Source organism: Anabrus simplex, chromosome 1 (assembly GCF_040414725.1).
Source record: "Anabrus simplex isolate iqAnaSimp1 chromosome 1, ASM4041472v1, whole genome shotgun sequence".
Classification (NCBI taxonomy): Eukaryota; Metazoa; Arthropoda; class Insecta; order Orthoptera; family Tettigoniidae; genus Anabrus; species Anabrus simplex.
The window spans coordinates 1,162,107,661-1,162,229,556 of record NC_090265.1 but is presented as its reverse complement, the minus strand read 5'-3'; the positions used below and the strand labels follow the sequence as shown (position 1 = coordinate 1,162,229,556).

At 40.3% G+C, this 121,896-nt stretch overlaps 1 protein-coding gene across 1 annotated transcript; it reads left to right on the top strand.

Annotated features, from left to right (window-relative positions):
* Positions 1-2,460: 2,460 nt before the first annotated feature.
* On the top strand, positions 2,461-63,523 carry LOC136877076 (uncharacterized). Its single transcript, XM_067150895.2, has 9 exons — positions 2,461-2,584; positions 12,877-12,993; positions 13,558-13,693; positions 18,611-18,723; positions 20,163-20,279; positions 34,631-34,759; positions 43,405-43,458; positions 55,782-55,893; positions 63,365-63,523. Exons 1-8 carry the CDS (start codon positions 2,527-2,529, stop codon positions 55,886-55,888), a joined length of 831 nt encoding a protein of 276 aa, XP_067006996.2. The 5' UTR covers positions 2,461-2,526; the 3' UTR covers positions 55,889-55,893; positions 63,365-63,523.
* Positions 63,524-121,896: the final 58,373 nt, after the last annotated feature.

Genomic DNA, 121,896 nt, shown 5'->3' with positions numbered 1-121,896 from the left:
AATACAAGGATATTACATTTTACGTATATCTTCAGGGAACCTCCAACGGGAAGAACAATAAAATTAAGACTAAAAATACCCGTCGAGTTGGCAGCGCGGTTTTTTTCACGTAGCTGTAAGCTTAATTTCGAGAGATGCTGAGTCGAAATCCCGCGGGAGTCCTGCCATGTAGCTGTAAGCTTAATTTCGGGCGATGGTGAGTCAAAATCCCGCGGGAGTCTTGTCACGTAGCTGTAAGCTTAATTTCGGTGGATGGTGAGTCAAAATCCCGCGGGAGTCTTGTCACGTAGCTGTAAGCTTAATTTCGGTGGATGGTGAGTCAAAATCCCGCGGGAGTCTTGTCACGTAACTGTAAGCTTAATTTCGAGAGATGCTGAGTCGAAATCCCGCGGGAGTCCTGCCATGTAGCTGTAAGCTTAATTTCGGGCGATGGTGAGTCAAAATCCCGCGGGAGTCTTGTCACGTAGCTGTAAGCTTAATTTCGGTGGATGGTGAGTCAAAATCCCGCGGGAGTCTTGTCACGTAACTGTAAGCTTAATTTCGAGAGATGCTGAGTCGAAATCCCGCGGGAGTCCTGCCATGTAGCTGTAAGCTTAATTTCGGGCGATGGTGAGTCAAAATCCCGCGGGAGTCGTGTCACGTAGCTGTAAGCTTAATTTCGGTGGATGGTGAGTCAAAATCCCGCGGGAGTCGTGTCACGTAGCTGTAAGCTTAATTTCGGTGGATGGTGAGTCAAAATCCCGCGGGAGTCGTGTCACGTAGCTGTAAGCTTAATTTCGGGGAATGGTGAGTTGGAACCCCCTGAGGGCCCTGGAGACTATTTTTCGTGGTTTCCTATTTCCACACGAAGCAATCGCTGGGGCTGTTACATAATTACGACCACGGTCACTTGCTTCCCAGTCCTAGCCCTGTCCTACCCCATCGTCGCCAAAAGACTTGTCTGAGTCGGTACGACGTAAAACAATTAGGAAAAGAAACGAATAATAAAGTTGATGATGTTGATAATGATGTTGATGTTGACGGTGATGATGATCTCAGTAATCATCATCGGTCAGTCGTTGACCTTGTGTTTACAAGATTGTGGGTTTGATTTAGGCATCCGTCGCGTCAAAGAATTTCTAAAGGACAAACTTCCACCTCCCCATTTTAGTTCCAGTGTGATCGAAGATCCTGGAATGTTGTACTTAGTGCTGTCTCAAGTTTCAAGGCAAGTAGTATCTTGTTTACCATCTCCTTTGTATTTCCACCACCTTGTCAATGAACGTCACCGTTTACTCAACATGCATCTCAGGAATCTCTATTTCCTGCTCTCAGACGTCACCAGTGACGGTAGATGTAATTATAAAGAGAATGACAAATCCAAAGACTTTCTCTCAAGTACATTAGTAATTCTCTCACAACGACTCTTAACATGATATCATCCGCAAAGGTAGCTGGACTTCTTCTAAATTTTATCTAGACTTGTTTTGTAACATGGTTCATTAGTGCTCGTACCTGTACTTGAGGTTGTGGAAGCGAAGAGTGAAGAGTGTTCGAATTAGTATTTTAACGCAGAATAAGATTCCTTCTCGGAGGATCTATCTAGTCAACGGCGACTCAAGAACGGCTTTATTAACAGCTGTATACTTCACGTCTATTTGTTTATTATATGTTTCGTTTACTTATTTGTCCATTTTAAAATTATCATTATTATTATTATTATTATTATTATTATTATTATTATTATTATTATTATTATTAATTCAACCTGATAACAATTCTACGTCTTGTGAATTGTAAACCACGAAGAGACAATTCTCCTATACTTCAGAACAAAGGCTTAAAATTAAAAACATAAATAAAAAGGGAACTTATCGAGCGTTACCATGCTTCCAGAAATTCCAGAGTATTCATGAACAAAGCAACTTCAGCCTGCTCTTATCTTAGTAATTCAGCACCGGGGGAGTTGGCCGTGCCGTTAGGGACGCGAAGCTGTGAGGTCGTATCCGGGAGATAGTGGGTTCGAACCTCACTGTCGGCAGCCCTAAATATGGTTTTCCGTGGTTTCCCCATTTTTATACCAGGCAAATGCTGGGACTGTACCTTAATTAAGACCATGGCCGCTTCTTTCCCACTCCTAGGCCTTTCCTATCCCATCGTCACCATAAGACCTACTTGTGTCGGTGCGACGTAAACCAAATTGGAAAAAGAAAGTAATTCAGCAAGTGACACGAAACTACTCAGCATTTGACTCGTATGAGCTGTGTCGTCATCATTACCGTCTTCATTTTAATTTCTTCCTGTACAGCTGTTCGTCAGAGATACCAGCCTTCCTACGGGCGTACTATAGTGTAAATGATCAGTCTGCTAGACTCTAAACCGGTTGGTAGTTAGTATGTTGGTAAGACACATTAGCGCACCTAGCGGCGGTCGCGAGAGTAAAGCGGAAAAAAAAAAAACCAGGATTGCTTCCGTCCAACGGCCCCCGTCCCTTTCATAAGCAGCGGCAAAGCTGTATTCTCTTCATTGTAATTTCTGCACTCCGTCATGGCAAGGTCGACATTGCGAACGTCCTGCGTAATACTATTGGCCTTCGCCACCACCAGTAAGTGACCACATTCTTAACATTAGTCGTTTTAAATGACACAGGTTCTGAATTGTGTAGCATATTCTTTCTGTTTTTATGTCATCGAGCTGATGTACGATACATATATTATACTAACATTAGTGTGCTTCTTTTCGTGTGAATCATGTCATGAAGGTCTCTTTGATCTAAATTTATTATCTGCCTTCCCAACTACAGGGCGTTTCAGTAAAGGCAGACAAATTTAAACAGGAAAAAACGACGTTCTACTGAACAGTTTGATACAGGGAACCTAGATTCTGAGAAGCCATCTTAAGAAGAAATAGATTTAAGCTTGTCTGTCACTGTTAGTCTTCGGTTTTCCGAATTATTTACACTCATTTTTACGTATATTTATTTACGTTCGGACTTTACATTATTTGAAGTTACTTACATGTTATTTAATTTAGTTTTTATATAATTTTCCGTTATTACTGCGGAGTAACATATCGTTGACGAACCTGACATAACGTACCATTTTATACCTCACAACGGTGGCTCAAAATTACGACCACCAACCTCAGTGAAAGCAATACATGGGCTTACGAGATTCCGCCGCACCCGGAAACGGTAATAGTGATAGGCATGTTTAAACCCATATCTCTGATTTTTCACGTTCTAGGTTCCCTTTGTCACATCCCGTCAGATCCACGGACGTGACACGTTCTGACCCTACTAACCCCGGCCCCTTCAGCTATACCGCTGCTTAGTAGTCCACCCCCAAGCCGGAGTATGGATAAATCCCGGTAGCATCTCAGGGAAGAAATTTATCTCGTCATTATCATACTCATTTAACGTAGGATCCCAGAAAGATTACAGGCAAGTCCTCTAAGTATCGCTCACTAAATGGATTTTGCCGGTGGACATCTCCGTTAGTCATTCAAAGTTAATAATCATTACCATAAGTGATTATATTAACTTATCGCTGCATACCTTACCCTATTTTTAAAAATAATAGTTCCAACTTCTCATTACACTAGTTTATTAACATGCTAATCTGAATAAAAATGAAAATAAATTGTGATATGGTGAGAAAAAACAAGATGCTTCACATAAAATCCAACATATTTTGCATTTCTGTCTGGTAATGACTTAAATGAAATGGGGTCTCTTCTTGTATACTAACACACTCATCAAACACTGAACTTAGTTTTGTTGAAAAATTTAAGTGTAATGATGTGAACAACTTGCCCTTCTGAAGTTATATTTCTCGCAGATTGATTAGGTTCTACGTAAATTCATCCATAATTGACCTTCCTGCTGTCCCTGTACAAGGTCTTCATCTTTATTATTTATTACTGTGAGGAAAATTTCATACTGAGTCTTTTATGGGGAGCCGAGATATTCAATAAGTTTCCTTAATGTGGCTAAAGATTGTTGCCATACCCTCAAACATGTTGTTGAAAATGAAATATTTATTTCTCTTATATTAACTCATTTGCAATACTAGCAATCGTAAACATGCTAACTATACCTTTCGTTAATCATCCATTAGTATAGTAAATGAAAGGATGTGCCAGCTATTCACATATTATTCTACCATCAGTCGTAGTTTAACCTTACTTCATATACCGCTATGCCATTAATTCGAATTAACTCAAAATATCAAACTACTGTTTGCTTGGGAGAGAATAATCCTAAATACGACGATAATTGTTGACATAAATCCCTACATCATCACCATTAAGCATATGGAAGCTAACAACTACAAATATTCTGTCACAATGTGTCTCAAATTGACATTGAATCAGCTGGTCTCTTGCTAATACATTCTTCTCAAAATGACCTAACCCTACAATAGCCATTCCAATACGAAACTCTATCAACATGTATCATACGACTTCGTAACATCTTCTTGCATATAACCTCTCGAAAAAAATAAACATTAAATCTCAACATCTCTATTAACACATAATTCAAATCCATCTATTCTTAATCAACATTCTTCTCATATAACATCTCATTATTTCTCCTCACAGCATCACATTTGTTACGATGCTACTTTCCCTCGACGACATTACTTCTACAATATTCTTATAATCCAAGTAGGATCCATCTCTTTTCTTAGTTCAAGTAGGTGCGGTCATGTTTGTCAATCTGATTTTCACCTAAAGCCCATCTACGTTTTATAAAATATGCATGCTTCCAACTGAATACCCTTTCCGTGTAGATTGGTATGTTAAATCGATATACACTCACTACGAACATCAACATAACACTGTTTTTTCCTGGTCATCCGTATGTTCCACCTATCTCCGTAGAGATAGGTGGTTTGTGAGGTGCCGATACCGGTGCGCTATTCCGCGCTCCTCTGTCGGCTTTTATGTGTTATTTACTGTTGTGTGTTTTTTATATATATGTATAATTGATCAGTTGTGTGTTAGATTCATGTTATAGTAGATTTCTGTGTGCGTATGTGTTTTGGTCACCCATCCAGTGGGTGACCATTCCCAATGTTGCTTAACTGTCTGTCTGTGTGTGTGTGTGTGTGTGTATGTGTGTGTGTGTGTGTGAGTGTGGTGCGTCTGAGTAGTAGTGTTGTATGTGTGTTGGTTTGACCGGACAAAACGTGACATTCAGTGATCATGGCTAGCACAGTTATTGTGTATACGATGTTGCTCGCCCTGAATTATAGGGCTTGCGTAGCTCGTGTTGCTTTCTGAGATCTGCAACGCTACATCGTATTTACAGTCGCAGCATACTATTTTGTATTATAAAATAGTAGCTATTGCGGATGTTATGTAATAAACAGCATTCAGGTGTTAAATTTGGAATAGTAGTTAGCATCTGATATGTGCAGTTGTTGGCACACCGCCTCGGCTGTACCCGAGTTCCAGTGCTTTGGAAGTGAGGACAATTGCTTGGTAGTTCTTCTTGGCGGGAAAGGGGGGGGGGGATTAGTTGATAATGAGCTGTCTAGTGGGCATGGGAATTGTGGTCGGATTCTGGGGTGTGAGAAGTTTGAGTAGTAGAAGGTGGATGAGGGTAGAGATGTCCTGGTTTGTCTGGATGGGTTGCTCTGGGATGGTAGGTACTGGGTTCGAGTGAGGAGAGACTGGTGTACTGCGTGTGAATAAGTGTTGTGAGTGTCTGTAATGTGCCCTAACTGCCTTTTTGATGAAGGGGCATCCAGGGAAAGAGGCGGCGTGGCTGCCTTGGCAGTTAGCACACTTTGCCTCCTTCCGTGGTACTGTGCAGACTGTGTGGCGGTGGGGACCGCCACATCTGTTACAGCGGGTGGGTTCAGTGCAATTGGCAGCTGAATGATGGAGTTTAAGGCAGTTAAAGCACTGAGTTACAAGTGTGGGTCTGGGGGGGTGACGGGTTCGAGTTTCTGTAGCTGAGTGAGGTGTTGGTGTTTGCTTGGACTTGGGAGCAGGTTTTTTACGCCTGCTCCTAGTCTGAGTGTATTTGTGTAGTGTTTCCGTGCTCGGTGGTGAGACTGATGAGATCCCACGCCCGGGCTCGGTGGTTGTTTGGGGGGGGGGGGTGGGGAGGGGTCTGTTGTGTGTTGGTGTTTGCGAGTAGACTAGAGGCTGTTTCCTGGGTAGTTTCTGCCTCTGTCCCGTCTGTCTGAGTGTTCTTGGTGTAGGTGGTTGGAGGATGGAGAGGGGGGGGGAGAGGAGGGTACGTTTGGGAGGATGATTCTATGGTTTCGGTGGGTACTGGATGGATTAGGATTGGAGTTGGGATACCTGCCTTTTGTAAAATATCAATAATATCGGGGATGAATTTATTCCTGATGGGGGTGATGAGGAGGTGACAGTTATGTGTTTCCTCAATAACTGCAATGAATTTACGGATGAAGGGCTGAATGGTTTCGATTATGATCTTACGGGAAAGTGGTATGGGACCTGGGGAAGTTAGGGGTAGCAGAAGGATGTCACATTTTTGAGAAGTGGGAAATGGAGAATCGTGCCTGATATAATGGAAGGGGTGCTCAAAATCGTGTTGTTCCTCCTCTTCTTCTGCCTCTTCCTCGGATGTTGTTTCAGTCTCTTCCTCAGGAGTTTCTTCTTGCGCCATGGGTTGGTTTTCACGGAATTGGTACTGGATCTTGTTGCTGGTGAGAATGTCGGCTATTGCTTGGTTATTGGTAGGGTGGTTGGTGAATAGGAAGAAGAATACTGCATGTTTTTGGATACGGTGGATGAGGTGGGTTTCTTCTCTGATGCTATGGATGATGTGGGTGCAGGGTCGGAATTTAGAGGCGAGCATTTTTCTGAAAGATGGTAGGTCGTCAAGGTTGGGGCAGGCAATTATGAAATAGTTGGTTTGATCGTGCTTTAGTCGGAGGTTGAAAGTAACGTTCAAGGGCTGGGCGAAATCGGAATATGGGCCCCAGCTACTCAATCCACCAGGGTTATCCATATTCCTTACTGGTATTGTCAGGCTTGGCAGGTAGGTTGGGAAAAGAAGCACTGGAACGGTCAAACTCCGTGGAGGACCAATCGCCTATTAGGGTGCGCACAGCAGGTGCCAGTCGTGCCAGGTGTAGTTTTGCCGGGTCACGCCGGGACAAGTCACGAGCAGGCAACCAGACTGTGTGCTAGACAAAAGCTCTTTTTCTTTTTCAGGCTTCTTTAGTGTGCCTGCACAAGGCAGGCGGACTGCAATGGTCTGAAGGTAGCTGGGTGACTAATGGCGACCGCGCCATATTACTGTTTGGACACCCCCTAGGGGGGTGACGTTTGCGGTGCCAGTACCGGTGCGCTATGCCGCGCTCCTCACCTGGCCTGTTGTAGGAAAATAAGTATAAAAAGAATAAAATATATTAGAGTGATAATAATAATAATAATAATAATAATAATAATAATAATAATAATAATAATAATAAAATGGTGAAATTTAAAACTGTTGTGTGAGTGCTGTTATATGGAAAATATGGTGAATCGCAACGTTATTCTTTACGTGCCATGACTGGATGTTATTAAAGGTTTCTAAATTGCTTTGGGCCAGCGGCAAGGGCTAGGCCTGGGTGGTCACCCATCCAAACGTTAGCCACGCCCGGTGTTGCTTGGTTAACCGGGCCTTGCCGCTGGATTGTGCGCTGGAATATGTTTATATTCCTGAGTATCGGGTGGATTTGATACTTTAATTTAGAAATATAGCATTTAGTGTGGAAGTTTACAGCATTGGAAATACGGCATTTCGTTGTGGTGCACCCGCTTCGGTGTCCGAGTGTTCCAGTGTTTTGTTGAGTTGGAGCTTTAAGGAGTGAGGTGATTGTGCTGTTAAGGAAGTGAGGGCATGTTCTTGCTGACTTGGCGGGGATGGGATACTTGGAGACTTTAGTCTATGATGAGTTGTTTGCTTGGCATGGGCATGGGGGGTGGGGGGTTCTGGTTATGGGGAGATATGAGATTTAGAAGTAAGTTCAGGATGGTGGTGGTGGTGTCCTGTCTGGTCAGGTAACTGGGCTGTTGGGTATAGGGTCCAGGGTTCGAGTGAGGTAGGATATTGGTGGCTGCATGTACTGTAGGTTTAGTGCTTGACTGTAGATGTTTGGCGTGTCTGTAGTGTTCCTTCACTGCCTTCTTAATAAAGGGACAGCCAGGGAATGAGGCGGCATGACTGCCTTGGCAGTTTGCACACCTCGGCTGGTCCCGCGGTACCGTGCAATCAGTGTGACGGTGTGAGCCGCCACATCTGTTGCAGCGAGTAGCCGCAGTGCAGGTAGCTGCAGAGTGGTGTAGTAGAAGGCAGTTGAAGCATTGTATGACAAGGGAGGGGCGGGGTGGGTCGTGGGTTCGAGTCACTGTTGTGTTGGTTTTTTGTGTTGGCTGTCTGGCAGTCCTAGGAGCAGATTTTTTACGTCTCCTCCTAGTCTGAGTGTACTTGTTTATTGTGTCCGTGCCCGGTTGTGAGACTGATAGGGTCTCAGTCCCGGGTTCGGTTTCAGGTTGGGGGGAAAGGGGGGAGGTGAGGGGTGCATCATCTACGGTGTCATCTGTTTGTGTTGCTTGGTGCTGAGTGTCAGGTTCTGTTCGTGTGGCTGTTTCCATGTCTGAAGTGTGTTCGGAGCAGACTCTGTATTGGATGTTCTCAGTTCTTAGATGTTCAGAGATTGCATTGTAGCTTGCTTGTCTGTTAGTAGAAAATATTATGATACATCCATTACAGAGCTCTTGCGCCATTTGTACGTGTTGAATGACGGGTTTTATGGCTGTATATGTGTTTTTACGGTGGACGTACAATCGTTTGGGTGAGATGTCACTGAATGGGTCATAGGGAAGCGGGAAGATGAAGGGGTAGGAGCTGGAATAGCGTTCCTTGGTTCTGATTGCAAGTGGTTCGTTGAAGTTGGGTGGGTCCATGGTTTTCAGTGGGAGGTCGGTGTCTCGGCTACTCAGTCCACCGAGGTAATGGCGACCGCAGAAAGACTCGTTGGAGTATATCCAAAAAGTCGGACCGCGCTGGGAACGGCTGTGGACGACAAGATGGCGGCCGTTGCCGGGCGACTCTTGGTGCGGCTGGCGGTCGGTGGCTGGGGGGCGAGCCGGGCTCGCTTAGCAGGAAAGCTCGGTGGAGCGCTCCAAGCGGCGGGGAGCAGTACTTTAGTACCGAAGGCGAGAGTAGTTAGCGGGAGACGGCAAAGCGCTGAACATAACACTGTAACTTCACATTTGAGTATACATGTTACTTAAAATAATTAATATTCGCGGTTATATGACCAAGACCTGCCACTAACGATTAGAATTTGGCACATAGGTTACATCTAAGCTAAATATTATACCGAAATAAATTATTTCTACGAAATGTCATAAATATCTTTACACAGGAAACTTATCTTATATCTCGTCTCCCCTTTGGGACTGCTGCCTTCTGCTCGTGTGTTATCCTTGCTCCATGCGGCTGATTTTCACCACTCCAGACGTCATCTCTGGTCCCGATGCATGCTCCTGCTCAGCCTCGTTATGGCATCCCTGGTAACCTGTTCCCTCAGCTTAGGCGGATCTCATGGTACCACAGTCGCTCATGAAAGTAGAAATTAACATTATATTGACAGTATACATAATTGAAATATTCATTTTATCCTCTCAATTGTCTCTGTGTGGAACTTGCTCTCTATTACTCTGCAGATATGGTTTCTTGTTAATAAATATATTTTTCTCAGGCTAATTGTGGATTCCAATAGCTAATTTGATTATTCTTCAGTGTACTAGATTGCTTGTAACACGGAATTTTGCCTTCTCGCCTCTTCTTTTCGGCGGTTCCAATATCACTTTCGTTAATATTTTAAATTTAAATATCTCCGATCCTTTTCGTATCTTGATTGCTGTTCTGATATTATCTAGCTCTGAATATTGCTTCAGTCTTCTTACTTAGATTATTACTTTGTTCCAGAACGACGACAGATTCCTTCTTCTTGCTTCTGCGATGACTTATTCAGTACGATATCTTTTCTTCAAGTAAATAATGAATTAATTTCAATTATTTTTTTTTAAAACAATATATGTTCCAACTTAAAGTTCCTTTGCATGGCCTTTATAATTCTGCGCCTTCTATACTTAGATTAATCTGAGTTTCGGGGACAATTTTTATGTATTTGTAATGCCTGAAGTTGCCGTGCGCCATTTTGTCTGCCCCTTTTCCTTTCGTATAAGCGCCTCGAATGTAACGTAATGGTAGAGTAGTATAGGCTCATTCTTGATTCTGCCGACACAATGTTTACGCCCCCGAACTCTTTCTCTTTCGGTGACGTATCGCTGCAATGAAACTCGATGGTAAGGCTCTCTTATTAAAACGTGATGCTAGCAAAATACATAAAATGTTTATTATATAAAAAACACATTTCCTTCTGTAATTTGATATATCTAGGAAATATTGTTCGGTTTCTACATGTAATTATTGAGAGAGCTTCATTATTATGTAAAGACGTTTGTACTTTTGAGCCTCTGATATTTTTCTCCAGTTGGATTGCCTCGAATCATAATGCATACATAGTATGTTCGCTTTACAACACTGAAATGAACGTGGATTGCTTCTTTTTTGTAGTACAGTAGTTATGTAAGTCAACCCCAGTAGTCGAATTCGAGACGATCAGACAGTTTGAGGTTTGAATATTAATTCTTATTCTCGCAAGTAATATTATGAAACAAGCTTAAGTTGCTTCACATCCAGTTGCCTCATACCAATTAACAATGATCCGCATTTAGGGCAGTCGCCCAGGTGGCAGATTCTCTATTGGTAGTTTTCCAAGATTTTCCTTAAATGATTCGCTCTATGTAAACGTTTAATAAGATAAAATGCTAGTTTTCAATAACAACTTACCATTAAAAGCTTTATGATGTCTCACACAATATTTCATAACTGTGTCACAGTAAGTCAGCAAACGCGACTGACTAACCTGTTATTGTAAGATATAGACTTTATACCAGGTGTAAGCATAAGATTTTGCCTGGTTTTCTGCTAAATAAAACACGTAATGCTCAAGGGAAATTCATTTTTTGTTTATTCAAAATATCGGCCATCGGCTTCTACACACTTCGCCCATCTCTCAGGTAAGTTATGAATACCATTGCAGAAAAACTGCTTGTCTTTTGCGACAAACCATTCGTAGAGGCATTTTCCAACTTCCTCGAAATTGTTGAAGTGCTTCTCTGCGAACGCGTGCCCTATTGATGCGAAGAGTTTTGAGTCAGATGGCGCCAGGTCAGGGCAGTACGGTGGGTGCGGAAGGATGTCACATCAAAGCAATTTCAAGATATCTTTCACTGGTTTTGCTGTGTGAGACCGCGCATTGTCGTGTAACAAAATCACTTTGCCATTATTTTCTGGCCCACGTGATTTAAATTAATCATTTGTTGGCGATAGCGTCGTGCAATAACGGTTTCGCCGGGCTTCAACAGTTCATACACTGTCTTTCACATTGAAATCACTACGTTTAAATTGTCGAAACCAAGTCTCACATGTCCTAATCGATGGAGTGTGTTCACCACATGTTTCTGCCAGCAGACGATGACTTTCAATAGCCTTTTTTCTTTTGATTAAATAAGAAAAGAAATGCGTGCCACAAACGTTCTTTTTCAGGTACAAACGTCGAAATGATCACTGAACGATACTACACAGGTGCCAGTGTTTGGTGGACTCAACTTGTGTATGTTGGTAGGTTAATGTCAGACAAACTAACTGACGTATGTGTCAAATTCATACGCTGCGTACTGTTCTCTGGCGCCGTCTCTTAGTGAAAGCGGAAGAGAGTTATGCATACACCTGGTATGTCAACCTTGTCAAAACATATTTGTAAGGTATTGATACGTGAAACCAGTCTGACAAAACTACAGTATATAAGACAGCGAATATAAACTGTACTTAACTAATCCCTAACAACGATTTGTTCACGGAACATCTTCTGGCTTCACGTGTCTACATCAGAGTCTAAACTCTTAGACGATGACATTTGAACTGGCATGTAGTTCAGATAATTGTATTTAATGACAGCCTGTTAATCTTATTAAAATAACTATTATCAAATGGACTTCCCATTTTCTCTACTGAATACCACGCAGCGCGATACTGAACGTTCGGAAAACTGATAGCTTCAGTATACAGAATAAATATAAATGCTGTGAAGTTACAAAAACTTAACTCATTCACCATAAAAATTGGGAGAGATTTAATAGGTTTCATTTGAACAATTGTGTCTTGCTTCAGAACAATCAGTCTTCACTAAATATATTTCCTTGTACTCTCCATGAGAAGTATTTTTCACTCATCAATTCTTGTGTTCAAGAGCACTCACAACACCAATATAGGGAGCAAATCGCAATACTCAGTATAATACCCAAAATACTGTGTTACTCAGTTCACGGTGATCAGGCAGCAGAAAATGTACTTACTTCAGGGGATCTTAGCTCTCATAATGCATTTATTTTTTGTTCAACTAGGCATTCTGTAGTTTGATATACCTGAGTTCAGTAACGTCATAGTATAGACACCTTAATAATATACGTTTGATCTTCAGTACCCCCAGTCATTAAAATGGGGCACGGCCCCTGATCATATTACTCTCACTAAAAACGTCCGTGCTAAATGCCAGTGAAAATGTTCTATCCTGAGGATTCAAAAATATGAAACATGATGTATGTACTGGATGTTGAGAGCCCGAAACGGTAAATAATTTTTGATAGGCAGATAGAAATGCGTCCTATTCGGTGGTCCTGGCTTTGGTTTCCAGGTAGTTCGATACTCATAATCTTAGTTATTTTAAAATTATTGTAACTACAATTATATTAATTCTTCTGTAAAGCTATAATACTTTATCATTTCAGTTCGCTCTTCGGACCTGGACCTGCTTAATTGTGATAACGTGCCAATGAGGGCCTATTACAGAAATATAGGCTGTATTCCTGAGGGAGATGGACCATGTCCAGCCAGCTACAACTGTGGTATGTTAGTCTTGTTATAAAAATTGTCATTTCTAATGATTCATAGATTATGTCCCCTAAATTATCACAGTAAAAATATTTGTTATAGGAACTTCCAATATTTTATATTAAAATAAACTGTGACTTCAAAATCACAGAAGTCCTTTTCAATCCTAGTCAAGATAGCTTACTCTTCATTAGGTTATTTTAATGACAGAATTTTGATAAATGCAGATTTGTTAATGCGTTCACTGTAATTTAAGTACACGCCCATAACCTCGTAGTTTGCTAATCAAATGTACCGTGTTGGTGTCCGTAATAAGATTTTAAAGAATTTCCGCCTTAAACCCCTTTATGCTGCTAGTGAATTCGCCTTCTTGTGAAGAGCAAATATGAGGTAGATAACATCAGTCTCATCCCAGATAGAGTAACGTACGCTGAGGTACGTTTCCCACAGATTTTATGGCAGAAGTACAGGTGGACTTTACGACATACTCTTTGTATTTGTGCTGACAACAAGTTTCCAAATTAAATGTTTATATACGTTGGAATTGTGTTTGATCTAGATAATGGTGTTGCTTACAGATGATGTGGTGAAGAGAATTAACCCAGGTGGAGGCAAGTGCAGGTATGAGAACACAACCTACGAGAAGGGAGAAACTTTCAAGACCAAAGAAAGGTGCATTGATACTTGTGAATGTGTTGTGGAGGACAACGGCGTGTGAGTATTTATGACATAAGAGGGGGTGGTGGTGGTGGTGGTGGTGGTGGTGGTGGTGGTGGTGGTGATTATTGTCTTAAGAGGAAGTACAACTAGGCAACCATCCTCTATTAACACTAATCAGAGAGAAATAATTGAAGGGGTCCGACACTTCGAAAAATGGTATCGGCCAAAGAAAAACAAGGGCCAAAAGGACGTGAAAATGAAAGACTCCCTAGTCCTCGAATGCCCGAATACCGTCGGGTGTGACATAAGACAACTGTAATGTAATTCAAGCATCTTGCTCTCAAAGATTTTCACGTACTTTGAATTCATGGATTCTTCCTTTCTGTCCATCGCATTATCTTAAAACCTTTATGGATCGTGATTGCTATCTGTGTCACAATGTATACTTTATCCAGTTTTACGGCCGGACGCCCTTCCTTACACAAACACATGTAGGGGGGATGTGTTCGATTATTACATGTTTCGGTTGTGTTTATGTCTAGCTGGAGGGAAGTGTATTAACTCTCACACAAATGAAAGAAGCATGACAAATTATAAAGCCCAATAAACGTTCGCTTACAGAGCTCACAGAACTTGAAGCTTCTCTCCAGCATATACTGGACGTGAAGTGTTTTACTTTCCTATCATGTACAATTCATTGTCTACCTAATACAATCTTTGGTATACAATCGGCTTATTCGTAGGTACTTTATAAACGTTGTGCATTATATTACGAAACATTCTTCTAATAATATGCATTCTGTTCTTTAGAACGAAACAACTTCTCTACAGAATTCTACACACAAACCAGACGCACGAAGATAATCTATTGAATTAATACTTTTATATTACAAAATGCAGTAGATATTAAATTTAAAGTTTGTGAGTCTCAAAAGCATATCTGGTTCGATGGCAATTTCTGGAGAAAGCTATTGCACTCACCAGCATTTACAAATGGACGTTAAGATGATGAAATTGTTCCTTAAATCCTTACTATTCAGTGATTTGAATATTTACAAATCTCTAATCTCGAAAGCTCATTAATTCATATACATACTAAACATCTTTGCCTCTTACATTCATGATGAGTAACACCTGCGTTTTCCACTAATTGTTCGCACAAATTGAGTGCAGCTAACTTGTATTTATTATAACTCATCTCGGAGGCTGGCTGGATCCTAAATAAATTTACCGTCGGCTGTCATGGACAGCTCATACGTATTAGAGAGACAAGGAATTATTTTCTTCGCTGCATTCCTCATGGAACCAGGGTACGTCTGATAACCCAGTGAAATGTTCACACTAACCGACCATATGGGATACATTTTTTCATCATTCGCAACAGGGGCTGGCTGCATAAGAAATTATCTTACTATCATTCCTCATACATCAGTCACTTTCTTGCTGTCAAAAGCAAGCATGAGACTGAGGTAGATTAACGAGAGACATTCTTTTAGCCCATATCAAAGACATATTGTATATTAAACACCATATCTCACCAGAAAGGGTTCAGGGTTCGATCTTGTAACAGCTTCCATAAATATGACCTAAGGCCATCTTCACATTTGAGTAATAATTTCCAGGATTTGAGAAGAAAATATTTAACGGGGCACTAAAATAATGTAGATAAAGTATTAACATCATTTTAAGTACTCTCTTTGAATCATAGGTATTCGTTGATATCTCTGTTAGTCCTCATGCTGTGACTTTTTGAATTTGACGCTGTAAGGTGAGCGTGGCATTTGAATACCTTAACTTTAATCCTTATACCTATATTAAATAATGTTGTGCAAAAGGTACATTTCCTGTGGATGCATTACTTTAAAATTATGCAAGAGTCCTTTTGTAGTTGTACACAACTCTATATAAATAAAATCGTACCGGCCGTGTGTCTATTCATTGACTATTCTGGTGAAATTTTCATTCAGTTATACATTTCAGGTGTAATAATGACCTCGTACATGTTTTTAGCCTGGGTGTCTGTATGTCTGTTTGTTTGTCTGAGTACTTTTAACTTGAAAACTACTGGATATCTATCTACCTAACTTCATGTTTAGTATCCACCTGTCCTTGGGTAGGTTTTAGGGCCAATATTGTTTCTAAATCCCTGAATTGGTTGGGAGTTTATCGGAAACCGAAACCGTGATTTTGCACTCCCACAAAATATACACAACCAAACTTAATGGAAATCTACTTGCCTTAATAGAAATCAATTTCTAAGCCTTTTTCCTCATGTGCACCATTTCAATACGAGTATTAATAAGGGAGATAACATTAACGGACCGTTTTTCGGTACAAGTCCCATCGGAATTAACTCAAGAGAGGGTGCGTGTAGAGCGTATTTCTCATGACTTGAAAACTACTGGAGATATTTCAACAAAACTTCATATTTAGCATCCATCTGTCCAAAGGTAGGTTTTTAGGTCCATACCATGTCAAATTCCAGAAATGGACTGCGGGTTTATAGGGAATAGAAGCAGTGAATTTGCGCTCCCACAATATAGGCTATACAAGACCAACCTGACTGAAAATCGATCGTCCTTGATAGAAATAAAATTCTAAAACATTTTTCTGATGTGCATTTTTTCGATAGGAGGATTAATAATGGAGATATCATGAACGGTTGGTTTTGCAGGCTACGTCCAGCGGACATAGTCCAAAAGGTGTTGAACGTGGAGCAGATTCCTCATCTATATAAATAAAATCATAACGGCCCTGTGCCTGTACATTGATTATTTTGACGAAATTTTCGTACAGTTATCCGTTTCGGGTTTAATATTGACCATCTGCATATTTTTTAGCTTTAGTCTCCCAGAAGTCCTCATTCTTAACCCCCTCCTTCCCCCCAAAGCAAGATTGCGGCACAATCTGCCAGACGAACTATAATATTGAAATTTGGCAAAATTATATGCCTTCGCCTGTAACCGACGGAAGGCTTCGAAGATCTATAAATATTTTACATTTTATCCCCGAAATATATCTAAATATTGAGGCAATTTTAATGACGGTGCAGATCTTCGTTTCGAGGTATTTCGTGGTTAAACTGTAAGTCGTATGACAAAACGGATGGCATAATTTCCGTTTAATTTGGAGTGATCTAAAACCTTGATCATATGACGTTTTTTCGTATCTCTCTTCCTTATACGTTATATTTGTCTCTATTTCTCGATTGTACGTAAATTTTGCACTTTGTACACGTAACATTCATAGTTTTAATCACTTATACGAAAGATAGAATCATCTAATTCTACAAGAACATTGGTCCATTCAGTATCCATATGTGAGCCAAATTCTATGTTTGAAGCTGTTATATAATTACCCAAAAGTAATGCACTGTGAAACTTACTCAAATTTTACCCTATTCAACATTTCTAACTAAATCTTACCCATAAATAGATGAGATAGGAGAAAATATCATAAGAACAGCCATTTTGACCGCTAAGTGAGGCCTCTTACGGTACAATCCGTTTGTCGATATGACGTATCATTTAGCAGCAGTTAAACTGAAAACGGAGATGTGTAATATTGTAAACATGCATATACTTCGTATCTCGATCTATATGTACTTGCTGAAATCGATGTGTAGCGATGGAGAAATGGCGTGTCAGTCATTGTAATTTATATTTTACAAATCGATAATTACTCTCAGCAGGAGGGCGTCTGCTGTTGTAATCATTACTATCCACTTCGACTTTGACTGGCAGTAGGAATGGAATCCTTCTCCAACTCCTGTGTAACTGACATTAGTAAGGAGGAGCTACCATTGTAATGAATAACCCCCTTCTCGGTTTGACTGGCAGAAGACAAGGTAGCATGCAATTTTGTTCAAAACTCCCCTAACCGATTGTGTTTGGCAGTAGGTAAGTGTGCCCGCCATTATAAACAAATTTATCCATCTAAAATGTGACTGGCATTAGGCATAGTGGCCTTCTTTTATGATGAAAACTCACCAACTCGACATGAGTAACATTAAGAAAGGGCCCGTCATTATAATGATAACAGCACAACTCAAATTTGACTGGCGGTAGGGAAGGTGCCTACCATTGTAATAAAAACTCCTCAATTATAATCTGTCTGGAAGTAGGAAAGGGGGCCTGCTATTGTAACGAAAATTCCCCAATTCGATTGACACCGTGCAGTAGGTAATGGGACCTGGCATTTTAATGAAAACTTCCCTACTCGATTGTGAATTGTAGTAGGCAAGTGAGCCTGCCGTTATCATCACAATTCCGCAACTCGTACTTTACATTGGAAACAACGTATGGGAACCTCCTCCTGCTGTTTCTATCTATCTAAATATTGAGGCAATTTTAATGACGGTGCAATAAAAAAATGTATTCACTGCATGTTCAGTAATTTACTTCGATATCCGTATACAATGTAGAATACGCTAGCGAAGCACGGGTACATTTGCTAGTCTTATCTAAAAATATAGTAGTATAAAACATTTCACTCAAAAAATAGAATGATGTAGTAAACTCGATTAAATAGTCTTTTTTAAATAAAATGCGGTGAGAAACAAGTTAGATTGTAAAGATTCCCACCACCACCACGTTCTAAAATAATGTAGTAAACTGAACTAAAAGGTACTTTATTTGTAAAATATAGTGAGAAACATTACTTTTTAAAATCAAAAATAACATTACACCCCTACCCCCATCCCCACCCCATTCTAAATATGTATCAAGAAGTTATGGAGATCATTTCCACGGATAGTTTCAGGGGTACTTAATTATCCAACCCTGCAGGGAAAAATATATTCAAGAAAGCAATTGTGAAGATATAACTTCACAAATTAAAGTACTACACGTGATAAATATTTCAAGCAATGGAGTTGTACATTTCCAGAGAGATATTTTGTCCAACAATGTCAAAATGTTGTTATTGTAGCACCTTCCTAACGCGTCTAAAATTAACCTCTTCTTGTTTCAGAACCCGGTTCTCATGCAGTACATTCATTGACTGCGGTGCTCTCTTTGAGTTGCCTGAAGGCTGCTATAACAAATTTACCCTTGGAAGCTGTTGTCCTGATGGCACACTCTGCCGTAAGTATGATGAGTTCTTCTGACAATGGACTGTTAATTTAATTCTCTGTTCCAATTGCTTCAGCTTCACGGGTGTCCTTCACTTGTACAGTGATAAATAAAGCATTTTACCTCAGTTTGAATAATAACAAACGCTTGCTTCTTGATGTCAATAACAAAAAGTATTTCTTAATGTCGTAGAAAATCAACACTGAAATAATTACCCATCCCACTTTTTTATTAATCCTGTGACATTTTATTGTAAGTTAGTTCGCCAAATGGCCGTTAGCTAAAAATATATTCAGCAAGAAAAAATAGAGGATAGTAGGTTAGAAAAAGGAAGGCAACCAAAGGAGGTTTAGAAAACGGGAAACTGCACTGCAACTAACTAGATATCCGTGTATCAAGAAATCTCTGTCTAGAGCAGCAATAATATTATATTACAACACAATAATCATAGCAGAATGCTTCAATGCAGTTGAATGTTCGGATATGGTCAAAACTGGAGAACGTCATGAAGTAGAGAAGAAAGAAAGGGAAATCGTCCAGAAAGGTCCTGGGCTAAACAATTACAAGGTCAATATAGAATGAGAAGTAGAAAAGAAATGTACACATTCACATTGATAAAACTAGAGATCCCATGAGAAACAGGGGTGCATTGTTCTATGGGAACTTGAAGAGAATGGATTCCAATTGACTAACAAAACACTTTCCGTATTTTAATTCCTTGATCTGATACCTAAAGAAACATTCACGTAGTCCCATGAGACCAAGAAAAGTCTACAGTCGATGAACATTTACATCAAAACTCAATAATAGACAAATTTTGTTTAGGGACTTAGTAGTCAACTTCTAGGATTTCCAGGAAAACGCCAACGCTAAGAACTGATCAGAGGAATGAAGAGAAACTGCTAGAGCTAGACAAAAGTTATGTAATATGGGAGAAACAAGCCATCATCATTAAGTTATTTTGCATATTCCTAGTGCGGCTCTCAACGACGAGAGAAATATATTTCCTGTCGAATGAACGTGGAACTGAAAATAATGTAAAACTATAATGAGAGAACTCCTAAAAACCAAACCAAACGCCATGGTGCAGCAGACCCGAAGGGCCGTGTTCTAACAAGCGGCCGCTGCTCAGCCCAAAGGCCTGCAGATTATGAGGTGTCGTGTAGTCAGCATGACGAATTCTTCCGGTCGTTATTCTTGGTTTTCTAGATCCGTCCCGCTATCTCATCGTCAGACAGCTGCTCAATTGTAATCACATAGAGTGAGTGGACCTCGAACCAGCCCTCAGATACAGGTAAAAATCCCTGACCTCCCGGGAATCCCACTAGGGTTCTCCGTGTAAGAGGCAAGAATATTACCCCTACAGCGCGGGGCCAGCAAAGAACCACCTCGCATGACTATTTATATAAAATATGTTTATTTTAAGTAACTTCATCACATTGTTGTTTCAGAGAACGACACATCTATTGCTAAATGCGAATATGGAGGTGAAACTTACTACGAGGGAGTGAATTTCAGTCCAGACAACTTCGGATGTGTGACATGCAACTGTCAAAAAGGATTTAACGGTGAGTGACCGACACAACTTGATTTTTTACTATCCAATATATTGTAAATCTATATATATATAAAATAAGAGTTTCGTCTGTATATTGTTCAGAATTTAAAAAGGATGGCATTTCTGTATCAGTCATGTCCACAGTAACAAGGAAATGAATTTTTAAATTTTCCGTAATTTCTGTCTGTCTGTCTGTCTGTCTGTCTGTCTGTCTGTCTGTCTGTCTGTCTGTCTGTCTGTCTGTCTGTCTGTCTGTCTGTTTGTATGTACACGCATCACGAGAAAGCGGCTGAAGAGAATTTAATGAAAATCGGTATGCATGGTCGGAAAATAAGTCACTATAATCTTGGCTATAAATAATTTTATTCACGCTGAATGAAATGGTAGTTTAAGGGAACGCCTAAAAGTTAATTCTGAAATATTTATGTTATTAATAGTCCTATCTTGATGAAAATCGGTATGAAAAGTTTAGTAATAAGTTGCTATAATCTAGGCCATAAATAATTTTATTCACGCTGAGTGAAATGGTAGTTTAGGGAATGCCTAACATTTAATTCTCAAAGATTTATGTTATTAGTCCACGTATCTTAATGGAAATCCGTAGGCAAAGCCGGGAAGTAAGGTGCTATAATCTAGGACATAAATAATTGTATTCACGCTGAACGAAATGGTAGTTTAGGGGAAGGCCAAAAATTTAATTCTCAAATATTTCATATTATTAGTGGTCGTATCGATAAATACTACATAACTGAAGTTATATAGTATTAAATGTCCTATCATTTATGTCTTATACATTGTTACCGTACCGGCTATGATCACACAGATATTCAGGAATTTGGATTTTTGTTACTAAGTCTATATCAGCGCCGGGTCACAAGAAGATTGGTAAACAGAGTTTAATGAAAATCGGTATGTAAAGTCGGAGGATAATGAACTACAGTCTACGCTATAAATATTTTTAAGACGCCCTAATACCACAGAGTCGAAAGAAAACTACTGTAAATGTGAAGGACTATAATATAGAAGGCTCATAAAATTGATCAACAATAACATTGCATTGACCGTTCTTTGTTGTGATGTGCTTTGTGTCTTCTGTTGCCACTAATCTCAGATAGATTGGATTACTGCTACGAACCGTAAATTATTTCAATTTGCTTTAAGTCCTAATGAAACACATAGGTTTTATGGCGACGATGGGATAGGAAAGGGCTAAGAGTGTGAAGGAAGGGGCTTTGACGTTAATTAAGGTACAGCCCCAGCATTTGCGTGGTGTGAAAAAGAGAAGCAAACGGAATGCCATCTTGTGGGCTGCCGACAGTGGGGTTCGAATCCACTATCTCCCGGATGCAAGCTCACAGCTGAGCGCCAACACGCCCGGTCGTACCGAGTGTAACAGCCTGCCTGAATATTGGCGGGAAGTAGCTGGGGAGGTAGATAACTTTCTTCTTTAGCATGGTTCATCATAGCATTCGAGTTATTCAATCCCTACTCTGAGGCACAGACTGGAATGAGCAGCGTGCATATTTAACGGAATAAGGGCAGAGGAGTGTTCACGGCTGTCTGCAGCCTGGTCATTCCAGCTCTGGAACTTTGGACTGTTAGATCGGCACCGTAGTACTGTGCGTTAAAAGTGAGAAATTGTGAGATTTTTCATTTGATAAAGTGTTTTATATGATAACATTGCTTTTAATTGCTACATTCCTACTGACGTTTTTGTAATGACCTATGTTGACTTCAGTTAGGAAAACCACAAAGTCACTCTTTCTGAGAATCCCGTAGAGAAGCACGGGTACATCAGCTAGTCTATATATATAAAATAAATTTTTTGTCTGTACATTGCTCAGAATTTGAAAATAATGGCTTTTCTGTATCGGTCATGTCCACAGTAACAAGGAAATGCACTTTTTACCTTTCCGTAATTTCTGTCTGTCTGTCAGGTCTGTCTGTCTGTCTGTCTGTCTGTCTGTCTGTCTGTCTGTCTGTCTGTCTGCCTGTATGTATGTATGTATGTATGTATGTATGTATGTATGTATGTGTATGTATGTATGTATGTATGTATGTACACGCATCACTGTAAAACGGCTAAAGAGACTTTAATGAAAATCGGTATTCAAAGTCGGTGAATAAGGTGCTACAATATAAGCCATAAATAATATTATTGACGCTGAAAGAAATGGTAGTTTAGGGGAAGGCCTAAAATTTAATTTTCAATTATTTATGCTATTAGTGGTCCTATCTTAATAAAAATTGGTATGCAAAATCGGAGAATAATTCGCTATAATTTAAGCTGAAAATAATTTTATTCACTCTGAGTGAAATGGTAGTTTAAGGGAAGGCCTAAAATTTAATTCTTAAATATTTACGTCATTAGTGGTCCTATCACATTCAAAACTGGTATACAAATTCGGAGAATGAGCCACTACAATATAGGCAATAAATCATTTTATTTACGCTGAACGAAATGGTAGTTTAGGGGATGGTCTAATATTTAATTCTCTAATATTTATATTATTAGTGGTCGTATCTATAAATAGTACATAACCAAAGTTAGAATTAAATTTCCGACCATTTATGTCATATACATTTTTACCGTAACGGCTATGATAACAGAGATATTCATGAATTTGTATGTTTGTTGCCAAGTCCACATCGACGCCGAGCCACGAGAAAATGGGTTAACAGAATTTAATAAAACGGTATATAGAGTCGGGGCATAAGAAACTACAGTCTGAGCTATAAACAATTTTATTCACCTTGGATAAAATTGTACTTTAGGGGAAGGCGCCTAAAATTTAATTTTTAAATACCTATGTTTTTGGTCCTATCGAAAAGTACTACATAACAAAAGTTACAGATAATAAAATTTCCGATCATTTAAGTTTTATTCAGTTTTACCGTACTGACTATGATGGGTGATATTTCAGAGTCGGAAGAAAACTAAATGTGAAGGCATACAATATCGAAAGCGCATAACATTGATCAATAACAACATTACATTGACCATTGTTTGTTGTGATGTTCTTTGTCTCTTATGCTGCCTCAACTCCGATAGACGGGATTACTGCTGCGTACCGACTATAATAACCTGACTGAATATTGGCTGAAAATAGCGGGGGAGTTAGAAAACTTTCTTCTTTAGCATGCCATTCCTCTGGTTCATACATTTTCTGATACAGCTGGTTCTTCATAGTATTCCAGTTATTCGATCCCTACTCTGACGCGCTGTTTTGAATGAGCAGTGTGTATACTTAAGGCAGAGGCTCACTTAGTAGTAGTAGTAGTAGTAGTAGTAGTAGTAGTAGTAGTATGGCCTGGTCTAGAATAACAATATAGGCCTATTCCAAATGATAGCATCACAATTTACTAAATAACAAAAAGGCAACCCTGAAAGGAGCCGTTTCTTAAGAAAAGTTTCTTCTTCACTTTTATTAAATTCTACATTCATTTTATTCCAAATTATCGGTGAAGAGGGGGTTTCTCCTCTGGCTTGGAGGACCATTTTTCCTCCAATTCAGATAGATTTTTCCGCCTCCAGTGTAGTGAATTGATATTTTCCGACTCATCGGCTACTCTTAGGAAACATACTAGTAAAATGGCATAGCTTTTGCCCTGGGAGTCTCCACTATTCGACCCTCTCCCCGTCGAAAATGACGAAGAATTTTCACGAATCACGGCTGTCTGCCCCTTTGTCATTCCAGCTCTGGAACTTTGGACTGTTAGATTGGCAGTGTAGGCCTGTTCGTTAAAAGTGAGAAAATGTGTGGTGTTTCATTTGATCGAGTATTTCATATGAAAGCATTGCTTTTAATCGTGCCATTCCTACTGACGTCATTGTGATGTGTGTTCATTTCAGTTGGGAAAACCACTAGGACAGTTTTCTGAGGATGTAAAAAGGCAGATGGAGAGTGAGTGTCTACCATTATAATGAAAACTCCCCAAACCTGATTGTGACTGATGGTATGCAAGCGGGTCTTCCATTACAGTGAAAATTCTCTAACTCAGTCTTCATATGAGAAAATGTTCGGTGACTTCCCCGTGGCGTTTCTAGGGTAACGTTAAAAGTTGTGCCATTTAATACAATCTTGCTCGCAATGTGTACACTAGAATTCCGTATACAATGTAGAATTCCGTGGTGAAGCCAGGGTACATCAGCTAGTACTAATATATAGATGAACTATTTCGACATTCCTTCCACTATCCTGGGTAGAAATTGCTCCTAACCAGTGTGATCAGACATGCTACCTTGAACAATATTTTACTCTTTTTAGTGTAAAATACTCTAAGTACTCTTGTTTTCTCTCAGAAGTGCCATATTGTGTTCTTCTTTTGCAGAGTAAGAAATGAAGATATTCATACAACTATTTTATATCTAGTTATTACAAATACAGCCAGTCAGCGAGCGACTCTTTACAGTGATATGTACAATTATTGCCGTGAGGGTAAAAGTCAAATATTTATATCAACTTTCGAACAATTAGTGAAAGTAAACTACAGTACAGTACCAAAAATGTGGTAGGTTCTATTCCTGACACGGCCATGAGTTTTTTCGCGTAATAACGTCGCAACAACATCTAGCTTTCATGGTCGAGGAATTGTAGTCCGTCGCTGGGTGGTCACGCTCGCTTCTCTACGCACTGCTTTCTGGCGTTCGCTGTACCTTCTTTGCCTTTGAGTGGCATGTTTCTGGATTCACCACGAGACCTTCTTTGCTGCCAATCACACCATTTGGACATGTGAGCAGTGGAAAGGCCGGCAGAGCTAGTGCCCGGTCGAACGGCCTCCGCGCGCTCGACTGTTTAGCTTTACCTGCACATTCTGGTCTACTTACTGTAGTTCCAATCATAGCGAACTTTTCCTGGGTTTCTTGACCCGCTCTATCACTTTGAACACGTTTCTTCAATGTCGGTTGAATCAATCGGCCATTGTAATGCGATGTTACACTATTTCTTTTTTGCTAGTTGCTTTACATCGCACCGACACAGAGAGGTCTTATGGCGACGATGGGACAGGAAAGGGCTAGGAGTGGGAAGGAAGCGGCCGTGGCCTTAATTAAGGTACAGCCCCAGCATTTGCCTGGTGTGAAAATGGGAAACCACACTATTTCTCAGTTAAAATGTGTTTCCATGCTCCTAAAACCCATAACGAAACATCGCCTCAGACATCCAAGGGGGATGTGTTCCTATCTTCGAACCATCTGCTTGCTACGCCCGTGATTGGCGCTGTCATAAGTTGTGCAAATAATTTTATACATATATGCATGCATACGTACATCATTATATACTATTATGCCTCCAAGCGAACAGCCTGTATCCTCTGTGAATTTACTAAACCCCGCCACAAAGCTCTCTTTGTAAGTAGCTCCGTGGCCTCGTTTAGTTCTTTACCTTTTATTTTAAATCATTCGAAACCAGGTGCTTAACCATCGTCGTCTTGGTTTTCCTCTACTTCTCTTACCCTCCATGGCTGATTCCATTATTCTCCTATGTAACCTGTTCTCCTGTTGTCTCACATGACCCCACCACCAATGCGTACAATTTCATCAATCGAGCTCATTCCAAATTTAGACTTTATCTTATCATTGCGAGTACCCTTCTGCCATTGTTCCCACCTGTTCGTACCAACTATCATTCTCGCTACTTTCATTTCTTTTACTTCTAACATATTAATAAGATATCGTGAGTCCACCCAACTTTGGTCGGTAAAGGATACTTTGGTCCGGGAGCTGACTTCTTCCTTACAGAATACTGTCGTTGATCCGCGGCTGTTATATTTCGCAATGCCTTATTCACACCTGTCCTGTATATCTACAGGAACATCCCTTATCCACCATATGGGACGAGCCGTGTGGAGGTTGAGGCCCCCGCCAGTGCCTCACACGGGGCTCCTACTCAGTTCACATCTAGACTCCTGTGTGAGCTTACTGGTCACGGTATTATTATTAATTCTTCTTTCTCTATTTCTTAATCTGTTTACCCTCCAGGGTTGGTTTTTCTTGCGTACTCACCGAGGGATACCACATCTACCGCCCCAAAGGGCAGTGTCCTCTAGCGTGAGGTATTGGGTAGGGGAATACAACTGGGGAGGATGTCCAGTACCTCGCCCAAGCGGCCTCACCTGCTATGTTGAACAGGGACCTTGTAGGGGGTGGGAAGATTGGAAGGGATAGACAAAGAAGAGGGAAGGAAGTGGCCGTGGTCTTAAGTTAGGAACCATCCCAGCATTCGCCTGGAGGAGAAGTGGGAACCACGGAAAACCACTTCCAGGGTGGTTGAGGTGGGAATCGAACCCACCTATACTCTTTTGACCTCCCGAGGCTGAGTGGACCCGGTTCCAGCCCTCGCACCATTTTTTCAAAATTCGTGGGAGAGCCGGGGAATCGAACCAGGGCCTCCGGGGGTGGCAGCTAATCACAATAACCACTACACCACAGAGCGGACATTATTATTATTATTATTATTATTATTATTATTATTATTATTATTATTATTATTATTATTATTATTATTATTAGCCTGGTGCAGTCCTTCTAAGAGAGACGTTCTACTGTGATAGCAAACTACGTTTTATCATGGTGGAGGGTAGCATTGTGTGAAGTATTTGTGTTTCAAAGGTACTAAGGACAGCACAGTAACCTAGTCCCCGAGCTAAGTAAATTAACTCACGACCCAAGACGCCCACCAGTCACCCACGAACCCGGACTAGAAAGATGATGGTAGTCAGTAGGTGAATAATTCTTTCAAAATGTCTTGCTTGATTCTTTCAAAGTGTACGAAATTACTCGAATTTTAATATGGCATTGCTGTAATCTTATTGTAAGATTCAGATACTTTAATAAGTAATCACTCACACCATTAGTGAAGGATTTAATATAACAGCTAAATCATTTTAAATGGCGAAATATATCTAACACTTCCCTGTTAAATTATACTACTATTACTTTGTCACTTGGCAGCATCCGATTAGGAGAAGTTGAACGAACATTTCTACCCCCTTCTAATAAGATAGTGAGGATTTTCAGTTAAACGACGAATGACTACTCGATATCCTGTGGTGACTACTAGAAACTCTTCACATTAAGTAATTCAATATCGTAAAGTACCTCACTACTTACATTACCCAGTAAGCCTCATTTTGGCGCCGCCATTGATTTTTTGCTGTTTCCGTATAAAAAACCTAATCTTAGGTAGTGCTATTTGAAGATCCAACCAGCCTATGGACTGATAACCTAACAGACAGACAATCCAAAACTCTACAACAGTCGGTTAGTCATTTCCCTTATGTTCCCAAGATGCGATATTTAATGGTGTTTATAAGTGACTTTTCCATGTTATTGATTTCCAAGACATACAAAAACTACTCTTGAACGACAATTTGAAAAGTGGTGGTGGTGGTTTAAGAGGAAGTACAACTAGGCAACCATCCTCTATATAACACTAATCAGACGGAAAAATGGAAGGGATCCGACACTTCGAAAAATGAAGATATCGGCCAAAGCAAGACAAGGGCCACGAAGGGCATGAAAATGAAAGACTCCCTAGCCCTCGCAAACCTAATAGCGTCGGGGTCGGAAAAGAACAAGAGTTGACCAAGTGAGGTCGGATAGAATAGATGAAAGTGAGGAGCCTGGCACAAGTAATACCAAGACTCAGCTAAGGGCCCCGTGGTCGCCAACCCACGCTCCAAAGTTCAGAGCCCCTGGGGCCAACAATTTGAAATCCCAGCTTCTACTAAAATGTATACCAATTCTTTGTTTTCCTTCCATCATCCGTTTACCGTACAGTGTTGGCTTTTTCCCTCGGACTCAGCGAGGGATCCCACCTTTAACGTCTCAAGGGCAATGCCCTGGAGCGTGCACTTTGGGCCGGGGTATACAACTTGCGATGAGGACCAGTACCTCGACAAGGCTGCCTCACCTGCTATGCTGAACAGGAGGTTTGAGAGGGATGGGAAGGTCCGAAGGGATAGACAAGTAAGAGGGAAGGAAGCGGTCGTGGCTTTAAGTTAGGTACCATCCCGGCATTTGCCTGCTAGAGAAGTGAGAAACAACGGGAAACCACTTCGACGATGGCTGAGGTGGGAATCGAACCCACCTCTACTCAGTTGACCCCCCGAGGCTGAGTGAACCCCATTCCAGCCTTCGTACCAGTTTCCAAATTTCGTGACGGAGCCGGGATTCGAACCCAGGCCTCTGGGGGTGGCAGCTAATCACCCTAACCACTACACCACAGAGGCGGACCTATAAAAATTCAACTATTATTATTATTATTATTATTATTATTATTATTATTATTATTATTATTATTATTATTATTATTATTATTATTATTATTATTATAGTTCCATTTGGGCCTGTTGTGGACCACGTGGTTCTTATCTCTAGTAGGTTTCTTCTTAGACCAATACTCCTGCATTCTTGCACTGTGAAAGTCTTTCCGCTCCTGAGTCCACTTACACCTCCTCCCAGACGCACAGTTTTTTTTTTTTTTTTTGTTTTGTTAGTGACTGGAGAGAGTTTGATGTTCCGTTCAACGTTCTGTACCTATTCCTGTCATAGATTTAACTGGAAGCAATGTCCAATTGTTGAAGGTCTTTTCTGACAAGTCTTGCCCAATTGGCATCAGTCGCTTTCCCTCTAGAGTTGGTGTGGAAGATTCTGGAGGTGAGCCTCTGATTGTCCATTCTCGTGACATGACCATAGAAGTTCAATCACCCCTTCCTCATAGATGCTGTAATGCTCTCTAATTGTTGGTACAGTTCATTTTTGTGCCTGATTCTGTACTTGCCTTCCTCTTTAACAGGGCCCATTATTTTCCTTCAGCACCAGTTTTCTGAGTTGCCCTTCTCTTACCATGTATAGGCATCTGAGGCGTGTAGTACTGTAATGCCTGATTTTGAGGGAGAGGGATAGGGATTTGTACATACTCTTAATAGGTGGTATGCCAGTTTCAATTTGATTCTTCTGCTGTTCATGGCCTGATCTTCATTCATGTTTGGGGTTATCCATTCTCCTAGGTATTTGAAGGAATTAGTCCTTTGTACTGCTTTGTCCCCCAGTGGGATTGATTTGGGTACATCTCTGATGTTTGTGAAAAACTGTGTTTTTGATGGCGTTTTTCAACCGTACTTTAGCTGCTATGTGATCGAGAGGGGATAGTTGATGGATAGCTTCCTCTACACTGGATGCCAGGAGGTTAAACAGTCGACTGTTAACTTGTCTTTCTTGTAGCCTATTCTCAATCCAGTGTCATCCTTTAGCATTTTCGTCTAGTCACGAATGATTTTTTCGAGTAGGCATTTAAAGAGGACTGGAGATAGGCCATCCCCTTGTCTAACACCTGTTCTGATTTCAAAGCTCTGAGACAGTTCCCCTCTGAATTTGTTTCTGGCTGTAGTATTGTTTAGAGTTGCTTTCACTAGATTCAAGGTTTTCTTATCTAGTCCCAGTTCAGCAAGTGTCTGGAAGAGTGATGATGATGGTGATGATGATAATGATGCTTGTTGTTTAAAGGGGCCTATCGGCCCGCCTGGAAGAGTGAATATCTATCTACTGAATCGTAGGCCTTCTGGAAGTCGACAAATGTTGCCACATAGGGTGAGGCGCTTTGGTTTTTGTAAATGATGGTATTGAGGTTCAGGATCTGTTCGGCGCATGACCTTGACTTTCAAAATCCAGCCTGGTACTCTCCCATACAGGATTCTAATTGAGCCTCTACTCTTGTGAGTAATACTTTTGAGAGTATCTTTTACGTCACTGATACAAGGGAAATCCCTCTGCAGTTGTTGAGATCTGATTTGTCGCCTTTTCTATGTAACGGGTGGATGATAGCTGAGGTTCAGTCACTAGTAAATGTTTCTGTCACCCAGATATTAGATATGAGTTCATGGATACTTTGGATTGACTTCTCATCAGCGTATTTCCAGACCTCTGCTATGATTCCATTCTCGCTCGCTGCTTTGTTTCATTTCAGTTCTGAAATGTCTTTCTGGATCTTGTCCTTTGTTGGGGGGAGAGAGTCCGACTTGGTAACATTCAGAGATTTGAAATGCAGTTTCTCCTTGGGTTTCTTTGAATTTAGAAGGTCGTTGAAATACTCTGCTAAATCTGTGGTGCACTCTTCATTGTTCAGTTTTAGCTTTTCGTTAGCTCCCCGAAGGTTAAGTGTAGGGGCTGAGTAGGTTGTTATTTGAGATCTAAAAGTTTGGTAGAAGTCTCCAATGTTGTTTTTTGAAAATCCCTCTCTGCTTGGTCAGTGATACCTTTATTGTACTGCCTCTTGGTGTTTCTGATATGTTTAGTACGGTAGCAGTTTTCCTAGCTTCTAAGAAGTCTTGTTACGGTTCCATTTTGGCCACGCTTGCTCTCTCTCTTCTACTGCTTTGTCACAAGTAGTTTTCCACCATGGATGTTTGTTCATTAACCGCCGGGATGATGGTTGTCTCTGCATCTATTAGTGCTTTATGTAGTTGGGGTCAATCTTTGTTTTTAGCCAGGGTCCCGGTGAAGTTATTGTTATCTTTCAGATTGGCTGGATTGTCGCGACTTGATGCAGTGGTTTTCTATGCTTCTTTTAAGAGGGATCAAATTGGTTTTGATAAAATAAAGACAGTGGTCTGAATCAATGTTTGCACTTCTCAATACTTTGACATTTAGAACTTCCTTGCTGTTCCTTCTACTGATGGCTACATGGTCCAGTTGGAATTCTCCGAGCATTGGGTTAGGGCATCTCCATGTCATAGCTTACCTAGGAAGACGTTTGAAAGCTGTAGATTTGAGGACCAAGTTGTGGGCTGGGTATTCTCCAACTATGTTCTTAAATTTTCTATCTTTGTCAATCTGGGCGTTAAATTCTCCCATTAAAATAGTTATGTGGTGCTTTGGGTTCCGGTCCATTGTCTCTTCGAGTACCCTCCAAAAGGTTTCCACGTTTTCAATATCTTTCCTGTTGGTATAACAACTGTGTGTTCTTTGTTGAGAGTTTTAAAAGCTATAGTGGACGTTCTTCCATTTCGAGATGAAAAGGAGATGATAGAGTTGATCATTTTGTTGCTGACTATGAAGCCTGCTCCCAAGTGAGGCACATTCTTCATCCCACTTTCATCTGATGGCCTTTGGAGATCCGATAACCTTGTGAGGGAGTTGATGTTGATGGTGGCCAAGAATTTAAAACGTTATTTCGTCTCACATGAAGGTGCAAGCTCCCCAGAATCTGAAGGCTTAATTGCCCCATCAAAACTGGGGGTGGATTTTATACCACCCGGGGTAGTTCTTTCATTGGTCGTTTTCTCCATGTTGCGAGAGTTAAGAAAAATGTTTAGGGTAGTTACCCACAGGTAACATATTGCTAACTGCCAAGGTTGCAAGCCTTGAAGCCCCCAGCACCGGTCAGATCGCCAACCCAAATTGCCGCTGACATTGGTACCTAACCTTCCACTGGGTTGCTCGGCTTAGCAGGGGCACCTCTTGCAGGTTATATGCTGGAGTTAGAGTGAAAGAGGCTGGTTGGATTCTCTTGCTGATTTCAATACTTTCATGTTGCAGATGACTAGCAACAACGCATTTCACTCCCATTTGCCAGAGTCATTTTTATAACAACTTTAACCAAGCTGGTAAGTGCAGTGATCGCTTGGTTGCTAAGGGCCGAGTAAGTGGTCTTTAAGTGCTTCGTCCGCCACCAGGAGCGAATATATAATATAATATAATATAATATAATATAATATAATATAATATAATATAATATAATATAATATAATATAATATAATATAATATAATATAATATAATATAATATAATGTAATGTAATGTAATATAATATACTATAATATAGGATTATTTAAATAAGATGTAACTCGGAAATTAACGTCTAAACCATTAAAGATATCGGTATTCTGTTTTCATGTTCATTAATGACACGCAAGGGCTTGTAAAATAATGTGCTACGTATTCTCATGGGGTGATTAATAATCGAGATGTTGGTACTACCTCCATATTTTTAAATGGAACGGCACAAATTCATACACCTGACCTGAAAGATCAACTACGTACACGTTCAAATATGTAAGTATTTTAAAAATCGGACAGTTACTTTTTGGGATATCAATAAGAACAGCATGGGTGGTTTTGCATGCCACATCAGACAGCGTGCAGTCGAGCAAGCACATATTGACGCGCAAGCAATTTCCTGGGTTTGATTCCAGCCACAGAATGGATGTAAGCATATCGTACACATGTGATGGGTTTGAAAGTGTGTATGACAGGCGAAGTCATGACAGAACAGGGAGGGTTGATGTTTTTTTTAAAGGAATAAAATAATTACTTTGACTTCAAAGGACAGTGTATCACATTGTGTGTACGATAGTTTACAGTGCATGCCTGATATCCGTTCTGGGGCTGGAATCAATGCCAGGAAACAGGTTGCGTGCCAATACGTCCTTGGCCGAACGCATGCTGTCTGATGCGGCACGCAAAAGCCCAAATACGGTGTTTATTGATATCTCAGAAAATAACGATCTGATTTTGAAAATACTTACATATTTGAACTTGTACGCAGTAGAACATTTAGGCCAGCTGTATTTATTTGTGCCGTTCCATTTAAAAATATGGAGTCAGTATCAATATCTCGGTTATTAATCACCCTAATGAGAATATGTAGCACATTATTTTACAAGTCTCTGGGTACCATTTACGAATATGAAAACAGAATACCGATATATTTAATGCTTTAGACGTTATTTCCGTGTAACATCTTAGGTGAATAACCCTGTATGATTCCTCTCAGGTCGATTCACCTGACCATATTATTATTATTATTATTATTATTGTCCGCCTCTGTGGTGTAGTGGTTAGCGTGATTAGCTGCCACCCCCGGAGGCCCGGGTTCGATTCCCGGCTCTGCCACGAAATTTGAAAAGTGGTACGAGGGCTGAAACGGGGTCCACTCAGCCTCGGGAGGTCAACTGAGTAGAGATGGGTTCGATTCCCACCTCAGCCATCCTGGAAGTGGTTTTCCGTGGTTTCCCACTTCTCCTCCAGGCGAATGCCGGGATGGTACCCACGGCCGCTTCCTTCCCTCTTCCTTGCCTATCCCTTCCAATCTTCCCATCCCTCCACAAGGCCCCTGTTCCGCATAGCAGGTGAGGCCGCCTGGGCGAGGTACTGGTCATTCTCCCCAGTTGTATCCCCCGACCAAGAGTCTGAAGCTCCAGGACACTGCCCTTGAGGCGGTAGAGGTGGGATCCCTCGCTGAGTCCGAGGGAAAAACCGAAACTGGAGGGTAAACAGATGATTATTATTATTATTATTATTATTATTATTATTATTATTACTATTATTATTATAATTATTATTAATGCTAGTGGTTTAACGTTACACCAACTCAGACATATATTTTGGTGACGGCAAGAGAGGAAATTGTTAGGACTAGGAAGGAAGTAACCGTATGAAGTGGTGTGAAAAATCGGAAACCTCAGAAAACCACCTTCAGGACTGATGATTATGCCATTCGAGCCCACCATCTAACAGCAACATGACCGGAATCGTGCAGCCAACTAGCTCGATATTATCAGGGAGCTCGAAGTGAACTCTGACAAAATCATGAATTGTTCTGGCGTAGTATGTTCAGCTGTTGAAAGAAATGAAACAATTGTTATTACATTAGTAATGCTGGAGCTTAGAGTAAATGTGTACGCATATTTAGTGACTGATAAAGCATTGATCTCATGTCCGACTCATTGGCTGAATGGTCAGCGTTCAGGCCTTCACTTCAGAGGGCCCGGGGTTAGATCCCTGGCCGGGTCGGGGGCATTAATCTCCTGTGATTAATTCTTCTGGCTCGGGGACTGGGTGTTCGTGTTTGTTCCAAAACCTCTCGTCTTCACATTCCCACACCATACTACCAATCACCACAGAAATACAGAATATTGTTTACATCCCTCGATATCGGGTTGGCGTCAGGAAGGGCATCTGACCGTAAAACAGGGCCAAATCTTCATGTGCAACACAGTTCGCATCCACTACCCCGTAGGTGTGGGAAAAGCGGTAGAAGGAAAAGAAGAAGTACGAGCATTTTTCTCACATTCTTGCGGATCTAAATTGTAATACAGTAGATGTTTAATGGCTGCCTCTGACAATTAGATTGGCCGATTCTTAATCACAAGTTCATAGTTTAGATCCTGGCCGAAGTAGCGTATTTTAAAGGGCAGTAAATATACTAGAGACTCCATCAAAAACGTTGGCGTGTTGGTCTATTTATCCGATAGTATATGATGCTGTAGTACTATTATTATTATTATTATTAAATAAACGATTGTGAATTATAATAGAAATAATACAATGCATATAATGTTTTGATTTCTGCCATACAGGTACCATAGCAGAGCCATGGTGCACACTTTCAAGTTATAACTACGTTCTATTTCGCGCTTCAGACATCCAAGGGGGGTGTGTTCCTATCTTCAATCCATCTGCTTGCTACGCCCGTGATTGGCGCTGTCGTAAGTAGTGCAATTTTTTTTATACATATGTGCATGCATACATACATCATTATGAACTATTATGCCTCCAAGTGAACAATTTGTATCCTCTGTCAATTTTCTAAACCCCGCCACAATGCTCTCTTTGTAAGTAGCTCCGTGGTTTAGTTCCATACCTTTTATTTTAAATCATTCGAAACCAAGTGCTTAACCATCGTCGTCTTGGTTTCCCTCTACTTCTCTTACCCTCGCTGCCGAGTCCATTATTCTCCCAGGTAACCTGTTCTCCTTTTGTCTCATTGACCCCATCACCAACGCCGAGTTATGCGTACAATTTCATCAATCGAGTTCATTCCTAATTTCACCTTTATCTCATCATTCCGCGTACCCCTCTGCCATTGTTCCCACCTGTCCGTACCAACTATCATTCTCGCTACTTCCACTTCTTTTACTTCTAACATATGAATAAGATATCCTGAGTCCACCCAACTTTTGTCGGTAAAAAATACTTTGGTCCGGAAGCTGACTTCTTTCTTTCAGAATACTCTCGTTCGCAATTCACTACATTAACTTTGCTGCAACTTCATTCAATTTCACTTACTGCACTACCGTTTTGGGAGAATATAGATCCTAAATACTTGAATAATGATCTACCTGTTCCAGTCTTGTATTCCAACCTGAGCTTTCTTCCCTACCGTATCACGGACAGACTAATCTTCATATCATACTCGTTGCACCTATTTTCAAGACCTGAGATATTAAATTGCAGGCTTTCAGCACAGTCTGTCATTGAGACCAAGTCATCAGCATAGGCCAAACTGCTTACTACATTTCCACCTAACTGAAACCATTCCTGCTATTTTATAAGTTTCAGTAGATGATACATGTAAACTATCAACAACAGAGGTGTAAATACACTGTAAATACATTGAGCCAACACTTCACTCTACCATTAGTTCTCACTGCAGCCCAACTGTCAACATAAATGCTTTTGACTGAGTTTAATAATCTACACCTAATCCCATAACTCCTTCCCCCCTCGGTACTCTGCCATGTGCCTTCTTAATTAAGATCTACGACACATATCTTAAACGTAACTGTCTATTTCTCTCGTAGCATTTTTCAGTTGCCTGACACATACTGAAAAACTGATCCTGACAGCCCCTCTGTATGCTGAACCCACACTGGCTTTCATTCAACTTACTCTCAACCACCGATCGCATCCTCCTTTCCCAACTGCCAGTAAACACCTTGCCGTGTCCACATACATACTAATGAAATACGTCGATAGTTGTTGCAATCCTTCCTGTTCCCTTGCTTACAGTTAGGTACAATTACTGCTTTCATCCAATCAGAAGGTACCTTACTGACATTCCATGCTAATATAATTACTCTATGAAGCCATTCCATTTCCCCCTTCCCGATATAGTTCACCATTTCAAGTCTAATTTCGTCGATTCCTGCTACGTTATGACATCGGAGTATATTTGCCATTATTTCCAATTCATCAAGTGTAATTTCACTAACATCATTGTCCTCCTCCCAATGAACTCTGTTGTTCGCTACGTCAATAGAAAGATTCCATTTTACGTTGAAATGATTTTCAAAATATTCCTTACACTTGTCCAGTGATTCCCTGGGATCTACTATGAGTTTACCTGATTTATCCAAAACGCTATTCATTCCCTCCCTCCCTCCAAGATTCTTTATTACTGTCTAGAAAGGTTCCCTGCTGCTTGACCTAGCCTTTCCAAGTCAGTACCAACGTCTTTCCATGACTAGAACAGAAGTACAGTCAGCGTTTTCCATTTATATTATCTTCCATATCTTCCCCACATTTACCCATACGTTTTCGTATCCTTCAACCGAGTGACTTGGCCGTGCAGTGAGGATCGCGCAGTTGTGTGCTTGCATTCGGGAGACATCAATAGAAAGATTTCATTTTACGTTGAAATGATTTTCAAAATACTCCTTACACTTGTCCAGTGATTCCCTGGGATCTACTATGAGTTTACCTGATTTATCCAAAACGCTATTTATTCCCTTCCTCCGGGAGACAGCAATGTCACCGAATGTTTTATAAATCTTGTTAACTTCGTCAATTCTCTGCACCCCCACATTGTGAATAGACTGAAACAATTCTCGTTCTAATTCCTCTAACTGTTAAATATACACATCATTCGCTCATGTACATACCCAACAGAAAGTATCTTCCCTGGAATAGTATTGCTGATGAACAGTCCTATCTGCCTTTTAATGGTACTTTAATATTTCCTATATCTTCCTCGTTATCTCCCCTACCCGAATTTCATTCACTCCTAACACATCTAGATGCATCATCCTTGTTGACTCCGCCAATTATTCTTTCTGCCATAAACTCCATTAATAGTGATAGCTTCCCATAGAATTCCATCGAACTCCATTGTTGGACGCGCTTATGGACTGTTGGCTGTAGAGAGTGCTCTTATATTATCGTAGTGATAAAGTAGTAAAAATACCATTTAAATTTATTAACTGTGTGTGTGTGTGTGTGTGTGTGTGTGTGTGTGTGTGTGTGTGTGTGTGTGTGTGTGTGTGATCCACTTAGTGCTATTTATATATTAGTGTTTAGTGCTTATTGGTAGAAGTGAATAGTAGTTATATTAAGTTAAATGTTGTAATAAGTAGTTCAGTTGGTGTTTGGTCGTTTACGTGTTGTAGGTTAAGTAGGCTAACTAGGTGTACTTTGTTTCAAATTTAGGTTTAGAAAATAATTTAGGTAATGATATCAACTTGTAAAAATTAAATATCTGTAGAATCGTTGGTATAATACTTACAAAAACAGGTTATGATAGGGAGTTGTAACTTCCGCAGCTTTTACATTCGTGCAGAAAATAGACACGGTATTTCGTATAGACATCCGTTCAAACTTTCACGATGGTAATAATTTATTTGATCAAATAACACGATACGCATGCAAAGTTTGATTTTAAAAAGAAGTTAAGGAGAGTGTACGGTATTTCACTGGAGAATTACATAACAATCTTAGGACTGATGACGACTGTTTGCTACATTCCTTTTTTTTTTTTTGCTATTGGCTTTACGTTGCACCGACACAGATAGGTCTTATGGCGACGATGGAATAGGAAAGGCTTAGGGATGGGAAGGAATTGGCCGTCGCCTTAATTAAGGTACAGACCCAGCTTTTGCCTGGTGTGAAAATGGGAAAGCACGGAAAACCATCTTCTGGGCTGCCGACATTGGGTTTCGAACCCAGTATCTCACAGCTGCGCGGCCCTAACCGCACGGCCTACTCACCCTGTTTGCTGCATTCCGACAAGAATAAAGCCTATAGGGTGGTACTTTGTACATTGTATTTCGCACCTTCGATTATTCATCGAGTAAAAATTAATAATCATATTCCCACAATCCGATAATTGCAATTAAAGTCTCCAGCGTGGTTTTGACAGAAGTTTTTTGAGTAATTATCGTAAATATCTTATTTTTAAGCATTTACAGTAAAGACAATTTTAATCTCCATGCCGCGTAGTAGGAAAAATAATAATCCCCAGCTGTTATAATCATGTAACTACATTTTAGTTGGAAATAATAGTGTAGATATCATATTAGATAGTGTCCGACTCGTTGGCTGAATGGTCAACGTACTAGCCTTCGGTTCAGACGGTCCCGGGTCGGGGATTTTAACATCCCTGCAACTCACACACCACACATAACACTATCCTCCCCCACAATAACACGCAGTTACCTACATATGGCAGATGCCGCCCACCCTCAATGAAGGGTCTGCCTTACAAGGGCTGCACTCGGCTAGAAATAGCCACACGAAATTATTATTATATTAGATAGTATCTTGCCAGCTATAGTCGTGTGCATCCTTGCGTAAACCGGTAGATATTTGTAGTATATTGCATTATTTTATTAGTAATTGGTGAGCTTATTTTATTATTGTGAAATATTTGTGTAGTAGGAATCTCTGTAGAAACTCTCTTACTAGAATTATGTTGCTATGATAGGATAGGCTTAACTGCAGTTTAGAACTGTGTAATTTTTGTGTATTTCTTTCGATATTCAGTAATGAACGGCAGTTTTAATTCTGTTAGGGTGTAATAGGATAAAAATATAATACGACAAAATAGTATTATAGTGTAGTAGTATATTAATTACCTAAGTGTCGTGTGATCCTTGTGTACTAACCTAGACAGTATTTCTTTCCTTTCTTTTCTTCTTTGCACAGAATACGATTTTTGCGGATGATTTTATTCTGTATAGAGTAATAAATAAGTTACAAGATTGTGAGGAACTACAAAAAGACCTCGACAGTGTTGTGAGATAGACAGATTTACGGGGTTAAATGTCAGGTTGTGAGTTTCACTAGTAAGAAAAGTTATTTCAGTTTTATTACTGCGTTGATGGGGTGAAAGTTCTTTATGGGGATCACGATATGTACCTAGGTGTTAATATAAGGAATGATCTTGATTGTTTATGAACAGTTTCATTCTTACAGAATGTTATCAATTTTTCATCAATCATTTATTAGTTGTACCTCCGTGGCTCCGACGACAGCGCGCCAGCCTCTTATACCTCTGGGTTCCGTGGTTCAAATCCAGATTACTCCACGTGAGATTTTTGCTGGATAAAGCGGAGGTAGGGCAGGATTTTCGGTGTCGTCCAGATTGCGAACAGTCCAGACTGCGAACAAGTGTGTACCTGAAGGGGATGATTTGGGTTTGATACACATAAATGAGTCGAGATTGCGGACAGGCATAAAGTAGAGGCGCTTAAGCGAGAAGATAATGCACTTTTTCGAAATAAACTATTTCACTTCTTATGTATTATTTTGAATAATAATAATAATAATAATAATAATAATAATAATAATAATAATAATAATAACAATATCAATAATCAGTATTCTAAAGGCTAATATCTTTTCGATGCAACCACTCACTTCTTTCATTGGCATAATAATAATAATAATAATAATAATAATAATAATAATAATAATAATAATAATAATAATAATAATAATAATAATACCGGGCAAGTTGGCCGTGGGGTTAGGGGCGCGTGGCAGTGAGCTTGCATCCGGGAGATAGTGGGTTCGAATCCCACTATCGGCAGCCCTGAAGATGTTTTTCCGTGGTTTCCCATTTCTACACCAGGCAAATGCTGGGGCAGTACCTTAATTAAAGCCACGGCCGCTTCCTTCCAACTCCTAGGCCTTTCCTATCCCATCGTCGCCGTAATACCTATCTGTGTCGGTGCGACGTAAAGCCGCTAGTAATAATAATAATAATAATAATAATAATAATAATAATAATAATAATAATAATAATAATAATAATCTATTAATAATACAACTCTCACTAATCCACCATAAACAGCTACCCCTCTGGTTATGTTATACAATATAAAATATAATCTTCTAAAGGGTAAGTTTACTTGAAATGAAATAATTAAACATTTTCAATAATAATTTTTTAATGCGGTTAGGTTATCTAAAACATCCCAATGTACCAGTTAATGTTAATTCTACTAGAATAAAAATGACATTTGAGACTGTTTTGAAAATTGTATCTGTTTTATGTATCTCACGTCAACACTAATCTCTTGTTCGCAATCTGGACAGGGTATATTCAGTTGTTCGGAATCTGGACGGTTTTTGCCTTGTTCGCAATCAAGACACAACCAGATTTTCTCCGGGTACTCCGGTTCTCCCTGTCATCATTAATTCTAGCAACACTCTCCAGTATCATTTCATTTCATTTGTCAGTGATTACTCTCTGCCCCAGAAGAGTACGACAGGCTTCGGCGGCTGGCACAGTTCCTATCCTCGCCACTATGGAGGGAGGGGAGGGTCTACATTCATTCCATTCCTGACCCGGTCGAATGACTGGAAATAGGCTGTGTATTTACATTTATTAGTTGGCACAATATAATGTTGTTAGTATTGTGTGAAAAGAAACAATCCAATTTCTTGAATACTTCGGGTAGTGTCCTCAGAAGAAATCGTGAAAGAAAATTTAAGATGACTTATGTGGATGTATTTTCTCCATACACTTAGCCAGTCCTAAACTAATGCACTATTGCTAGTAATAGCTGCACCTAAATAATGCAAAAGATAAGAAGAAATGTAATAACGATAATAAATTTAGGCATATTGATAAAATAGTAACCTATTAACATAAAACATATCATACAAAATGATATTGAATTAGAGTCACAACATTAATGCAAGTAATGCTAATATAACATAATTAAAAGTAGAAAATTTACTAATTCAAAGTTTCATAAGATAGGAATTGATTATACCGAAATATTGCCTTCAGTATACAGAAGAAGTGAAAATAATTAAGAATAGGAAGAAAACGAGCCATAAAAGGAGGAGCGAAATGATGACGAAAATAAAGGAGGAAGAGGATTATGGTTTCAACTAGGTGATTCATTCATGCTTTCCTATTCCATTGTCGGGCTGCGGTAACGGTGAATGGTTTAGTGTAGGTGTGGTTCTGTGGAGGAGAAAGAATGGACTCAAGGTGTTTGTTGTGACTTGTGAAGAGGAGTTTGAGGCGTTCACGAAGATAGGGTGGTTGTGACGGTTACAGAATAGCATGCAAGAACTAAAGAGTTTAAAGCGTGCCGCGCTCTCGAGAGCGAAGCTTCCCTTGTTCGAGGCACGTGTATGACGGTGTGGCATAGTCAGCATAAGGAAGAGAGTGAGAGAGATGGAGATGATAGGTTCCAACCGCAGCTTCGGCAGTCCGTAGATGGTTTTCCGTGGTTTCGCATTTTCATACCACGGAATTGCTAGGACTGCCAGCAGCACGGCCCCGTCAGCTTCCTTTCCAGCTCCCTTTCGTATCCCGTCTTCCTGCCTAAGCTTGTGAGATTTTATACCATCAGCAATAAAGAAAAAAAGAAGGAATGTTATCTCTGCATCAGGGCTACTTAATAGTACTTTAAATTAAGAAGGAAGTAACAGCCCAGTTTTGGCCTTGGCCTACCTAGACGGCAGCTGCCCAGCCATATGTCACAGTGGGACGTGGTCAGCGTGACGACACACACACTCCCGTATCAGCCAGCTCATCAGTTGGTCCCATGAGGCTGAGAAAATCACGTTCCAACCCCCCCCCCCCCGTCCAGAATTAAAACATCTGGACTGACCGGCAATCCAACCCGAAGCCTCCACGTAAAAGACAGGCACTCTACACCATCATGGAGCTGGCTAACATCTTAAACAGCCAGGATTTAAATGTTTATTAATTTTTATGTTTTTGATTTTACGTTCCAGTAACAACTTTTACGGTTTTCGGACGCACCGAGGTACCGGAATTTTGTCCCTCAGGAGTTACTTTTAGAAACCAGTTGTTTTACAGACACGAGGCTGACGTAATCTAGCACCTTCAAATACAAACGGACTGACCTGGGATGGAACTTGCCAACTTGGGCTCAGAAGGCCAGAGTTTTATCATCTGAGCTACCTAGCACGGCCCAGAATTTGAAATAATAATTTCAGTGTTACTGTGGCTGATCTCACAGAGCAATTAGTGTGTTTACATGAACACATCATTTTAAGGTCAAGGAAAGGATGATGTAGTGTAGTACCAGAGACTGTCTCGGAGAACTCCCAGGCATTATTCTCTCTGCCTGGTTCTCTCTTTAGAAGACGACGGTCTGTTTCTTGAGTACTGTCATCAGTACAGGCTGCTGTTTCCCACATTTGGTAGAATGGTACATCACCTATCACTTCTTGACATGTGGTGCACAGCGTCTCAGTCTGAAACACATCTTCGTTCAATGAATAGCGTAGTTTGTATGCTATGTTGCACGTAAATTAGGAGTGATTCCCTTTGAACGTGTACTTCCCGAAATTTTAGTTTAGTCAGATATGGCAGTAGAAGATAGTTTTCCTCAAAATGGCCATGATGTGAGAAAAGGTCCTCAGAATTGGAACCCTTATCCCGCTCTCCGGAAGTGCATGGTAACCAGATCCGCTAGGACGGCCAACACACGAGCGACACCGTCAGCACTTTGGCGTCTATCGAGCAATGCCAGGAATTGGTCTTTTCTTAAAGCGGTTGGGATTTTAAGATGAAAAATCTGGAAATATGACTTCCCTTGGCATTCGAACCTGAATCCCCTCTTTTTCACTTCGATACTGATGGTATGAGGTTTGCGAGTCTTGCAGAGTCTTTCATGTTCACTCTCTTACATTTCTATTGCCAATATCTTCATTCTTCCTCTTTTCCTAAAATTAATATTCGGAGAGGATTTTTGCCTGGTTGTATTTACCCTTATAACAATAGTTACCACCAACACCACTGTCTGGAGACGTCTGCTGGGCAAAGACTGTATTGCTATGAAAATACTTGACGATATCCAGAGTGCTCTCTGTCGATCAACTCCAGAAACTATGTATCCTATAAATGTTTCTTTCTCTTTCAGGTACATAACATTCTTGCGTCAGTCTACTTGGCCTATTATTTATTCTTGTTTAACATGATCACCCGTCCAAATTGATGTGAAACTATAGCACTTCTTGTTCTACTTAGAGGCTTAAGTTATCTATTTATTTACTGTGTTTATTTATTTATTTGTTTATTTATTTATTTATTTTGTTATAACATTTCTTATGGCATTAATTCTCCATTCATTTCCCTTCACAGCCAAGAAGGAAGACCTGGTCGTCTCTTCTTCAGCTACACCAGACTCGACGTCAAGTGAGTTTACAGCTTATTTATGCTTATGCTTATTTATGCTCTAAGGTGTAGAAATTTGAAAGTTCATCTAATGAAAATAAACATAATACATTATTTTAAAGGGATAATGGTTGTCGAATTTCAAATCAGATGTCGAAACTGGACAAGGATGGTTGGGATAGCATATCTGCTTGTTTGCCTCATCTATGAATGTAATGAATACACTGTGCATTTCTCTTTAACCTATAAACCTCCCATGAATCAACATATTTCCGGACCCAGACCTCGCAATCAGGTACTGTACATCGGATCCGAAAGAGACTGACACAAGTGAATGGAAGGAATGCCACGACTCAGCTAAGGGTCCCCGTGTTCGCCATCCCACGCCCCCAAGTTGACAGCGCCTGGGGCCACTTTTAGTCGCCTCTCACGACAGGCAGGGGATACCGTGGGTGTTATTCTACTGCACCCACCCACACAAGGGGACGACTATGATAAGAGAATTCATGAATTTAGTTAAATTTAGACTTTTCTTGCTTTGTCCATATCAACGCTGAGCATTTCTGACATGGAAATATGGTTCAATAGTGTTAACCGGTGATGGCTTTTGTCATGATTGTCTTAAGGCGTAGAAACTCCATGGTCATCGGTCAATATCGACAAGGAAAATCATGGAAATGATTATAAAGATGAGGAAAAAGAGTAAAGGAAAGATCGCTTGAGGAATAAGACAAGAGGGAGTCACGAGAGAAAGAAGGACTCCCTTTACATCAGATGCCCTAATATCACAAAGTCGGAAGAAAACTAAATGTGAAGGACTACAATATCGAAAGCTCATAAAACTGATCAACAATAACATTGACAATTGTTTGTTGTGATGTGCTTTGTCCACCGCCGTCTCAAACTTCTTATACTGCCTGCTCTATGCCACTAGGGAGGCACGAATACCAACAAATCTTCAAGTCGCCGTGAGAGTGCAGTCATAGACGCACAATCTTCGCAGTCAGTGTGGGTGTAGCATTGTGGTTTTGATGCATGTTTTTGTACGAAAAACTGAGTTATTTCGTACAATGAGTAAACGTGCCTGTCCCCTTATGTTTTTACAAGTGATATTTTGTGTACAACTGTGAAATTACTTCGTCATATTATGATTATAGATGTTTCAAAAGTTATTTTAAGGTGTAGCTGTTTTCTTTCGTTTGTTCATGTTATATGTTTTTGTACAACTGAAACTTCAGATTTCACCCGAAATATTCAACTGTTGTATAACATTTTGAAAATCTCGGCAAGGTGTTTCGCAGCCAGAAAAGATACGATTCCATAAAATACCGTCTAAAAGGGAATTGAGAGAAAAATGGCTGTCGGCAATATCTAGGCAATGCCTTAATAAAGGAAGTAGTAGTTTCAGATTATTCTCGTATCTGTAGACTTTACCCCTTTACACCTTATTTCAGAAGGTGGTTAAAGTCGCAGAGAATAGTGGATTCCTTGTGATAAGAATTGTGACGGACAATCACAAAACAAACATCTTAATGTTTAGAAATTTTGGACAACCTCAAATATCCAAATGGTAATGTCAATATAGAAACAGAAAATCAAATCCTAATTTGTGGGTACTTGGTTCATGTTGTTGAAGAGAAGATGGAGTGTGATATTTGCGTCGGCAGCATCTCTCTGACTAGAGCTTCCATTTACTGGAACTGATTATGCATTAGGACAGAGAAGGACTTGGAAACCCAAATTCGTGTTTTGTTGCTCTGATGAAGTATCTGGAAGAGTTTGTTGAAGCTGCTGTGCCCTACTATTGGAAGTCCTTCAAACTGACGAGCGTAATACGAGGACTTGCTACTTCTTCCCTTTCCGATTGATTTATGTTACAGCGTGAGGTCAAGGAATATCAGCAAACTGTTGGTGATTTGTACTTAAACAAGTTCGTAAGACCTCATCAACTGATATTGCGTTGGCAAGAACACAAAAAAATAGCCGCCCGTTGTATCAACTCAAGCTTTCACCCAGGAAAATCTTTAAATTGTGACATGAAGAGGCCAACTACGACTTCATACAGGCACTATTACCGATATTTAATATAACATGTAATTTACGAACGTCAGTGAACATATGACTATACTGCATAGTGTTTTGTAGGCTGTCGTTATAACAATGCGTTAAGAACGTTGCGCGTCTTTGCCTGCCATATAGCGGAGAATGCCTATTCGCAAAAATCCTCACATAGAGCAGGCAATGTAGGCGGATCGAGACGGCGGTGGCTGTGTCTCTTCTGTTGCCACTCACCTCCGATAGATGGAATTAGTGCTGCGTACCGAGTAAAACAGACTGCCTGAATATTGGCGGGAAGTAGCTGGGGAGTTAGATAACTTTCTTCTTTAGCATGCCATTCCTCGAGTTCATAAATTATCTGACGCTGCTGGTACGTAACACACTGTTTCATCGTAGTATTTCAGCTTTTTGATTCCCATTCTGAGGCGCTGACTGGAATGAGCAGTTTGCAAACTTAACGGAATAATGGCAGAGGGGTGTTTACTGCTGTCGGCGGCCTGATCATTGCAGCTGTGGAACTTAGGACAGTTAGATCTGCAGAGTAGTACTGTTCGTTAAAAGTGAGAAATTGTGCGATATTTCATTTGATCGAGTATTTCATATGATGATATTGCTTTTAATCGTGAAATTCCTACTTACGTCAGTGACCTTCACACGGGAAAACCACAAAGACACTCTTTCTGAGGATGTAAAAAGGCAAGTGGAGAGTGTCTGCCTTTATAATGAAAACTGCTCCACTCGAGTGTAACTGGCAGTAGGCAAGCGGGCCTGCCATCATGGTGAAAACTCCATAACCCAGTCCTCGCATGAGAAAAGATGTATGGTGACTTCCCCGTCGTGTTTCTGGGGTAACGTGAAGAACTATGCAATTTAAAACATCTTACTCACAACGTGTGCACTACTTAACATGGAATTCTGTATACAATGTAGAATTCCATAGCGAAGCACGGGTACATCAACTAGTCTCTTTATAAATAAATGATATGATGTCTCCTGGCTGCCTTCTGAAATGACATCCGTCTATGCCGCTGGGCGGAATTCCATGAAATTTTGCACTAACATTCTCAAAGGGATCTGTCATATGACTAACTATATCCCGTTTCAAAAACGTTAAACTGACAATACATTATTTGCGAAATTATTTACGGAAAATCCTGTAATAGTTTACTCCCAGATCATCTATGTGATCATAGCAATGCAAAGCAAAGTCACCTCCGTAGAGGCCATGAAGGTCCTTGGAGGAGTGGAAGATAAAGGCTTCCACCATTGTTAACCTCGGCACGTGATGGGGTAGAGTGGTTAGCTTTACGCCCGGCCGCCTTTGCTCCCAGAAATTAATCTGTTACTCATTTTAGTGTAGGCTGAGTGAACCTCAGGGCCATATGCACCTCCAGAAGTGGAAATCTCGTTTCTTAAATTTTACGAATTCCTGACGGGGATTCGAACCCACGTCCTTCCGGACGAACCGAGCACGCCCTTACCGCCTCGGACAGGCAGCACCTGATCATAGCAATGGCATATGTTTATTGATATGAAGGTGATAGCGTGGTGAAAGGACGTCGACGTATGTAGAAGTTTCCTACACAAGAAATATTCCTTAGTAATTTATATTTCCTAACTGACCTCCGATTTCCAACAGGGCAATTTTAAGAGCGCCAACAGCTCCAAAATAACTCAAAAGTTTGTTAAATTTATACTTCATCATTTTAAAACGCAATAGGAATATGAAATTCGATTCACAGTGCATTTTTAAAAATTATTATACCCAGCACATAGCCGTAGGATGTACACTTCAAGCGTTACTATATAAAGGTTCACAAGAACGTTACATATTCTGGCATATCTTTGTAGATACCAATATAGCAAACAGTGGCTCCCGATTTGTTTTTGTAACGCCGTTGTTGTACAGGAGTGATACCTGTGTGGAATCAGGATATCTTATACAAAAGTAAGCAGTAACAGACTGGAAAGCAGCGGGAATGATTCATGGTATAAACAGGTGGTTTGCTATTTGCTTTACATCGCACCGGCACAGATAGTTCTCCTAGCGAGATGGGATAGGAAAGGCCTAGGAATGGGAAGAAAGCGGCCGTGGCTTTCACTAAGGTACAGCTCCAGCATTTGCCTGATGTGAAAATGTTAAACCACAGAAAACCATCTTCAGGGCTGCTGAAATTTGATATGGATATACCTCAGATATTCAGCTCAAATTCCGATCTATTCTAATTTTTCAATAATAATTTTACCTTTTCAAAATAGCGGTCATTAATACGTAGATATGTACCGAAATTACACATCCTTCATGCGCTAAAAATACGGGCAAATGGTTCGTCCAATCAGCGAATAAAGCCCCGTTTGTGGACTTAAAATTCAGGTTTATACAAATAAATATAATATGCATTTTCTTTGTAATTGTAAGAATTAACCAGGAAATTTGGCTTTTATGTGTTAAAGCACGCTTTTCATAACCACAGCACCGCCAGCGCTGTCCAGTTAGGTATTTGGCCGGTTTTTGTCAGGTACTGGTAATTCATGCAGGGTACTAGAGGTGCGAAGTTTGCTGCTTAAAAATTACACGTCAGCAAAGAGTATAAACAAAAGTCACTGAATTTACGTAGTGGGAATATTACAGCGAAACTTCCCCACATGACAACCCCTTAAAGCCAACCACCCGTATTCCCGACCACTTTTATCCGGCATGGAATGATATTCTCATAAGTCCAATGCATTCCATCTCTAATGCAACCTTACCACCCCCGCCAATGCCCCATAGAACCACATGACAGCAAGATAATCCCCATAATATCGGGCTACCGCCATATAGTACTCTACGCCAAGGCGTTCGATGGTATGGGACCTTTTTAGTCTAGAGTCAAATGCCACCTCATCTAGAAAGAACAAAAAAAGATAATCTTCAGAATGATGGGTGAGCAAATGCTCTTCCGACCGTGCAAGGATCAACTGCACTCCTCCGTTCCATAGAATCAAACCAACGGCCTCCCAGGGCCACGGTGCGTTCGCGGCAAAAGATCAAAAAATAACACATAACTAGCTTAAAGGCTTAAATGAACGGAAGGAAATTTAGGATGCAATGTTTTCCGGCAAAATGACAGGCAAACAAAAGTTTAATTACCTATTTATTAATCCTTGATAAATCATAATTAATTACAATTTAACTTGAATAATTATAATATAATCATAATAGAATATACAATGTCCGATGGACTAAATACAAAATTTTGAAATATCGAAGTTGATTTCTCCATTCCCTCTTTTTGACATGACGATAAGTATTACATTAAAATTGGTATAACATTTTTTAAAAAAAATCAGAAATATCCTTGTAAATGCGACGGTTATCATTACGAACTTTCTTCACTATCAGAAGAAACAATTATTTATACAACAAAAAAATTGAAGATAACTTGGAGTGATCGCCTAGCTAAATTATACTACAAAATAAGTAAACAAAAGAATAAGTGAATACTAGTCGATAAAATCATAATCATAAAAAAATTGACTGATGTCGGGTCCAGAAATCGAACCCACATCACAATGAATCCAATGACAAAATGACGAGATAGATCTCGTTTTGTCATCCAAATAAAAATATAAAACACAACTAAAAGAGCGTATTTAAAAAATGTACACATATTTTAGAATGGAACGATAAACAATATACGCATGCAACTGGCTGTATAATGAAAAATAAAAATAAATTGTGTGACAAAGAAAATCCAAGGTCTGCCTCAGAGTTCGAAGCGATGATAACCAGGATGGCATCGACACGGGTCTATAAAATCTCCCTTTCTCAGTTATTCATAGGGTCAACAAATCAATAATAATACTAGCGTTCCAGTTATTTAATTTCATTACAGAATTAAACATGAAAGAGTTAAAAGAATCCTTTAAAATATAATCGGTTTTATGCGTACTTCCCTGCTTTCAGGCTTAGTGGACAGGCTTGAACAGTACACCTGGCAGTGACCCTTTACAAAGGGACGAGCTCACTCGCTCCCCTCTAAACCATAAATCCTACGACATCCAGCCACAGCAAGTAAATGCCGGGCGTGACAGAAAATTTCTTGTCAACTGCTCAAGGCGAGACCAAATCGTCTCTCTTAGAATCCATCATTGGTAAATAATCTCATTTCAACTGATATCCTCATATCATATTCCAAAGCTCCACTGGCTTATTAATTCACTGCCCTATCACAATTCTTTAATTCAATATCAAGCCACTATTCATCTTCTCAGTTTCACATCCATAGACTTAGAATGACCGGGTTCACATCCATCCGATTACAGAAATTATCACAGCCTATGTTTTCCTACAGTTTAAACTCAGACAAAGAATCAAATATGGATTTTAAACATATCCATAATGTTATTCTCATATACAGAAAGGGAAATATTTGACATTAAAGGAAATCACTAATCTCAATGGGAGGGCGTTTGTTCGATGTCCAGGCTTGTCACAAGTTACGCATATATATAATTAATACAGCCATCTACATATTGTTATCATGCAAATTACGTGAAAATAAGAGTGCCTTCCTATCTTGATGGTATAAACCGATAGTTCATTTTTAAGACATTAACACCATGCTTTACCACAATAGGCTTGAATATCCCGTAAATAAAATATACATATCACGGTCTGAAATTATCAATAATACAATCTATATTTTCTTCACCTAATCTAAGCACTCTGAGACGAACTAATATTTTTTCATTAAATCACGTACATGCATTACATTAGATATATTTTTCATGCCCGAAATTTTAGCTATGTAGTAAGACTTTCAATTCCATCTAGAAATATATAAATGATATGAAGACCACTCACAAGTTCTCTCTCTAATTCATGAATACATGCAATTTACATTTCTAACCTAATTTATGTGATCTGCACATTATATAACCATGCAATATTTAGATAAAATTTTATATTTTTGTACTTATCATCATGTCGTGAAATCCGTGGCTCGGGCCTAGGAAAAGGCCCTTATCGTCGTTTAAGCTCTCATGGTGCTGACGTTGGTCACATGTTCGTATCCACTGCTATTCCTGCTGAGCACGTTCATAATCCCAGGTCCTCTTCTGCACTATAACAACTTTAATGATGTTGACATATGTTGCGTCACTTTAAAAAAATACTGTAACACAGTTCTTGCGGTCACATTACTTAAACACTTTCAGTACTATCATTTGTACAACATTATAATAGTTTTGAAGATGCAAAATGTATCTTTTCATCCTCAAATACAGGTGAGGTCAGACCACCAGCGAACCGTGGGTCTGCCTTGAATCCTTCGCGTCAAGTGGATGTTGTGTCAACATGGCCGCTCTTTTTATAACCTAAGCCTTACACGCACAATAGACGGCGGTCAGTCCCCCACCATTTTTAAATTAATAGTTCTACATGTCGTATGACATCGGTAATGCGCTCAAATGTGTGACTCAGATTCTTAAGTACTCCTGTTATGTGCGGAACTTTTATCGATCGGCCGTTTCTTTAAAATTTATTATCAAAATGATGCCCCTACAGAATCCCCCGTGAGGGTTCTGCATACATAGTGAGCGTGCTGACATGATAGTTGTTATATAATTCAATGATCGCGTATTTTTCCACACGTTAACATTTTACAAACAACTGGAATTTGGCAGAGGTCTATTATGAAACCATATGACATACCGAGGTTTCCCATACTAATTGTTATACATATCTCGAAATCTTACCATACAAATGAAGCTTGCAAGTTGGCATCGCCGCGTTTCGGCCATTTTTTCAGCGGGTGGAGGAATTAGAATTGATTTTCTTTCCTTGTCACTTTTCGTCTCTCTCTCTCTCTATCTCTCTCTATCTCTCTCTCTCTCTCTCTCTCTCTCTCTCTCTCTCTCTCTCTCTCTCTATCTGGGGATTCCTTCAGTTACGACGGAGTCGTGTTTACCAAGTTAGAAGGGATGTGTAAGCATGTGCAACCTAATGCGACTTTCTGTAATATGTACAAGGGAGCTTAACAAAAGTTTTTCACTGCCTAAAGTAATTAATAAATAAATATGTACATGACCGATACGGTCACACTAAGACGACCACCGCTTCCTCCGATCAATGACCATGAATTTTATTCATAAATCAACAAAATATCCTCTATCAGACGACCGGAAACTATCATCAAAAATATTTACAATGTGGTATTGCACATATCTGTGCATACGTACATGCACTATTCCTGCAATATCTGATTCTCATTGCTCCTAGAGAGCAGTGAGTGCGTAAGAAGAAAATGATTGTTCTTTCTCAGTACGAGTCAATTTCTGTAATAAAGGAAGATCTCATTGAGATGTAGCAAACGACTTTAGCTACAAATCATAAACGTTACCTCAAAGAATAGAAGGAAATGCGTTTTTCAAGGGGTTAAAACGAACACGTGCTAAGACATTACCCGCAACTGGAGCAATGTTGTAGGGAAAAGACTTCAAATTTGTTTCTGATCTTACAAAAATCAACAATATTATGCCTTTCAACGTTCAGTCTGCAAGACTCTGTGAATTATCTAAACGCTACCACAATCCTCTACATGTAACTAGCTCTGTGGCCTCGTTCTTTAAATCATTAGAACTGAGTCAAACCGTCGTCATTTCGGTATCGCTCTACTTCTCGTACCCTCCATGACCAAATCTATTATTCTCCTAGGTAACCTATCCTCCATTTCCTCACATGACCCCATCATCGAAGCCGGTTTATGCGTACAGCTTTATCAACTGAGTTCATTCCTAACTTACCATTTATCTCATCATTCCGACTACCCTCCTGCTATTGTTCCCACCTGTTATTCCAGCGATCATTCTCGCTCGTTTCATGTTTGTTACTTATGACTTATAAATAAGATATGCTGAGTCCACCCATCTTTCATTTCAATAAAGCAAAATTGATGTGAAGACAGACCGGTGTAAACATACTGTAGTTTCGTCTGGAAGCAGACTTCCTTTTACGGAATGCTGTTGATAGCAACTACGAACGCACTGCATTAGCTTTGCTGCGTCTTCATTCGTACTCACTTACTATACTACCATTCTGGGAGAATACATATTCTGAGCGCTTGAAATTATCTACCTGTTCCAGCTTATTATTCCTAACTTGATATTCAATTCCTCTAAGTTTCGTATCATACTCGTTGCACCTATTTTTAAGTCAAGATATTAGACTGCAGGTTTTCAGCAAAATCTGCGATTAAGACCAGTATAGTCCAAACTGGTTACTGCATTTCCATCTACCTAAATCCGTCCCGGCCACTTGATGCTTTTCATTAGATGATCCATTTACACTATGAACAACAAAAGTTAAAGATCACAGTCTTGATAACCGCTGTAAGTACCTTGAACCAAGAAATCATTCTACAATCAATTCTCACCACAGCCCAATTCATAGCGTAAATGCCTTTGATTGCTTTTAATAATCTGCCCTTAATTCCATAATCCCGTAATAAGGCGAACATATTTCCCTTCGATACTATATCATATGCCTTCTCCAGAACTACGAAACATAAACATAACTAGGTATTCCTCTCGTAGCATTTTGTAATTACTTGGCGTATACCGAAAATCTCATCCCGAACGCCCCTCTGTGGTCTGAAACCACAATGGTTTTCATCACTCTTACTCTCAACCACTGGTCGCCCCCTCCCTTCCAAAAAGCCAGTGAACACGTTGCCTGGTATCAATGAAATACCTCGATAGTTTTTAGAATGCTTCCTGTTTTCTTGCTCATAGACAGGTGCAATTACTGCTTTCGTCTAATCAGAAGGTATCTTACTAACATTTCATGCTAATCTTAATACGCTATGAAGCCGTTTCATCCCTGCCTTCCCACTATAGTTCACCAGTTCAGGTTTAAATTCATCTTTTCCTGCTGCGTTACAACATCGGAGTCTATTTATCATCCTTTCCAATTCCTCGAGCGTAATTTCACTTATATCATGGTCTTCGTCTCAATTGCTCTGTTAATCGCGATGTCAACAGAAAGATTTCCTTTTGCGTCGATAATATTTCCAAAATATTTCTTCCACCTGCCCAGTGATTCCCTGGGATCTGCTCTGAGTTCACCTGATTTGACCAAAATCATGTCCCTTTTCCCTCCCTGAACAACATTATTACTGTCCAGAAAGTTTCCCCACACCTTGACCTAGCCATTCCAAGTTATAACTAAGTTATAGTTCTTTTTTGGATTCAAGAACTATTTGTTTCGGTCTGTTTCTTTCACCTATGTTCAACTCCCTGTCTGCACCAGCCCTCCTTTTATGTTTACAAAATGCCGTTAGTTCATCATTCCACCAAGATGTTCGCTTTTTCCATCTTTACACATAGTTGTCGCTATGCATTCCTCTGCTCTTTTTACTACATCATCCCTCTATCCTACCCAATCTCTTTCTATATCCTGAACATGCTTACTGCCTATTGTTCGGAAATTTATCGAATCATATGCATGCACTTCTGTCTAATTTCCTCGTCCTGGAGATTTTTTCCCCTTCTATCCTAGGCCTAGAGATACTTAGTTCAGTAAAGATCAGATAGTGGTCTGAATCATCGAAAATTCTCCGGAATACCCAAACATTTCTAACAGATTTCATGAATTGAAATTCGGTTATGATATAGTCTATCATGAATCTGGTGCCCAAACCCTCCCATGTGTAGCGGTAAATAGCCGTATACTTGAAGAATATATTCGTAACCGCTAAACCCATACTAGCTCAGAAATTCAGTAAACGCTTCCCATTCCTGTTAGGTTCCATATCTTTCCCACATTTACTTATCACATTTTCGTTTCCTTCAGTTATATTTCCAACTCTCGCATTAAAATCGCCCTTTACTACTATCCAATCCTTGCTTTTGACACTGTCTACGATATCACTCAGTGCTTCTCTTTAAATGTAGTTAATTTCTCCGCAAGTAACGGATGGTTAGATCAATTTCGTCTGTGACACAATACCACCTTGCGAGTAGTTTGCAGAATATTGCTTTATATAATGTGTATGTAGTACTAGTAGAAGGTAACCCTTCTAAAAGTCCGATTCTTGGATTATTTATAATCTAATCGGCTTCTAGAAGTTTCACTATTTTAACCTAATTCTAAATTTGAACCATTTCATGTTTGTCAGTCTGTGAAGCAGTCAGCTTTGTGCGTGTGGGTTCGATACTGACTGGCGTCGGTGGCAATCTATTACGTCTCAATGTCACTATCGTTGATTTTCAACACGTTAAAGAAATTTTGTGGGACATCATTCCGACACGCTATAATCTCTTAAAATTCGCAGCAATTGTAAAGTATGTTTCATATTGGTTTAGGACTGAAAAGGAAGCAACCGTGGCCTTAATTAAGGTACATCACACGAATTTGATTGGTGTGAAAATGAGGAAACTACGGAAAATTATTTTCAAGGTTACCGATAGCGAGGTTCGAACCCAGTATCTCCTGACAAGATGACAGCTCTGTGACCTAAATCGCGCAGCATATACTCGCTCGGTCAATTGGAATATTTTATATATTTTCTGTGGAGTTAAAAACCTCTTTCAGGTAAAAAACATTGATTTCCACGCCTTTCTTGCCGGTACCTCCCTTGTAAGCTCTTCAATTTCCATGCCCACCCCTCCCCCTCGCACACACACACACACACACACACACCGTCATTAAAATAATTCTCAAAATCATATTCACAGAATAACTGATGTTCACAAAAACTGGTGTGTGTGGCGAAAATAAGAAATAAGCTTAAACTGAAATAAATAAAAATAAACATAGGTCAACAAACTGTAATTATCATGCTGCTCCTTCAATCCCAAGTTATGTCTGATGAGAACTTCAAATAGACATATTACTAAATTACCTAATATTACCTATTTGCACTCATATCAATTTGCCTGACTTTTTTAAAAACAACAATTTGCCTTCAGGAAGTGAACGTGTGCTTCAGTGCATAGGCACTCAGAAACAAGACTGGGAGATTGTTTTTCAATAGTTGCCAACTCTGCTGCAAGGAAACTGTCACTCACAAGTTTTAATGCCGTACGCAATATATTAATGTATCTGTTAATCGGATCACATGTTCCATTTTCCTTCTGAGTAAGTTGTCTGACCTTCCCTTGTAAAAATCTCATCCCCCACTCCCGGTTTGGGAATCACTGCTTTAAAGCCATTAGCAGTCGACGAGAGATTATTATTATTATTATTATTATTATTATTATTATTGTTGTTGTTGTTGTTATTTGTTATGTACTTGTTTCAGTGTCCAAATGTACATTCGGTAAGCTTGAGCTGAAAATAGGGGAGAAGCTGAATGGCGAAGCTAATTGTACTTGCATCATTCCACCCCATGTGACCTGCACAAAGTGACTCAGGTAAGTTGCTCTTATCAAGACGTTGTTGACAGTTAGTTTAAGAGGAAATTATGAATAACTTACTATGTAACTAGATATTAAACTTCAAGTGTGAAAAACAAGCAAAATCATTTCTGTATAGAGAGTGCCTGACATATATACGATATATGGTCCCATAGACAGTTGATCTCTTCGGGGCCTCCTTGATAAATATTTCCCCAAATTTTGATAAAACAGCTAATACAGTAAAATAATAAAATAATACCAGTAATCTATATAAATAAAGTTGTAGGGGGTCCGCTGTCTGTAATTTCGTTTGTTTTGCCAATTTTTCAGGTATTTATCCGTTTTAGGTCAAGTAAAGGCCGAATCGGTGATTTTTATTTTTCGTGTCTGTCCGTTTGTTTGTTCCACCATCACGGCGAAACGGCTGGATAGATCTCGACGAAACGTCATATTTTGTGTACTCATCCCGGGGAAGGTTTTAGTGTGCATATCATTTTTAAATCTTTGAATAGACGGGGGGGGGGGGGGGTTAATAGGAAAATAAGAATGGTTTTCCTCCATTTTCTCTTATACTATTGATTTCCTGTAACCTCCGTGAACTGTATGTGAAACGCCTCTTCATTATAAACAACGTTTGTTATATTCATAATTTACCTTCCCCTTCAAATGACGGAGAAATTTACAATTTTCTGCGGGTATCATGCTCTGCATTGAGTGACCGACAGACCGACAACGAACCTACAGGTTACCATGGCAACGTCTCTGACTGCTTGCCAGCAGGGAAGTAACGTATTCCCATTTTCGTCATCATTCCTGAAAATTCGTGGTTGTTCCTTGGGTAGAATGGAAGAGAGGCGTCAATCGACCATTCTGCGGGATATTGGCGGAATATCGTTATAGGTTATAACCGTCCTCGAATAGCTTAAGTAATAACACCATTAGTCATCTTCGTATTTTACCTAAGAAACCCTGCGCCAAAATTTCTCCCCTGTTACCGCTTTCTTATATCCGTAACTCATACCATCATGATTTATTGAGGAGCATTTGATTTTCCAATACATCCACTTGGTATTTACATATTTGTGCTATCCGGCTGTCCTCAGTTATAATCCTATTTTCTATTAATTTCAACTTTCTCAGCTGTTCTACTTTCTTCCTTAATTACTCCGTATGTATGCGAGTGCTCATCCCGAAACCGGGACACTCTTTCTTTGAGGAAATATTCCAAGCTATGCAAATGTATAACTTTTGGCCCCGGAAAATGTCGGAATATGGATGCAGTTTTAACGAAGATGCAGACCTTCGTTACGGAATAATTGGGGTATAAATGGTAAGTCGTATCACAAAACAGCAAGCACAATCGCCTGTCAATTTGGAGAGATCTACAACTTTGGACCTGTGACATTTTGTCGTATCTCTATCCCTTATACGTTAAATAGAACTGCATTTCTCGAGTCCAAGTTAATTTTGTACTTTTTACACTATACGTTATCGTTTGGCATACTTATAAGAAAGGTGAATCATGACGTTGGGCTCGCACATTTACATGACCAGTAGCCAAATGTTCGCCAAATGTTATGATTCCAGGGTTCAGAGCACAAAAAAAGCAACCACGTAGCTGACACAATTCGATTAGTGGTAGTATCTTTAAACAAAACCTCCTGCTTTGGAAAATGTTCGAGGGTGATCAAGCACATAATTCATACCACGAAACAATATATTATCGTAATCATCTGAACCTCTTTTGTGTCCGTAATGTCTTCGTCTTTTCTAGCCCTTTCCCCAGTTGTCTGTCGTCGGCACTAATGTGAATTAGGCCTACACTTACGGCACGATACTCTTCCTGATGCCAAAGCCATTTGGAGGTACAGTGTGTATTCACTATGGCGGGTTTCTGTGATGGTTAATAATGTGACTGATATGTTGTGTCTAAATGAAGATTGTGTACAGATACGATCATAAACACCCACCTTTGAGCTGGAGGAATTAAACAATCATGGTTAAAATCCCTAACCAGGCCCGAAATCGAACCTGGGGCACTGTGAATCAAAGGTCACTGCGCTAACCATTCACCAATGATGAATTTACAGAACTTCTGCAGCTGTCAGAAAGATAGGACTGACCAGGAGGGGAGGGGGTCAAATGAGGTAGGTAGGGTTGAGACTCTGGTCATGGGGGATTCTATCGTTAGACATGTCGGGAAAGTGTGTGGAGGAAATGGTACCAGGGTTGAGTGTTATCCAGGAATTAGGTTAAGGCAGATGTTGAGGAAAGTAGAAGGGACGAGGGAAAGGAGAATGTGGTAGCGTTTCACGTTGGTACTAACAACGTATTGCACCATTCCCGCGTCCAGGTGAGGATACATGGGTTCCAGACTAGCTCTTGATAAACGATTCCATCTGTTTAACATTGCTGGGTTGTGGGTTCCGCGTGAGAAAGTACCCCGATGGTCTATGGTAAATCTCAACCTACGCAGAAGGACGTCTCCAACACGCTATCAGTCGGATACCATACTCGCATGTCGCCGAAATTTATCGCAAAATCCAGGTTATTACGGTATTTCAAGAAATTCGTGAATGTTGCTACCGAAATCGCAATCAGAAAATGAGTCAATATAGCCTTATATCTAGCTCTTATTCTAAGTAGGCATTAAAAGAATTTTTATAGTTTCACTACTCAGCTTTTATTGGCAATTCAGTCTAAGTATCATTTAAATGTTATGTAAAATATCGTTAGAAATTGCCTCATATAACGTAGACAGTCTCATAATGCTATCAGCATCTCTATGCGTTATGATTATGTTGCAATAAAGGAAAACAGGTTTTGAAAAACCTTTAACAAGTAATTGGAAACCAGGCTTTAATCATCGACACACTAATTCTGGCCTGTCGAAATACTAGGTTGTAATTAGGTAATTTCCGTAAAAATCAAACGAAAAATTAAAATTAAAATATATATAATCAAATGAAACATATTAAATATAGTTGAAATAATTAGATGCATCCAATTAGTTAAAATGGAAAGAAAATTGTACTCCCTACTATATACAACATTTCAAATTATAGTTTCAAATTAGAATGTGAAAGCGCAGTGAAAATAACCAATAAATAATTAATTAATTAAGATCTGGAATCTTTTCTTAGTGAGCTGGATTGCTCCTCAAAGTTACCAAAAATTCTATCATTTAATCTTTAATTCACATGTGACTAGTGAAATGAGTATCACTTTGCTGAAAACTTAACATCCGTGTCCATGCACAGTAGGAAACCGTGTGAGAAAGCAATGTTTGTTTCCTTAGGACTTCAACTAATTCATAAGTTTGAAAATTTCCATGTTCGTTTCATATTCCACAATGTCTGATCTCCATATAAGCAAATTCAAGTCCACTCTAAGTCGTAATTAATCTCAAATTAATTATATCATAAGGCTTATGTGGCTAACTCACTCAATTATTATATTAATTCATGATTGAAATTCAATTTAAGTGCGTATCTGGCTGAATGAAGCATTGCCAAGTGTACTTAACTAACTTTCCAACAAATTATACCACAAGTGGAAAAATTGGCATACTAGAAGACTCTACCTTCATCTAAAAGTCCATATATGAATGACTAAGTCACCAGTGATGTGTCAAACTGCTCCCATAAAATCATAAATCAAGTTACCGTGTGTGAGAGTACTTAAAAATGATCGTGGATAACTCAGTGAAGGCCTAAATATTAACGTTATTCGCCTTTTGGCTCAAACGATGATTCGACGTAGTCAAATAACTCTGTATTGATGGCATTGAGATCGTATCCTATTTTGTGTATCAGGGAATAAAAACAGCAATTGAAAACAGTACGTTTCAATATCTACCTTAGCATGCGCAATTTACATATACTGTCATCTCTCAGAAGAATACTATGACCAACTTTTCAAATAACAATAACTATCACCATCACAACTTAACATCAACTCATATTATTACTTCATTCACCATTTATCACTTCAAATATCACGTACCATTCATATTAGTGCGTCTCAGGCACTCATCTCATCAAATACGCAGCATATGTGCCATAACCTACACATATAAAAACATTATCCTTACCGTCATAGTATCAAAGGAAAGTGCATCACAATACTAAACTGTACTACTATACTTCGTCGTAAACATTCCCTAAATACGATCTCCAAGCTTGTTATTCTGTTAAAACCATCACACATGTATATTAACCTTCATATAATACTCTAACACTTCACTGACAACGATTTAAAAATATCAATCACTTTCTCTCGCATCACATTGATAAATTTGCGAACGGCATTAACTGGTATTGTACGCCTATACATGGGATTAACCATAACTTCAGATGAATACCTACTTCCTTGTAACTACACTTGAATATTATCTACGCACGCACAATGTCACAAATCATATCACACATAGCCAAAAAAATAAAGGTTTCTACTTACGAAAAACGACTCATAGGGGACTTAACTTTGCTTATTGGGTAGTGTCTCCCATCTCGCTGTTGTTCATCGGGAATGGTAGGCCTCGCTCCATGGTTCTGCTTAGGTAATCGGGTCCATCTCGTCCTCTCAGCTGATTACCAACCCTCCTGGGTCATCAGTCTCGTGAAGCGCCACCATAGTCGGAGTAGTCTCTGCCTTGGTCTTTTAGAACATCATAGTGGTCTCTAGTACGTCAGGAACAGAATAATATAATTCATTAGTTAATATTGACATGCTGCAATTCGTTTCGTACTGCCAATGATAGGAATATATATGCTCTGGGCCGTCTAGTTTAGCTATAACAGCTCTAAATGTGCTATTATTTGTCAATTCTCTTGCTTGTTGAACGAATGTAATTTTTCCGTGGTTTTTTTTTTAGAATTGCACTTTACAGCTGATTGAAATCTCTACGATGTGCAGTATCGGACAAAATTTAATGCTTCCAAGTCCAACCGTGACGTAGTAGCTGAACAAGACTTGACGATTCCTTATCGCTGGTCTTAAATTTCGCGTATATATGTCAATCTATACAGTTGACGTTGAGCGGGCTGCCGCGGATTTAATTCTCCTCCAATAATTGATCATAAAATCAGATAACTGGCTTGTTTCTTTACTCGATTCCGTCCTATTTGCTGCAGTGCTGGATTGAGTCTAGTGTTCTAATGGAAGTCTCTTTTTATAATAATCAGTTTAAATAATCCGCTTCTGTCATTCTTTTCTCACAGCCTTCTAAGAATGGTTCTTTCGGTGACTACCGGTTGAAAGGATTATCTTTTCGGCTCGTACCGATGTTAATTGCTTTCATATTGATCTTTTAATGGCTGGAACGCCATTTTTGTTCCTAATACTGCAACTATAGAACGGTGAAATGGCACAGTATGACAAGCAGGAATAAGTACCAACATAGTTGGGGATGTGTGGGATCTGGTAAATGCAGCACGGGTAAAGTTTAAGGAAGCGGAGATTGTTATCAGTGGAATACTGTGTAGGAGGAATACTGACTGGAAGGTGATTGGGGATTTAGATGAGACTATGGAGTGGGTATGTGGGAAACAGGGAGTGACATTTCTAGATCCTAATGGGTGGGTAGGAGATAGGGATCTGCGCTCATATGGCCTTCACTTAAACCGCAGTGGTACATATAAGTTAGGAAATTTGTTTAGAAGGGTTATAGGGAGGTACATTCAGGGAAACAGGGTGGACTAGGAAGCGGTGTTAAGGGAACAGGGAACTGCAAATCAAGTAGGGATGACATACAACTGTTAGTGCTCAACTGTAGAAGTATTGTAAAGAAGGGAATAGAATTAAGTAATTTAATAGATATATACTAACCAGATATTGTAATAGGAGTTGAATCATGGCTGAGAAATGATATAATGGATGCAGAAATTTTCTCGCAGAACTGGAGGGTGTATCGTAGAGATAGGATAGGAATGGTAGGAGGGGGAGATTTAATTCTCGTGAAAGAAGAATTTGTAAGCTACGAAAAAGTTAAAGATGACAAGCACGAAATTCTGGGGGTAAGGCTCATCTCTAAAGATAATAGGCAACTTGATGTCTTTGGAGTGTACAGACCAGGAAAGGGTAGCGCAGATGCTGATTCAGAATTATATGATAAGATAATCAACTATGTGGGAAACGATATGGAAAGAAACGTGATTGTAGCGGGTGATCTCAATTTACCAAATGTCAATTGGGAAGGTAATGCGAACGACAGGAAACATGACCAACAAATGGCAAATAAGTTAATATGGGAAGGGCACCTGATTCAGAAAGTGATGGAACCAACTAGAGGGAAGAATATTCTAGATGTGGTGGTGGTAAAACCAGATGAGCTCTGTAGAGAAACCGAAGTAACGGATGGCATTAGTGATCACGAAGTTCTTTTTGTGTGTAATTAAAGATAAATGTGAAAGAAAGGAAGATATTAAAATTAGGACTCTTAGGCAGTACCATATGGCTGATAAAACAAGCATGAGGGAGTTTTTAATAAGTAACTATGATCGGTGGAAAACGGTAAATAAAAATGTAAACAGACTCTGGGATGGGTTTAAAGCAATTGTTGAGGAATGAGAAAATAGGTTTGTACCTTTAAAGGTGGTAAGGAATGGTAAAGATCCACTATATTATAACAGGGAAGTAAAGAGACTAAGAAGGAGGTGCAGGTTGGAAAGAAACAGAGTTAGAAATGGCTGTGGAAGTAAGGAGAAATTGAAGGAACTTACTAGGAAATTGAATCTAGCAAAGAAGGCAGCTAAAGATAACATGATGGCAAACATAATTGGTGGCCATACTAATTTTAGTGAAAAATGGAAGAGTATGTATAGGTACTTTAAGGCAGGAACAGGTTCCAAGAAGGACATTCCAGGAATCATTAATGAACAAGGGGAGTGTGTATGCGAGGATCTTCAAAAGGCAGAAGTATTCAGCCAGCAGTATGTAGAGATTGTTGGTGACTAATACTAAAGAAGTATTAAAATTTACCTACGACAGCAATGACATTTACAGTAAGATAAAAATGACGTGGAATAATATCAGTAAACGAAAAACTTTTAGTGGTGTTTTTAAAAGTAGGAAAGATCACAATATGAAGATCAAGGGGAGTTAGGGATTGGAATAACTTACCAAGGGAGATGTTCGATAAATTTTCAATTTCTTTGCAATCATATAAGAAAAGGCCAGGAAAACAACAGATAGGGAATCTGCCACCTGGGCGACTGCCCTAAATGCAGATCAGTAGTGATTGATTGATTGATTGATTGATTGATTGATTGATTGATTGATTGATTGATTGATTGATTGATTGATTGATTGATTGATTGATTGATTGATTGATTGATTGATTGATTGATTGATTGATTGATATTGTTACAACATATAAAAACAGTAGCAAAATGATTTTGCTTGTGCCTGAGTGTTTTAAAATACTGTTCTCACCACTAAGGGGTAGAAATAATAAATATGACACAGAACACATTTTTCTTTCCAGGCTCTATCACATGAAGCCAGCGTACATTCATGGAATTCAGACAGAAGATATATTTATGTCAAATTATTTTGTGAAGACATTTCCAGTTCAAGTTCTGTAATAGATAAAAGATGTATTTTAGTTACTTTGTATTAGCAAATAAATTATTTAAGTACCCCACAGAGTCTATCATTCACCCACCCGCTCCTTTCCTCGCAGAAATCTTCATGAGCGGTCTCTGCCAATCAGACTACATAAGAATGGATCAAACAACGATAAAGCAGAGTCCAATCTTACAGAACTCATTAAATTGTTTGGGAGAGAAATGCCACAATACATTGTATATTCGCGATATGTAGCATATTAGCAGCATTTACGAGAGCAGACGAGATGATCTTGCTCCAGATATCAACAGATTAACGGTTACAGTAAGTCATGATGTATGCGATCATTATAATATGGAGATTAACGATGAGAGTCATTAAAATGAAAAAAATGAATTATTAGTCCCAGTCGGATGTTACGGTGATGCTTTACCTTCCAACAATACTAGCACGAGAAAAACTGATGGCAGGCAATGGATACGAGCAGTAAAATATTTGCCACAAGGGGAAAAAGTGATAAGAGTCAAGCTGCCAGGTTACAAAACTGATGAGGGTCAGGCAGGTGCTCCTAGATTTCCCAGCTCTTTTGTAGTTTTTGTGATAGTATTTTGTATTGAGGTTATCTTCATTGTGTGAGTTGCCTTTTCTCAGTGTGTTTTACTTCTCATTACGAGTTAATAGAACTTAGGATTAGTTTTGAAGTGTCTTAAATAATGGAATCTAGTGTCGAAGAAAGTTGCTACAACCCTAAGAAGAAACCTAAATTAGGATGGATGACTGATGTAATGAAGAAAGTTCCTGGCACAAATCCATGAGCTAGGACCAAACTGTCACTGTTCTAGGTTGTAGTTTTTGATGTAGTTGATGCAAGTTGTAGTAGTTTATTATCAACAAGTTTAATAAGATTGGAGACTACAATCAACAAAACTTATATCTCGGAGGCCTCATTACAACATTATTTGGTAAAACAGGGACGGTCCCGTAAAGAGGAGCTCTTAAACCATTCCTATTCCTACAGCTACAAAGTAAGATGCGTGAAAGATGGATCTGTTATTGAAATGCCTATTTGTTACAATGCAATATTGTCTCTTCATGGGATTACGCCAAAGCGTGTCCGTGTCCAAACCCTGCAATTAATGTTGGTAACTGAAGGGCACATTACAAGAGATGCATGAGGATCTCATGATAATAGACCTAATAAAGTAACAGACGAGACCAAAGGCAAAATCCATGAGCATATTTCCTATCTGAGAGGTCGTAATTTACCCTACAGTCTTAGCGATTCTAAGAAAGTATATCTGCCAAACACACTTGGCATAAAAAAGTTACATTCCATGTACTCTGAAAAATATCCTAACCACCTTACAGCTTATGACACGTATAGAGATTTTTAATACAAAATATAGCATTGGTTTTGGGTACCCTCGTACTGACTCATCTAGTACATGTGACGAATTTAGAGTAAAGGAACGAGACCTCCAAGTGAAAATCGACAACGCAAAAGAAGAAGAAGAAGACATTAAAACCGTACAAGATGAAATGAAACAAAGCAAATTACCCATAAACTTCAGTTAAGGAAAGCTGAAGCATTTTATGAATGAAAAAGTCAGCAAGAAAGGCTTCCCAAAAAATCTGAAAGCTTAGAGGCATTATGTATGGACTTCCAGAAACTTACATGCCCCTAACATATCAACGAATGATGTTTACTATAGAAAGCAACTGTCTTACTGCCTCTTAAACATCCATATTATGAGTACTCAGCAAAGTGTTTTCTATACTTACGAAGAGAGCAGAAGAGAAAAAGGAGCAGATGAAGTGGGGGATCTGGCAATTTAATGTGACTCATATGCAGGCTAAAATAAAAGCTTCACTGTGTTTATGTATGCCTACCATGCAGTGCAAGTTTTGAAACGATTAGGTTCAGTAAGAATGATCCGTGGACACTTCTACACAGAGTGTGACCGAAATATGGGATAAATAAACCAAAAGTCTTATGTTGAAGTGCCTTGATATTTGGGATAGTGTTATTGCGAGTGCTAAAGCTAAACCAAGCCCTTTTAACGTTGTAAAATACAATTTTTTAAGAAGCTTAACTTTGAAAATAAGTGTCCTTTCGAATCCAGACCTGTTACGGAAGTGCATTTAAACAAGGATGAGCCTCAGTTCATCTCAGTCAGAGAGTCGAACAACGGGGCATTTTCAAAAATTAACTTCATTGAAGCAAAACATGATCCAAGCAATAAACCTAAAGGAAGAGGACAATCCAAACTTCTCTGCAAGTCTATTGAAATGACACCAGCCCTTGATATTCAACTTGAAGATCTCTATACAAACCGCTTACGTGTATCCAATGCCAAGTTCGAGGCTTTGCAGCAGTTTAAGAAGTTTATTTTTACAGAAGCGCAATGATGCTATGACAGCATTATGACAAACGGTAACAATATTCGTGTTGACAATGATGACGAAATTGATGAAGATTTTTGGTAAGATTACCTAACCAAACTTAGTCTAAACTATTGTCACCAAATCTAACTTCTAGAAAAATGTGTAGCCTAGTGTTGCACATAATTTTCTTGTGCAGTAGTCATCCAATGTTGCTGTTTTTAGTTTTGCACCAAAACTATTCACATTTTGCTAGGCTGCACAGTTAAAAGTAGGCTAATGATTTTATTTTTCAGCCGAACCAAAAATAGATGCATGCCAAACTTAGGGCGAGGCCAACCGTAAAACTCAACTTGATGAAAACTATTCTACGACAACTCAAGTATTGATTGATTGATTGATTGACTGATTGATTGATTGATTGATTGATTGATTGATTGATTGATTGATTGATTGATTGATTGATTGATTGAAATATTTCATAGAAAACTAATGACTCAATCTAAGTCTTAAATGAACTTTGAAAGTGAAATTAAAAAGAGAATTATGTTGGAAACAATTAAGTGAAATGACAACTTGGTTTGATAGTTTGTGTAGAACGTGTCTTGTGTATTTAAAAGTTTATAACATACTGAAATATCAAGGAAATAAACATGTTGTTTTATAATAGTGTTGTCAAGCACTTTTATTGTTAATTTACACTCTTACATTACACATTGTTCAAGGCGGTTGCAGAATAGATATAATTTAAACAAACATACATGCAGGCAACCACAGGCATATATGTTGACAATCAGGGTGCAGTGATAGTTGATGGTAGAATAAAATGGTTAAAAATACAGTATATATGGAAGTTACACAAAGATATAATAATTCACCCTTATTTTTAATAATTTACATTTACTGAAAGGTACAAAATGGCAGGCCGTGTCCTAAGCTTGTAATCGAATATCTTGGAGTTTGAAAGCAAACACTGCAAGTATGATATGAAAATTAGCATTTGTAAGACCAAAGCGACGTTAGTTATTAACCAACCTAAGAGATTCGAATGCCAGGGAGGAAATACAAAATATAGAACAAGTGGATCTAAGCACAAAGGGTGTATATTCTCCCAGAATTGTTGCATAGTATTACCAATACTAATAGAGTGACTTCACAGTTGCGATCAACGGTATCATAACGCCAAGAATGAATTATTACACGAGTATAGCATTACATAGCTCTGTTTCCAGACCGACTTTCTTGTACGGAAGTGAAAATTGGGTAGAATCAATATATCTCATTAATAAGGTTAAATTAATAAACATGGAAGTAGCGAGAATGTTTGCTGGTACAAATTGATAAGAACAATGGCAGAACTATATAAAAGAGGATTCTCGAGTGAAGCCCTTTCCACACCAGGATCCGGGAGTCGAGTTCATATGTGGCTGGCAACCCGGTTCTCTCGGTGACTCGACCGTCTCACATGTCAGTTTGAAAACACTGGCACGCTGATGATGATGATGATGATGATGATGATATGCTTGTTGCTTAAAGGAGCCTAACATCTAGATCATAAGCCCCAGAGAGGCATGCATAAACCGTTCAGACTCCGGGAGCTTTAGCTAGCGTCTTCTGTTTATCTTTCAGGCATGGCAGTTCTATCTATGGTACAGCATGGAATTACTCTCGGAATTTTATTTGCTAGTTGCTTTACGTCGCACTGACACAGATAGGTCTTATGGGGACGATGGGACAGGAAAGGGCTAGGAGTAGTAAGGAAGTTGCCGTGGCCTTAAGTAAGGTACAGCCCCAGCATTTGCCTGGTGTGAAAATGGGAAACCACGGAAAACCATTTTCAGGGCTGCCGACAGTGGGGTTCGAACGTACTGTCTCCCGAATACTAGATACTGGCCGCACTTAAGCGACTGCAGCTTTCGAGCTCGGTGATCACGCAATTAGGGAGGGGGATGGTGGAGGGGGGAGGGTGAGGTTGAGACGATTTCCTCTCAGTAAAATGATGGAACTCGAGAAATTTGTCACGATTCTACTGCTTACTACACTTCTTGCAGAGAAGAAGGAACAAGAGGCGAGTATTGGTTCATCTTGTAATACTGAAATATCCAGAGAAGTTCTGGAATTATATTCAGACTAGCTGATGTACCCGTGCTTCTCTACGGAATTCTACATTGTATACAGAATTGTAAGTTAGGTAGAGTACACGTTGTGAGCAAGACTGTATTAAGTTGCATAGCTCTTACTGTTACCCTAGAAACGTGACGGAGAAATCACCAAACGTCTTTTCTCATATGAAGACTGCGTAAGGGAATTTTCATTGTAATGGTAGGCCTGCTTGCCTACCATCTTTAAAAATCAGGTTGGGGAGTTTTCATTATAATGGCCTGCACTCACTCTCCATCTGCCTTTTTACATCCTCAGAAAGACTGTCTTAATGGTTTACGCAACTGAAATGAACATAGGTCATTACAATGACGTCAGTAAGAATGGCGCAAGTAAAAGCAATGATTTCACATGAAATTCTCGATCAAATGAAAAACCACACATTTTCTCACTTTTAACGAAAAATAGTATGCTGCCGATCTAACAGTCCACATTTCCAGAGCTGGAATGACCAGGCCGCAGACAGCAGTGATACGTGAACAGTTTTAGATATTTTTTCGCGGGTGGGGGTCGAATAGTGAAGAATCCCGGGACAAAAACTATGCCCTTTTACTAATCTGTTTCCTAGGAGTATCCGATGAGTCAGAAAATCTCAATTCACTACACTGGCGGCGGAAAAATCTATCTGACTTGGAGGCAAATTTTTCCTCCAAGCCAGAGGAGAAACCCCCTCTTCACTGCTAATTTTGAATAAAATGAACGTAGAATGCAATAAAAGTGAAGAGGCTCTTTTTAAGAAACGGCTCTTTTCAGGGTTAAATTTTGAGTTACTTAGTGAATTGTGTTGCTATGATTTGGAATATGCCTAAATTGTAATTCTAGACCAGGTCATACTACCATTAAGTGAGCCTTTACCTTAAGAGTGCACACTGCTCATTCAAACCAGCACGTCAGAGTAGGGATCGAATAGCTGGAATACTATGATGAACCAGTGAGTTACATACCAGCAGAACGGTATCGGAAAAGGTATGAACCAGAGGAATGACATGGTAAAGAAGAAAGTTTTCTAACTCCCCAGCTATTTCCCGCCAGTATTCAGTCAGGCTGTTATACTCGGAACGCAGCAGTAATCCCATCTATCCGAATTGAGCGGCAGCATAAGAGACAAAGAACATCACCACAAACAATGGTCAATATAATCTTATTGTTGATCAATGTTATGCGCTTTCAATATTGTAGGCCTTCACATTTAGTTTTCTTCCGACTCTGAAATACCATTCTTATCATAGTCGGTACGGTGAAATTGAATAAAAGATAAATGGTCGGATATTGTATTTTCTATAACTTCTGTTATGTAGTACTTTTCGATAGGACCAATAACATAAGTGTTTAAAAATTAAATTTTAGGTGCCTTCCCCTAAACTACAATTTCATACAAGGCAAATAAAATTGTTTATAACTTAGTCTGTAGTTTCTTATTCCCCCACTCTATATACCGATTTTCATTAAATTCTGTTAAGCCATTTTCTAGTGGCTCGGGGTTGATATGAACTTAGCAACAAAAATACAATTTCATGACTATCTGTGTAATCAAACCGGTACGGTAACAATGTATGACACAAATAATCGGAAATTTAATTCTATATGACTTTAGCAAAATTTTTCATCAAGTAGAGTTTTACGGGACAGGTGGATTCTAAATATGAAGTTTGGTGGAATTATATCCATTAGATTCTAGCACCCGCGTACATACGGAGTAATTAAGGAAAGAAATAATACAGTTAAGAAAGTTGAAATTAATAGAAAATGGAATATAACTGAGGAAATGGGGATAACGACAAATATGCAAATGCCAAGTGACTGTACTGGAAAATAAACTGCTCCTCAAAAAATATGCTGGTGTGAGTTATGGATATAATAAAGCGGTAACAGAGGAGAAATTTAGACGCAGTGATTCTTAGGTAAACAGATAAGAAGATGACTAATGGTGTTATTACTTAATCTATTCGAAGGCGGTTATAACCTCCAACGATATTCTGCCAATATCCCCCAGATAGGCCGATTGACGCCTCTCTTGCCTTCTACCCAAGGAACAACCACGAATTTAAAAGCATGATTGGGAAAATGGCAATACGTTACGTCCCTGCTGGCAAGCAGTCAGAGACGTTGCCATGGTAACCTGTAGGTTCGTTGTCGGTCTGTCGGTCACTCAATGCAGAGCATGGTACCAGCAGAATATTGTAAATTTCTCCGTCATGTGAAGAGTAAGGTACATTATGAACATAATGAAAGTTGTTTACAATGAAGAGACGTTTCACGTACGGTCCACGGAGTTTACAGAAAATCAATAGTATAAGAGAAAATGGAGGAAAACCGTTCTGGTTTTCTTATAAACCCCGTCTGTTCAAAGATTTTAAAATGATATGCATATCCAAACCTTCCCCGGGATGAGTATATTCTAAATACGAAGTTTGGTTGAAATCTATCCAGCCGTTTCGACGTGATGGTGGAACAGACAAACAGACAGACAGACAGACAAACAGACAGACACGAAAAGTAAAAACCACCGATTCGGTCTTGAGTTCACCTAAAACGAATAAATATCTGAAAAATAGGCAAAACAAAATAAATTACAGACAGCGGACCCCCTACAACTTTATTTATACAGTTTTGTCCGATTTAGGTCAACCTTAGAGGCCTATGTGGTTTTTAGTTTTTGTGTCTGTTTGCCCACCTGTTTGTCCGTCTGTTCCACAATCACGGCGAAACGGCCTGGTAGATCACTACGAAACTTCATGTATAGAGTATACTCATCCAGGGGAAGGTTTATGTGTGCATATGGTTTAAAATTCGCGAACAGACTGGGGGTTAATAGGAAAACCACAACAGCTACCTTCCATTTTCTCTTGTACTATTGATTTTCTGTAACATCCGTGTACTATACGTGAAACGCCTTCATTTTAAACAACGTTTGTTATGAGCATAATTTCACTTACTCTTCAAATGACGGAGGAAATTACTACTTTCTGCACGTATCATGCTGTGCAATGAGTGATCGACAGACCGACAACGAATCTATCGGTTACTATGGCAACGTCTCTGCCAGTTTGCCAGCAGGGAAGTAACGTAATGCCATTTCCTCTAAACTCGGGGTTCTTCCTTGCGTAGAAGGCGGGAGAGACGTCAAGCTGCCATTCTGCGGGATACTTGCGAAATAGATCTACCATTGGAGGTTACAATCGTCTTCGAATAGCACTAAGGGGGGCTGTTAATATTTGAACAGAACCGCTGATTATAGCCCATCATTTCACACCGTAAGGTGTTTTCTGGTATTTCTATAATTTTTAGTCAATTTCTCTTCTACTTCTGTTTTCCGCTTTAATTTCCCGCTTCTGCCTTGCCTTGCTTTGCCTCTTTACGCTTAATTAATAACATCGTACAGCTAAAGGAGACAGTGTGAACCTGGACAACTTGGAGAGCGCTGATTCATATTATCGCCATTGGTCGGATTCGACTCAATGGATGACGTAATCATCAATAACACCATAATCCATCTTCCTTTCTGCTTACCGAAGAATCCCTGCGCCTATATTCTCCTCTGTTACCGCCTGTATACTTTCGTTTCGAGATAACTGGAGTAAACTGTAAGTCGTATCACGAAACAGATAGCACAATCGCCGTTCAATTTGGAGAGATCTACAACTTTGTTCCTGTGACATTTGGTCGTATCTCGATCCCTTGTACGTTATATAGAGCTGCCTTTTTCAATTTTAAGTTAATTTTGTACTTTTAACACGTGTATGTTATCGTTTGACAAACGTATAGGAAAAATAAAATCGTCAAATTCGGTACTCACATTGACACAACCGGTGGTCACATGTTATCCAAACTTTATGATTCCAGCTGACACACAAGTATCCGAAAAATAAAGTAATATGTGAAAAATGGACCCAAATTCAATGTTTCTAACTCAATCTAACCAATAAATATAGGAGAGAGGGGAAAATGTCGTAGGACCAGCCATTTAGAAAACTAAAAGAGGTATCTGATGGAAGAATCCTTTCCTTGATATGACGTACCGTTTATAAGCAGTAAATCTCGAAATAAAGATCAGCACTTATAAACAATTCGTAACCCAAATCATCACAATTTAGTGAGAGACATTTCGTTTTCCAGTACATCCACTTGAAATTTATATATTTATCTTATCCGCCTGTCCTCAGTTATAATCCTATTTTCTATTAATTTCTATTTCCTTAACTGTATTAATTTCTTCCTTAATTACTCCGTATGTGTACGGGTGCTAACCCAGAAACCTGGACACTCTTTCCTTTGAGGAATAATTCCAAACTGTTGAAATGTATAACATATTTTGGCCCTAAATAATAATCGTATGGCCTCAGCTGCCGTGTGCAGACATTTCGATTTAACACCATCTGGCTGAATGCTCGTCAATTTCGACGTTCCGTTTTACTCTAGGCCCACTAGATGGCAGACAGAGTAAACCAGATCTCTCTTGGGAGTCTATGGCTGAGATTTAATGAATTTTGTCGGGTAAACACCAAATGTATCACCAGAGATCTTTTACATGCCGACATCGTACGACATGGAGTATCGAATGAGCCTGAAAACAACAAAATATGGAAGCGATTTCAATGACGGTGCGGACTTTCGCTTCGGGGTAATTGGTGGCTAAACGGCAAGTCGTATCACAAAAAGGATAGCACAATAGGGGCACGAGAAAATGTCGTATGACCAGCCATGTAGAAATCTAAAAGAGGCGTCTGATGGCAGAATCCGTTTCTTGATATGACATACCCTTTAAACGTAGTAAATTTCAAAATGAAGGTCAGCACTTATGAACTAGCCCTGGTTTAACTATATAAATACAGTTGTAGGGGGGGTCCTCTGTGTGTATTTTCGTTGGAGTAGTATAATTGGATGGTTCTGTCGCCGCCTCCGCCTCAGGGCTCCCAGAGGCCCCCTCCGCCTCCGCCTCACGGGTGGCCCTCCCAGAGGCCTTCTCCGCCTCCGCCTCCGCCTCCGCCTCCCGAGGGGCCTTCCCAGAGACCTCCTCCGCCTCCAGCGGGAAATTTGAATTGGTAAACAAAGCCACGTGCTTTTTGACAGCTGTCATCGACAACAACGTATCGCTAACCTCACTGCTGCCATCTTGACGGGCCTAAACCTCAGTGGTACCAACTTAACCTAACTAGCGCGAGATTAGAATAGGTAAACAAAGCCACGTGCTTTTTGACAGCCACGTGTTTTTTGACAGACAGCAACGTATCGCTAACCTCAGTACTGCCATCTTGACGGGCCTAAACCTCAGTAGTACCAACTTAACCTCACTAGCGCGAGATTTGAATCGGTAAACAAATCCACGTGCTTTTTGACAGCTGTCATCCGCCATCTTTAAACTACAGAGCACTGTGCTGCCCTCTTTATCGCAGTAACTGCAAATTCGTCACCGGTCATCCGCAGTGCTGCCATCTTAACGGGCCTAAATCTTAGTGCTACCAACTTAACCTTACTAGCGCGAGATTTGAATCGGTAAATAAATCCACGTGCCTTTTTGACAGCTGTCATTCACCATCTTTAATCAATAGAGCACAGTGGTGCCCTCTTTAGCTACTTACCTTTGAAATGTGGTGGCGGATAATTTGAAAAATGCTTTTTGACAGCAGCCATCTTTAATCCAGAGAGCACCGTGCTGCCCTCTTTAGCTAGATACCTTTGAAATGTGGTGGCAGGCAATTCCACGTGACAGCAGCCATCTTTAATCAAGAGAGCACCGTGCTGCCCTCTTTGTGGCGGTGGCAAATTCCACGTACTCTTGTTTGAAAACAAACTCACGTGCTTTTTTCTGACAGTTGTCATCCGCCATCTTGCATCACAAACCTCAGTGCCGCACTCTTTAGCTAGATACCTTTTGAAATGTGGTGGCCTAAGTAGAGATCGAGCCGTCGATCTCATCATTAGACTATGTTTTTCTTGTTCCTGATACTGCAAACCTAGGTAACAGGTGGAAAAATTTTATCCGTTTTGCTCTACGATGTACCGTTTTCGAGATATTTAACATTTTGCATTTAAGCCCCAAATTTAATGAATCGAACTAGCATTACACGTTAGCCTCTAAGCTAGCTTTCTTCATAAGTGCAGCGGCCATCTTGCGCAAGCACCCTTAAGGCGTCTCATAAGGAGTCATGTATAGCCGCCATCTTGCGTCCACCATCTTGCGCAAGCATCCTTAGGGCGTCTCTAGTCATCTTGTGCAAGGACCCATAAGCCACCTCATAAGAGCAACCGCTATCTTGCGCAAGCATCCCTAGGGCGTCTCATGAGGAGCCTTGTATAACCGCCATCTTGCGCAAGCATCCCAAGGGAGCCTCATAAGAACCTATGTATAGCGGCCATCTTGCATAAACACCTTTAAAGAGTCATGTATAGCCACCATCTTGTGCAATTTGCGTCGAGAGATGGCTGCTGTAGAATTTTTCTTTTTAAATTATCCGCCACCATATTTCAAAGGTATGTACCTAAAGAGTGTAGCACTGAGGTTTGCGATGTAAGATGGCGGATGACAGCTGACAAAAAGCGCGTGAGTTTGTTTACTAAACAAGAGCACGTGGAATTTTTCAATTTGCCGCCACCATATTTCAAAGGTATCTAGCTAAAGATGGCAGCACGGTGCTCTCTTGATTAAAGATGGCGGATGACAGCTAACATAACTTTTCAAATTGCCCGCTACTACATGTCATAAAGAGGGCAGCACGGTGCTCTGTGAATTAAAGATGGCGGATGACAGCTGACGAAATTGCCCGCATGATAGCAGCACAGTGCTCTATTGATTAAAGATGTCGGATGACAGCTGTCAAAAAGCACGTGGCTTTGTTTCCAAACAAGAGCACATAGAATTTTTCAAATTGCCACCACCACATTTCAAAAGGTATCTAGCTAAAGAGTGCGGCACTGAGGTTTGTGATGCAAGATGGCGGATGACAACTGTCAGAAAAAAGCACGTGAGTTTGTTTTCAAACAAGAGTACGTGGAACTTGCCACCGCCACAAAGAGGGCAGCACGGTGCTCTCTTGATTAAAGATGGCTGCTGTCACGCGGAATTGCCTGCCACCACATTTCAAAGGTATCTAGCTAAAGAGGGCAGCACGGTGCTCTCTGGATTAAAGATGGCTGCTGTCAAAAAGCATTTTTCAAATTATCCGCCACCACATTTCAAAGGTAAGTAGCTAAAGAGGGCATCACTGTGCTCTATGATTTAAGATGGTGGATCACAGCTGTCAAAAAAGCACGTGGATTTATTTACCGATTCAAATCTCGCGCTAGTAAGGTTAAGTTGGTAGCACTAAGGTTTAGGCCCGTTAAGATGGCAGCACTGCGGATGACAGGTGACGAATTTTCAGCTACTGCGATAAAGAGGGCAGCACAGTGCTCTGTAGTTTAAAGATGGCGGATGACAGCTGTCAAAAAGCACGTGGATTTGTTTACCGATTCAAATCTCGCGCTAGTGAGGTTAAGTTGGTACTACTGAGGTTTAGGCCCGTCAAGATGGCAGTACTGAGGTTAGCGATACGTTGTTGTCTGTCAAAAACACGTGGCTGTCAAAAAGCACGTGGCTTTGTTTACCTATTCAAATCTCGCGCTAGTTAGGTTAAGTTGGTACCACTGAGGTTTAGGCCCGTCAAGATGGCAGCAGTGAGGTTAGCGATGCGTTGTTGTCGATGACAGCTGTCAAAAAGCACGTGGCTTTGTTTACCAATTCAAATTTCCCGCGGGAGGCGGAGGAGGCTTCTGGGAAGGCCCCTCGGGAGGCGGAGGCCGAGGAGGCCTCTGGGAGGGCCACCCGTGAGGCGGAGGCGGAGGGAGCCTCTGGGAGCCCTGAGGCGGAGGCGGCGGCAGAACCATCCAATTATACTACTCGTTGGGGTTTTTGTTGCCAATTTTTCGGATATGTGTGCAATTTAGGTCAACTCAAGGTGGTATGAGTGGTTTTTATCTTTGTTGTTTGTTTGTCCGTCTGTCTGTTTGTCCATCTGTTCCACCATCACGGCGAAACGGCTTGATATTGAGACAGTATTAAGTAGTTTGTGACCCCCCCCCCCATAACCTTTTCGAACTGGCATGTGTGTTGCCATTTGGAAATTCTATGTCAATCGGCTTTCGCCAATATCTACCTTGGTATGATATGCCGCGCGCTGTTGAACGGAGTTTTGGTCTGCGCCTACTGCGCGTGCGCGAGTGGTGAGGCGAGTCTACTGTTCACCCCTAGCAACGACTTCCGAGGGAGTCGGCGTGCTGTAGCCGCCATGGATAGACGTGTATGTGAGTGTTCCGCTATGCGGCGGGTGGTGGTGCTGAAACCCCCATGAAACCAACTTAAGAGGGATTATCCCATATTCTATTAGTTGCTGGCCTCCTACTGTTTCATTGGATTATGTTTTTGCTACGATAATCCTCCAGGATCCTTGGTGAACAACTTTAGTTCACGGCCTCGTGGTTGCCGGTCTTCAATAACAATGGCCAAGGTTTGAACTTCTCAATTTTTCTGGACTCAAAGGTATGTAACTGTTTTGGATTAAAGTAATTCTGGGGAAGCAAGAAGATTTATGTGTTTCGGCGTACTTCAAGATAACTGTAACGATGATAATAATAATAATATTTGGATTAAGACTTCCTCTTCGAAAATTGTGCTGGATATCGTGTGCGTCTGTGAACCTTAGGAAACGGTTTCGGCAATTAATCATTTTAGAATGCAGTTCGCACGGTGGAAAAAATTAGTATGATTATCGTAAAATTCTGTAAAAGTTTTTTTTGCACTTGATTGTACAATAAGGTGTGAACCAAGGCGCAGTTTCCAAGGTAGCGGGGTTAGCTTTCCTTCGGGTTCCTTGCCTTCTGGGATTTATTTCTCCTTTTGTTCTTTTTGCATTGTTTCTGGGATCTCTGTTTTATTTTTGACTTAAAACCGTTGGTTTTACTTCTCATTTGTAGTCCGTGCTTGCTTGTCCGTTACTATGGCAACGTGTGTTTGGGTAATGGTGGTGGCTTTTGTTTTACCGTGATTGTTGTTGGTTGGTGTGTTCTTGTGGGATGAATATATTTTTGTTCCCTGGTATCGTTGGCATTTCTTTCATATAAAGTGATTTATTTCGGCCTACCTTTGGTCGTTTCGTCTCGTTTTTTGGCTGGGCGAAATGTGTAACTTCTTCCTTTATTTTCGTGTGCCCTTGGAAATTGCCCTTGGTAGAAATTGGAACGAATTGTGGTAAAGTTAAAAGGCAACCGGCCTAAAGGTCATGGAACTACGGTTTGTTTCTAAACATGGTATTTGTTTTTTCCTCTTAAACGCGTGATCGATCACATTTAAATCAATATTTAATTATCTTGTTTGACGGTATGGAGGTCACTGTTGTTTTTTTTCTTGTTGATTTTTACGATTTAGTTCCTTTATTTTGTTAAATGAAGTCTGCATTTTCTTATTTAAAGCTGCCTCATTGGGTATTTATTTATTAATCACATTAATTTCTTGCAGGTTAATCCAATTATTGTTAATCGAGTATTTACTTTCTTTTAAACAATATGGTTCAAGGTGTTATCTGAATTAATAATGAACCTAGCTCCACTCCTGATATTATCTTGAAATGTTACCTCTCTTTTAAATGTCTATTAAAGTTTTCTTTCATATCACTTAAAAGTTGGTTTTCATTTACCACATTTGGTGCAGCGCTGCAACTATTTCTTTGTTTGGTTGTCCACGGACCTTAAGTCGCATTTCCTCCACGTTTTGGGTAAGTGTCTCTCTTTTCTTCCTTTTGGGTAATTTTAGTATCATGTTGTTGGCTGGTGCCGTTTTTATCCTTGGAATTTTTTGATGTACTGTTACTTGTTGCTTCTTTTTCGCCCTTGTTCTCTCTTGTGTTCGCTTAATCTACCCTTTTGGGGCGGACACAATAGCAACCTTCTCACCAGTCTCTCTCTCTCTCTCTCTCTTTTTCTCTCTTTTTCTCTCCCTCTCTCTCTCTCTTTTCCTATCTCCTTCTTTTCCCTCAACTGGTGGGTAAGGTTATTAACCTCATCACCGCTAGGGTGTTACCGGGGTCCTAGAGGGTGGTGATCGGTTAGAGTGGTATCAGAGCGGTGGTTGTTTGTTGTTCCACTGTTGTTGCTCTGCTGCCTAATCTCTGTTGTTTCTGCCTTGTGCAGCCTAACTTTCCTCCCCTCCTACCCTTGCTCGGTGCAGTGCTGTGGCGAATGTTGGCGGATGGAAATCAAAAATTAAAAAACTAAAAGTGTTATTGTCAATAACTATTGTAAAAGGGAGTGCAAGGATCTTGTGTAATTTTTTGATTATTTTGTTCCATGTTTGCTACCATGGCGCGTGCCGTTACGAACCCCTCCTTCCTGCGTCGTGCCGAATTGGAGTACGAGTTATCCATTCGTGGCCTTGAACCTGCCCGTACTGTTGCTGAGTGCGCTGCCTTGCTATCAGCCAACTCCCAGGTCCCCATTAATGTATTTTCTATTGACAGGAGTCGAGTGGGTGAGTACCTTAACCTGATCTGTGACAATCTTAACGAAATTAATATTATTCGTGAAGAGTTTATTGAATTGCCTCCGTCCAAAGCCCAAGTAAACCGGCTGAGGGCCAGAGCTGACCACTACTCGGGCCGAATTCAGGATATATTATCTATTAAGCCTGATTCTGTTTTTGTGTCAGAATGTGCTAGATTGTTAACGGTGGTTTCTGGCATCACCTCTGATTTAGATTTGCTGTTGATTAACAGAGATATGGAGAATTGTTCTATTGCGACTGCACTTAACCCTTCTGTACCTACCCAGAGTGTCTCTTCCCACCAAATTGCGTCCTCGACCCATGCCCAAGGTCCGTGTTGTGTGACTGCTCCTTTACTGGAAACCTTAGTCTCTAAGCTAAATTCGGCGTCATCGCCTAACTGTTTAAAGGAAGTTTTTCGGGGAGTGAAGTCCTTTTCTGTAAATTCTATAGATGAGTGTATTCGGTTCCTACGGTTTTTGGTGGAGTTGACCGAGACTGGTAATGTGTACTCAGTCGATGATTTGGGGATCTTCCGCGCCCTCTTCCCTCATTGTGAAGGGATTCTAAAGAGAGAAATTTCTGAAGCTATCTCGAAAAATTTATCGATTAGTACCTTTCATGAACTTGTCCTTTCCAAATTTATTCCCTCTCTTGCTCTCCAAAGTCTTGTGCCCCAACACTGTTTTCGGACCCAGTTCCTGCATGAGAACTTGCTAACTTATGTGCTGGATCTGCGATTCTTTTGCAAGGTTTTTAGAATTTCTGTGCCAGAATGTGAAATGGTCTCTAGAATTTTAAAAGGAATATCTCCTGCGTACCGCTCCTATCTTTCCTTAACCCGTTGCCCTACTACCTTTCAAGAATTGGAAGAGGCCTGTTCCTTTGCTGAAGATGTCAAACATGGGGATGCCTCCAGACCTGTGAATTTCCCTCCCCCTACTACTACCAATTGTCCCGTCCTTCCGTCAACACCTAAAGTAGTGAATGCCCGTAAATGTTACAACTGTGGGTCCCGAAGTCATCTAAGAAATTCCTGCCCTGACGTTAGACGTGGTCCAGGCGCTTGCTATTCCTGTGGCTCTAGACAGCATGTTAAAAGAAATTGCCCCTTGGTAGACAGAAATGGTACTCAATGACTAGAAAGGGAAAGGGCAAAGTCTGCCAATTCTAAGTTTGTAAACCCTGAATCTCGTAAGAAACCGGTGTGTCCCCCAAGGTGCAATAGTATTTCTGCTCATGCCCCCTCCTCTGGCACGTGCACTTTTGTCGAGGTCAACAATGAACCTGTAGATGCCCTTCTTGATACTGGAAGCGCAGTATGCTTGATGAATTATGCCTGGTATTGTCAAAAGAAATCCTCGTGTAAACTTCCGGAAATAAAACCCACTAACTTAAGATGCGTTTCGGCTAATTGTCAGTTCTTAAATATTTTGGGGACTGTGAAGGTCAAGTTGAGGATTGGGAATTTCACTTGGAAGGTCAAGTGCCTGGTGACATCCAATTTATCATGTAACATCATTCTGGGTACCAATTTTCTATCTTGGGCTGGTGTCGTTTTGGATCCTCAGTGTCGAAATTTCTTTTTTAAATTTTCTCCTGACCTGAAATTTGAATTGATTAACGTTCCCTTGAAAATGCCTCAAGTTTTGTGTGCGGGTTACCCTGAGCCAGATGAGTCTAGTGACATCGATCGGCTTGACCTGAATCATTTAGGAGATGCCGAAGCACGGCAAGTTCGTGATCTTTGCAGGGAATTTCCCGATGTGTTCACTAGCAAGTTAGGCTTGACCAACGTACTCGAGTATGACATTGAGTTGTCTGACCTGCAGCCTGTTCGATCCCCTCCTTATCGCCTTTCCCCACCCCGTATGTTGGAATTAAAGAAAATCATTGAGCAAATGGAAAGAGACGGAGTGATCAGACCTTCGACTTCCCCGTATGTGTCCCCTGTGTTCTTGGTACCCAAACCTTCTGGTGGTTATCGTGCTGTGATTGACTATAGGGCCCTAAATAGTAAGATTGTACTCCAATCTATTCCTCTACCCGACCTTCATATCTGTTTTGGATGGTTCTCAGGTGCGAAATTTTTCACTGTCCTGGATTTGAACCAGGCTTATTACCAAGTGCCTTTATCGAAGAGATCAATTCCCCTCACTGCCTTCATCACCGACTGGAACTTGTATGAGTTCCTCAGACTCCCGTTCGGGCTAAGCTGTGGAGCAGCTGTGTTGTCAAGGTTGTTAAATTCCATTCTCTCTGACATTAAGTTCAGCTATGTCTTTAATTACCTGGACGATTTATTAATTTATTCGAAGACCTTCGAGGAACATATGGTGCACGTTAGGGAAGTATTGCTACGGTTAAGGAAAGCCGGCCTTACAGTGAAGTTATCAAAGGTAGCTTTCGCCAGACCCAGCATGTCTTTCTTGGGACATGTAGTTTCTTCTGAAGGCGTTTCCATAGATCATTCCAGAACTCAAGCCATTAAGGATTTTCCACCTCCCAAAGATGTCAAGGGCGTTGCTCGATTCATTGGTATGGTCAATTTCTTTAGAAAATTCATCCCTAACTTTGCTGAAGTGGCTGCCCCGTTGAACGACCTTAGGAAAAAGAATGTAAAATTTACTTGGGGTAAAGCCCAGGAGGAAGCTTTCAATTCATTGAAGGTCGCACTGATTAATGCACCTTTGTTAGCTATTCCTGATTTCGAGAAACGTTTCATTGTCCAAACTGATGCCTCCGGGCGTGCTATTGCTGGCGTTCTGTTACAAGAACATGAAGATGGGCGTAGGCCCGTGGCCTACGTATCCAGGGTCCTCAATGATCTGGAGTCTAAGTACTCCATTTATGAACTAGAGTGTCTAGCCGTGCTGTTTGCACTGGAGAAATTTCGATCTTTCATTGAACACGTCAACTTCGATCTGGAAACGGATAATCAGGCTCTTTCTTGGGTGTTGAACCGACCCAAAAGGACCGGTAGGATAACTAGATGGGCATTACGGATCTCATCCTATAATTTCAATGTTCGCCACATTCGTGGGTCTGAGAACGTCATTGCCGATGGCTTGAGCAGGATGTTTGAAGGTCATCCTTGTGCGGAAGCCAACCCATGTGTCGATGAGCTTGCTGTCAATACGGTTGGAGTTAGTGCCATCCTCACCGACTCCCCATTGCTGTATCAAGAAATTGGAGATCATCAAAAAACTGATCCGGATCTGAAAAGGATCATTGATACAATCAGTAGCGGGATCGAAGTGAAACCTTACTCCTTATCTAAGGGTGTTCTCTGTTGTAAGGGTCGCAAGGACCATAATTCCAAAATTGTCGTTCCTAAGGTTTTGGTACCTGTCATTTTCAAGTATTACCACTGTTCACCCCTTGGCGGTCATCTAGGAAATTTCAAAACTCGGTTGAAAATCAGGCAATTCTTTGTTTGGAAGAAAATGGATAGTGATATCAGGAACATGGTCAAATCTTGTAAATCTTGCGCCATCAGCAAACCTAATTTGAATAACCGGGTAGGATTATTGTCTTCATCACAAGCTTCGCGCCCCATGGAACGACTGTTCATAGATTTCGTAGGACCCCTCCCCCGATCTTCCTTGGGAAACACCCACATTTTTGTCTGTATAGATGCTTTCTCCCGGTTCTGTTGGATCTTTCCCACCAGGTCCACTAATTCACGCACCTCTATCTACTGTCTAAATTCCATCTTTGCATCATTTGGCCCACCTAAGTTCTTAGTGTCTGACAACGCTAGTTCTTTCACCAGTAACTCCTTCAAAAGGTATCTGTTTGAGTTGGGCATTTCACATGTCACCACTATTCCATACTATCCAAATCCTTCTTATGCAGAGAGGTTGAATCGGAACTTAAAATCTGCGTTGATAGCGTATCATCATGGCAACCAGTCCAAATGGGACTCCTGTCTGCATTGGTTGGCCCATGCTTTCAATTCCGCTACTCATGAGTCCCATGGTAAGACGCCTATGTCTTTAATGTTTGGCTATACTCCGTACTCCCCTATGTCTAACCTGCTATGTATTGAGGATCTTCTCCCAGACCTATCTAGACCTAATGATGTTCAAAAGATCTGGAACGAAGCAAAAAGGAATCTAGCTGTGTCATACGAAAAGGTCAAAAGGCAGTACAATAAAGGTAGGAAACCGTCAAAATTCAATGTTGGTGATCTCGTGTATGTTAAGTGCTACCCAATGAGTAAGGCTGTGAATAAGTTTTCGGCAAAACTTGCCCCTAGGTACCAAGGCCCGTGCACTGTGTTGGAGTTCTTGTCTCCCGTTTCAATTTTGGTAAGTGACCCTGTAGCCAAGCGTATTAGGCGCGTTCATGTTTCTCAAATTAAACCCGGTTGATCTGGCAAATTGTACCGCATCTTCCGCTGGATGGATGCACCTTTGGTAACTGACCTGTATTGTTAGTGAATTTAGCACACATACTGTGGGATGGCGAGCGAGTCAATCTGGTCCTTCTGTGCCTCGTGTTGGTGACTCTGATTTAGTACTTCTTGTATGTTACTGTTTCTAGGTGTGGATCCTTGTAGTTAAAAATTGTCTTTCCTTAATTGTCCTGTGATGGTGGTATTAATACCTTGCAATAGATATCCTCGTTATATAGCCTTATGCTTATGTGGTGCGCTACCGAAGTTCCATTGGGGAAATCTGATGACATCTAACTTAAATTGTGCTTTGTTGTCCCTCTGTTTTCTCTAGGCTTATGTAATTTCAAAGACTTGTTTCTTCTGTAGCTCCGCATAGGATTCCTTCCGCTGAACCCTTCGATCATCTTGTGACTTAATCATTGCTGAGCTATGGTGTGCCTGGGATGGAATGTAAGGGAGTGTGTCTGGTGCCTGAGTGTTTACCATTTTGTCATCCTTTCATTGTGTGCGGGTGTTTGAAGATGTGTGGTGCTTAGTCATGATTGGGTTACTATTTGTGCCATTTTAGTATTGTACGATTTCTGATTGTGGTGTGTTTCGATCTATTGGTGTCGGAAAGGTTCCCTGCTTGCCTTCTGCATGGACCGCGTGTCTTAAAGGTGTTCCTTTTCCGGATACTGATGTTTGTATTCATCCATGATCGAGTGATCTGACACTCCTCCTTTTGGGCACCCTTCGCGGCTGTTCTAAAAGTGGTTTTCTATGCGTGAACCCTCTATATTATTTATCCTGTAATGGGTTTTTGGGCTGAATTTATCTTCCTAACCTTTGATTTTGGGGGTCGTTTCGGGGGTTATGTAGAAAATCTGTCTGCGATTTTTTTTCTGTGGGCGTTCGGTTGGTGCACTCCTGCCAGCATTATGGTTGTATCTCCTGTGTTGTAACTTGGTAATGATGTTGTGGGTTGTTTGGACCCTTTTGAATTGTGGACGGTTGGTAACGTAGTGTAATTTTCCTTATCTACCGGTTGGCGTGTGGAGTTTCGGTGGTACGGTCGGACTTCCTTCCTGAGGATATTTCTCCTTTGGTGCTTCTGTGGGATGGACCTAGTCCTTAATCTGTACCTGGTTTGCTGTTGTAATTTCTGCTTTGTATTGTGCTGTTTTGTGTGGTCTGTGAGCACGCGTTGAGGATAGCTATCCTTTATCTCTCTATGAATAACCCGTGCTGCTACCTTGTCATTATTTAGGTAATCGTGTTCTGGATTACGTTGTTTGGCTGTCAAGACACCTTGGTTGGGATGTGATTTGTCCTTTAATTTACCTCTGTGTCGCGGTAGATCTGGGCAATTCTTAGTTATCTGTTGGCTCTGGGATTTTCGACTTGTTCTTCCTCACGCAGGATTAGGTTTGTGGTTACTATTCTGTACCACGTTGCCCCGGGCATTTATTTTTGGTAGTTGTACCTTGATGTGGCCGTTATGGATGACTGACTGATCGCGATTTTTCCATCTGGTAACCTATAGGAGTCTCCTGATTGCCCATCGATGCTACTGTTGCGTGTCTTACCTATCTGTAACTCGTGTGGTTTCTGCGTCCCTTCTCTCTGATGGTTTTCCGTTGGTCTGTTCAAAATTAGTTTTCTATGCTTGTGTCCTTACCTGTGTTTGTTGGTGAACTAGGATAAGTTGCCGATCCCAGTGTGGGTTGTATTTCGCTCAACCCCTCGTTCTTGACCCTTGGACCGATTGACGAGTTCGCCACTCTGTGGTTGTGTGTGTGTCACTCCAATACCTAAAAGTGTAATTTGATAGGTCTTTCATGTGTCCTCTTAGTTTAACTCCTGCTATTCTAATCCATATGTTCCAAGGACGTCTATTCTTTGGTGTGGTCCTGTACCTTTACTTATATATTTTTTCTCGTGGGTGATTTGTGCTTGAATAATATTACTGATTTCCCTTCCGTTATGTTCTTGATCCTTAGGGATATCTGTCTTTGTCCTAGTTGGTATTATGTGCTGGATTGTACCCTATATTTCTATGTGTTCTTGTTTATTGTTTCTCTTCGTGTCATGGCTAAGTGTCCTTCGTTGGCAGAGTAACATGGTATATTTTACGTAGTTTCCCTTTGATTTCTTAATTGTTGTTGAATGGGCCCTCCTTTTCCTTCTGTACTATATTGGACCAAGTGGAGAGCTCTGGGCTTCAGCTAGTTTGTTGGTAACTAGCTTATGTAAAGTTAATTGGCGGATCTGTGGATCCTGTAACTGAATACTCACCTACTTTAAGTTTCCTGGTTTGTTTTTTTTCCTCCCTCTTCTTGTGGTTTTGCCCCCATTCGGGTTTTCCGGTGCGTTTCATTTCCCCTGTTGTAACCTTTTGCAACACGAGATCATGCATTTCCTTAATATCAAAGGAGACTTGTAAAGGTATTCATGCATTAAAAATTAATTTACCACCGTGCTTGAGAAAATAACCTGGATGCGTGGACTTATAATCATGTGGTTTTTGTTTAGTTTTGGTCAGTACATCTGTGATTAGTGTGAGAGTTGCCGAACCTCAAGGTGAACTGCGTCATGTGTCATAAACTATATCATTGTCTGATGCATTGAAACAATGTGTATTGGGTGAAACTGAATATTTGGCGAACTCTGGTCATTGTGCTCTCTATTTGATGACGAACTTTACTCTGGTGGCTTTCCGTGTGCTCGGTTAACGTTTCTGGACACTGATGTTGATCGCAGCCCGCCAATTATTTCTAAAAACTATGTGATATGGAACTGTGTATTGGACTATTAACCTGGTCATGTGAACTCCTAACTAAAATTAGTTAATCTTGGTGGTCGTTTCCTGTTGGACTACTTCGCCCAAATTTAGTATATATGTGACCACCACATCATCATCGTGTTATGCTTCAGATTTGTCGTCTTTCGGGGCGGGAGGGCTGAGACAGTATTAAGTAGTTTGTGACCCCCCCCCCCATAACCTTTTCGAACTGGCATGTGTGTTGCCATTTGGAAATTCTATGTCAATCGGCTTTCGCCAATATCTACCTTGGTATGATATGCCGCGCGCTGTTGAACGGAGTTTTGGTCTGCGCCTACTGCGCGTGCGCGAGTGGTGAGGCGAGTCTACTGTTCACCCCTAGCAACGACTTCCGAGGGAGTCGGCGTGCTGTAGCCGCCATGGATAGACGTGTATGTGAGTGTTCCGCTATGCGGCGGGTGGTGGTGCTGAAACCCCCATGAAACCAACTTAAGAGGGATTATCCCATATTCTATTAGTTGCTGGCCTCCTACTGTTTCATTGGATTATGTTTTTGCTACGATAATCCTCCAGGATCCTTGGTGAACAACTTTAGTTCACGGCCTCGTGGTTGCCGGTCTTCAATAACAATGGCCAAGGTTTGAACTTCTCAATTTTTCTGGACTCAAAGGTATGTAACTGTTTTGGATTAAAGTAATTCTGGGGAAGCAAGAAGATTTATGTGTTTCGGCGTACTTCAAGATAACTGTAACGATGATAATAATAATAATATTTGGATTAAGACTTCCTCTTCGAAAATTGTGCTGGATATCGTGTGCGTCTGTGAACCTTAGGAAACGGTTTCGGCAATTAATCATTTTAGAATGCAGTTCGCACGGTGGAAAAAATTAGTATGATTATCGTAAAATTCTGTAAAAGTTTTTTTTGCACTTGATTGTACAATAAGGTGTGAACCAAGGCGCAGTTTCCAAGGTAGCGGGGTTAGCTTTCCTTCGGGTTCCTTGCCTTCTGGGATTTATTTCTCCTTTTGTTCTTTTTGCATTGTTTCTGGGATCTCTGTTTTATTTTTGACTTAAAACCGTTGGTTTTACTTCTCATTTGTAGTCCGTGCTTGCTTGTCCGTTACTATGGCAACGTGTGTTTGGGTAATGGTGGTGGCTTTTGTTTTACCGTGATTGTTGTTGGTTGGTGTGTTCTTGTGGGATGAATATATTTTTGTTCCCTGGTATCGTTGGCATTTCTTTCATATAAAGTGATTTATTTCGGCCTACCTTTGGTCGTTTCGTCTCGTTTTTTGGCTGGGCGAAATGTGTAACTTCTTCCTTTATTTTCGTGTGCCCTTGGAAATTGCCCTTGGTAGAAATTGGAACGAATTGTGGTAAAGTTAAAAGGCAACCGGCCTAAAGGTCATGGAACTACGGTTTGTTTCTAAACATGGTATTTGTTTTTTCCTCTTAAACGCGTGATCGATCACATTTAAATCAATATTTAATTATCTTGTTTGACGGTATGGAGGTCACTGTTGTTTTTTTTCTTGTTGATTTTTACGATTTAGTTCCTTTATTTTGTTAAATGAAGTCTGCATTTTCTTATTTAAAGCTGCCTCATTGGGTATTTATTTATTAATCACATTAATTTCTTGCAGGTTAATCCAATTATTGTTAATCGAGTATTTACTTTCTTTTAAACAATATGGTTCAAGGTGTTATCTGAATTAATAATGAACCTAGCTCCACTCCTGATATTATCTTGAAATGTTACCTCTCTTTTAAATGTCTATTAAAGTTTTCTTTCATATCACTTAAAAGTTGGTTTTCATTTACCACATTTGGTGCAGCGCTGCAACTATTTCTTTGTTTGGTTGTCCACGGACCTTAAGTCGCATTTCCTCCACGTTTTGGGTAAGTGTCTCTCTTTTCTTCCTTTTGGGTAATTTTAGTATCATGTTGTTGGCTGGTGCCGTTTTTATCCTTGGAATTTTTTGATGTACTGTTACTTGTTGCTTCTTTTTCGCCCTTGTTCTCTCTTGTGTTCGCTTAATCTACCCTTTTGGGGCGGACACAATAGCAACCTTCTCACCAGTCTCTCTCTCTCTCTCTCTCTCTCTTTTTCTCTCTTTTTCTCTCCCTCTCTCTCTCTCTTTTCCTATCTCCTTCTTTTCCCTCAACTGGTGGGTAAGGTTATTAACCTCATCACCGCTAGGGTGTTACCGGGGTCCTAGAGGGTGGTGATCGGTTAGAATATATTTCTACCAAACTTCATATTTGGAGTGTACTCATCCAGAGAAAGGTTTAGATATGTATATGATTTAAAAGTCACTGCATATAATTGGTATTTATAAGAAAACGGCAGCAATTTTCTTCCATTTTGTCTTATATACTGATTTTTATAAAATCCGTGGACTATATGTGAAACGTCCCCACATATTAAACAACTTTTGTTATGTACATAATTTCGTTTTTTCACTGGGACTCTTTCGTTTGAAGGAAAATTCCAAGCTGTTCAAACGTATAACATTTTGCCCCGGAAAATATCGTAGTATGGATGTCATTTCAATGAAGGTGCAGATTTTCATTTCGGGGTAACTGCTTTCTATGCGGTGTCATTTCACAAGGAAGACGACACAATCGCCCCTCAATTTTGGGGAGAACTTCAACTTTGGTCCCATGGCTTATTGTCGCATCTAGAATTTTTGATCATTAGATAGCGCTGCGTTTCTAATATATAATTTTGACTGGAATTACGGAAATGTTCCTCTCATTATAATGAAATCTCCCAATCTCTAATTTGAATGACAGTTTGCAAGTGAGCCTGCTGTTATAGTTGAAACTCCCGAACTCGATTGTGAATGGCAGTAGGAAATGTGGCGTGCCATTATCATCAAAACTTCCCAAACGCGCACCTTACTTTGTAAACAACGTATGAGGTCCTCACCGTTTGGTTTCTTGGATAGTGCTAAGAGACATGCAATTTAATATAATCTTACTCACTTCGCGTAAATTCATTGACGTAGAAATCCGTATACAAGTTAGAATACCGTAGCGAAGCACAGGTAAATTTTCGAGATATTATTGATAACTACACCTGTTGTTCACAAACTATGCACGAGATGCCACCGAATGAAATGAGGTACACCATTGGTTCTGTAATTATTTAGTCGTGAGTTTTGAGGTGGTAAATGGTCACTGTTTTAACAAGAAACTGAAGACCAAAAAAAAAAAAAAACACGGTGATAAGTGAAATCCTTCCATATTTTGATACCGTACGATACCACACAATGTTCAATGCAGTCGAAATAATAAGAAAAATACAATTTATTTTGAAAAAAAGTTTTTCAAAGGTAACGCTAAAATGTGATGTACAAAAACGAGCACAACCAGCTTATTTTGCTAAACTCTTGTCCACTTTCCAAGGACGTTCTCTGTATTAAATACGCTTACACATTTGGTGAGTGGTTATAAATATTTTCAGTTTAAGAAGTTATCTGTAATTACATTTACTTTTCCAACTGAATATTCATGAAACTCTTGTTATGTTTTTATAGTTATAAACTGCATTCGAAGAGAAAAGAGAAGGTAGGTTTAGGATACTTCTCATTCCGAGCCTTCTCTCCTAGTTTTCTCTCCTAGCCTGAATTAATGCACTAAAAATCAGTTACCAGTGACTATGAAATAGTTGGTAAAGTGACCAATGAGCAAAGGAGAATACTGAAAACTTTCAACTTTGGTAATGTTGCCGGCATGGTATCTCAGACATAAACCTCCAGTTGGAGGAGAAGGGAGAAATAGTCTGACTTCTCACCGGAACTCACCTTATTAAATAGCAAAGGCTACAACACTGGTTAATTTGTTCAGGCAGTAGGCCAAAGTATTTTGATCTCAAATTAAAGAATTATTTTTTATTAATTTACATTTTTCCATTACTAGGATATTAAAAATCACATTGAATTCTTCGTTCACTTTTTTCTCTTTTTTTTTCCTTTTTCCGATGCAGTTCCCATACATTTTATCTCATTTCTGTATACTGTTAAAATCCGCCACAGAATCTGATTGAACTTTCAAGAAATGTTCAACATTGTGTTCTTTCAAATCACGACACACAGGAAAGATATACATTTATCCTTCACAATTCCTACCATTAGAAAATTCGCACCAATTCACATTATATATTACCCATAAGGCCCTGTGTAAGCGTCACAGTGACAAATTAAATTCATAACATTCACGCTATGCATTCAATATGGACAAGTGAGCGTTTAGCAGGAGTTTGGTCACACGATCTTCGCGCGCTAAGAACCAAAATGGTGGGTTACCGACACACACGTCGTCACAAGGAGATCAGCTCCTGGAGCCTACTGTGAAAGTCAGCCTTAAGAATGAACCCGATGGATGAAACTCTACGTATGAATCAGCTTCTGAGATGCGAGCATGTGAAGAAAATGGAGGAGGATTGCTTACCCAAGAGATTAATGGAGTGTAAGAGGAAATGGTGAAGTTCTAGGTGACGATGGTTAGTCTCGTCTTGGAAGATTCTAAAGAAAGAGATCACAGTCTTCTTATTCTTCTTCTACCACTTATAACACACCTTGCTGAAGTTGAGTATGCAACCTGTGTCACACATATGTTGATTTGACCCTGTTTTACAGCCGAATGCCCTTCCTGATACCAACCATATGAGGAACAGAGGTTTTCACAATTACGTGCTTCCGCTGTGGTTGTTAATGTGTTCAGTTGTGCAAATATGGAAAGGAATGTGTTAGGAAAACAAGAACACCTAGTCCGCTAGCCAGAACAATTAACCAAACGTGATTAAAGTCCCCAACTAGACCAGGAATCGAACCCAGGACCGGCTGAACCGCCCAAACGCTGACCAGTGGACCAAGTAGTCATGTAGGGGAGATTATAGTGATATTTGCAAACAGAGAATTATGGAGAGGCGGAACCTTAGTTTCTCCAGAGACGGAGAATGAACACTGAAAGTCATAGCATATTCTGAAGATGTATGATATGTGTACTTAACATTCCGTAAAATATCTTCACATGACGAGTAAAACACAGCCTTTTTTTAATTATATGCTTCACGTCATTTCTAAATAGATGCTAGGATGTTGGAATGTTGTACCAATCTCTTTTACGTGCTCAAAGCCGACACGATGTTGTATCTAATATCAGTAGGGATCGGATTCTTTATCTCTGGAATGAAAGGCCAACCACTAATTGACTGAGCCTGTCAAGACGGCAGGTAAAAATCATGTCTACGCTAAATTAGCTGCTACTCAACCTAAACTTACCTGAAAATATCAATTGATTAGTTACAAAAAACTCTTCTGCTTTAGGCAATATTTGTCCGAAAGTCAAAAATTTGACTGATTCCTTCCCTCTTAATTCTTCTTTCTTTCTTAATCTGCTTACCCTCCAGGGTTTGGTTTTTCCTCGGACTCAGCGAGGGATCTCACTTCTACCGCCTCAAGGGCAGTGTGCTGGAGCGGGAGACATTGGGTCGGGGGATACAACTGGGGAGAATGACCAGTACCTCGCCCAGGCGGCCTCACCTGCTATACTGAACTGGGGCCTTGGTGGGGGATGGGACGATTGGAAAGGATAGGCAACGAAGAGGGAAGGAAGCGGCCGTGGCCTTAAGTTAGGTACCATCCCGGCATTTGCCTGGAGAAGTGGGAAACCACGGAAAACCACTTCCAGGATGGCTGAGCTGGGAATCGAACCCACCTCTACTCAGTTGACCTCCCGAGGCTGAGTGGACCCCGTTCCAGCTCTCGTACTACTTTTCAAATTTCGTGGCAGAACTGGGAATCGAAGCCGGGCCCTCGGGGGTGGCAGCTAATCACACTAACCACTACACCACAGAGGCGGACACTTCTCTCTTAATTATGTACCAAAATCGTTTTCCCATTTCTTTAGTGAGTAGCTGACCTCGACGTGCGTCAAGTTCGAAATATATAGCTGGCAAGAAGCCCACGAATCGACGTTGGAGGCAGCTTACCTGTCTGATCCTTATATCTTATAACTTGAAAGGCTTTATTTAAACTGTTATTAATATTCTCTTCGTTTGCTTTAGAATAAGCTACTGGATTCTTTCCAGTCTGAGAGATGAGCTGTCCTAACAAGCCCTATCTCTACGGTAGCAATGTGCCTGGTACGCCTCCATCACCCAAGTTTGTGGGGTCGCACATCAATATCTTTATAGCGGTGAGGAGCCAGCGCCTTTTTAGAGATATCTCTCGCGTTGTAAAGCTTGGCTTAAACCTGGACCCACATACTTTAGCTGATAACTACAACTTCCTCATATGATATCTCGTTTAGATGTTTAGGTATGTCGTTTCAATAACGGTACGCGGAATAAATAATGCCAAAGATTCAGTTTTTTTTAATAGTATAATATTCTTTTAATTTCGGCTCCTTTGCTAAATAGAATAGCATGCTGCCTCTAAGAGATCCTGGGTTCAATTCATTGCCGAGTCAGGGATATTAACTTTCATTGGTTAATCCTCTGGTTCATGGCTGAGCATTTGTGCCGTCTTCAACATTAGAATTCATCTTAGGTATTTTTAACGTATTTATTTATTTATTTATTTTTTATTTATTTACAATTAGCTTTTCATCACACCAATACAAATAAGCCTTATGGCGACGATGGAATAGGAAGGGGGTAGGAGTGGGAAGGAAGCTGCCTTGGCCTTAAGGTAAGCCCCAGTATTTGCCTGATTTTGAAAATAGGAAACCACAGGAAACTATATTTAGAGCTGCTAAGAATGGGGTTCGAACTCACTATCTACCGAATTCAAACTCACAGCTGCTCGCCCCTAACCGCACGGCCAACTCACTCGGTACCCTCACCTTCACCAAGCCTTCAGGATGCCATACGCCATTATTTTTATAACAATTTGATATACTATTTTTTCATCTGAGCTTTTGTATGAACACTGCTACATTGTAAGAGTCGTTCCAACAGGTACCGTTTTCCGAATATTTTGAACTCTGAAGAGAAACGACAAGTATAAATCAGACTGAGAAATTAATAACCATACCGGCAACTTTCGTTGAATATTTGAAGACTTGTTTTGAACATTGAAAGTTCAGTAGCGAGGAAAAATGTACATTTCAAAGTCAACAATAAACCTGTATAGCACATTGTATCTAAAACGGTATCGAACACTCGTATGCAATGATACTTCATTCGAACATAAATGCGTCCTGTGTTCCAACGACCAAACCATTCTACATGGTTATAAACGAATAGTATGATAACACGTGCTGTTTTTCAATTGAAACCACACGAAAAGTGTTATTCTTGACGCGGTAAAAATGAAAGTATAAAAGAATAACGAAGAAGATAGAAAGATTTATTATAAAGTTCAGGGCGTTCTGAAGCATTTGTATGCCTCCAGTATTCAAATAACTGTCTTTAAAGAATCATAACTATTTGATTCAATATGGAATGTTTCTATCATGGCTGAGCTGAAAATATTCAGACATGCAGTCACGTCTTCAGCTGTTCTCTTACTTTCTTGTTAGCTTCTGCTCTCTTAACACTGTCAACCAACTGATATCTTATCCTCCTCTTCCACTTCTTCATACAATTTACATTCATACCATTGTCTGCTCTCCTTCTCACACCATCGTTTAAGTCCCCCTGCACTCTTCCCCTTCTTATAAAGCATCATTCACAGCGAGTGATCATACCAGTTTCTTTTCCCTACATGCATGATATTTAATAGTTTCCATTTTTCACCAGTTCTTTCCAATACCTCATCATTCCTTACCCTCTCTGCCCAGGATATCTGTTCCGTCTTTCTCCACAACCACAACTCAAATGCCTCAAGTTTCCCTTCATCTTCCTTTCTTAGCGTTCAGGTCTCGGTTCCATAGAGAGCTACACTCCAAACAAAGAATTTCGCCAAACTCTTCCTTAACCTCATGTCCAAAATTTTTTCACACATTGAGCGAGTCTTTGTATTTATCTTTGCTTATTTGTGTACTTCACCTCTCCGCCACCAGAGGCCGGCAAGATCCCAATCTTTTCTTTATTCCTATGTTTTCTCTGAGGATTCAGTCCTAGGCTGAGAGAGAAAAGATGGAGGTCCTAACCTCCTCTTCTTCTCCTTCTCCTGGTCCCTACCTGTTCCGGATGTCGGCAACCATCTTGGCTGTGTCTTCTCTGTTGTGAGCTGCCTGGAGTAACTCTGCCGATGACTTGAGAGTCCAGTCTCTGATGTTTTTTTTTTTTGCCAGGAGATTCGTCTCCTGCCAACACCTCTCTTTCCAGGTATCTTTACTTGCAGGATTTCTTGCCGTAGATGGTATCTGCTTCTGTTTCTCATTATGTGACCAAGGTATTGTAGCTTTCCATTGTTTACAATGGTCAGTACTTCCTTATCTTTCATCTTCTTCTAATGATCTCTGCATCTGTGACGTGATCTGTCCATGACACTTTATATATAAGCTTCACTTTATCTCCACTCCGCTCTTCCTGTAATCCATAGACATATATACATTTCTTCATCCTTTCTTGGTTGACGAGGCTGAGTTCATTCTTCAGAGACGCCACTTTCTTTTCCAGATTTTTACCTGCTCTTTTAGCAATCCCGTTGCTCTCTCATTCTCCTCTGTTCTTTTTTTTCCGTAACTCCCCACTGTTCCTTGAACCATGTCTTCATATCTTCAAATCCCTTGGCTTGTTCCTTTCTCAATTCCTTTACCAGTGCATTCCAGTATACGTTTCTACGGCGTCTCCCATCAGCCCCCTGATTCTCTCCCAGTCCTCCCAGCTCATGTCAGTGCATGGATTCATCTCCACGCCCCCTATAATTAATAGCATAGTTATCACCGTCGCTGCCAAAATAGCCTCACCGATCTTCCCCAGTTCTCCCTTGTTCGACGCATGCCCTGTCGTCTTCTTCTGCCTGCGCTGCCAGCCACCGATCGCCGCACGATCTTGCTCAATGCCAATCATGCTATACTGCACTCAACTCTGCACACATCCACACTGGTCGGTTGCTCAAGTAGTACTGCTGTCCATGACACTCTTAGCATCCTTCGGTAAAACTACATCTCAAAGGCCTCTAATATTTTACTGAGCGACTTTGTTAAAGTCCATGTTTCAACACTGTAATAGAGAACAGAAAATACATAACAGCGAAGGAGTCTCATTTTTGTAATTAGTGTTAAGTCACGACTTTTAAACAGTTTTCCCATTTTGTTGAACACAGCCCTAACTTTTCCAGTGCGGGAATTCACTTCAACCGAATTATCCCATTGATCATTAACGATGGTGCCAAGATAAGTGTATTTCCGGACTCGTTCAAAAGGTTTATTGTTAATTACTAGAAGACAGGCAGGGATAAAGTTTTACTTGTGACCATAACTTTGGTTTACTTTATATTAATGTCAAGATCGTATTCATGACTAGTGAATGCTACTCTTTGAATGAGATATTGTAAACTTTCTAAACTATCAGCAAAAATGACAGTGTCATCCACATATCGAATGTTGTTTATTCATTGTCTATATAAAAGCACTCCCATTTGTATTGCACATGTCCAGGATTCCAGTGCATAATGATTTATTATAATTCTCAAATGCGATGGCTGAATGGATTATTTTACATGAGACTTGGGAAATAACCCCGGCGTCGAAGTCTCATCACTCCTACTTGAGTAGTATGCACGGCTAAGCTCGGGAGCATACAGGTCAATGATCTGTCCGGAAATGTGGGCAATAAACTAAATATCTATAAAGTAGGGGAATTTAATTATGAGAGGAATACTACGTCACTACTAAATGAGAAGAATGGTTTCCATACTGTACAACACAAACTTTAATAAACTAAGAAACACATGTTAAATTATCTGCGAAATATTTGCTATGAAATTTATACATAAATAGGAAATACAGTATATTTCTGACTTATGATGAGTGAATTAATGTCTGTCAGTCTATACTTGATTCCGCACTTTCACTTCATAACTTCATAATGTCGAAACGGCTTCCCTTTTCGGACTAATTAACACTCGCAGATACTTATATAATATACTGTGATAAACTAAACAAGTACCATTAATAAAAGGCATATCTCGCAACGGTTCATTATTCTTATCTTGGCATCGTAATTCAGCATAACATTTCCTGATTCACACGAGTCCTTATTCATAAATATCCGTCCCATATTTCAGAATCTCTTTTATTATTATTAATAATAACTGAAGGTTATAGGTTGGCATCAATGGATTTGCAGGGAAACTCACAGAGAGTTACTGTTTCACTGGTTGACACAACTTGGTAAGCACCTCCCTTTGACCTGAATCTCCGATCACGTGCCTCTTGTCTCTTTTCTCTTCCCCACAGCAAGATCTATGATCTATTTCCCAAAGTCAAGAATCCATTATGTGGACAACGGTTTGCTAACAAAGAGGACATCGTAACAGCATTTCAGAAAATGGTGTCACACGTTAACGATACACATGCAGCGAATGGTATTCACCGCCTGCCCCACCGCTGGCAACGCACAGTGGAAACCTTGGGTGATTATTTCGAAGGTCTGTAACCAGTGGACACCTGTCCTTTGTACGCAGTCTTGTGTATTTGCCGTCTATACCATAATAAAACAATGTTTACCAATGGCCTGTATTCTGTCACTTTCCTACGAGAATCTCCTGATGACATTATTTGTCTTCAGGCACTATGCATAAGTACATGCAGTGTATTTCCATGTGCATATCTTAGATTTTCCGTGTTGTCTCCTGTTCGCGAGAAAAAATAGTTGCCATGACTTATGACTCGACCTTCGTATTTAAACATGTGAAACGTATTTTTGCCTCTTTCTTGAAGCCATATTATACCACAGAGTGGGCAAAATAAATCTGGTCCGGAAAATAATTATAAGACTGACGAGCAATTGACCCTCCTTAGTGAACAGGAGGACTGTCGATCACAGGAAATGCTGGAAACCGTGATTTCGATGCTCCAATCGGTTGCTGTCACGTCTCTGCGCGTGTACGTTTGTATGAAAGAAGAATCATAAACGCGTGATATCTTGAACTTGGGATACACATTTTGTTACAATATTACGGAAGCCTACAACAGATCATTGTGGGCTATTGTCTACCCTGTTGCATTCTTGCTGTTGTTTCTCTGTTGATAATTATCGAGGATTAGTATTGGGTGTTCACATGTGATGAATATTAGTCATGAGAATAAAGCATGACTGTTTTAATATCAGCCATGGAAAAGGTTACTCTGCTGCTGAACTTTACTTAACGGATCTCATTAATAACAACTCTACTCTTCCTTTCTATTGTACAGAAACTCTTCACATCAAAAGCGTTTATTTAAATTTATAATTACCGGCGAGTTGACCGTGCAGTTAGGGGAGATAGTGGGTTCGAAGATGGTTTTCCGTGGTTTCCAATTTTCGTACCAGGCAAATTCTGGGGCCGTACCTTAATTCTGGCCAAGGCCGCTTCCTTCCAACTCATAGGTCTTTCCTATCCCATCGTCGCCATAAGACCTACTGTGTCGGTGCGACGTAAAGCCACTAGCAAACAAAAAAATAATTTACTGATTTTGATGATTAGAGAACTCTCATTCATTAATATAACCTCTGATGGAGGAATAAAAATTTCATTTCATTTATATTTCTTTTATGTAACTTGGAGGAAATGTTTGATCACCCTGTATTATGTTGTGTCGGATGCAGCACGTTAATTAAAAAAATATAAATTTACTGTAGATCCTGTCAGTGCCTTATCCCTTCAGGATTGAGTATTCTATTTATTTAATACATTCATTTAGTTAAATAGCTCCACATATTTTTATTTTTATTTTTATCTTTTCACATTCCTGCCAACAAAGAAGACGACCGATCGTGCCCCTGAGAAGTAGCAGTAGTAGTAGAAGAAGAAGAAAAAGAAAAAAGAAGAAGAAAATGTTTTGTATTTTGCTTCATCGATGAGGATGCCCTAAAAGGGTACACAGATATATTATTATACACTTGATTGCAATTAAAGAATTCGAAAGTGACTTAGTAGCCTAGAAGAAGCACCATTTTATAATTTTTTTGCATGATTAGAGTTGAGAAGAATGCGTTTTGTTTATAGTCATTTTACTGTTAATGCTATTAACGAATTTTACCGGGCGAGTTGGCCATTCGGTTAGCGGCCTGCGGTTGTGAGCTTGCATCCGGGAGATAGTGGGTTCGAATCCCACTATAGGCGGCCCTGAAGATGGTTTTCCGTGGTTTCCCACTTTCACATCAGGCAAATTCTGGGGATGTACCTTAATTAAGGCCACGGCCGCTTCCCTCCAACTCCTAGGCCTTTCCTGTCCCATCGTCGCCATAAGACGTATCTGTGTCGGTGCGACTTAAAGCCAATAGCAAACAAAAATTGCGAATTTTCATTAATTGTTTTTTATATTGATAACATAAATAATTCAACCCGCAAACACAAAAATAAATTAATACATTTCCTTGTTCATCACTTTTGAACCAGCGAAGGGGTGTTTAGCGGTTTGGTTTCTGCTTCTTAACCGGAGGCAACACGTTCGGTTACCAGATAGTCTGAAGGTTGAATAGCTTCGCAGCCGAGATTGAAAATTCTTCTTCAGTACTCCAAGAAAATAATTATGTGTTGTAATTCTAACTCTTAGTCACGTTTCTTCATAGGGGTGAGGCTAATTTTATATGGCATGTTTTACGGCCGGGTGCCCTTCCTGACGCCAACCTCAGTTGAAGAGGTAATGAAGATGAAATAAATGATGGTGAATGACATTGAGTAAAATGGTAGAAGGAATTGGCTGTGGCCTATGAAAAGAAACTGTCCCAGAATTTGCCTGGAAGAAAACCATTCTCAGGACAGCAGACGGTGTGAATCGAACGCACGCGTCTTCCGAATGCAGAGCTTGGATCAGTAGCCGCAACGCGGCCACTTCACTCGGTTGAAAGAAAATAGTTATCAGTCGAAATCGGTTATAAGGACACCGAAGAGATCGCCAATCAACGGTCGTTATAGTCGCACAAACCGGTTTCTTTGTTGTTGTTAAATGTCATATCTGTAAATTTCGACCGCTGCCACCCCCGGAGGTCCGGGTTCGATTCTCGTCTCTGCCACGAAAATTTGAAAAGTGGTACGAGGGCTGGAACGGGGTCCACTCAGCCTCGGGAGGTCAACTGAGTAGAGGTGGGTTCGATTCCCACCTCAGCCATCCTCGAAGTGGTTTTCTGTGGTTTCCCACTTCTCCAAGCGAATGCCGGGATGGTACCTAACTTAAGGCCACGGCCGCTTCCTTCCCGCTTCCTTGTCTATCCCTTCCAATCTTCCCATCCCTCCACACGCGGACTGTCACTTCAAATGGCTGGGCAACAGACTTCACGGTTCTTGAGCTGTACGGGTCACCAATGAATTAGAGTATAAATATTCGTAGCATGTACATATTCCATGGGTTGTACATAGTAGTCGGTGATGAATTCTTCTCCTATTCCTCCTCAGCTTATGGTCAAGTCTCATTCCAATTCCCAGCTCCAGTAATGACATCAAGCACAACAAAAAATTACTCTTTAGGGAAGCATATAAACAACATATAGGCTACTGTAATATATGCTATTGCTTCATAATATAATATGCCCACAAAAATCCAGGTATATATTCATCTCGACTAAGTGCGCGATGAAAAATTGCACTCTAATCTGTGAGGAGTACTAGAATATAAATCACACACACTTCCTTCAGCCAGCTGCTGTTGCTGCAATTCTCATGTAGTATAGCTGTTCATCGCAATATGTTTCACTCCTGGAACATATTCTCATCACCATTTCAGTGAGTTATATTGCCAGCTTCCCCACAGAAAGGCCGGACTTACTCAGAGAAAATCTAATTCCTCAAAGTGACATTAGTCTAAATGTGTCTTTATACCAGTGTCTGTCATTCCTCGAATGTGTCCTGTTAATCAGTTTACTACATGACTTAATGTTTCCTGCTAGCAAGATTTCTTCAGGATTTGACAACGATCAACTAATTGCTCAAAGTGAATCTAGCCTCTACGAGTTTTCATGCCAGTGTCTACCATTCCTCGATTTCAGTTTACTGATTAATTACTGAAAAGTATATTTATTCAGGAATATGATATCGATGACCTAATCTCTTAAAGCATAACTGTGTCTTCCGTTTTATCTTGTCGGGCTGAGCGACTAAGACGGTTGAGGCGCTGGCTTTCTGACCCCAACTTGGCAGGTTCCATCCTGGTTCAGTCCGGTGGCATTTGAAGGTGTTCAACCTCGTGACGGTAGATTTATATTGGCACTTAAGGGAACTCCCGCGGCACTAAATTCCGGCAGCTTGGCGTCTCCGAAAACCGTAAGAGTAGTTATTGGGGTGTAAAGCAATTTTTATTATTATTATTATTATTATTATTATTATTATTATTATTATTATTATTAAGAAGGCAGCCATATTTTTTCTGTATCGACTCAGTTAACGTAACTTTAAAGCTGTTTAGTTTGTCGAAAACACTAAATATAAGACTAATGTTACATTAATCGGAGTATCTGTACCTTTCTTAATTAGTGTGTGTGTTTATACAGGTATGTTATAGAGTTATACGTGTTATAATTAGTGTTTCCGACAGACTGGAAGGCTTTACAGGTACATTACTACGTCTCTTCACACTACTACTTCTCATTTCTCGAATATGCCCTTATAATCAGTTTACAGTTTCATATCGACGACTTGAGGTGTCCTACCATCAAGTAGACTTACTTTCTGACATCTATCAGCTAATTCTTCAAAGTGACAACCGAATTAATTTCCTTAAGTACTCATCATGTGGTGAAGGTAAACAGGACTCTTTCGAGAGAGTTTTAGCAATCCAGAATATAGTGGTTTAATTCAAGTCAAACCTAGAATATAGTCATCTCTAATTATTTCCAAACTCATCTGAAGCACCAACAATAATGCAACTACACAAGCAGAATGATATTGTTCCCAACGAAATCAGATTGTCCAGCCTATGTACTGCAGAAAATTAAATCTGGAAGTATTCTGTTTACGTGCTCAAGTGATGCATTCCATGAGCAGGAATTATTATTGTTTCATTAAGTTTTACGCACAATACACAGTATATAAGCGTTCCGACACGAACTCCGGAACACTAGAAACCTGTAACAATGAAAGCTAGTGTAATGATAACAAATTAAATTGCAGACGTGTGTAGTCAACAGGGATGGTGAAAGTATTAATTTATTTTGTATTTAATTGAAGCGTACAGTATGACTTTTCAATATAATGAATGCTACAAAATTACTACGTGTGCACTAAGACACTAGAGTTTTAAATTCAGAGTTATGATGTAACTAGCTGCCTATGGTTAGAGCCTTGCGCGGATATACAAAATAACATCCGCATCCGCGAATGGTTGTCCGAGAATACTGTAAATATTTAACTACGGTATAATACACCCTACGTATTTAAGCAGATAGATCTGTTAGCATAATATAATAAGCCTGACACTGGGCACCAGAACCCCTACACCACAGGTTGTGACGGATTTTCTCTTGCGACGGTGACCGACGTGCTGATTTCTTCCTTCCACTAATTGCGGGCTGGAGCCAGTTAGGGTTTCAAGGCTCTTTATATGACACCATTCTAGCATACCATTGTCAAGAGTCACCTAACCACAAGCACAAATAAGAGTATACCTGACTGAAAAGCAATGACCGTCATTGTCCGCTAAATTATCCGCACTGCCATACAGTTTATATCCGGCAAGACACTAACTTCCGCATTCATGCAGGACTCCACAATTGTGTGCAGACGAGCCTTAAAGATTGTCCCAAAAGTTATTTATTCCGTTTCCAGTCCATTCTGATTGTGGTACATAGCAGGAACCATTTCGTTGTGGTCATTTATATCAATTCTGGTGGATCTGAGTCTATCGGATATTCGTATGACTTAGGGAATATTGTTTTTAAGTTTTACAAACACATGTGCACCTAATGACTGGCAACATACTACGTTAGCAGATTAATAACCTACTTAAAAATCAGTTCCCAATTGAAATGTTTACCTAACATACTGTCACCCTGTGGGTGCACGTCGCCGTCCGTAATAGAACGGTTCACACTTACTGAGGTGCTGGTACTCAGAAGTTAGTTTCTCCGAGCTTGCAGTATGTGGGTCGAGGTATAAGCCAAGCTTTACAGCACCGGTGATATCTCTAAGGCGCTAACTCTACGCCGCTATAAAGATATTGATGTACGGCCGCACAAACTCGGGTGATGGAGGCGTACGAGGCCAGGGTTGGCAGCACATCGCCACTGTAGAGATAAGGCGAGCACATCTGTTAGGATGGGCAGGGTCCAGTAGCTTATTCTAAAGTAAACGAACAGAATATTAATCAAACTCATCCTGGTCCTTCGGAGTTCGTATCATGCTTGCGAGCAGTGAACCGTTTCCCACGAAATCAGATTGCTCAGTCCACGTATTGGAGAGAATTAACCTGGAAGTATTCCTTTTACGTGATTCTGGCAAGACATTCCAAGAGCAGGGATTGGGATAAATACACTAAGAAATCCAGATTAATACAAACCTAGACCAGGGAACAATAGACAATTTGCGTGTTGTTCCTTCATTTAAGACTCTTCTTCTTATTATTATATAGAATAACTGTCCACATTTGAATTATTATTATTATTATTATTATTATTATTATTATTATTATTATTATTATTATTATTATTATTATTATTATTATTATTATTATTATTATTATTATTATTGTACATACGTACTTCTTCATTATACATTGTGTTTCCCTTCAGCGCTCAATCTGCAAGCGTCTGTGAATGAACCAAGCATTCAAATTCACAATCCTCTACTAACAACTACCTCTGAGACGGCTTTATTTTCGTATCTCTGACTATTAAATCTAAGGTTTCCTAACTTTCATGACTGACGACACACTTGTTTTGAATAATAATAATAATAATAATAATAATAATAATAATAATAATAATAATAATAATAATAATAATAATAATAATAATAATAATAATAAAACCGAGTGAGTTGCTCGTGCGAATAGAGGCGCGCAGCTGTGAGCTTGCATTCGGAAAATAGTGGGTTCGAACCGCACTGTCGGCAGCCCTGAAGATGGTTTTTGTGGTTTCCCATTTTCACACCAGGCAAATGCTGGGGCTGTACCTTAATTAAGACCACGACCGCTTCCCTCCCTAGGTATTTCCTGTCTCATCGTCGCCATGAGACCTATCCGTGTCGGTGCGACGTAAAGCAACTAGCGAGCTCTCACCTGCGCGCTCCTAACCGCACGGCCAACTCGCCCGGTAAGAGGGAGAGTAAAATAACTGTTTCGGTTCCCTATAAACCCCCAGCCCATTACGGAAATTTGACATGTATGGAGCTAAACACTTTAATTTCGACAGGTGCATGCTAAATATGAAGTTTGGTTGAAATATCTCCAGTAGTTCTCAAGTTACAAGAAACACGCTTTACACGCACCAGCTCTTGAATTAAGTCCGGTGGGACTTGTATCGTACTGAAAACCAGTCCGTTAATTATATCTCCCACATTAATCCTTGTATCGAAATTATGAACATGAGTAAAAAGGTTTAGAAATTGATTTCCATTAAGGCAGGTAGATTTTCATTTTGGTTGTGTACATTCTGTGCGAGTGCAAAATCACGGTTTCGGTTTCGTACAAACTCCCAGTCAGTTCGGGGATTTAGAAACAATATTGGCCCTAAGACCGACTCAAGGACAGGTGGATTCTAAATGTAAATTTTGGAAGAAATATATCCAGTAGTTTTCGAGTTATAGACAAAGAGACAAACAGGCAAACAAACAGATAAACAGACACCAAAGCTAAAAAAATATGCAGATGGTCATTATTACACCAGAAACGGATAAATGTACGGTAATTTCGCCATATTAGTCAATATACAGACACACGATCATTACGATTTTACCATGCTTGGAAACGTGTTGAAAATCCAGGACTACGTGATATAATGTTGTATGTATGTTCAATGTTCAGTCCTCAGGCCTAAGGCTGGTTGGATCCTCAATAGCTCCACCATCAGCTGTCATAGATGGCCTTGGCAGCACTGCAGAGTCGTACTAGGAAAATGAGGGATGAGGTAGTTTCCCGTTGCTTTCCTCACCAAACAAGACGTTGCTATTACGTACATATCAGTCTGCCAAGCGCACAAAATGCATGCACCAGCCGACCCCATAAGTGACATTTTCACACCATTCATAACAGGAACTGGCTGCATAGGGAATGGCATTACTAGCATCACTCATACATCAGTCACTTTCATGTTGTCAAAGCCAAGGATGAGACTGAGACAGATCAATGAAAGTAACAAAATTGTTCTAGTCTATACCATAAGACAGTGCACTAGATCCCGCCAACAGAGGCGACCCCTGGTCATTACTAGAGCCCGGATGATCAGGCATTTATTTTGACTAAAATAGACAGGCAAGTAAGCACTTGACATTTAGGAAAGAGGCAGTAAAACAATTTAAATAGGCATTTATAATGACAACAATAACATAGATGGTTTAATTAAGCTACGTAATGATCATCTGCATCCCATTTTACTAGTTAATCTTATGTCCCCCTGTGGGTGGGGGTGATAGAATAATATCAACGGTATCCCCTGTCAGTCGTACCAGTGACTAAGAGGGGGACCCAGGGGCTCTCAACTTGGGAGTGTAGTTTGCAACCTCGGTTCCCCTAGCTGAGGCTGGCGTTGCGTCCAGTTTCATGTCTCAGGTTCCTCGCTCTTATCTTTCATACCCGACCTCGTTTGGTCAACTCTTGCTCTTTTCCGACCCCGGTTCTATTACCTTTTCGAGGATAAGGGAGTTTTCAATTTTACCCTCTACTTAGGCCTTTCGTTTCTTTTGTCCATATCTTAGACCTCTTCAGTAGGGGAGCAATAGCGGTCCCAAATTCTAGCATTAGCACATTGTTTTTTGAGTCAGTGTAGCTATGCGGGTTGTGACCCGATGTCATTGACCCCTAGTGTAGTAGGCGTGCAATGTCGATTTGCGGATTTTGCATAAGAGAGCGAGCATAACCTCACAGTCGTCATCTTGAGGGGCCTAACCTTACTTTAGCGGCAAGATGCCCGTCCCGACGCAAATTGCACAAGATGCAAATCCATGTGTGTGTGCTGATTGCATAGAAATGCGTTTGTATCAACAGAGACATTAAAATTATAATGCAGATTTCAAATCTCATAATGATTTGCGTTATTTTTCTGTTCTAAACACTAATTGTAAAAATGTTTCGTCTTACTCTGCAATCAATTCTAGTGTGTGCTAATTGTAACTTGTCTTGCCGAATAAAAACATACAGCCCAGTAGCGTTAAAAGTTTTTTCTATTGTCAACACTACTTGTCAACATGTTTTGTTATGTCGGATAAAGGCATACAACATTAGCTTGTTCTACAATCATTTCTAGTGTGCGCTAATTGTAATAGGATTTAACTTGTCTTGTTGAATAGAGACATACAGCCCAGTAAATATTGTGTTTGCGTTATTTCTTCTGCTCTAAACACAAATAATCAACATGTTTTCATTTGTTCTACAATCAATTCTAGTGTATGCTAATAGTATCAGTATTCAACTTGCCTTCCCGAATAAAAACATATAGCACAGTAACTATTGTGTGATAAGTTTTTCTGTTCAATAGTCAACATGTTTTCTCTTGTCCTCTTACGTCCAGTCGGAGTAGGAGGAGGAGGCTATAAGAGCCTATGCATAGCCAAGAGGATGAACCCTTTTGCCCTTTTGTCCTTTTGCTATGCGGTTGAGGAGGAGAAGGGCGGCTGTGCCCCGTGCCCTTTTGCCATTTTGCTATACGGATTAGGAGGAGGAGGAGGAGGAGGAGGAGGAGGAGGATGAGCGGGGCGGCTGTATCCTGTCAGAGGAGTAGGCCATAAGAGCCTATGTATAGCTGCAATATCGCGCAGTAGCACCGAGCAGGGGCGTATTCTCCTTGAATGCAAGGCATTCATTGCATGCGTTATGATAACACAAAGAACTGTCTGATGTACGATTTTAGGTTGTTTCAAGTCAAATATTAACGATTTTATCTCTCAGAAGTTCAAAAGTTCCGCGCAGCTGTACTAGTTTCGTTGCTTGACTACGTGTGGTGCTCGTGTAGTCTCGCCGTCTACTCCACTCTAGGAAGAAAGAGACAGCAAATGGAGGAGTTAAGGATGTAAGGCATTCAATCTTAAAATTGCATTCGGTGGCGGGCGTAGTTCTGAAACCCTCCGAACGATGTCGCTGCAATTGAAACTTGGTCAAAATGTGTCACCCCATACCCGTGCTACCCTCTGACATCTGTAAAAGTCGGCATGTTTACAGCGAACGGGATCCACAATTTCGCCCCAGCGAGAACCCAACGTGACGAAACTGACCAATGCCACTGGGATGACTTACCTCCAGTGCTTGAGTTGTGGCTAACTAGTGAGTTAATTCATTGTGTGTTTTGCTGATTAGTGAGTTCATTCTGTGTGTGCTGTTCCGTCGTTTTCGGTGTTTTATTATATTTTGCGCGCATGTGGTATTAACGATGGATGAGTCTAAAACGGATATAATTGTAAATCAGTTTGAAAAGCCATTTACTGGCCGTTCGTTTGATGAAAAGATTCAAATAGTTAAAGCCGGGAGACCTCTATCTTCCCTCGTAAATTTATTCTTCTTCTTCTTAATCTGTTTACCCACCAGGGTCGGTTATTCCCTCGGAATCAGCGAGGGATCCCACCTCTACCGCCTCAAGGGCAGTGTCCTGGAGCTTCAGACTCTGGGTCGGGGGTACAACTGGGGAGGATGACCAGTACCTCTCCCAGGTGGCCTAACCTGCTATGCTGAACAGGGGCCTTGCGGGGGATGGGAAGATTGGAAGGGATAGACAAGGAAAAGGGAAGGAAGCGGCTGTGGCCTGAAATTACGTACAATCCCGGCATTTGCCTGGAGAAGTGGGAAACCACGGAAAACCACTTCCAGGATGGCTGAGGTGGGAATCGAACCCATCTCTACTCAGTTGACCTCCCGAGGCTGAGTGGACCCCGTTCCAGCTCTCGTACCACTTTTCAAATTTCGTGGCAGAGCCGGGAATCGAACCCGGACCTCCGGGGGTGGCAGCTAATCACACTAAACACTACACCACAGAGGCGGACCCTCGTAAATTTAAAAACAGAAAACAAGAATTGTGTACGCACGTTCAATCCAGAAACTTACAGTAAAACTTTTTGGCTCGAGTTCACCTACATGTAATTAGGGTGAGTAGAATTGAAATTTACTTAATACATTGTGTTAACTGCATGGTTACTAGTTGCATGCCTCAGTGGAGATTCCAGGATATGCCACTGGCCCCGAGGCTAGCTTTCTCCATAAGAGCCTGTATAGCCGCTATCTTGCGCATGCACCCTTAGGCCGTCTCCTTAAATCGTATGTCTCTTCTACAAAAGCTTTCTCTATAAGAGTCTATGCATAGCCGCCATCTTGCACAGTAACCTCTGACCAAGGTTCTAGGAGTTAGTCTCATAGAGCCTGTGTATAGCTGCCATCTTGTGCAATCGCCCATAGCCGTCATCTTTCTCTATAATAGTCTATGTATATCTGCCATCGTGCGCAATCGCCCATAGCCGTCATCTTTCTCCATAAGAGCTCATGTATCGCCACCATCTTGTGCAATCGCCCATAGCTGTCATATTTCCCTATAAGAGCTTGTGTATAGCCACCATCTTGTGCAATCGCCCATGGCCGGCATCTTTCTCCATAAGAGCCTGTATATAGTCACCATCTTGCGCAATCGCCCATAGCCGGCATCTTTCTACATGACAGCCCATGTACAACCGCCATCTTGTGCATTCGCCCATGACCGTCGTCTTTCTCCATAATAACCTATGTATAGACGCCATCTTGTGCAATCACCCATAGCCGTCATCTTTATAATAGCCTGTGTATAGCCACCATCTTGCGCAATCGCCCATAGCCGTCACATTTCCCCATAAGGGCCTGTGGATAACCGCCATCTTGTGCAATCGCCCATAGCCGTCATCTTTCTCCATATGATCTCGTGTATAGCCGCCATCTTGTGCATTCACCTATAGCTGTCATCATTCTCCAAAAGAGTCTGTGTGTAGTCGCCATCTTGTGCAAACGCCCATGGCCGTCATCTTTCTCCATAAGAGCCCATGTATAGCCGCCATCTTGCGCAACCACCCTAGGGTGTCTCATAAGAGTCTATGTATAGTCGCCATCTTGCGCAAGCGCCCCTAGCCCTTCTCATAACAGGCTATGTATAGCCGCCAACTTGCGCAAGCGCCCTTAGGCCGTCACATAAGAGCCTATGTACAGCCGCCAACTTGCGCAAGCTCCTTAAGCCGACATTTTATTGCCGCCATCATGAGCAAGCGTCCCTACGCCGTCTCATAAGAGCCTATAGTCGCCATCTTGCGCATGCGCCCTTCGGCCATCTCATAAGAGCCTATGTATAGCCGGTATCTTGATCAAGCGCCTCTATACCGTCTCATAAGAGCCTATGTGTAGCCGCCATTTTGCGCAAGTGCCCGTAGGCAGTGTCATAAGAGCCTATATAAATAGCCGCCATCTTGTACAAGCGAGCGCCCCTAGGCCGTCACATAAGGAGCTGTGTATAGCAGTCATGTTATGCAATTTGCGTAGTGAAGGGCATCTTGCCGTAAAACAAAGGGTAGGCCTTTCAAGATGGCGGATGTACTGTTAGATTGGCTCTCTTATGCGTCGGAAAGGGCATCTAGCCGTTAAAGTATGGTTAGGCCTCTCAAGATGGCGACTGTGAGGATAGGCTCACTCTCTTATGCAAAATCCGCAAATCGACATTGCACACCTACTATACTAGGAGTCAATGACATCGGGTCAGAACCCGCATACTTACACTACTAGACCTCGGGTGCTGACTCTGGAAAAAAAGTGCTGACGCTAGGATTTGGGACCGCTATTGCTCCCCTAATCTCTTCCATTTTCCTTCTGATTAGTGTTAATAGGAAATGGTTACCGAGTAGCTTTTGCTCTTAAAATAATCACCAGCGCCACTTAATCTTACACAGCAGGGACGGGACCTGGCAACCCTCTCGATTATTTGGCTTGTGGAGTGAGTTCTCTTTTTTTTTTTTTTTTTTTTGTTCGTTGCTTTACGTTGCACCGACACAGATATGTCTTATGGCGACGATGGTTCAGGAAAGGCCCGTAGGAATGGGAAGGAAGCGGCCCTGGCCTTAATTAAGGTACATCCCCAGCATTTGCCTGGCGTGAAAATTGGACCACGGAAAACCATTTTCAGGGTTGCCGACAGTGGGGTTCGAACCCACTATCTCCCGGATGCGAGCTCACAGCTGCGCGCTCCTAACCGCACGGCCAACTCGTCCGGTGGAGTGAGTTTTCAGTAAAGATTTGAGTAATATTAAAATATCGTTTGTGTAAGTGTTATTTTTTATCTATTAAGTTAAAATGAAATAGTCTCCTGTATTATTAACACAGTACATTAGAATCATATTTTCTTTTCTTCCAATCGATTAATAAATAGAAGCAGAAAATATCCACAACAACTCAAAGAATGCAAAGAAACCACAATAAACGGAAGCTAAAATAGACCAAATACAAAATAATAACTGGTCCTACCGTTCCAAAACGTACAATAGTATATTTGTTTCTATATGGCACTTATAAAAGGCATTTTGCCTAACTTCCCGGCTCTAGTCTTCACTCAGCACTACACGTACCCCAGCAACTTCCATATTGTCACAGCCATGGATGAGACTGGGACTTTGGTGAAAGCTACATTTTGCTCTGGGCTGTGCCAAGAGAGAGATGTAAAAGATACTGCATCCAACAAGAAACGAGAACAGGCTGAGCCTTTACGTTACGTCTCGTGTATGATTATAATTTAAATCTCCCTGTACGCTGTAATGCGATTTACTGTGATATTTAAGTTAAGAAACAAATGGCGTATGCGGGAGGCAGCTGTACAATAAATATAAGGAGGAAAGCGCGGAGGGAAATTAATCTCCATCATCAAAGGCATCCCTGTTGAAATATTAATATGAAGTAATTTGTATACGATTCTCAAGACTGTAATTAATATGGCTCTGGAAGCACACACTAAAGGGAAATGATATATTCACAGAATATATTATTAAAGTGAGCAGAAGGATTGTTTCAGAAGGTCATTCTTCTCTCACGATTAATTCGAAGCTACATCAGCGCATCTGGGATTCAATGAGACGGCAAGTTGATGCATGTATCAATGCTAACGGAAGGCATTGTCAACATGTCATATAGGAAAGTGTTTCATGGTGTTTGCTGGTTCGTTCTGTGCCTGTGTGTTTCCCATAATTAATGTACTACGTACAATGTGTTGTAACACGGAAATAGAGCATTTCAGTATCCTTGTCCATATAACATATTTCAATCAGCGTGTGAGGAATGCGTCCTTATTGTTACACTGTTCTCTGGTTCCCATACCCTCACATGTGTATCGGTGAATACCCTTATTCTTTAGGAATTGTTTCGTACTTGCAAATCCTATACTAGCAATGAAGTCCGGTGAATGCTTCCCGTTCCCCTTAGCTTCCATATCTTCCCCACATTTACTCATTACCTTTCCATACCCTTTCAGCTTTACTTCCAATTCTGGCATTGATTGCGGTGTAACTGCCTCATGAAACTTGTCAACTTCATCCTCATCTGCACCCCCACATGGTGAATACACTGGGACAACTCTCATCTTAATCAGTGTTGCCAACTTAGCGGATTTTCCGCTAAATTTGGCGGAATTACAAGACTGAGAAATATATCATTTAGCGGACAGCGGAATTTTTGGCGGAATTCGAGATTTATTATAGCGGAATTTAGTGTTTTATCCATTTTACGTTCTTTTTTAATTTGTACTCCAGTCTGCCTCCGAGCTATTCCGTATTTCTTGTCAGGAGCTAGCAGTCACATGAGGAAAACATGTTATTTGGATTTGATGTTATGAGATCATGGTATCACAAACTTCTAATGCGTGGGGAAAGGAAAGGATACTTATTTCTTAGTTGACGAGTGATGACAGATAATGAAAGAGAGTAGCATTTATATTCATGCCATGAAGGAAGACCGTTTAATAAACTGGCCTGTTTTGTTTGTGGCCCTTGAGGTAGGGGATTCACCTAGTTTGCAACCGGCACTAAAATGCCCATAAATTTTAGCTCGCCGGCTCGCAGGCAAGGGGTTAATCCCAGTGAAACTCACAGATCAGGTGAGTGCAGACATTTACTTTTATTATTATTATTATTATTATTATTATTATTATTATTATTATTATTATTATTATTATTATTATTATTATTATTATTACTCATTTTATTGCTCATTATTTGATATCAGATTTCTTGGCGGAATTTTAGCGGATTTTAAGTAGTATTTAGCGGATCTTGAAAATATAAATTGGCAACATGGGTCTTAATTCCTCCAAATGCCAAATTTACCCACATCATTCGGCTGCGTTGCGTGCCGATGGAGAGTTCTACCTGTTAAGGGCAACTTATAACTAATCTCACGTCTCCTTCTCGGTTACCGTGTGAAGGCATTTCATTTCATGCCATACAGGCCGCCTGGGTATCAATGTTGACATTCCATTTTACTCTAGCAGATAGCAGAGTAAACGGAATCTCTTTCGGCCGTCTTTGACTGAGTTTTAATTCATTTTGTCGAGAAAACACCAAATAATGGTGCTGTCGAACGGACTTTTTTGCGCCCTTCAAACATACGATTGCCTCTACGAGGTTTGAACCCGCTTAACACGTTGTGTACGAGCCCTCATTAAGTCAGTTAGTGAGTAAGCATAACAAGATTGTAATTTTGTACTGTAAATGCCGGTGTAAGATTAATGTGTATGTTGAATAAGACGAATAAGGGTTTATGCTCCTACGGACTACATATCAGCACCAGATTTCAAGTAAGGATGGAACGTATTGGGGGCATAAGTTGAGAAGATGCCTTTGCTGGCAAGACCTTGTGTTTACAGTGCACTATGTCTTCAGGTACAGGCTAGAGATCTGTCTCATTCTTATCCTTGGCTTTGACAATATGAAAGTGACTGAGGTATGAGCGAGGGTTTTAGTACCGGGAGTGCCCGAGGACACGTTCGTTTCGTCAGGTGCAGGTCTTTTGATTTGACTCCCGTAGGCGACCTGCGCGTCGTGATAATGGTGGTGATGAGGACAACACATACACCCAGCCCCCGTGCCAGCGAAATTAACCGGGAATCGAACCCGAGGCCTCTGTGACCAAAGTCCAGCACGCTAACCATTTAGCCATGGAGCCGGACAGTCACGCTAGTAATACCATTCCTTATGCAGCCAGTCCCTGCTATGAATGGTGTGAAAATGTTGCTCATAGGGTCGGTTGGTGCATGCATTTCAGTGGGCTTGGCAGACTGATATTTAATAGCAGTTTCTGGGTGGTGAGGAAAGCGAGAGGAAACTACCTCACTTCTCATTTCCCTAGCACGCCTCTTCAGTGATACTTAGGCCATCTATGACAGTTAATGGTGGAGCTGTTGAGGATCCAACCAGCCTTCCGAATGATGACTGAACTTACATACAAATTGCGAAGCACGCTTGAGTGGATAGGGCTGGGGGAATATTGGTGGAGATATTGGGTCAATAGAAAAGTTGATGGAAAGAAGGGTAAGGGATATATATACAAGAAGCAGAGGCATAATGCAGGGGTAGATCGTCCCTCCCGATATTTAGTAGAGTAAGGCAAAAAATTAGTTTATAGATAGAAAATTTAAATAGAAAAACATGTAGGGGTCTGATATGGTGGTTGATGGGGATATGTATGAAAAGAGTTAGACGAAAGGATTATGCAATAAGACATGTGTGTTTTGTGGCGAGGTTAGAGAAGATTTCCACCTGCTGAAACGAAAGAAGTGAAAATGAAATTCCTGAACGAGTGTGGGTTATCCCCGTTTCCCCAGGAAGGGAATGATCATAGAGTTATTTTTTATTTGATGAAGGAATGGAAGTTGAATAGTAATATAAGCAGATTTTTTGATGTAATGAGAAAGTTGTGTATAGCTATACTGAAAGACAAGTAAACTGTATAATATATAACGGACACACAACTCAGCACAGTGTTGATAATGGAACCCCCCAGCTCCAGGTTTTTCGATTAGGGTGGTACGCTTGCGTGGGTATCTGCATACCGGTATGATAAGGGGGAGGGCGTGATTTCAGGTTCATAGTTGCTTTTCGCATGTCCAGATGATGTCTCGTTTTGTGGAAGTATTCTTAGGTTCCCTGGTACAACTACTGGTCTTCCGTGGAGGTTGAGTGGAAGGGAAAAGGAACGAGTTACTTCTCCAGCTCGCTGGAGAACCGCAGAGGGAAGGGTAGAGGGAGATGACACTCAGGCAAGCGTAAGCACAATAGAACAAGACTGAAGTAAGCAGATTAATTTTTTTTGGTAGGGTGTGATTTCTGTGTATTTTTTGAAATTCTGACCTATAAAGAGGCAACTCTGTAAGATTATGGGAAATACATTGTAATTGTAATTGCACAAGCCCCGGCAATTCTCATACCGTGGCATCGAACCGCGGAAGACGGGCTGCGAGAACTCTCCATTTTACTCACGTCTCAATTCCTTGACATATTGCGCTATTTGAGCTTGTTACATAGAACTGCTTAATGCTGTGGCATTGTGTAGAAATATTACAGCTGTAAACTGTATATAATTTTATTTATTAAACTTTTTTCCAATGCTATCTCCTCACCAACCCTAACCAATCTCAAACAATTGTTCTAGGTTCTCAGAAATTACTAAACACCATGTATAAAAGTTTTACTATTCCTCTGGTGACTTTAAATGCCACGGTAATGCTTTTCAATAAAGAAGTGAAGAACCTGAGAATGACCTTGACTGAAACCCTTGACTGAAACCTTTGACTGGTCAGCAGGCTGAAACTCTTGACTGGTCAGCAGACTGAAACCCTTGACTGGTCAGCAGACTGAATCCCTTGACTGGTCAGCAGACTGAAACCGTTGACTGGTCTGCACACTTAAGAAATACATGTAGAAAGATGTACGCTATACTACACACTCTGAAATATAAGGATATTTTGCCACATGGCGCAGAGATAAAACTTCATACTTTGATTATTACCAACACTTGACTATATTCTCCTCGATGATGCGATCCGTGAACAAACTACGAAACTGCAACGAGCAACTCGGGTTTTCGATTTGCTTTTAAATGATGCTCACATAACCCCTAGCTACGCAGCTCTTTGCTGGCTAAAACTCAACAGCTGACGAATGTTGCATAACTTACGTTGATTTATGGAACTCTGAATGAAAATCTACCCCAGCACATGTCTTCAAAATGCCATTCTTGTCTTCATCCCATAATATAATAGTAGCACTAGCTGGCTCTTCCTTCGCTATTCACGTCAATCAATGTATAATAGATCCTTCGTTGTGGCTGGGTCACTTTGGAATTCACTTCCGGCTGCTGTCAGGAACTCTTAAGGCAATATTTGAATTCGAGACTACATGCAGAGATTACTTGTTGAATACCGCTGAGTGTTTCATGTGATTGGTGACGTAAGTTATGATCGGTTGAGTGATTGTGGTATGTAGACTAGTAACATTACCATTTTACTGTACAGCTGAAGAACACAGTTGTTTCTAATAATAATAATAATAATAATAATAATAATAATAATAATAATAATAATAATAATAATAATAATAATAATAATAATAATAATAATAATAATAATAATAATAATAATAATTTAATTATTAATGTACCAGGAGGTACACCTCTACGCCGCAAGTTTAAATATTGCGCCAATTGGAACTCATCTACAGGAGAAACTCTGAAATTTAAAAACTGTATCAACTCATAAGTTTTCACAGAAGATGTCACTACCGTAAATTTTGTGATTACGAAGTTGTCAGTACTGTGTAGAGTTCAACTTCTTTTGTTTTCTATTGATCAAGAAGTGTGGACATCCTCTGATAGATTTATCTACAAAAAAAAAAAAAAAAAAAAAGAACTATGATCATGCACCCTGGTGCGAAGTTAAGGAACTTTTTGAAGAAATTTTGTATTCATAAGTTTTCTCTGTACTCAATTTCGTTCTTTCATTTGTGGGTTGGCAATATTAATCTTTTCCTTCCGCCAGTTTTGAATCGAGCCAATCCAGAATTTCTGTAATTAATTTTTGACCAATCATGTATTTCTTCTTCGATTTTGAGTGTATTTTCAAGACGGACCAACAAAGAAAGAGAGTGTGGCTTGATTATTCATGAAAGGTCTCGAATCTTCCACGAGGGTATAAAAACTGCTGATTTTCTTGTCTCTCCGCCACTCGAACTACATCTAGCCTAGTGTATGGAAGTGTAGCAGGAGGCGGGAAACGCCTCTTTCATCCGGCAGCAGCTCTTCAACAAGGTAATGGCCGCTTAACATCTTTATTTCTTGCTAGCTCAGCAGTTTAATCCGCGGGGAAGGTCCGAAACCTTTATTATGTAACCTATCTTCGAACATGTAAATTGCCGTCACTTTTGTAAATCTTCATATATCTTTTACTGTAAATCGGGGATAGAGAGTGTTTTACCCTCTCGAGCTCCCCTTCATTTTGAATTTGAGGTGACTACGTTTTCGTAACCGTTCTTCTACTCTTCCTTAATGTGTTAAATTTATTCTGTATACGAGTCACCTCCATAGTTTGGGAATAGCCCCTGTTTCATTGGCCTAGTGCCTCTTAGGTTTTAAGAAGTTTCATGTAGGAGTGCAAATTCTCGCCTCCATTCATTTTGCATTTTGGACCATTAACTTAACCTGTTATTTTTCTACTAAGGCCCAGTAGGTTGGGTACAAGATACCCCCGTTTCATTTGATGTAAGCTATGCCTTGATGGTAATTTTGTGTAAAAGTCTGGTATTGCCTTTAATAGGCTGGAAAAATTGAGAGCGGGTCAGCTCTTTCTTGTATTTGAATATGTGTCTCTAGGAGGTTTGACATTGCTAGGTGGGAGCAAGTGCTCCATGTATTTAGGGGATTTCTTCCCTTTGGTAAATATGTGTTTTGAGCTATGAGCGCAAGGAAATTGTAAAACGAGGGGCGTAAGGCCCAGAATTGTTCTGAATCTTGGCTTTTCCTAGTCATGCACCTGATTGTTGATTTTGGTGACTTGTTGTTAAATTTTCAAATTCTATATGAAAATTGTTATGTTGCCATTTTCAAAAATATAACCTTTGTTAAAATTTTAATTCATTTCTTGGATTGTAGTTAGACCCGTTGCAGCCCGCACCTTCTTTCACCTCTGCATTCCACTGGTAACCCCGTAACAATTAATAATAATAATAATTTATATTATAATTTTTATAATAATTTTTTCTGCTTCTTCATATTTTACAGTGTAAATGTAAATAATATTTATATTTTATCTCATAAACACAGCCCACTGTTTACTGCCATACTTGTTTTTGCGTTACTTTATTGTGGACCGGGCGAGTTGGCCATACGATAAGGGGCGCGCAGCTGTGAGCTTGAATTTGGGAGATAGTGGGTTCGAATCCCACTGTCGGCAGCCCTGAACATGATTTTTCGTGGTTTCCCATTTTCACACCAGGCAAATGCTGGGGCTGTACCTCAATTAAGGCCACGGCCGCTTCCTTCCCATTCCCAAGCCTTTCCTATCTCATCGTCGCCATAAGAACCATCTGTGTCGGTGTGACGTAAAACAAGTAGCAAAAACACAAAAAAAAACGTTATTTGTGGTGGTATACAATTTCTGATCACTAGATTGAGTGCCAAAAGCCTGGATTGAATTCTAAACTTCTCCGCAGCGCTCATATTGAGTGAGGGTATATGACGCCGTTGATGGCGATTCGACCGTCGGATGGGGACGTTAAGCCTTGAGCAGACCCCTTGGTGCTATTCGACAGGAGTAGGCTATGTACCGGCACCGGGTTTCACCTTCTCCCTTCCTGCTATCGTATATCACGTCATTCATTTAATCTCCTTCACTCCTCTGGTGAGGTTGACGTCAGGAAGGGCAACCGGTCGTAAAACTTGTTACGAGATCTCACTTCGTACCCGACACCGTAGAGAAATGGTACAAGTGTTGGACATACATACTCAGTGTAATTACCTCGCAAATCATACTCTACATCTCCAAATACATCTACGTGTGCCATTATTTATCGAAGACTCTACTTTAATCTCCAATTATAATTATATGTGCCTACAGTTTTCTTCACGAGGATTTCTACCCCTTCAATATCACACTCTCACTATTGCTCTATTAATTCTTAGAAGAGTCCCTTTAACATCCTAACATCCTACAGTGTCCTATATTGCATATTTCTGACTCACTTGTTACATGTATCGAAGATTCCTATTATATTTCCACATTATTATATCAAAACATAACTATATCCTTATATTGTACCGTACCCAGGGGTAAATACCCTCTAGAACGATGCCTCCATTCCTGTATGAACATCCGACTAACTCAGGGTTGGGCAGAGTGTGGGTTGGTTGTCGATTGGGTCAGGATAAAAGTCGAAGTTCTACACTATAATATCAAACAATGACAGGAAATGGAGGTATAACACGAATGAGAAACAATCATAGGGGGTAAGATGGATTTATTAACAAATATCCCCGATCAAATCACTCGAAAATAATTGAATAAAAAAATAATAACTTGTAAAAAATGAACTCAAAGTAATAAAATAAATCGAAATCAGAAACATTAAATGAGTGATAATACAAATTTGACATTAAAAGAAAAACAAGTTCAATAAAGAACATATATAAAAATCAAGACTGAGTATCTTCTCATAGTCCAATGTTTATGTTGTATGGCAACAAGTGTATGCAAACACTGCCATGTGGTGTTTCGGTATGGAGTTTCACACTATCGCATCCCAACGATACGGTTTCAAAAGAAAGTTACTCCCGAGAGTCAACTATTTCCGTAAAATCAAAGTTACATCATATGAAAAATTACGACGGAAAGAAAAAATACTTAAGACGCACCGGACGCTATGTAAGGTATGCAAAATACTAGGGGCAAATCCTACACTATATTTACAATAATTCAAATCATCAAACTAAACATATATATACATCGGATATCGAGTAAAGTCTTAAATGCTACACTGCTTCTAATGTGAATCCCGGTTCACTACAAAAGATCTAGACAGAACTAGATGAACCAACAATACATCAGCACTCGGGCTGTTCCCTTTAAAAACACCGAGACAAGGTATACAATCACAAAATAATAAGGTAAAACCATCCTGTAAGAGAAAAACATGTAAATAATCCTTGATGTCATGAAGAAAGCAATGGGCAACATTGCCTCCTTCTGCTGCGTTTGAGCGCTCAACAGCGCGGTCATCCGTCATGTACTTCCGGGTAGATTACGAGCTGTAAAGAAATATTGAACTCCACTACGCTAAAGATTGGATTTTGTCTCCCGTGGCCGCCACAAGGAAATACTGTCTCTTTCACACATGCCGATAACACAGGCAAGGACTCAACTTGCCATGAGATAACGCCCATCATCAACTACACGGAAACTCCCGTATATTAATTGCTTCTTAGCATGCTTGGGCCATTTAACAACATCAGACTCAATAGTCTGGAATTAACACTGTCCATTCTGATCACAATATACTCAGAAGACACTAAGCAGGCACACACATCTGCATAATACTCTATCTTGTCAGGCTTACCATCGGCCTGCACCAATACATTATAATTAAGCATGCAATTATTATCTCATCATTCCTCATGAATCCTACTGACCTTTCCACATAACGAGACGCTGTTCGAATCCTTGGCAGACCATCAGGCAAACAGAATCCAACTTAACTTCAAAGATCTTAATTTAACAACGACGATCTGCAGCTCCTTCTGGCAGCTTCTGTAAAACCATGCATCATGCAAAATAGCTATACCTGTCTCTCTGAATAACCGAAATAAAATAAATTGATACGTGTTTGACGTAATATAGAAATGAACCTGTCGATCTAGCCCTTCTAGCATATATATTTAAGGAAAACTCGGAATATCCTACACTAAGTACTATATTTACAACAATAGCTGATCCTATCAATCCTTCATTTTCCCAAACATCTAATCATAAAGCAAAATGAAAATAAAATAAACATGCATTAATCTCGTATCCGAATCTACCATAGTAACCAAATTAAACAAATACATGCCGTCAGGCTTACTTTAAATGAAAATAAAATTTCTATCTACACTGCCCTAGTACCTTAACATAACTTACATATCATGCCATATATAATACGTGCATCTTACTTTATGATGACTCTCGGGATACCAGGATAGCAGCTTACATCCCCACTAATTTTGGGATCTACACCATGTTAATCACATCCTTAACATGTGGGAATGCACTTCCTTCCTCTGCAGGTGTATCCATCATCTTGCTGGAAAACAATTCACTGGAACACAGAAGACTATTATTGATAACCTCTTCACTGCTTAATGCTGCGAGCCGAGATACCCTTTCTTTTACCAGATCAGCTAACACACTGATTCACATATATATAACACACTTCACGAAAAGGGTAAAAAATAGTTTTAAAAAAAGCAGTCCACGGTTCGGTACGGAAGTTCCACGCGAATACGCGCCCGTCGCGAAATAGTGAAACACTAGCACGTTTCCACAACACTTGTTACTCAGCGGTTACTACACCGTCTTTATCGATTAAAAGTAAACTCTGTCAAAGCACAGTAAATATTACGACTGCACAATTTGAAGCATCAATGAGAATCAGTTACTATTTCTGGAATAACGCCACGTTAATTACAACCACCAGTCACAGAATTGGTACATCCGCACTGTTCAAACTTGTCCTACAGAGTGCCGAGTTAGTACATCCGTACTGCTCAAATTTCAACTACAGAGTGACGCTCTCCAGAGCTTGGGTTACTGAGGAGGCTTCGGTGACGCTAATAATGTTGGGGTTCCCAGGTATCTGAACCAACCACCAATCAGAGAGTTCGTCATGTATGATGATACAATACTTATTGTGATATATTTGTAAAACACAGCTCAAACACTAACAAATCTCTTCCATCAATTTCTATAATACATTTCCAAATATATCTAACTTCAGAAACTGTGGAAAACCGATTGTCTACAGAAACTGACTTTATCCACAGAGCATGTTGGTCATCCTGGAATTAATATTTAGCGCGGTGTAGCCTCCAGGTTTGCCAAATCCTTAAGTTCCCATTGGCTGAAATATCTTGCTTGGTCAGCATGTAATACACGTGTCGATCCTTGTCAGCGCGTGGGTACGCTTACTTTCTCACGGTCATGCGGAAATATGAAGCAACATCCAGCAACTTACAGTCTTGCTCAACATCCGGTATTAACTATCTTGGGATACGATACTTTAACATATTAGACTGTATCTTTTATTAATAAATTTCACATATTTGGTCAAATAATGTTCCAATTATTATTATGGGCCGGTCGGATACGGCTCAATATGACTTACAAAGATTGCCTATTATCCTCTACTCTACTTATAATCCCATTATGAAGACTCTATCCTCTCTTATAACATATGTCAAATTATGCCCTCCTATACTGGTATATCACGTCGCTTATTCACTTATTAATTTTACATATCACACTTGAGTATTCTCCTTACTGTTTACCACATATCTTACTATATTTAAATTGCAAATCCACCTCTTATCCAGAGACGTACGTCTTTCTCATGAAGGCTCTTTAAAAGACCGTCTCCCCCTCTCTTTATCAAGTTAAATAATCACTGAGAACCTCGTAAATTACACACTGATCTCATTTAGATGACTCATATTCTATCTAGAACTGTATCTGTTATCTGACGAATTATAGTTATTAATTATCTGAAGACTTAACATAACCACTAATTCAGGATATGCTTCAAAGATCATATTCCTTTCTAGTTACTGATAGTCTCATGAAAAATGTACACATCAAGCTAACATTACTTTACTCTCAAAATATATGACAAGAAAATCTACATTGAAATAGTAATTGTAACAAAGTCCACCAAAAATATAAAATATAAGAAACGGGGAGATAACCATCCAGCATGAAATGTAGGGGTAAATTATATCTATTACTTATCTGGTGACGAACTGGTGAGAATGTGGCACCGGCTGTAGGTTGAATATTCTTTCTGATATTTCGCATGGATTTCATCCCGTATCCATCTCAAAGTATTGGCCAGTGGTCAGCTGCATGTTTAGTGACTTTCCATCATGCATTGCCATTCTCCTCTTGATGTTGGGATGAATATTTATGTAGGCTGGTACCTGCCAACTTTTACTGAGGTGGTTAGTATTCGATACACTATTTTCACTGCTATTCTAGATCCACACACACCTTAGATATGACCGCGCTATTTCCACACGTAAATCTTATGGTTGCTAGAAATTATACACCAGAAACAGTTAACTGGATAAGGTAATAGGGTATAATACCCCATTCGTATTTATAACCGATTCAGACTTTGTAGATTACTGGTACATCCCATGTGCTTCAAATATAATAAGATGAAGTCCGGCTCCGTGGCTAAATGGTTAGCGTGATAGCCTTTGGTCACAGGCGTCCCGGGTTCGATTCCCGGTAGGGTCAGGAATTTTAACCATAACTGGTCAATTTCGCTGGCACGGGGGCTGGGTGTATGTGTCGTTTTCATCATCATTTACCGGGCGAGTTGGCCGTGCGCGTAGAGGCGTGCGGCTGTGAGCTTGCATCCGGGAGATAGTAGGTTCGAATCCCACTATCGCCAGCCCTGAAGATGGTTTTCCGTGGTTTCCCATTTTCACACCAGGCAAATGCTGGGGCTGTACCTTAATTAAGGCCACGGCCGCTTCCTTCCAACTCCTAGGCCTTTCCTATCCCATCGTCGCCATAAGACCTATCTGTGTCGGTGCGACGAAAAGCCCCTAGCAAAAAAAAAAAATCATCATCATTTCATCCTCATCACGAAGCGCAGGTCGCCTATGGTGTCAACTAAAAAGACCTGTATCTGGCGAGCCGAACTATGCGCTCGGACACTCTCTGCACTATAAGCCATACGCCATTTATTTCATTTCATAA

Bases quoted from the DNA above. Each gene is read 5' to 3' on its own strand.
- LOC136877076 (XM_067150895.2), top strand. From the start codon at position 2,527: ATGGCAAGGTCGACATTGCGAACGTCCTGCGTAATACTATTGGCCTTC. The intron at 2,585-12,876 runs GTAAGTGACCAC...TTATCATTTCAG, and splicing joins ATTGGCCTTCGCCACCACCA to TTCGCTCTTCGGACCTGGAC. The intron at 12,994-13,557 runs GTATGTTAGTCT...TGTTGCTTACAG, and splicing joins TCCAGCCAGCTACAACTGTG to ATGATGTGGTGAAGAGAATT.